Source organism: Castor canadensis, chromosome 4, assembly GCF_047511655.1.
Source record: "Castor canadensis chromosome 4, mCasCan1.hap1v2, whole genome shotgun sequence".
Lineage (NCBI taxonomy): Eukaryota > Metazoa > Chordata > Mammalia > Rodentia > Castoridae > Castor > Castor canadensis.
In genome coordinates this window covers 14,432,316-14,576,494 of record NC_133389.1, presented here as the reverse complement: position 1 = coordinate 14,576,494, position 144,179 = coordinate 14,432,316, and the positions used below count along the sequence as shown (strand labels likewise).

General features: G+C 37.9%; 3 protein-coding genes across 10 annotated transcripts; 2 read left to right on the top strand and 1 right to left on the bottom strand.

Annotated features, from left to right (window-relative positions):
* Window positions 1–3,959: 3,959 nt before the first annotated feature.
* LOC109693405 (serpin B4) lies at window positions 3,960–12,524 on the bottom strand. The gene is made up of 8 exons (XM_020174701.2): window positions 12,366–12,524; window positions 11,599–11,787; window positions 11,026–11,082; window positions 9,130–9,258; window positions 8,435–8,552; window positions 7,273–7,415; window positions 6,832–6,987; window positions 3,960–4,820 (listed from the first exon to the last, which is right to left on the bottom strand). The coding sequence occupies exons 2-8, from the start codon at window positions 11,758–11,760 to the stop codon at window positions 4,413–4,415; spliced, it is 1,173 nt and encodes a 390-aa protein (XP_020030290.2). The 5' UTR covers window positions 11,761–11,787; window positions 12,366–12,524; the 3' UTR covers window positions 3,960–4,412.
* Window positions 12,525–20,133: 7,609 nt separating this feature from the next.
* Serpinb11 (serpin family B member 11) lies at window positions 20,134–56,935 on the top strand. Of its 7 annotated transcripts, none has more exons than XM_074069672.1 (9): window positions 20,134–20,652; window positions 30,188–30,587; window positions 47,724–47,899; window positions 48,880–48,939; window positions 49,509–49,637; window positions 50,939–51,056; window positions 52,690–52,832; window positions 53,405–53,560; window positions 56,114–56,935. In XM_074069672.1, the coding sequence occupies exons 3-9, from the start codon at window positions 47,732–47,734 to the stop codon at window positions 56,516–56,518; spliced, it is 1,179 nt and encodes a 392-aa protein (XP_073925773.1). In that variant the 5' UTR covers window positions 20,134–20,652; window positions 30,188–30,587; window positions 47,724–47,731; the 3' UTR covers window positions 56,519–56,935. The 7 variants fall into 7 exon arrangements, with proteins under 7 accessions (XP_073925773.1, XP_020030287.2, XP_073925772.1 ...); XM_074069671.1 differs by lacking the exon at window positions 30,188–30,587 and adding an exon at window positions 30,651–30,991 and having other exon boundaries at window positions 20,490–20,652; XM_020174695.2 differs by lacking the exon at window positions 20,134–20,652 and adding an exon at window positions 22,280–22,498.
* A 12,589-nt stretch (window positions 56,936–69,524) lies between these two features.
* Window positions 69,525–116,004, top strand: Serpinb7 (serpin family B member 7). 2 transcript variants are annotated; one of them, XM_074069668.1, is made up of 8 exons: window positions 69,525–69,759; window positions 96,844–97,029; window positions 105,406–105,456; window positions 105,992–106,108; window positions 107,455–107,572; window positions 109,423–109,565; window positions 110,718–110,864; window positions 113,327–116,004. In XM_074069668.1, the coding sequence occupies exons 2-8, from the start codon at window positions 96,862–96,864 to the stop codon at window positions 113,723–113,725; spliced, it is 1,143 nt and encodes a 380-aa protein (XP_073925769.1). In that variant the 5' UTR covers window positions 69,525–69,759; window positions 96,844–96,861; the 3' UTR covers window positions 113,726–116,004. The 2 variants fall into 2 exon arrangements, with proteins under 2 accessions (XP_073925769.1, XP_073925770.1); XM_074069669.1 differs by lacking the exon at window positions 69,525–69,759 and adding an exon at window positions 93,129–93,265.
* The last annotated feature ends 28,175 nt before the right edge of the window (window positions 116,005–144,179 follow it).

Sequence of the window (144,179 nt, the reverse complement as noted above, 5' to 3'; positions counted from 1 at the left end):
CGATTCAGTTTAGTCTTTTTTTTTTATTTTTTTATTTTTTTAAAATTTTATTATTCATATGTGCATACAAGGCTTGGGTCATTTCTTCCCCCTGCCCCCACCCCCTCCCTTACCACCCACTCCTCCCCCTCCCTCTCCCCCCCTCAATACCCAGCAGAAACTATTTTGCCCTTATTTCTAATTTTGTTGTAGAGAGAGTATAAGCAATAATAGGAAGGAACAAGGGTTTTTGCTGGTTGAGATAAGGATAGCTATACAGGGCATTGACTCACATTGATTTCCTGTGCGTGGGTGTTACCTTCTAGGTTAATTCTTTTTGATCTAACCTTTTCTCTAGTTCCTGGTCCCCTTCTCCTATTGGCCTCAGTTGCTTTAAGGTATCTGCTTTAGTTTCTCTGCATTAAGGGCAACAAATGCTAGCTAATTTTTTAGGTGTCTTACCTATCCTCACCTCTCCCTTGTGTGCTCTCGCTTTTATCATGTGCTCAAAGTCCAATCCCCTTGTTGTGTTTGCCCTGGATCTAATGTCCACATATGAGGGAGAACATACAATTTTTGGTCTTTTGGGCTAGGCTAACCTCACTCAGAATGATGTTCTCCAATTCCATCCATTTACCAGCGAATGATAACATTTCGTTCTTCTTCATGGCTGCATAAAATTCCATTGTGTATAGATACCACATTTTCTTAATCCATTTGTCAGTGGTGGGGCATCTTGGCTGTTTCCATAACTTGGCTATTGTGAATAGTGCTGCAATAAACATGGATGTGCAGGTGCCTCTGGAGTAACCTGTGTCACAGTCTTTTGGGTATATCCCCAAGAGTGGTATTGCTGGATCAGTTTAGTCTTGATGTGGTCCCAGTCTCTTGCCCCAAGTCCCTTATAACACTGAGGTACAAGTCTCCTAATAAAATGATACCTACTGATCTAGGGTATTGAAATAGGAGACCAGAGCTTAAGAGGACAACAGAATATGACTTAAGAATGGAGGATATGGGAAGACTAAAGAAGAATCAGTCATACAGTCTCCTTCCTTATGACACGCCTAAATGCAGCTTTTCTGGATGGCTGGAAGTCAAAGTAGCTTGCACATAATACAAAAATGGCCTGCATCAGATCTTTGTAGGAAAACATGACGTCCGCTCTTCACTCTTATAATTGGTATACACATTTAGTAAAGCATCCCATGGCAGGATTCTGGTGGGTCTTCATTATAGTGGAAAGTGCTGGAAAAATATAACTAAAAGTGAAATCTTCTCCCAATCCAAAAATCCTTCCCACAAACATAGTGCCGAAAGGAAACCTCTTATTACTAAATGAGCACTGAACCAGAATGTGATGCACATCAAAGATAATCTGCTGAGAAACTGAAAAGTTGAAGAAATCTCTCTCCTTCTGATTAGCCAAGCAGACACGACGCATTCCATACATGTTCTCAAGTTAAGTAACAAGCCTTCAAATAAGATAACTCCATAACTCCCATTCGTCATCCATATTTCACCTTAGACTGAGTTGTGACAATCACCAGTATTAAAAAAATGATACCCAAAGGAAACAGAAACTTCTGTCCTTAGGACAAGAAGTCCCTGGAACCAGACGCCCCTTGAAGTATGACTCCTATTCTCCCCAAAAGAGAGAGTTACTGTCTGTGTTTACACTTCAAGAAGACGGCCATCATAGAGAAGGACTTTCTTTGGTCATTAAGATGACAAAAGGCCTATCGAAGTCTTCAAAAGGACATAGACACTTCAAAGAAATAAGGAAATATTGAGAATTATAGATTTTCCAAAGCAAATACCCTGATAAAAAGGAGTGGAGGGGGAATTTCTTCTCTTACTTTCAACAGGAAGGATTATCCTCTTATTTTAAATTTGTATTGTCTTCACAAAGGTTACACTAATATTTTGGTTTTTCATTTGACATGAGAGAGATTAACCACAATCTGGCTGTCATCTAATTGTCAAATCTCAATCAAAAATTTATGTAACAAAATATAACATTAATATGCTTTTAAATATCATTTTATTTGAATATTACAAATATTTTTGTTTTGTTTATCACTATTTGTTATCTTGAACTAGAATTATCAGATGTTTAAAAATGGTCGTTTATAAAATGGCATTTTAGAAATACAGCAAAACAATGAATCTTTGTAGGAAATAGTAATCCAGTATAACTGGAGTATTCTGCTTTGTTTAACATGAGTCATTTCTCATTCCAGTGGCAGTATGTATGTCACACTGTGTGCTCCTAAGAAGTTGGTAGTATATAAATACAAATACGATTTTGTTCTAAAAACCAGTCCTAGATTTATGAGCAAAATTGATTAATCAGACAGAATCAGTCAGGTTTTTAAAAATGTGGATTTTATTGATATTTTTGACTAAGAGATGTATTGACATGATTCAGAATACAAAAGATGAGATATTACAAAATCTCTCTGCAGCCAATGTTACCATGTCACCAAGCCAGTTTGGCCTTCTCTGGAACAAATGATACGGCATTTAAAAAAAAAATGATACTGGGATTTGAACTCAGGGCCTAATATTTGCTCTAACACTTGAGCCCTACTCCCAGCCTTTTTTGCTTTCATTATTTTAAAAATAGGGTCTCCGACTTATACTGGGTGGACCTGGACTGTGATCCTCCTATTTATGTTTTCTGTGTGCTTGGGATGACAGGTGCACACCACTACAAGCTGAGATTGGGTGTCATGAGCGTTTTACCCAGGCTGCCTCAAACTGTGATGCTCCCAATCTTTGCCTCCTGAGTAGCTAGGATTGTAAGTGTGAACCACTGCACCTAGCTATAGTTTCTTATTTCCTCCAGAGATAGATTACATGTATATATACAAATACATGTGTACAAGTTATTATTTGTTCTTTTTATAACACTCTATAAACTAATCTACTCTTGTTTCACAATTCATTATAGAATATGGATGAAAATAGCAATAATATGGTTTTCTACCTACCCTTTGAACTCAATGTTTCTAGTGTTTGTTATTCAACTTGATGCTAGATTTAAATTTTAGATAGCTATATTTTAATATGCTAAAGAATCAACCTCTACTTTTATTTTATTAAGAACCCTTATAAGACACATATATTAATTTTGTTGCCTAATTTTCTGTAGCATTGCTGTCCAATAGTGTTTTAGGAGGATGTATTAAGGATGATGGAAAGGTTCCATAATTGCAGGGAATCTGCTAGCCATTGTGGGTGTTTACTGAATATGTGATATATGAATAGTGAAATAAAAGAACTATATTTTTAATTTTTTTGTTTTCTAAAAGTTTATTTTTTAAACATATGAGGCAGTATTACATTTTAATAAAGAAAATATTAGTGCCACAAAAGAAAATATAGGCATTTACACAAATAGGCAATTGACAAAAGGAAATGCAAATAATAATTAAAAATATAGTTTAAAATTCTTATCCATATCAGTAATGAAAGGTGTGCCATCTGAAAACAGTAAGATACTGTTAAGCTATAAAAATGGAAATTGGAATAATAGCTATGCTTTAAATTTTGGCTTATGTTAATTAATTTAATTTTAAATGGTCGCATATAGATAATGATTACTGCCATGGTGAGTGCAGATCTCTGGAGATTTCTCCCTATGAGCTGTTAATATGGCTAGTCATATTAATGCATTTTCTAATGTAGATATGTGGGATAAGTCCATTTTGTCATAGTGTGGTATTTCAAATTTCCCTTGGATTGGAGTTTAGCTCAGTTATAGAGTACTTGTGAGGCCCTGGGTTTAATTAATCTATCAGTCAATGAATTTTCATTTTTTAAAAATACAGTGAGTATGTAAAGAAATTTGTCTGACTACTGTTGAACTTATCTTGATTTTTTTCTATGTGACTAATACACTTCTAACTAATATTTTTTATGTGTGATTGGCCATTTGCACTTGGTGCAGAGAAAAAAGGTAAAGTAACAAATAATTTGAGTAAGTCATTGTTTTATTGAAAGTATTTTTTAATAAAATCACAAAATTTAGAAATACAAGGAGGGACATAGAGATCACCTAAATTCAAGGAAATGTGGATGTTTAGGTCAATCAGTTTGAAGAGAAAATGTGATTTTGTTTGTTTCATTTAGAACAGGTCACAAACAGAATATATGTCAAATTTAGAAGAATCAGCATTAAAATATTCTTTTATCTTAATATTGAACATTTTTCTTTAAGGGAAAGAAAAAGAAAGAAGTAAAAGAATAGGTTTATATCTGTGTGTGTATAGAAAGAGAGAAATAGACATGTTGTTCCAATCATGGAATTCTTAGTGGTGACTCTGAGACTGGAAAGGAAAATGAAGAAGGAGAACCTGTTGTTTCCAGCCATCAATCTACTGGAACAACTCTGTTAACTCTTCCTCAAGCAGTGACAGTCATCACACTTAGGGGGTAGAGAGCCTGCCAAAGAAGAGGATGGTGTTTGTTTTATTTTCCTTGATGAAGAATATGAAAGGGTGATCACAACAGAATTTTTCTTTTGTTTGTGGTGCTGATGATGTAAAACCAGTTACTATGCCACTGGCAGCTGCAGCCTCTGTTCCCTCTTCAGTCACCTCCACGAAGGACTTGTGCAGGACTTTGGACACTGTGAGACTCTTTTTGTCACTTATGCCAGAGAGGTCGGCATGTTGACTGAATGCGTCCACCATGCCCATGTGTTCCAATGCTTCCTTGAGATCAAAGCCTTCTTCCATTTTGAACCGAGGTAAGTTTAAATCCACCTTTCTTAAGTGCATGTTCTGTGAATTTGTCCACTCTATCAATTTCTCAGCAGTGAGTTTATCTTCAAGCTATAAAAGTGGGAAAAAAAAACTACCAAGATTAAATATAGTTCTCTAATACACTTTAACAGTGAATTAAAAATGTGGGAAATCTTTAGCAATAAATGTAATAGATTATTCAGTTTATTAAATATTATTCTAATAAGCAAAAAGTCCTGCAAACATAAGTGAATACATGTCATCAAATATGATTATGTGTGTATGCAGAACCAGAATCATTCCACTCCATTACTTTGTACAAAATGAACTATATATCACTATTCCTTATGTTATCGGCCTACTGTGTCATTTTTAGTAGATTCTTTTTATTTTTCCCATACACATCTTTATTTCATACTACATTTGTCATGTATGCCTTATTTTTACTCTTTTTCCTTGCTTGACCTATTTGCAAACATTTCCCACATTGCTGTATATTTATTTTAACCAAATTTAAATAATCACATACCAGTTCCACCAATTGAAAGTTAATGTGCCTATACTTTCTCAATGGAACACCAGCAGCTCAGCAACTAAGAGATAGCATAGATAAATGGAACTTCATAAAACTAAAAAGCTCTGCTCAACAAAAGAAATGGTCTCTAAACTGAAGAGGCCACTCACAGAGTGGGAGAAAATATTTGCCAGCTACACATCAGACAAAGGACTGATAACCAGAATATATAGGGAACTTAAAAAACTAAATTCTCCCAAAATTAATGAACCAATAAAGAAATGGGCAAGTGCACTAAACAGAACTTTCTCAAAAGAAGAAATTCAAATGGCCAAAAAACACATGAAAAAATGCTCACCATCTCTAGCCATAAAGGAAATACAAATTAAAAACACACTAAGATTCCACCTCATTCCTGTTAGAATAGCCATCATTATCAACACCACTAACAACAGGTGTTGGCAAGGATGTGGGGAAAAGGAACCCTCTTACATTGTTGGTGGGAATGTAAACTAGTACAACCACTCTGGAAAAAAATTTGGAGGCTTCTTAAAAAGCTAAACATAGATCTATCATATGATCCAGCAATACCACTCTTGGGGATATACCCAAAAGACTGTGACACAGGTTACTCCAGAGGCACCTGCACACCCATGTTTATTACAGCACTATTCACAATAGCCAAGTTATGGAAACAGCCAAGATGCCCCAGCACTGACAAATGGATTAAGAAAATGTGGTATCTATACACAATGGAATTTTATGCAGCCATGAAGAAGAACAAAATGTTATCATTTGCTGGTAAATGGATGGAATTGTAGAACATCATTCTGAGTGAGGTTAGCCTGGCCCAAAAGACCAAAAATCGTATGTTCTCCCTCATATGTGGACATTAGATCAAGGGCAAACACAACAATGGGATTGGACTTTGAGCACATGATAAAAGCGAGAGCACACAAGGGAGGGGTGAGGATAGGTAAGACACCTAAAAAATTAGCTAACATTTGTTGCCCTTAACGCAGAGAAACCAAAGCAGATACCTTAAAGCAACTGAGGCCAATAGGAGAAGGAGACCAGGAACTAGCGAAAAGGTTAGTTTGAGAAGAATTAATTTAGAATGTAACACATATGTACAGGAAAGCAATGAAGTAAACTCCCTGTATAGCTCTCCTTATCTCAACTAGCAAAAACCCTTGGTCCTTCCTATTATTGCTTATACTCTCTCTTCAACAAAATTAGAGATAAGGGCAAAATAGTTTCTGCCTGGTAGCGAGGGGGTAGGGGAGGCGAGGGTAGCGGTGGGGGAAAGAGAAGGGGTGGGAGTAAGGGGGGAGAAATGACCCAAACATTGTATGCACATATGAATAAAAGAAGTAAAAAAAAGAGAAAGTTAATGTGTGTAACTCTACTTAATTAATAGTTGGTATCTGTCAGGCTCTTGCTAAAATATCTATAACACAAAGATGAAGCATCATTTCTTATTTTGGCTTTTTCATTATTTAGACGCTAAGCTCTTGTCTTGCTTGGACACAATGTGTTAGGAAGAAACCAGACAACTGAAGAAAGAACTGGAGAGGCAGGTTTTACCTTCTGCAGGCCATCAACTTCATTTGGCAAGAGCACAGTCATGCTCAGATCTTTCCCTTTGTATGGTATTTCTAGGATCTTGGCCTGCACATCCTCCAGGAAGGCAAATTTGAAATGATTTGTCTGACTCATCATCTGCACAGGTTTGCTTATCTTCTGCAAGAAGTCAAGATGTCAAAAGGCACATAAGGTGAAATAGTTACTATCGAGGCAACAAACGTACTCTTCTCCTTTGAATAGACAACCCGGGATTTTGTGAAGTAGAAACAAAAGTTTCTTCAGGTATTGCTAACTAAATAAAGTTCCAAAAATAAAGCCACAAAATGACAGCCATGACATATTCTATTTTGTACTTTCAATGGTCCACCCCACAGGATATGTTTGAGTTTAATCTTCCATGTATAACTACATTATTTTATGTAAAGAAAATATAGACAATACCTTGTTCAGCCAAAACTTCATTTCTTCAGTATATTCTTTTTTAAATTGTTGATCCCACAGCCCTTTGAAATAGATTGCATTCACCAGAACCAGTACAATGGAGTTGTTAAAAGAGTCCTTAGGAAACAAATCCTTGATTTTTTCTGTAAGGGAAAGAGCAAAAATGCCTGTCGTGCAATGTACAAGTAGTTTATCTAGAGAATGTTTTTTGCAAAAGTTCACAACTGATCACTTGTTATTCACCCAAGTCACTATTTTAGGGACTCAGTAATCTGTTCCTCAGGTGCAGCCTTCTTCATGGTGCCAGCCCTAGAGAATTACCTGCATGGAGACAGCACTTACTGTGAGGGGAAGCTCGGACTCTATATATGGGTGATTACAGACATTTCTTACTGCATACTGATAAAACACAGATTTTATCTACTCTGTCACCTTATCTCTTTCCTTACTCCCTCTCCACATTCCTTTCTATTTTTTTTTTTTTTTCAATTTGATGCTCACTACTCAGAGGAAATAGGACCTGATTATTCTTTAGGACAAATGATATGAGCTCTACAATCTGACACATACCCATACTCTCAGACACTATTTCTTGGGTATTTTTCCATGCATTCTCATATTGGGTTACTATAGGCTTGGCCTATCATGAGAGAGAGGCGGGAGGTAGAAGAAGTATCCATAGGTGAGCAGGACAGTTGTGATAATCCCTCCAGGAACTATGGGTGGCAATGTGGTCCTGGCAGCTCCAGCTAAGATGACAAAGGAGTGTGGTTTATAGGAGAGCTGCTTATTTCCCCAATTAGTAAAAAAGAGAAAGAAATCCTTTCTAATGTCTTCTTTTAAATACCCATAATCAAAAGTGGATCTGATTTAAAGAAAAGGATATCATTTCAAAATGGGTGGGGACTTGAGATCCATAGATACTGTCACTGTGAAAACAGTTCTCCCACTGTGTTTCCATGTAATTGGGTTCATGCTATCCCCTGGCTGGTTCCTCTTGGCTTTTTCCACATTTACTGTGACCATGTCACCATCTGCAATGCCTTCTTCACCCTCTCTGGAAACCCATCTCCACATCCTGTCCCAGCACTTCTCCCATGTCAAGCATAGGGAGCACAGGCTTGCTCACAAAGTACTCAACAGTGTTCCTCCCATACTCTACCATTTGTTTGCTTTCCCACCCAGGAATTAATCTTCTTTCGGCTTTCTTCAGCAGCCTCTAAAAAGTCAACAGGTTCCACATTGGCTAGGTAAAATTTCTTAGTGTTTTCCACATATTCCTTTGAGAGGCGAAGGAAGAAAGGAGGAATTAAGAGTAATGCATGCATTACCAAATTTAACTACTTATGATTATAAGAAGCTGAATGCAGACCCTGACCAAATCTGCTATTTCCTGTACATGCATATTTCTCTACAGGTGCCATGTGAAAGGGGAGTGAAGGCTGACACAAAAGGAGGTCACTGAAGGTCAATACAATCTTGTAAAAGACCAGTGGAGAAGAGGCTGTGTATAGCAAGTTGCTGTGTATAGCAAATGGAGACCATTTGCTTCTGAGACGTCTCACTGGTAAATCAACCTTTACATTTCTCATCTTTGTTTATACCTTCTATCCTGGGAATTCAGTATTCCCTGGCACTCCTCGAACTCTCTCAAGAGACTTTTGCAAGGCTGCTTATTCAAGAAATATACCATACTATACATCTCCCACCAAAACATATTCTCTGTGACTGAGTCAGTGTCAACTCACTAACTGCATCTTATGACGAACTCCGTTGCCCAAGCCTTACTCTCCTCCATTCGGCTATTCAGAGATGTAAGATGCAGATTAAAGTTGTGAAAAGCCAGGTGACACTTACCTGAAGAAACTGAAAAGTCTTTTCTCCAAAAAGTCCGTTGGCAATTTTCATCTCATATGCATCAGTGGGTTTGTTTAATTCAGTCATGAGCTTTTGAAATTGGTGATGTACATTTCCTGACTTTTCAACCTTCAACATCAAAAAGGGCACTTATTGAGTTACTCTGTCCATGTAAATACTAAACTCATGAGAAGTCTGTTAGATCAATAGCTAAATGTAAGTAATTTGTAAGATGACCTTTTGCTTATTTCTTAATAATTGATATATTTTATCTCAAATATTCTTAAGGATTCACATTACCTTTAACCTCTTCCAAGAAATTATTTCCTCCTGCCCTAACATACTCCAATCACACTCCATCTCATTTAAACTAAAGATGCAGAGGACAAACCATTGGTTTGTTCTTAATGAGCAGACACCTAAATAATGAAGGACAGGAACATAAATTAGGTTGTGCTAAGGGAGGGCACTGGTGGAAGGGGCCAGGGGAGGGTAAATAAAAGTAAAGAGGGTTGATGTACTTTCAATACAAGTATGAATATGAAACATTGAAATTTGTTGAAGTCACCATAAGAAAGGGAATGGGGAATGAGGGAGAACAATGGAGGAGATGAACCAATTTGGTGTATTATATATATATAAATGTCACAATGAAATATCTGTATAACTATCATAAACTAATAAAAATGTTCCTTTTTAATAAATGAAGACAGCAAGGTAAAACAGGTCCTGTCTGGGGGTGGGTACCAGTATGAGGGGGTGAGGGCATAAGGAAAGGGTGAAGGAGGGTGAATATGGAAAAAGTATTTTGTATTCATGTATGAAAATAGAATAATGAAATCTATTGAAATTGTTCTAAAAATGGGGGAGGAAAAAGGAGAAAGATGGAGGGGTGAATCTAATTAAGATATATTGTAAGCGCTTATGTAAATATCACAAAGTACTCCCTGTGCAACTACAATAGGCTAATAAAAGAAGAAAAGAATATTGTTTTGTTGAAGTTTAGATATTTTAAGTATGTGATAACATGAAAGTCTGATATACTTCTTGGTGGTATCATCTTTTAAAATATGTGCACTGTGATCTATGGCTCTTCTTTTGTGATGGTCATTGCCTTCTGGTAAGAGCCATGTGTGCCTGGTACACAGCTAAGGATCTCACACCCATAATCTAAGTCTTAGTCTAATTGACATGAAGATAAAAAAAAAAAAACTCAGAGAAATAAAGTATCCAGGAAGGCACAAATTAGCAGAACCAAGTTTTCAACCTAGTTTATGTGAATATTGACATTTCTACTTGCTAGCTAAGAGTTTTGAACTATTAAGTCTCTAAAACAATGTATGTGTATGTTTTAGTGATCATTTCCCAAAATATATTTAAACTTGTGCTTATTCTTTCTGACTATATTTCTGAATTGATTAAAATTCAATTATTTTAGTAACATTATTGTGATTATAATATTTATTATTTTATAAGAATCATAACTAATGTTCACTATGACTTCTTACTGACAACAGAACAGGCACTGTTGTAAACGTTTTCATGTATTGAGTCAGATTCTTTTTTAGGCCCAGTTTACTGGGATGAGGTCACTGTGACTCAGAGCACAGTTGTGTCTTCTCATGTCCAACATTCATGAAGAGCAGAGCTGGAATTTGAGCCTAGTCTATCTGACTGCAGACCCATGTTCTTAAGTACAATTGTGACCTTCTAAGTTTAAAAAAAAAATACGAAAACAGTAATTATGAAATGAATTGCAAAACCACTCTGCATGTCTTAATATCTTTTGTCAGAGATTTCTTCTAAATACTTTAGGTAATGTGAAATTCTCAGTTTAAACTATGACCTTCTCAAATATCTGAAATTCTACTAAGACTGAACTACTCTACGACTTACTTGGCTGCTTGTAGCTCTTTTTGTTGTCTGCTTTGTGTTTTCACTGATGTGAAGGACCTGGAAGACACAGGAAGTAGGAAAATAAAATTTTACTCAAAATATCAGAGGAAAGAACAGAACAAAACCCTCAAGCAAATGAAAAAACCAAAAAATATCAAAGAAACAAAGTAAAAACCTCCAAACCAAGGGTATGGGTTTGCTCTTTGAAAAAACATGGTTTATCACCAGCTACTTCAACAAATGTTCCTTCATTCATCATGAAGGGAACATCTGATGATATGTCCCTGAATTTTAGGTGGTGCATTTCATCAGTCAGTGGTCTGCAGATTTTGAACTCACTTCCGGTTATTGGGCAGTTGTAATAGGTCATCCCAGCTCCCAAAGAACACTTAGGCACAAGGGAATAGATGGGCAAACATTTGGAGACAGTGATCACACAGTCATAGGAATGCCTGTTTGGCATCCTGTGTCACTCATTAGGCCACTGAATCTGTAACCAGCTATCTGTACACTAGCAGAAAGAACAATGGAAAGAAGGTCAAACAAGTCAATGTAAGGAAGTGGGTACCCTACCTTCTCAATTTCTCTTCCAGTGTTTCCTTGGGCTCCTAAGAGGAGCATTGATAGTGCTGACGAGATGCTGAGAGGGGAACAGAAGAAGTTTTTCTCTGGTTTTTTGAGCTGTTGGAATAGGTCCAGCATAAACTTGGTGTTTGCTTCACTGAGTGAATTCATGGTGACCTGAGTGTGGATCTGGAACTCCTAGAAAAGCATTAGATTCATTTTACAATGACCTAACTGAGTGGAGCATCACTTTGCAATGAAAGTTTCTTAAAGGAAATAACATAGTTGGGTTATGAGATTCTAGCAATTAAAGTTTTTATTCTTTTTCTTTTTTAAGACTTCTATAATGTACATGTATAAGTCACCTAATTACAAGATTCATAAAAGCACTATTTAAAAAAGGCTTTGTGAATAACTAATAGAACATCTTTATCTGTTCTTCGTCATTGGCTGTACTAGTTTGGGTAGAAAGCTTTTCTAACAAATGCCCAGATGAAGTTTTCTGAGAATAACATCCAGCCAGCTGACAAGAGATATGTCTCTGACTTCTTCAAGGCTCTGTGGCTGCCAGACACTTATCCTACATACTTGTAAGGGTGCATTTGGTTGCTTGGAAATCAGCAAATTGGATGAAGGATCTATTTTAATTTTTCCTTGGCATAATAAATAAAAACCAATCAGACAGAATAAAGTATATGCATGATATAAAGCACATCATTGTTATTATTCTCAGACATAATTCACATTATTCAGCTGTAATGGCTGGACGTACTTACCTGTGCTCCTGGTGGAAGCAGAAGTGGTCAGGTTGTCTGTTAGCCTGTGTGTGGCAGAAGGTGAGATCCTGGATATATACTGCTCCTCTTGCCACCTCTGCTTCATCATTTCAGTTGGCATTTCAAGTAAATCAACTTTGGATTTCACAACCAGATTAGCTTTCACCATCCTGAGTACATAAATTTATGAGGAAAGACAGAGCTACTGTCCTATTAGTGTACTTCCTTTTTGCTATAGGAAGAAATGCAAATCTGCAATCATTGGCTCATTTAGAATGCACGTACAAACTTGTCTAAAACCAATGATAATAAATTCAGCACTCCAGCTTCCTCACAGTTCCTTCAACTCCATCCTTCCCTATGCTCTCTCAATGTTAAAAATGTATTTTTCCTTTTTTTGGACATTGAATTGAAAGGTGCACTCTGGACAGCCAATAATCCACAAAAACTTACTTTTGCTACCTTTTAGTTCTGAAAGCTTTTGTTCATTCTAAAAATTTCTCTAGTAATTTATATTTAGCCAGAAAAGTATTTTTAATTCTAGTCCAAAGAGATATCATTAAAGTCCTATTCTACTCATGACAGAACTGAGGCAAAGAGTGGTTAAATAGGAGATAACATAGCTAGTGAATTGCATAGGTGAGATTTCTAGTCAGATAATTTGGCTGATGAACCTGAATGGTTATCTATTACCCCTCACCCCCATAAATCAGCCTTCTGATTTAAAATGACATATTCCCTCCCGTTTAAGTGATAATACCCTTTTCTTCAGTATGCTCCAAAGAGAAAACATTACCCCAATCTGAAGATTCAGAGGTGGGTCAAATAAAATGCCCTAGACTCGTCCTCTATAAGGAAGGGGAAGGTAGTTCCTGTAGACATCCAGAAACAACTCTAAGAACATGACATCTGGGAAAATGAGTGGGGACGGAAATGGTGATTTCCTCTGAGTGTACACTAGAGAGACAATAAAATCCTGCCCAACAGTTTTAGTCAGCTTTACATGACTCTAATGAAATACTGAACACAATCTGCTTATGAAATAAAGGTTTATTTTGGCTCATGGTTCTGGAGTTCAAGTCTAAGATCAGGTGGACCTGTTTGTTCAGGTCTTTGGTTAGGGTAGCACATCATGGTGGGAGCATGTGCCAGAGCACACCACTCACATCATGAACCAGGAAGCAGAAAGGAGGAAGAGACTGAGGTCCCACAAATTCCTTTTGAGAGCATGCCCCAGTGACCTAAGGATCTAAGCTCCCAAGTGTCGAAGCTCCATAGCACCCTCCAATACCATCACCATGGGGACCCATCTTTCACATATGGACTTTCAGGAGACATTCAATTGTATTCAACCATCCAAACTATAGCACCAACTCTAGTTTTCCCAAAGTGCTTTATCAAGTGGGATTTAGGAGAAATGAGAAACTGAGAAGTGAAAGTGGGGAGTAGAAGAAATAGCATTTTTCCTGGAACATCCTGTACCCTGAAGGATTTCTGTGGCCAGGTAGAGGGGTCTTGAGGACATAGAATCACTAGGGGTAGGACTGCTTGTTCTGTGGACCCCCTTTCCACTGAGATATAGTTCCTGTATCATAAGCTATACCATGTTAGACTGTGAAAATGACTAGTTTTTAGTATATTCACAAAGTTATACAATCTATGATCTCATTCCACAATAATTTTACCACCTCTGACAGAAAATTTATATTTCATTCTATCCTCTCTTCAGATGCTGGAAACCATTAATCTACCACCTACTTCTATGAATTTGCTTATCTTAAGTATATCATATAAGTTAAATCATGTAGCATTTGTCCTTTTTGTGACCATATATTTTCAGTGTTCATCCATGTTGTAGCATGACTCATTCTATTTATGGCTGAATAATATTCCATTGTGTGGCTACACCACATTTTTTTTATCCATTCATTGGTTGGTAGGCATTTTTGTTGCTTATATTTTTTGGCTATTATGAGTGATTCTGCTCTGGTCTTCCATGCACATTTTTGTGGGGTGTGCATGCCTTCATTTCTGTTGACTATGTATCTACTAGTGGAATTGTGATGTCATATGGTGATTTTGTTTAATATTTTGAGGAAATGCCAGATTCTTTTTAATAGTGGCTGAACTATTTTTCTTTCCAACTACCATAGGTTGTGATTTCTCCACATCCTTCCCCATACATGTTATTTTCATGGGTCTTCTTGACATCAGCCGTGAGTTTGTTCTACCAGCACATTACAATGTCACAGAAAGTTAACTTATAACAAGGCTTCAGAAAGACAGACTGGATATAGGCAACAGTGCTCATAAAGGTAGTTAGGTTTTCCAAACTGAAAATTTTATCTGCCTATTTCCTCCATTCCCAAGACATTCCATTGTTAGGTTTCCTTTATCCATGTATGTGTTGAATCCTTGAATGAGGTTGTGAGGTAGAAGTTCTCTGAGTTAAGGCATGGATTAGTGTTGAGGAACTAAAGAATTCAACCAAGGACAGATGGGAAAGGCAAGAGAAAATACCTAAGATGGGAGATCCTACATGCAAGTGCAGCCTCTTGGTCTTCATACACAGCTGTCATCACAAAATAAAAACGAGTCTCCCTCTATGTGGAGCAGGGTGGCTGCTGAAATTTAGGAAGGAATTTGCTGAAATTTAGACACAGCTTGAGTTAGTTTAAATGAAAAATCATTCCACATAGTTTTTTTCCCTGTTCCAGACGAGTGTTCCTGGCATAGGACAGACAAAATTGTGTCATCCTCATTTAAACAGTCACAGACGACTCAGCAATCTCAGATGTTTTAGCAATATGAACACTTGCTAATTTATGTCTATTGATATGTCACATAGCTACATCAATTTTATTAGTTCCAGGAATACAGAAATAAAAGAACAACAACCAAAAATGCCATAGGAAATTGCATTTTCAGGAAACATTTTGCCATTATTAATACTTTTATAGGTTTGTTAAGAAATACCTCCTAGACTTTCCTGAACCTATGGTGAAGGGTATGAAGTGTTTTAAGTAATATAAAGTTGCAAATGCAAGAGAGCATTTTAGTACTTCCTTATTTCCATGAATGTGCCAGTACCTGTCTATGGGGAAATGGTTAGTGGGAAAAGTTTTTGAGCATCTCATATTAGGATGCATGGCAGTTATTGTATTTCATAGGATCTCTATACAGATGTAAGCATGCATCTGCCTAATAACCTCAGAACAAGGTTAATTAGTTTTCCTTTTTTTTTAGTTTCCACAGAAGAAAAACAACCCCAGTAAATTTAAAAAGAATTTAGTTAAGGAATTAGTTTCATATGTAAGTAATATCAAGGGATATTAACAAGATGAAATTATCTCCACCTACCCTTCCCCACTTCCCATCCCACCATACCCAGGGCAGACATCATACTCTATGTTTTCAACCAAGCCTAATCTTGTCTCCTTATTTATCTCCCACAGTTTCCTGTGGGAATTTTGTTTTATTGCCAAGAAATATCAATGTAGACTCTCCCTTTTCCAAAAACTGCCCCATTCCTCTTTGATTTATCTCCAATAACTGAGTGTCCCTTAATCTTCCTTCATGAGAACCTACTCACTCCCATGTTCATATGCCATGAATCCAGGAAACATGGCCTTCTCTTTTATTTTTACTGCCTTGTCTAGCCATTGTTCCTTCCCTGTCTTCAATGTCTTACTTTAATTTCCTGACCAAACACACATACCGCCATGTACTCACTCTCTTCTATGTTATTCCTTAATGTTCATTAAATAATTTGTTGCCTTTCCACCCTTCTGTGGTTTTCCTTCTCATCTTACCCGCTTCCAGTATTCTGAGTCACTTCAAAGCTTTCATTTGTTTGGTCACAAATGTCTTTCCATCCTTGTTTTATTTTACATTTCTAGTTGAATTTCCTTTTTTGTGAATTGTCTTTCTTTTGTCCTGTTCACAATAACTCTGGTTTCCTTATGTATCTGAATGTTATATTTATATAAACCAACGGAACATAATAGATATGTAGGTAATATTTTGTTCAACAACAGCAGTATGTACATTTGTCTCAAGTGAACATGGAATACACTTCAGGATCGATCACATGGTAGGTCACAAAAAATTTAATTGAAAAAATCAAAATCATTACCAAGTATCTTTTATGCTCATACTGGAATGAAACTAAAAGTTAATAACAGAGAAAACTGGAAAATTTAAGGAGATGTGAAAACTTTAAAAATGTTCCGCAAAGCTATAGTAACAAAAATAGCACAGTACTGGCATAAAAACTGACACAAAGATCAGTGGAACAGAATGTAACACACCTAAATAAATCCACATATTTATAGCCAAGTGATTTTTAAAAAGGCAGCAAGTACACACTGTGGAGAAAGGAAAGCCCTTCAATAATTGGTGCTGGGAGAATTGGGTGTCGATATATGGAAGAAAGACACTAGGCCCCTGTCTCTCACCACATACAGAAGTCAACTCAAAATGCATAACAGTCTTAAATGGAAGGTCCCAAACATTGAAAGTACTAGAAGAAAATACAGGGGTAAACACTGCACAACATTGGTCTGGGCAAAGACTTTTTTGTTGGATAGAATGCTCAAAGCACAGTCAATAATACATAAAACTAAAAAACTTCTATACAGCAAATGAAACAATTGACAGAGTGAAGAAACAGCCTACAGAATGGAAAAAATATTTGTAAATTATCATCTGACAAGAAAATAATTTTCAGTATGTAAAGAAATGCAATAGAAACAAAACAATCTGATTTAAAAATGAATGACCTGAACAGACATTTTTCAAAAAAGAATGTACAAATGACCAACAAGTTCATGAAAAATGCTCAGCACCACTAATTATGAGGGAAATGCAAATAAAAATCACAATGAGATACCATCTCCCCATAGTTAGAATGGCGATTATCAAAGTGAAAAGAAAAAAATGCTGGCATAGGGAAGTCTCTTACATTGTGGTGGGAATATAATTAGTAGGTCATCATGGAAAACAATCTGGAGGCCCCTCAAAAAACTAGAAAGAGAATTACCAATCCCACTACTGGGTATATATCCAAAATGAAATGAGTATTATGAAGAGATGACTTCACTTGAGTGTTTATTACAACACTATTAACAATATAGCCAGGATATGAAATCAACCTAGTTGTCCATCAGTGGGAGACTGGATAAAGAAAATGTGGTGTATATTTGTAATGACATACATCATTGTCACCATTTGTGACAACATCAAAGGAACTGGAAGTCACTCTGCTACATGAAATAAGTCAGGCACAGAAATACAAATACTGTGTGATCTCAGCTCGTGAACCTGAGAGAAGTTGATCTCATAGAAGCTGAGCATAGATGGTGATTGTCAGGGGTTGGTAGAGAGAAGGGGGAAGGCAAGAATGGGGGAGGTTGATGAATAGGTGCTAAGTTACTTAGGAGTCTGAAGCTCTGGGGTACTATTGCTTTGTATGGTGACTATAGATAATGATAATGTAATGGACATTATAAAATGATAGGAGAAAGGATTGTGAAGGTTTTCATGATAAAGAAATGATAAACATATTAAACCTGATTTAAGCATTACACAATGTATACATGTATCAAATATTATATGGTACTTTTATATTTTCGTGTAAGTTAAAAAATTAAAAAATGAAAAATTTAATGTACTACATAAGACAATATTGATTTAGGAAAATAACCACAATGAATACTACATAACTCCCATTAGCATGGCTATAACAAAAAATCAGAAAATAATAAGTGGTGTGAGGATGAATATGTTATGTGTATACCAATGTTCAAAGCAGCATTATTCACAATAACCTCAAGGGGGAAATAGCCCAGGTGTTGAGGAGTATTTGGTAAATTATCAGCAAGCTATAGTACACACACTGAATATTATTCACTTTAAAAAGGAATAGACTTTCTGATATAAGATAATACAGGAATGAACCCTAAAAACATTTTCTTAAGTGAAATAGCGCAGAAACAAAAGCAAATATTGTATGACTGTACTTATAAGAAGGATCTAGAATAGTTGATTTCATAGAGACAGAAAAGAGAATAGTGGTCCCATGTGGGGATAGAAGAATGGAGAGAGACTGAGTAATGGATAGTTTCAGTTGAAAATGAGAACATGGTTATGGGGACATAAGCTGCCCAACATGTGAATGTACTTCAGGCAGTTGAATTGTACAGTTAAAAGTAGGTAAAATGATAAATCTGATATTAAATGTATTTTGCCATAATATAAAAATATCTTTAGTATGTCCTTTTGGTGACTTACTAATAGCCTTCTGTTAATATCTCTGCTCTAACTGAATTTTCTGAACTAGTTGTCTTTATTGACTCTCTTCCTTGAAATTCTGTTCTTCATTCTTCTATATTCCTCTTTCTGTCTTCAATCCCTTCTCCACTGCCACTGTTTCATGCAGACATTTTCCAGGTGTTTCCTCATGCATTCTTCTCTCCTCCGTCTTCCCTGGGTCATTCTATCCATTCTAGTGGCTTCAAGCTGTAAGTTCCATAGTCTATTTCTTAACTTTGTCCTCTTCCCTTCCCTCTCTCCCAGCTCTGTGCTCCATCTCTTCTCTGACATCTCCTGCCTTCAGCTCCTTTAATTCAGCCCTTCTCTTCCATTTGTTTTGGATTGATATTTAAATTAACAGTTTTAGTGAAAAATTTATTTCCTAACTATAAAAAAGTGACCTTTGTTTCCACCTCTTCTGTTGTGTGGCTCTGTTAACATTTCAGCAGAACAATTACTGTTCTTTGGAACACATGGATTTGACATACATTTGCATATACATATATATATATACACATGAGTATATATATATATATATATATTTCCATATACACCAAGTCTGTGTATGGTATATGTATAGGTAGGAATCATTGACAGCTGCTTAGCATTCTGATGAAAGCTTCTGAGGTCTCAGTGGAAGTGGGGGTGAGCACATAAGGTAAGTGCGCTTATTGTATTTACAAAGGTTGTTGAATGATTTTTAGTCACAAAATGAATTCTTAGTTATTTCCTCTGCCTAGGTGGTGGGCTAAGTTCGGAATCTCTAGCATATTGCCTGGAACAGGGACTTTCTGTCAAAAGAGTTTTCCCAAAGTCCTTTCCTTTTGGGTCAGAAGTAACTTGTTAAACCTTCTGAGCCAAATTTCTGAGTCCATCCACTCATATTGGTTTTCCTGTCTTGTTGCATCTGAACCAGCCCTTGAGTTCCCGGAACAAATCCCTCCCCAGGACCTCCCTAAGCATTTTTGAACACCTCCATTCTCCACCCTGCAGCTGCCCAAGTCTGATAAAATCTGTTCCCCATATTTCAGGAACCATGTTACTGCATGAAAACTCCTGACTCTGCACTTGACTTTGTCCCCATGATGTCTTCTCTAAAATACAAGTACTAATAGTCAAAGCATGTGAATTGATTTTTATACCTTATGGGAAAGAATTGCTTGTGAAAACCACTGCTTTGCATGGAATATTTCATCAGTACTTTTTTGGTTTACAATAGTATTCCAGGAATGATTAACGTGGGTAATTTAAAAGTTATATTTAAAAATTTATCAAAATACTGGATGCCTGCTAAAATAAACTAAAGCAATGCAGAAGTGTAGGTAGGGAAGTGTGAGATGGGACTTCTTTCCTCATAGTTGTGGAGGATGTAATCACAATTTCTCATAAATACCTCTGCCTCTTCCAGTTTCTGACTTTTGTCAAGGTTTGTACTCCCCTGGAGACCAAAGCAAAAATATTTCATACCTTAAACTTATCTACATACGTTCATTTCAGAGAAGTATGACAGGATTATCAACAGAAGACTTCCAAATGTAAAAGTCTATTACATTAGGAGAAAATTATGTGTAGAAAGTGGAATAGCAATACAATTTGAAAGTAAAAACGAATCATGCAAAATATGCAATGCTAAGGAGGTGTTTTATCTGTTTTTAATTCAGTGGATGTTGTATGGTTACATTCCACTGGATGCCCGCAACTGTTTTATTTTAAAATAGCAGCATTTGCAGTTTTCCAGAAATGATGTATTTTGCAACTCTTTAGATTATGGACAAAAGTTTAGATGTCATCATAAAAATGTGCAAGGAGCATTTTCTTTTTTTAAGGTTATGTGTCTTTGAGCAATGGTTTCAGAGATCACTCATCCAGGGGCCAGACTCCTGCACTGGTGGTGCTGTGTTACCACACAGGTAGTGACACTGTGTGGCTGGGGCTACACCAGAGAAGCAGCTGCCCAAGACTTCCTGGCAACAAAGTAAGTTTCTGGTTTTCCCTTTCAAAGGTAAGAGTGGGCCTGACCATTTCCCTCCACACCTATACTGGGGAAACACCCTGTAGTTCTTAAGAGAGGGAGGATCCTGGGAGAGCTACTGACAGTAGTGGTATGGTTGCCATTTCATCTGATTGTGGAAAATGATGTGGCCTTAATTTATGCCTAAGAATGTCTGACTTTCAGCTGTTCTCCCAACTGTGTTTCCAAATCTGTTTATTATCTGAGTCAATTTCCTCTTGCATTCACCTCCAAATTTGCCTAAACTTCCTGCTTTCAAATGCTCTTCTCATCCCTTAACTTTATCACTTTAATCTGATGTCTTTGCATCCTAGTTCATTAAAGAAAAAATAGGAATGTTTGTTTGGAACTTCTTTGAATCAACCCCATCTCTAAAGTACAGGCTTCTTGTCTCCTCCTTTGCTCTGTCCTCTTAATGCTATCTTCCACTTTTTCAGGAATCATGCTTTAGTCAGTTACAAACCTTGTCTTCATTTCTAGTGGAGCTATTTCCTGGTGTAAATCAGACTTTCCTCTTCACAAACCTACAAACAAATAAACCAAACTTTTTTATAGTCATTCTATCGCAATGTACTACTCTTGTCACTCTAGTTTATTTATTTTTGTGATACTGAAGCTTGAACTGAGGGCCTCATGCTTGCTAGGCAGGTGCTCTACCACCTTGGGCAACACTACCAGCCCTTTTTGCTTTATATTTCAGATAGGGACTTAAATTTATGTCTGGACCTAGAGCCTCCTACTTATGCTTCCCACATAGCTGGAATGACAGGAGTGGGCCACCAATCCAGATCTTTATTGGTTGAGGGCTTATGCACTTTTGCCCTGGCTGGCTTTGAACTGTGGTCTTCCTGACCTCTTGGTGAGTAGCTAGGATTACAAGTGTGACCTACCACACCTAGTCTGTCATTCCAGTTTTGAAAGAGTCTAGACTCAGCACCTCTATCTCTACTCTGTAATCTGGCTTTTTCCTCAGTCATCTGATGGTGTAGTTCTTGCTTGTTTTTACCATGGGATTTCTGATGAGGGGTTCTCCATGTGTGAGTTACAGATTCCTAGGAGTTCCTGAGACCACAAAGACAAAGCAGTTTCATAATAATACAATTATTTGCCTTTTAACTGTGCTGTGATTTGTGCTGATGGCTTAGGAGTGATGGGTAGAATGACTGGTGATTTAGCATGAAGCAGAGCACTGTCTCCAAACTGGACCCAGGGTCATGGGTTCTTTGCTGCCATGTGCACAGTACATGAAATGTCATTTTCCACTTCTGAATGTTCTTAGTGGAGCAGTAAAAAGTGTGAATACTCAGCTCTTGAGTATACATCTTTTAATATTTGATGTGATAAGATAGAAGATATCCATGCCATATAAAACTTAAAAATGTAGATTCATAGGAAACTGTCAAAAACTGCATAGGAAGTCATGTCTACACTTCTGTTTTCCTTAATTGTGACATTTTGCATTACTATAGTACAAATAGGAAAACCAGCAATTGACACTGGTGCAATCCACAAAACCCTCCAGGAGAAGAGAGACATTTGTTCAGCGTTTAAAGGATGACTAGGAGTTCAATGACTAGATATGTCTGGAGGGAGGTGCCTTACAGTACAGGGAAAAGAGATGCAAATTGTGTTCAGAGAACAGAAAGTAATTCCAGTTTGCTAAAGAAAAAAAGATTCAGGAAGGGGCAGGCAAGTGGGAGATTAGATTGGGAAGGGACAATTGCCATGATGATGTCTCCTCTGTTTTGATGGCAGACCTAAGTTGTTTTCCTGAAGGCTCCACTGGGGGCTATTGGAGGGTTTGTAACAGGTGAGTAGCATTTCAGAAATTGTATTTCAGAATTAGAACTATGGATTACTTGTGAGGGTTGAAGGATTAGTAGAGGAATCTATTAGGAAGGCTTGTAGAAATGTAGGTCAAGAGAATTTGAACTATTGAATTGATGGAAGGATGGGTACAAAGAAACTTTCCAGAAATAAGTAAGAAGGGAAACTCCAGGGCTTGGCTATGGACAAGGGAGGCAGAAAAAAGAATTTAGATAACTCACAAATTTCTGACTTAGGTGACAGGATTTAAAAATGACACCAGTTACTTACAGTTAGTTTGGGAGCATTTGAGTTAGGAACATCAGTGATGTAGATGGCCAGTTTTATAGGTAGAGAGCTTGGTGAAGTAATCGGGTCATGGATATAAATTTGAGTGTCATTTACTTGGGAGTGTGAGTGTGAGGAGAGACATCATGTAATAATCATGGAACAAACATCAGAAACTGGGAGAAACCAGGTCGTGGAGGAAGGAAAAAGGACTGGAGTAGTACACTGAGAAAGATGAGTGAAAAGGGACAACCGAGAGAGAGTGATCAGAATGCATTCAGCAGCGCTCTTCAGAATTAAGGATCTCAAAGAACTTTCTTTTATGCCTTTTTCTCTAATGATGTTCACTGCATTAGGAATTTAAACTGAAAATGCTTTGTACTGGCAATCTTGCCTCAGCCTCCCAAGGGCTGGAATGATAGATGCATGCCACTCGCCTGGCTAAAATAACATCTTAACATTAAAATAACAGCCCAACCATTGCATGTTAAACTTGATTTTGAAAATGAAAATAAGATGGTGGTAAAAAGAAGCATTGATTTACATTTTGCAAATCTCTTTCATGTTTGACCTAGTGTAATGTCTGCCTAGATTTATATATCTGCATGTGCATTCAACTTCTTGCAGTAAGCTATTTTGATTGAACTCTATGAAGAACATCAGGCTTCACATAGACACATATTGTCTAATAAAGGATAATAGTTATAGCCTTTTCAGTCATTTGTGATATTCCATTTTGATACCATATTACAACTCAAGCTGGGTGCCACTGGCTCACGCCTGTAACCCTAGCTACTTAGAAGAATCCTGGTTTGAGGCCAGCCCAGGAAAATAGTTTGTGAGACCTTAACTCAAAAGTACCCAAAATGAAAATGGACTGGCAGAGTGGCTCAAGTAGTAGAGCACTTCCCTTGTAAGTTTGAGACCCTGAGTTCAAACCTCAGTACCACCAAAACAAACAGACAAACTCAAACTCAAAATTGTTGGAATTGGAACTTAGGAATTTCATTAGCTGAAGACTTTAATTGCCAATATACTTCTATACTTGCATTAGGAAAACAATTTAACCACATAGAAAGGAAATTTGAAGGAAGAATCATCATCTTGACCTTGCTTCTATATAATAATAACTATAATTATTAATAATAAACTATAACCATGGACCTTCTGTGTTATAGGTTTGAATTTACATTAGTGGATGAATTTGCTTTTGCAAATTCAACTCTGCTGTGGGGGACAGTCCCTCAACCTGGACTACACAGAAATCTTCTCTGGAGATGAGCACACAAATCCCAAACTACTGTGTCCTAGGACTGTGAGTCAGTGAACAGAGCACACAACAGGATTCAACTCTTCCCATAACTTCAGAGAAGAGAATATTTTCATTAGTATAATTGATACAGCTAGAGTTTTCTGGGTGTGGTGGCTCATACCTGTAACCCTTGCTACTCAGGAAGCAGAGATCAGGAGGATCACGGTTTGAGGCCAATCCAGGCAAAAAGTTCAGGAGATTCCAGCTCCACCAATAAAATGCTTGGCAGGTGGAGTCAGCTGCTTAGATACTGAATTAAACAAAAAATGGTAATCTATGAGCCAGGCACAGTTGTGCATGTCTGTAGTCCCAGAACTGGGGAGGGTAGAGTAGGAAGATTACCAGTTCGAGGCCAACTTGGGCTACATAGTGAGATTCTGTCAAAAAAAAAGAACAAAGAAAGCAACTAAACTATGTGGGAAGGCTTCACAGATAAGATTTATTTTAATAAGATCTGAACAGAATTACTTTGATCTCTGCTTCTCAGCCTTGAGGTAAGGATTTTATTCCTTTTGCTGTAGGAAGGCTATCTTTCACATGGAATATTCATCTGCATCTAAGAAACTAGAGGTAAATCAGAAGGACATTTTTTGTTCCTGCTAGTTTTCAAGTGTCTTTAATGTAAATTGCCAATATGCTAGAGTGGCGTTTTTACTTCCTTTCCATGGATTCCCCCCTTGCTGGTGCCACCTGGCCTCCTTGTACCTCTCTAAGAGGGAGATGAGACTCAGGAGAAGAGCAAGAGCACATCTGTCTGTCTCCTGGCTGACTGTTATTTGCAGAGCTTCCCATTGGTCCACAGGCCAGTGGCTTAATGGGCACCACCAGAGCAGCTCCTGTTCAAGCATGGAGGAGGGGCCTACAGGGCTGCCTCCTGGTGTTAGGAAGGGCAAGATCTGGGGCCATCTTCTGCTGTGTGTGAGGAGACCAAGGGCCTTACTACTGTGTTGTTCCTCTAGAACTGGGGTCACGGCCAGTTTGATTTTCCCCAGCCTTTCAGTGTATGCCCTGGACTGGCTCTTGTGTAATTTCTGGGGCTTGTTTTTTACTTAAGGGAGGATCAGAGAGGAAAAAGGCAACCCATTCTGTTTGGACTGGAAGTTTCTCTTTACTTTCACTCAAATATATAATAACACAGAGATTCCTTCCTCCCTTTGTTCATTCGTTCTTTCGTTCCTTTGTCCCTCCCTCCCTCCACTTTTCTTTCTTCTGTTTCTTTCTTCTCTCTGTCTCTCTCTCTCCCTCCCTTCTTCCCTCCCTTTTTCCTCTTTCTTTCTTTTCTTTCATAAAGGGCTTATTGAGTGGATGTAGGCAGCTGTTAAAGAAAGAAGGGTTCAAACATCAAGGTGGAGAGGTGCACACACCAACTGATTCTTGTTCCAGCTCATCTCCTAACCAACACGTCTGATTTAGTCACCTGAAGCCTTCCTTTTTTCCTTCTGTAAGATGAGCTGTCTGGCCTAAATGAACTTTGGGTCCCTTCCAGCTCTCACATTTACAAGGTGAAATCTGTCTTTCTCACACTTAGCTAAGTGAGCAAGATGGGCCATGTCGTTTCCAGAAATTTCTTCCAGTGGTTGAAGCAATGAGGTTTGGGGAAGACAGGACAGAGAGTTCATTTCTTGTATATCTGCTTTCACCAGAACCACAATTTGATTGTTCATTAATAATTTATTTGTTCATTTGCTTCGTTGCTAATTAATTGTTGCTAATTAATCAAGTTCAAGTATGTTTTGTACACTTACTTAGTACCAATATTGTGTTTTGTAAAAGATAAAAGGTAAAATGAGAGATTCTACTTTTATATTGTTCTGCTGCTCACTTGGCATGTCTGTGGATAAGTACACATTAAACAATGTGAAAACAAGTGAGACCAACACATAGAATGTGTTGAGGTTCGGTGTACAAGAAGTCAGCCATTGATCTTTATGAACTTGCCCCAGGAAATCTGGGGCCATTGTTTAAACTCAGTGAATTCCAAAGCTTGAGTGCTGTGCACTGTTTGACCTCCCAGAGCAAGCTGCAGTAATCCTGCCAGCTTTTGTTCTTTAATACACTGAACAAACATGAACTACAGCTTTGTCATCTTGTCTCTATTCACTGTGCCATGTAATCTCAGGAAGCAATTCTAGTTTGTCTCTTCCCTGTGAAGCAATCAGTTAGGCAATAGACCAGTTTTCTGACATTTCCACTTGGGACCTTACAGAATCTAGGGACTCAACACCCTGAGTTGTTGTTTAATTATTAATATGGTATATCACTTTCTAGATTCTGGCCCCATACTATGGACTCTGAGAAGCAGCTAGTCAGACAGCCCTTGGTTCCAGAATCGGAGATTCTTGGAACCAAAAAGTACCTTAGAAGCAAAATAAGCAGCAAGTGTAAATTCAATTGCAAATATACTTGAAGGGAGAAAAGATGCAAACCAACTAATGATTTAGCAAAACAAACAGCAGCCTGAGTTCTTCAGCAGGCCTGCTGAGCTGTGCCCACACTTGTGGCCCTCAGCAAAGGGCCAAAACTATAGGGTGAGGGGAAGAGGAGTGTCCCTGAGAAATCACTTGATCCAATCACCTTCATTTGCCCCAGTAGAAAATGAGGCCAAGAGGTTTTTCCCAAGATTTCCTGGAAAATGGGACTTGTGGTCTGATGTCAACCAGAGCAAAATGAGGGACATGGTCTTAACTCCAGAGTCTAAAAAGGCTGTAGTATGATGACTCTGTGTCTATTTTCTTTGACTCCCACATCTTCTCTTCCTCTGTGTTTGTCCCTTCTTCCCTCCCCACACCCCCTCTTCTCCTCCATTTGGATACCCCCTCTCTTCTTTCTTTGATATCCTATAGGAACTTTCATTGTATTTATCCTTATTAAACCAAGTATTCTATTTTGAATCTTTATTTTGTAAGGGGATATGTTAAATGTTTTATATTGTCTTTCTAAAACATGAGCACGTTAATTATGAACTTGTACCATTTACTCTATGATTTAATACTACCCCCAAGGCAATCTATTTTCTACCTGTTCCAGACTTGCTCTCTTCCTTTGTTTTCCCTCCCTCCCCCTCCCTCCTCTTCCCCGCTCTTCCTCCTTTTCTCTTCCTTTTTTTCTCCTTTCCAGTTAAGACTCTTGTGTACATAAACCTCAGATGACAGAAACACTAAATACTCTTTCCTGCTTTCGTTGTTCCTCCCCAGTAAGCAGGGTGACAAGTATGCAGGGTGACAAGTATGCAGGGTGACAAGCTGAACTCAGCCACCCCATCCTGCTAACACACAACATTGTGGAATGCAGTCTTTAAAGAACATGGGAACAGACATTTGTGCTTCCACAGGGTGGAGGGGTGGTGGGTTTTTGTGATGGAGAAAACTAGGAACCAGATCAGCTCTGGTAAAGTTGAACCACGGTGATCTAAAATGCAAGGTCAGTGGCCATCCAGCTGATGGGCTTCCTCTGAAGATCAGAGAGGACTAACATGGGTGCCGTCGGCATTCCATTTCATTCCAGGTGTATTCCTCCACTTCTTTAACCAAGAAGTGGGCAAACCCCCAAAACAAAACAAAACAAAACAGCTGAGCAAGAGACTACATTTGCAGGGTATGAAAGTGGCAGGAGAAGGTATTTCTGAGCACAAAACATTTTCTCAAGCAGCAGACAGGTAGCTGTGGAAGAAAGCATGCAGCTTTCAGTACAGTTGATGCAGAAAGTCATCAACTGATCTATAGATGGAAACTCAGAATTTTCTGTAATTAGCAATAAGGGTTTATTCATTCATTTTTGTCACAAAAGCATCAGGAACCATCTGGAGACATGGCAAAGTTGATTTGCAAGACCTTCGTGCTGTGAGATCATTGTGGTCCAGCCCAAGCCAGCTCACCAGTTCCCACATGATCCTATGGGAAAGAGCCCCACGGCAGGGAATTTACTGTGTTCTCGATTGTATGCAACAAGCTAGAGTAGCACCTGGCAGGTAGTAGGAACTCCACAAATATTGGTAGAATGCCCAGGTAAGGTTTTTGATGAGCTCCTAGTGAGGGGGAACTAGAGACGAAGAGTGGCAACTCCTCCTTTGCTGTGTACAGTTAGGTTTGTCATCAAGCGTGATCATTCCTCAGAGTGAGTTCAGCTGATCCTGACTCCCCTCAGAAAATTCCAAGTTAAAGAACTGCATAAGTAGTTTAAGAATTGGCCCAACTATCACTGTATAAGAAAATCAGTTCAAAATGGATCAAAGGTCTTAACGTATGACCTCAGACTTTGAAATGACTATAGAAAAACATAAGGAAAACACATGAGAAACAGACATAGGACACCAATTGCTCAGGGAATAAGATTGAGATCGAGAAATGGAATTGCATCAAATTAGAGAGCTTCTATATAGCAAAGGAAACAATTACTAGAATGAAAAGACAGCCTACAGAGTGGGAGAATCCAGAATGTATAAAGAACTCAGAAATTAAACCTCCAAAGGACAAATAGTGCAATTAATAAATGGGCAAGTGACTTGAACAGACAGTACTCAGAAGAAGTACAAGTGGCTAAAAAAATGTATGAGAAAACGTTCAACATCTTTAGCTATAAAAGAGATGCAAATTGAAGTGATGCTGAGACTCCAGCTCATCCCAGTCAGAATGGCTGGGAAAACAACTAATGTGAAATGCTGGTGAGGATGCAGGAGATAAAGGAGCCATGGTGGTCTGTTGGTGGGAATGACAATTAGTACAGCCACTATGGAAATAAGTATAGATGTTCCTCAAGAAACTAAAAATAGATTATACCACTGCTGGGCATATGAAGGAATGTAAGTCGCACACAATAGAGATACCTGAACACTCATGTTTATTGCAGCACTATTCACAAAGTATCGAATCAGCCTAGGTACTCATCAATTGATGAATGTGGTATATATACCCAGGGGAGTATTATTCAACCATAAAGAAGAATAAAATTATGTCATTTGCAGGAAAAAAATGAAATGAACTGGAGATCATCATATTATGTGAAATAAGCCAGACTGAGCAAATATGAAACCATACCTAAAAAATAACTAAAGCAAAAAAAAAAAAAAGTGCTAGGAGCATGGCTCAAGTAGTAGAGCACCTGCTTAGCAAGTGTGAAGCCCTGAGTTCAAATCCTTGTACATCCAAAAGGGGGGAGAGCAAGAAAGAGTAATAGAGGGATTGAATTTGATCAAAGTATATTATATTGTACAGATGGAAATATCACAACAAAACTCCTGTGTAAAATATGCTAGGAAAAAAAGCCAGAAAAAATTATACTTCTAAACTAGAAAGTTAGTCTAATCAAGCAATTTGATATTCTAAGAAACCTGAATATTTAATTTTATCATCAATGGGAAATAAAAGCACAAAGCACAGTTGTCTACATAATTTATTAGTATTAAGCATAGTTGGCCATTTAGCTGACAATCTTTCATCTGTTAAAATCATACTTCTAGAAAGTTCTAATACATGAAATAATTTGGCATTATTTCTATGAGGAAAGGAAATACCAAATGTACTCACTGTAAAATGTTTTAAACTCTTATGTTCTTTTATTTTTTTAAGTTTATAAAGAGAGCACAGTTTTATTCTAATTTTAATATCCAGTCATTGAACTGGATTCATTAGGGAGACTGTAAGTGGTATTCCACTCCACTAGCAAAGTTTATTCCTAGAATGATTTTTCTTGGTTTATATTACTGTACATTAAAATGATGGCAGAATATGCTCAGACCCACATGCAGCTGGTGCAGTGGTGTACCTCTATAATCTTAGCACTTGGGAGGCAGAGAGAGAAGGATTACAAGTTAGCCAACCTGAGCTACACAGCAAATGTAAAACAGGCCCTGTTTGGGGACAGAACTAGTGGGAGGGGAAAGGTGAAAGGAGAGGGTGGTGGTACGTGTGTTAATATGACTGAAGTTCTTTGTATGCATGTATGAAAATAAAATAGTGAAACCCATTAAAATTGTAAAAAAAATGGTGGGGAGATAAGAAGGAGTAATGGAAGGGTGAATTTGGTCGAGGCACATTATACATGCACTATGGACATATCACACAAAGAAACCACTCTGACCATTAATATTCATTTTAGAAATGGAACTGGGTACAACTCTCATGGAGCCTGAAGCTGAGATTCTGGCAGAAAGGATGCAAGAGAAGCTGCATGACCTAAGAAGGATGGTTGATTTCTGAATCAATTACACTTTCCACTTATACAGAAACAAACTTTGTAGGGACCAGGACAAAAGAGAGCATCACCTTTTCCTGGCCTTGGTGTTTCACTTGTCTGTTGCTGCAATACTGTTCAAGTAAGGGTCACCCATATCTTGGGTTAAGAGCTTTGTCCTCAGCCCATGGTGCCATTGGCAGATGGTGACCTTTGAAGACGTGGGGCCAAGTTGGAAGTCTTCCAGGCACAGTGAGGTGGGCCATTGATGGGATATTGGAGCTCCTGCCAGCCTCTCTCTCCTTGCTTCCTGGATGCCCATGAGGTGAATAGATTGTTCCTCTATGTGCTCCCTGCCCCGTGCTATGATATGCCCTCTTTTTCACAGGGCCAACTGACCGTGGACTTGAATCTCTGGAACTGTGAGCCCAAATGGACCTTTCCTCTTTTTAAGTAGATCATCTCAGGTATTGTGTGACAGCAATAGAAAGCTGACTAACACATACCATATAGTAAACAACCCTGAAGCTAAGTGACAGTAACAACTATTTTCTTTGTTTGTAATTCTGTGAGTCAGGAACTCAGGCAGGGCACTGTAGGGCTGGCTGTAATTGCTCTGCATGAGACCTGCTCAAGTCAGGAGTCTAGGAAGGTGCCTTTGCTCACATGCCAAGTGTCTGTGCTAGAGTGACTGGAATAGCTGGGGACTGGCTGGAATGGTACAACAAGGTAAGTGACTGGGCCATGGTTCTCATGGTTGGTTGAGTTTTTTGGCTCTACTCTGTGATTCGGAGCCTCTTCTTTTGCACTTGATTTCCCCATGTGGTCTCTCCACTTGGTCTTCCCAGCAAGGTAGTGGGACTTTTACATGGTGGCTATAGGCTCCTAGGAGTGCCAGTCACAGCTAGCAAGTCTTCCTAAGGTTTAGGCAAGCCCAGCATCAGTTTTTAATGAATAGATATTACATTTTGTTAGATTTATACTGAAGTATTTCATTTTTATGCTGATGTAAACAGGGCTGTGTTTTTAATTTCAAATTCTAATTGTTAATTTCTAGTATACAAGAAAGCAATAGACTTGTATATTAACAAAACATCATTTTTGACATATGCTAATATTTAAACTAGTCACAAGGGAGAAGACTACCCAAGGTATAAATATTGAGAGCTTCACTGAGGAACACCAATATAAAAGTGTTTAATTCACACGAAACTATTGGAGAACCCCAAAAGTCTACTTCTATTCGTAGCCAAGGTGCTGAGGAAGACCTCCAAGAACTATTTGAAGTAATTTTCAGTGTGAACAGAGGGAGACTTTATACATGAAGTCCTGAAAGACTAGTGTTAGCCCTCAAATCCTTTCCATGTGTAAAAAGCTAGGATTTCAACATATTTCCCAGAAAATTCCATAATGATGTTAGGGTCATTAAGACTGATGACTTTTTCCTGGTTTGTAAATTCTGCATGAAAAACTATTAATTATAATATAATATAATATAATATGATGTGATGTGATGTAATATAATGTAACATAATATAATACAATATGATAAATATAATTGATATAATAATATAGCTATTATATTATAGTATAAATAAAAATAACTAAGCCTAATACCACTTGGACATGTTTTTTAAATAATTATTTTGTAAAGGTAAAATAAAGTGGAAAACACCTGTTTCAAGACTTACTCAACAGGTGCAATAGTCAAGACTGTGTGGTATTGGCAGAGGAATAGTCACAAAGACCAATGAAATGAAATAGAAACCCCAGACAGACACACACTACATGCTCAGCAGATTTTTTTTTTAACCAAAGGCGCAAAAGCAATTTGCTGGGGGAGGACAGCCTTTTTAAGAAACATGGCTAGAGAAATTGGAATCCATTGAAAAACAAACCAACAGTCCAGCCAAAACTCAACATAAACCTCATGTCTTACACAAAATTAACTAGAAATGGACCACATTTAAATGTAAATGTAAAACTATAAAACTTTTAGAAAAGAGATAGAATAAAAATCTTTGGGATCTAGACTAGGCAAAGAATATTTAGCCATAGAAGAAAAATATTGATAAACTGGATCTCATCAAAATTAAAACCTTTTACTCTGTAGATGACCTTATGTAGAAGAATAAAATACAACGTATCCAAGAAAGGACTGGTTACTAGAATTTAGAAAGACTTCTCAAAACTCAACATTGCAAAACAAAAAATAAAATTAGAAAAGAAAATGTTTAAACACATGAAAGAGACCTTTCAGCAAGAAGATACACAAACAACAAATCAGTAAGTGCATGGAAAGACTTGTTATCCATTAGAGAAATTCGAACTAGGTATCCATCCATCAAAAGAACTAAAATAAAATTAATGACAATTCTGAATGCTGCTGAGAATGAAAACTGGGTGATTCACTCATTGCTGGCAGAATACAAAATGGTACATCTACTCTTGAAAAAGCACTTGATAATTTCTTTAAGAAAATGCAAGTAACCATATGACCTGGCTTCATGTGTAATATTCACAAACCGTAAACAACCCAGAAATCCTTCAATCAGAGAGAGGCTAACCATACTGTGTATATCCATATCATGGGGTGCTATTCAGAAATAAAAAGGAAGAAACTATAGAAAAATGCAAAACCTGATGAATCTCTAGGGAATTATGATGAGTGAAAATAATGCCTAACCCCAAAGATTACATTCTGTACAATTTCATTTGTTTGACATTATTCAAATTGCAAAATTATAAAAACAGAGAACAGATTAGTGAATGTCAGAGTTTAAGAATGCGGGCAGGGTGGAATGGGTGTAGCTATGAAAAGGTTGCATGAGGAACCCTTGAGGTGATGGAAATATTTTGTATCTTGACTTTCAAGGCCAGTATGAAGGTCAATATCTTGGTTGAGACATTGTGCTGTAGCTTTGAATGATGTTACCACAGTGAGAAACTGGCTAAAGGGTACACAGGATAAGAATGAATTCACAAAAATGAATTCATCTGAATGAATCTACAGTTATTTCAAACAAAAAATTTAATTCAAAATAAAATGCTATTAGTGATGTATAATGTGTAATATAGTAAAATGCTCAAATCAGTCACTTAAATCAGTTTTCACCAATGCATGAACACATGTAATCCATGAGTCATGAAGCATTTCTATTGTTCCAGGAGTTTCTTTTTACCTTTTCCTAGTCTTCCCCAAGACATCACAACTTTTCTGAGGTTTGTTACCATAATACTAGTTTTGTTAAGATGTACTTTTTTTGTACCTGATGTCTTTCACTTGGCATAATGCTTTTGAAATTTACCTACACCAGTTTCCTTTTGTCTTGGATAAATATTTTACAGGAATTGCTAAGTCACAGGGTAAATTATTCAACTTTTAGAAAGAATCTAGCAGTTTTCCAAAGTGACTGGGCCTTGTAAGAGGGTTCTGGTTGTTCCATATGCTTGTCAAGTTGGTATAGTCAATGGTTCTTACTCATGTGGTATATCTGTGTTGTAAATTCACACCACTCTAATGATTAATGATGGTAAAGCATTTTGATGTGTGCTTTTGGCCATTCATATACTCTTGAGTGCTGGTGCAGGTATTTTGCCTATTTATCTTTAACTTTCTGAGTTGTAGATGTGTATTCTATACTGAAATACCTTTCTATATCTACAATGGTGAATATCTTCTCCCAGTTGTGGCTTTTTTATTTTCTATTAGTGTCTGTTGATGAGTTTTATAGGGTATTTTTTTACAAGGCTAGTTCTTTCTTAGTTTATGTTTCGAGTTGTGGATTCCTCTTGACTTACCTGAGAAAAATGTTCCAAGTGTGTAGATGAAAGTAACAAGGCCCATGCAAGGTTTGAAGCCTCTACCCTTCTAGTGCTTGGAAGAGCTCATTATAGTTGAAAGTTTCTCTCTACCACTTGGAAAACAAAACCAGTAGCATTGTTGATAATGATTTTTTATTTTTTTTTGGGACTTTCCTCACACACTTTCTATGTTTCTTTTTCTTTTCATATTTAGGTCTTTGTTAAGTGCTAGTCTGACTAAATGGAAAGTGCTCAGGGTATTGTTTTAAAAAATCTTGGTTTTTACATTCTTGGTTTCTTTGAGAATTGTTTTATGCATGGGAAAGTAAGAGTTACAGTGTCTTATTGGAAAAGTCTTTTTCTTTCTTTCCTTCTTGTTTTTGAAAATATTTTATTTTGCAAAATGGTCAAAGTTTTGCAAAAAGCAGAGCTTGGTTGTGGGGTCACATTCCAAGTGTCTGGGAACAATGAGAAATGGGGACTTGGCAAATCATAGAAAATGCACTGGCTAGCCTACAATTCTCATTTAAATTACTACTTAAGTGTGGCACTCACCTCCATTGTAGTCATTGAGGAAGTCTCTTCTGTATATTTCATCATTCCTTTCTTCAGTTCTCCAAATTGTTATCCTAAATCTTAAATGCACCCTCCTCTTCCCAACAAAAAGATGATCAGTTTAGTTTGACAAATGGCCATTGTTTACTAAATGTCAGACATTTAGCAAAATCTGGTCCTCTCTCCAAGAGAAGTAACAATCTAAGCAAAACTTCTAAATCTCATATGTACAGATTTATTTAAACATTTATATCCATCCTTCTCTACCCTGCTGTTTGGGAAGGCTGTCTCATTTAGTGTCAAGTTAGTTCTTTCAGCTATTTTGTGTTTTTCCCTTTTACATCTGTTTGGGTGGCTTTTTCCCATGAACTTTCCTTTCTTTCTTACAGCACTTATGGTCACTTGTTTCTTCCCTGTAGAATGTAAATTTAGGATCCAGCTTAACATTGAAATTGAGTTGATTTATAGTCCTTAAATTCCATGTCTGGTTCAAAAAATGTCTTAAATGTAAATATTTATTATAGTCTTTCAAGAAAATAACAAAGTGAGGTTTCTAGACAAGATACATTATATGCAGTAAAATTTGAATTTCAGACAATTAATACTTTTGCAAAAGCACATATCCTGCACAATGTTTGGGATACATACTTAAAAGAAATCCTGCCTAAATCTCTCAGTTCTACAGTAAATCTTTTTGCTTCTCCTTTTTGTACCCCCACTTATGCTTCATTTAATTCCACTGAAACCACAGAGGGAGTCTTGGATCAGCTTCTCCAGTGACCTTATTTCTTTGGGAAGGCAGAGGAGGGAGTAAATACATGTTATCCATTGTTTTCTCCTGTCAGAAGAGGGTGATGTCACCCTTAACAAAAATTCTTCAACTTTGCTTTCTCTAACATCATTACACCACAGCCTCACCTTGTTGCTGAGCTCTGAAGAGGGGTGTATTCTTCCCTGACACTGTAGCCCAGGTGTTATCCATAGCATACCACCGAAGGGGTGTCTGCTAAGATCCCTTGTACCTCCTGCTTGCCTCCAGGTTCTTCCTTAAAATCCTACTTCTTTAACTTCTGACAAGGACCTCTAGTTACAGGTAGTGCAACTGGTGCCCTGCCCAAGAAAAAAGAGAAGCTGAGGCAGAAGGCAACTCCACACTTGGCTGTCCAGTTCATGCTAACTGTTCCAGATTGTGAGGTCCCCAGAATCCCTCTCACCTTACTGTGTCCTAGAGAAAACTGAGAGAAAGACCAAGAATAATATGAACTACATTAAAGATAGGTTGAACCGGGGTGGTGCATGTCTATAATCCCAGCACTGGGGAGGCTGAGGTTGGTGGATTGCAAGTTCAAGTCAGCCTGGAATACATAGCGAGACCCTGTCTCAAAAGGCATGAAAGTAGAGGGGGGACTATTTGGGAAGAAGAAGGGGTCCAGTGGAGGGTGGGAGTGGGGATAAGAGAGGGTAATGGGAGTGGATCTGATCAATGTACACTATATGAATGTATAACGTCACAATGAAGTCTATTATTTCATAGAATTAATGTATGTGAATAAGTTAAACAATTAAAAAAGATAGTTCAAAAAATTCAAACTAGGCATGTGAATTGTTGGCTCCAACAATGGGTTTTTCTGGTTCTGACCCTCAGAACTAGACAGGTGTACGAGCTACTCACAAGGATTACTGACATCTTAACATGGGCTCTGCACTGGGAAAATCAAGGGCAGGAGGAATAGATGAGAACGTGCACCTTCTTTGACACTTGGTGCCCACAAAAAGATAGTGGAAGTGTGCTCTTCCCCACCAAAACAACCAACAGGTTATGTCATGAGCTAGATGTGCTAATACCTCTAGTGGGCTCCTTCAGGTTCTGTCACCCTACCTCTTAATGTAGCAGCTGCTGAGGTCACCAGTTCTTTGAAGGCTTCATACCTTGACAGTTCTTCCCTCATGTCTTTCTTGGAGCTTCAAGGCTTTTCTTTTTTCTGGTGGTTCTGGGATTTGAATTTAAGATTTTGTGCTTGCCGGGAAGGCACTCTACCACTTGAGCTCCACCTCCAGTCCATTTTGCTCCAGTTATTTTAGAGATAGAGTCTTGCTTTTTCCCCAGCCCTGCCTGGACAACAGTCGTCTAATTTTATTCTTTCTACCATAGCTGGGATGACAGGAGTGGCCACCACAACAAGTTTTTCTGCTTTGAGATGGGTCTCACAAACTTTTTCCCCCAGTTGGCCTGAAGCTGCAGTCTTCCTGGTCTTAGTCTACCAAGTGGCTAGGATTATTTTTCTGATGCTTGGGTATGGGACCTGTACACCTGGCATTCACAGCATGCAACCCACATTTGCACTCTCCTAACAAGCAGTGTCTGCTATTTTTCCTCTGGATGGACAGCTCTGAGATACTTTTTGTAAGGTTTCTCCAAATGTCTGAGAGAACAGATACCAGAGGCCAGCTCAACAGCAAGCACTGTAGTACATTCCTGCTCCATGTCTCTTTCTCTTCTACTTCTATTCCCTGTGATCACTCCCCCAATAAACTACTTTTTGTGAGACTTTACCTATGACTCTCCTTTTAAGAAATCCAGGTTAACAGCCTGGAGAAAGAGGAATGAATAATAGGGTGAAGAGAGGCAAAGAGTGTTGTATGAGTGGACATCCTTCCACCTGGAAGAAAAAAAATCAGAAACCAGCACTTCTTCTCTAATAGGGAAAATAACAGGGATACAATCTAGAAGTAGAGCATAAAAAGACATTCTTTAATGAGCCTAATTCATAGATAGCTAAGAAACTCAATCCTTTTCTTACAAGATCTCAAGAGAGATGAAAACAGAATCAAGAGGTGGAGAATCAGCTGTAACAGTGGACAAGAGTCCACTGGCAGCCTCCAGTGGAAGTTGGCTCATGTTGGAAGACATGTGCTCTGAGTAGAAAGAGTCTAGAAGATAAGGGATACTTTTAGTTCGGTTATGATCGGTTGTGTAAAATTATTTTTGTGAGAACCTTATAGACCCAATGGGAATTAGGACCGTAATTTTAGATCCAAGTTTTCTGGACCTTGTGTCTGGTAGATTTGTTACTGACATATTGCATACTGATAATGAAACAAAAATCAGGGCCATAAAACACTTTCTCCTACCACAAACACAGAGCATTCTGACTTCCAAACTTTGATTGGCAGGGGTACCATCTTGGGGAAGTTGGGCTGTGTGGCATGATAAGACCAGCCTTTGGGAAACCCATAAGGACTTCTTATTCTGATTCTGGTTGTGGCACCCCATGTCCTGTCTCCAGCTCTCATGCCTACTTCTAATCTCTAGTTTTTTCTTTCCCACCTCTGAATTACATGTCAGCCTTAGAACTCATTGTAGGTAGTGGTGACTTGTTGCTCCTACCAAGCTTTTAAACAGAAACCGCAGAATAAATCCTACTTGAACACACTCTGCTCTTTTTATGGGACAGGATTTACCTGCCAGAAGATTGCTGAAGCTCCACATAAAAATGCATGCTCCGTGCAGAAGAACCCAGAAGATGCTGGGATAAGTGTGCCTCAGGCCAGGAAGCATCTGTCCCAACTGGAATTTTTCCTGATGAGTACCTTCCTGTCATGTATACTGACACTAGAAGTCCGTGGGATTTTGAATCTGGCTGGCACTGCCAACTTGATGTGTTGACGCTATTCTCTTTAGAAAGACAGCAAGCTGTTTTTGACTAGAGGCCAGGCTTGTCCTTACTTCTCATTAGTGAAAGATAAGTGAGTGAAGCACTGGGAAGCACTGACCGTGGCTGTGATGGCCTTAGGAAGGACTTCCTTCTTAGGGCTGTACTCTCTGCCCAGGAGATGGAGAGCTGAATCACTAAGGACACACAGGGAGGGGCAAAAAAGTGAAGGCTTATATTTCCTTTTGAGGGACACAGCTTCAGTCTAACCTGACAAACTGTTCACATCACCACCAGGAAGCAGCAAAGGTAAAGAGAAATATTTCTGTACATTATTATGTCAGTGGAGTGTGTTGTCAGAGGGGAACAAATAAAAGTAAAATATGCCATTTGGACAGGTGTGTAATGAGCCAAGTGAGGGGGTAGCTTTTATTTAAGTAAGCAGGGTATTCTGCTGACTCCTTGGTGAATCCATTAATAGGTTTGAATGTCACTAACAATGTGCATTTCAAAAGCTTTAAGGCAGGCTCACTTGATTTCACATATCTGATTTATTTAACAAAGAAACTCTGTTGATATTTTCTACTTACTCACTAGTAATGCTTATTGAAAACAGCTAGTCATGCATGACTGTATCCTCTGTATGATGAATGAAGCATTTCTCAGCTCTTTAGAAGATCTTAACTCGACTGAAATGGGCATATTAATCCCTATGTGTTGGAAAGAATTTCTTTATTTTACTGGCTCACAATTTTTTTCTTACTGCTTTAAGATTTGTCTCTTAAATAATGTTTGTATTCTTGCATATGGGCATAAAGTGTTACGGTTTATGTTTGTGTGATGAGGTGAGTGCTCTGAAATTTCTCTGCAGGAATGAACCTGGAAATGTGGAATTTATGTTTGATGGACAGACAGCGAGGATAATGGAGGGAGGTGGGCACTAGACAAGTTGTCATAAGAGAAGTATTCTGTGAATGGGTGAGAACCCACCCAGTCAGTGCTCCAGTTGTGTGAAGCCAGTGTCTCAGTCACAGTGAGTGGGACCTTGCAGTGTCAGATTTCCCTTCTGAATCATGTTCCTCTGCTCACATTGCCTGAATAGACTTGTCTCTTCAGGGCTCCCCCTTCGCTTTAAGCTAGAAGGGCTACAGCCTGAGAGATTTTTCTTTCTCTCCCTCTCTCTTATTAACAGTATCCAGAAAACATGTCACATTTTTTTGGTAGACATTTTTTTTTTTTTAACTCTAAGAAGTAGATGGAAAGGAAGTTTCCTACAAGTTTTTCACTCTTTGGGAATTCAGTTTGAAGCTGTTCTACTTCTAGAACACTTTCAACTTTCCCTCACCCCTGTGTGGGATCTTCTCTGGGTTCCATACATATTTGAGTTGGTGTGCCTTGGGACATCTTTCTTGTATGGGTTCCTCTTTCCTGAAACTGACCAGGCAATATGCAGTAGTTTAGGAATTGTAAAATAGTTGGAAAGTAGATTTCTCTAACGTTGATTGATTTCTGGGCAAATGTGAAGACACTGATGATGAGAGCTACCTTTTCCCTCTCCTCAAGGAATGTTCAATGTATTGATGAACACCATTGTATTTGGTGAACACAAGTCTGTAATTCCAAATTCACACATTTCTTTGCATGTGCAAAGACAACTGCCCAGATGTAGAGGGAATTTTCAATAAAGGGTACTGCATAAAATCAGCTGGATATAAGTTGAACATAGAAACTCTTTTGTAAAAGAATTTGGCTAACAGCTAGAAAGTAGGATTTTGGAAAATAAACGGAGACAGTAAATATCTTCAGTAGCTTATGACATAGTTAAAACTCTGTGCTGCCAATAAACCTGCCAAATGCTCGTGAATTATAATTCTAACTATACATTTCCAATCGCTGTTTTTTGTTTTTACTGTACTGAGGTTTGAACTCATGGCTTCAGACTTGCTTGATAGACACTCTACGATTTGAGCCACAACTCCAGCCCTTTTTCCCCAGTACTGGAGCTTGAACTCAGGGCCTACTGAACCACTTCATTAGTGCTTTTTGTGATGGGTTTTTTCCAAGATAGGTTCGTGCGAGCTATTTGCCCGGGTTAGCTTCGAACCACAATCCTCCTGATCTGTGCCTCTTGAGTAGCTAGGATTATAAGTGTGAGCCACTGGCGCCTGGCTGCAGCCCTTTTTGCTCTGGTTATTTTGGAGCTAGGATCTTGCTTTTTTCTCAGAGTAGCTTGGCCTATGACCCTCCTATTTTATACTTCCCGCCATAGCTGGGATGATGGATGTGCCACAATAACTAGCTTTTTATCTCCATTGAGATAGGGCTCTCCCAATTTTTATTTTCATTGGCAGAGTTGGCCTGAGATACCCCCTAGTAGCTAAGATTGTAGGCATAAGCAACTGTGCCTGGCTTCTAATAATTCTTTAGAAAGACCTGAACTTAAAGTATTCTTTCTTTGTGCTGTGAACTGCATTTCTGAAGAATTGTAAGATCTGTGTGGTAAGGCAAATAATACCATATTTACTAACTGATAACTATCAAATTACATCTTGGACAAAATTTACAAATCTTTTTTTTAGTAAGACACTATCCTTAATAAACATGGATGTCAAGCAGATGCAATAAAATCAAATAATCTTATCTCAACAGTTCATCTAAATTGTATATGGCTGCAAGTGGTAGGAGCATAGGTTTCAGAAGAGACAGACCCCCATTCAAATCCTGAACTTGCAGCATGTGGACCCTCCCTTAAGGCTTTGAGGCCTCCTCTGTAGTACGATAGAAAGGTGGCTCATTATATAAGACTTAAAATTCTGAAAAACGTGCAGGTAGTGCTTGCTCTACATGTGACCCTGTGATTTGGTCATTTTCTTGGCAAAGAAATCTCCACACAGGCATGTACGCGGCTGTGTATGAGATTATTCAGCACAGTACTGTTTTGATGGTGTGATATGGGAGACCATTTGGGTGTCTGTCCTTAGGGAATGGATAGACAAAAATATGGTCAAAGGCCAAGAATGCAGCAGGTAGATAGAACTCATTATGCTCCCCCAGTAGTGTGGATAAGGGCTAGGGATATAGTTCAGTGACAGAGTACTTGCCTAGCATGTAAAGACGTGGGTTCAATCCCCAGCACTGCCAACAACAACAAGAGCACAAAGAATCTTAAAAATATAGCACTTAGTGGAAAATAAACCACTCAACAGAAACTCATTTATGAAAATTAAAAAGTGGCTGGGTGCTAGTGGTTCACACCTGTAATCTTATCTACTTGGGAAGCTGAGATTGAGAAGATCATGGTTCAAAGTCAGTCCAAGCAAATAGTTCATGAGACCTCATCTCTAAAGTTAACCAGAGCAGAATGAACTGGAGGTATGGCTCAAGCACATTTGCTTTGCAAGTGTGAAGCCCTGAGTTTAAACCTCAGTCCCACAAAGAAGTGCATAAAATAACAAAATTGATATTTTCATGTGAATATAAGGATATGTTTTAAATAAATTAAAACTGTTGTCTATGGGGACAAAGGGGAAAGAGAATGAATTAGGTTGAAGGCAATAAGCAAAGAAGAGAAAGGTCCATTGATGACTTGTGCCAAAAATTGAGGAATGTGATTATTTTAACTGTCTATACAAAGGAAGAAACAAACAAAATGACAGTAATAAAAGTACTGGACACAAAATAAGTGGCCTAGTAACAAATTCCAAAATCTTTTGTTAGATGCCTATAACCACAGTCCCATAACTATATGTGAGCAGACCATTTAAAAGCAATACCATAATATAAATTAAGAATAATCTACATTTACTTGTAAATCTGAAATTGCATCCCAGAACACAACTCCACCAGCTGATTCCATTCACTGTGATGAATAACAGACTATGAACAGCACCCAGCTTGGAAATCCTTCATTATTAGGTGAGCTTTCATTATTAAAGTTGGTTAAAAAAAAAAAAGGGTTTTCCATTACATTGCTATTATTAAACATACAGTGAGTTGTAGAAAAAGTAACTTGAAAGACAGCATCCTGCTAAAGTCAGGATTTTAGGTTTGTATTTTAGTGAAAGAAGATTAGCAAAAGTCTCTGTTGTATCTTTATAGAAACATTGAGAGAAAAGAAAATTATAACCCAGACTTGGTCTAATATAGCTGCTGGGCCCTATTATACTGTGCTGGGTGGTCTGACAAGTGGAGTGCGCACCAGTTAGTGATATCTTTAGGGCAACCAAAAATTGCAGGGATATATGATCAGTCTTTACCATAAAAACGCATGGGTCATTATTTTGAAAGTCCACAAATGACACATTTCCTCTTGGTCGTTCTCTGTCTGAAAGAGGATGAGCCAGCCACATGCTCTCCTCCCTCTCCCAGGTGTGAGACCATGTTCCTTTCCCTCTGCTTGACAGTCAGGCCACAAAGCACTGTGTTGGTGAGAAGCATGCCTTACATGCCTGAACCAGTGACAAACAAGGTCACACCCCTGGGAACACACCTCCAGTGAGCCCAGCTCAGGGATGCACTGACTGGAAACAAGAAAAGTTAGAAACTGTCATAAATGTACACAGGTCAGAATGAGTATTGGTATTTTGGAATAATGTCCTAGAGCATATAGTCCTAGACTGGGATTTAAAAGAGGGCAAATAAGATAAGAGGTAAAAGACTGAAATATTTTCTGATCATTGGGGGAACTAAGCAAGAGAAAAGATGTAGCCACACTAGAAAAGTGTGGGATAAGTGGGCTAATTGACTTTAGTGGGTAAGGATATATAAAGAACTTTTTAAAGTCTGTTGGGATGTTTTTAACTGTAAGTCACAGAAGACTAAACTAAAATGGCTAATTTAAATAATAAGAAAAAAGCTTTCATCTGACGTGACAAAAAAATCCCAAGGTAGGGCAGATCCAGGGTTGTTAATCTACCCACTGAATGGTGTGTCATCAGGACTCTAATTTTACCATCTCTTCTGACATTCGGTATCTTCTTTGGCTGCTTACCTCATGGTTACAACATAGCTACTGTAATTGTAGTCACATGTAGATGGCACAACTCTGAAAGGTCTCTTCTTATTTGATGGGCAAACAAAAACAACAGAATAATAAAAGTGCTGAGCACATTTCCAGAAGCCCTCCAGTAACATCTCCTCCTGTCTTATTACAAAAAATTATGACGTAGGCAGGCATTGGTGGCCAGGTCTGTAATCCTAGCTACTTGGGATGATCACAGTTCAAGGCCAGTCTGGGCAAATAGTTTGTGATGCTCCATTTCCAAAAATAACCAGAGCAAAATGGACTAGAGGAGTGTCAGAGTGTCATCTAGCAAGCAAGAAGTCCTGAGTTCAAACCCTAGTTCCATAAAAAGAAAAGAGGAGAAAAAGAAAAAGAATTATGACATTTTCTGAGTCCTTAACCAGTCACTGACATGAGATACAGAAACATCAACTAGTTTGGGCCACTCAAGGCTTGTTTCTGGGGCAGAGGGGGGTGGAGCTTTCTCTGAGCACATGACTACCTAAAATCTTCATCAAAGCAGAAGTTCTCTGAGCACAGAACAAGGGAAGGACTGAATGGTGGGCAAAAAACAAGTTTGGAAAAATATGCCGCCTGGGGAGAATTTGAAGGTCCTTAAAAAGAGAAAAGATGTGTTCAATGAGGTGATCCTGGAGAGAATTCTGATGGTGGCCAAGAGAGCAATCCAAGAGTAGGAGGGAGGGACACCACTGGGCAGAAAATCAGACAAAATCAGTTCAGATCATGGAGATGGTAAGAACTCTGGACTAGGTGGTGAGCTATTATCTGGGGGGTTGTCTGGCTTCTCAGTGGACCTGCAAGGCTTCAAAGGACACAGTCCTGCCTATCGCCAGCTCTACTTCCCACTACTTTTGGCTTCCTATTTCACACTTTTGTAGTATGAAAATTTTCTTCCAGGTGTTTGAGTCTCTGTTCATACTATTCCTTCAGTCAGGAATTCTTTTCCTGCATGCATGTTCCTGAATGACTCTTATTTCATTCTCGAAGAAGCAGCAGGGAACCTCATCTTCAGGAAGTCTAGCTGTAGCTCTCAGGTTGGCTCAGTGTCCCTCCTCTATGCTTGCGTGGTATTCTGTGCACTTCTGCATGTCATTGTATTGATCAGTTAGAAATTTCCTCCTTTATTTCTTTCATAGATGTTAATTGAGCAGTTACTCTATGGCCAGGGACAGAATAAAGTATAAAAATAAAACAAAGCCCTTCCTGTAAGGAAGGTGGTACTCTAGAGGGAGGGGATCAGACAATAAATGCGTGTGCAGTGAGCTCAGTAGTGAGATGTGCTAGGAAGAAAATAAGCTAAGGCAATGGGATGGAGGGATGTGGACTGAGCATTCCAATGCAACGGTCTGGGGAAAGCTTTATTAATGCGATGTTACCTGAACAGAAAAGTTAATAAAATGCTAGAGTGAGCCATTTGAGTACCTTTGGGAACATTCCAGAAGATGGACAGAAAGTGTGAAGACCCTGAGGTAAACATATTTGTCATGTTGAAGGAATGGAAAGAGTTGAGGTGGCTAACGCAGAGTGAGCTGGTGGGAGAGTTGTAGGAGGTAAGGTCAGAGAGGCAGCAAGGCAGGATTAGAGAGTCTTATTTGTCCTGGTGAGGACTTTGACTCCTTTGAGAGAAGGGGAACCCACTGAAGTCTTTGAGTAGAGAAGAACATAAGAACTACCTGATCTCTTTTTTTTTTAAGATAGATTTTATTTTATTTATTTTTATTTCTTTTATTTTTATCATTTTTGTGTTTACTTACATGTACATACATTATTTGGGTCACATGTCCCCCTAGCCCCCCACCCTGCTTCTAGGCAGAACCTGTTCTTTCCTTTTCTCAGATTTTGTTGAATAGAAAACATAAGCGATAATAAGAAAGACATAGCATTTTTACTAGTTTGTGATAAAGATAGCTATACAGAGAGATTCCTAGCGTTGCTTCCCTGCATTTGTATATTGCAACAAACATTGGTTCGTCTCTACCAGACCTCTTCACTACTTCCCGGTCACCTTCCCATAGTGGCCTCTCTCAGTTTAAGATTATTTTATTCCCTCCTCTACAGTGAGCACATCAAGCACATTCAAGTTTCAGGTTTCCCTCCCTTTCCCTATCCTCCTGTGTGTGTTCTCCCTTAGCGTGTGACCCATGTCCAATAATATTACTGCATTTGTTTTAGGTCTATAATCCACATATGAAGGAGAACATACAATTTTTGGCCTTCTGAGCCTGGCTAACTTTGCTTAAGATGATATTCTTTAGTTCTATCCATTTACTTGTGAATGACAAAATTTCATTATTCTTTGTGCCTGAGTAAAATTCTGTTGTGTATAAATACTACATTTTCTTAATCCATTCGTCAGTAGTGGGGCATCTTGGCTGTTTCCATAACTTGGCTATTGTAAATAGTGCTGCAATAAACATGGGTGTGCAGGTGCCTTTGTAATAACTTGAGTCACATCCCTTTGGGTAGATCCCTAGGAGAGGTATTGCTGGATCATATGGCAGATCTATGTTTAGTTTTTTAAGAAGCCTCCATATTCTTCTCCATAGTGATTGTACTAGCTTGCATTCCCACCAGCAGCGTAAGAGGGTTCCTTTTTCCCTGCATCCTCGCCAATATTTGTTGTTGGTAGTGTTCTAACAGGAGTGAGAAGGAAATACAAATCAAAACCACACTACTTGATCTTTTTAGATTCTAAAAGTTAGTTCTATTCTAACTTCAGTAGAAAACATCAAGGCGGAGAATACAGACTGAAGTAGTCAGCTGAGTGAGAAGACTGTTTCAATATTCCAGGGGAGGGAGGATGGTAGCTTTGACTCGGGTGATAAAACTGGAAAGCATAAGCAGTGGAAAGATAGTATTTTTGAAGTTTGAGAAAGCTGAATGTTTTCATATACTAAATGTGAATGAAAATGAGAAAATATTAAGGGATAATACAAAAATTTTTAACTAAAAAAGTTGAAAAATGAAACAACCATTTAGAGGTGAGGAATGTTGTGGGGGAGCAAAGTAGAGAGAGGAATTAGGGAACCAAAAATTTGTTTTAAAACTGAAATATTGATTAGACCTCAGCTGCATAAATTCAGTAGTGTGTTAATCAGTTTTACTGTTGCTGTGACCAAACATCTGAGAAAACACACTTAAAGGAAGGAAAGGACTTATTTTGGGTCTCATTTCAGAGGATTCTGTCTAATATGGTGGGGAAGGGAAGGAATAATGGAACAGTTCACATTATGGTGGCTGGGAAGTAGACAGAATAGATATAGAAAGGGGCCAGGCCCTACCTCTTGAAGTTTCTTGACCCTCCCAAAATAGTAGAACCAGCTGGGGATCAAGCATCCAAGATATGAGATGTATGGGGCATTTCATATTTAGATCATAACAAGGAGCTAACAGTGTATTGGTGACACTTAAGGGAGGAGGTTGGGTGAGATCTTGGGGGTATGAATCTAAATGTAGTAGAGGCAGAGACTCAAGATCTAAACCCTAACATTGGCAATGGATAAAGGTCCTGCACGTGAGATTGGGAAGGAGTAGCCCAAGAGGTAGGCTGAGAACCAAGAGAGACTGGACCCCTGGAAGTCAAAACAAGGAAGAACTTGATGGCATTAAGGTTTCTGGGGAATGAATACTTCATAAGGACAGAAGTACTCTTGATCATTTTTCTACGTACAACTCTACAATATTGGTGCTCAATAAATGTTTCTGAGACTGAATGGAATAAACTCTTCCTTCAATATGCTTTTATCCTAAGATAACACATATCCAGCATCATCTTTTCTTCTCTCAGATTTTCCTCTTCCATTTCTCAATTTTCTCTGACGATGTGGCTGTCAACCAGGGGTGAGGGCTTTGACCATTCTCTTGTGACATGACCTACAATTAGAATTGCCATACTTTCTTGGAAGGGTGCAGCTAATGAGGTCTCACAAAAGATAAAAAATGTGTCGACAATTTTACCTAAGCTTCCTTCTTGTTTGTGGATGAATGACCAGCAGGGTGCTCCCCGCGTCTGAGGCTGTGAAGATGGGTGGCATAGTAGGCTTCTTTGTCTGAACTTAGGTAGCTCAAGCATTTTTGTGTACAAATTCCAGGATGTGAAGAATCTTACCGTGTGAAAAGTAATTATATAAAGACCTAATTTTTCTGCTCTTTTGCTCCAGAACAATCACAGGTCATTCTTAAATGTATACAAGTGACAGTGAGAAAGTCTTGTCCTATTGAGTTGAAGGAAGAGTCAATCACCTATTCATTAGTATCTAAAACTGTGGTGAATCCCTCCACTAAATATTTACCAATTTCTAAGAAACTGTGACAAGTGTATATAATTTTTCACGAAATAGTGTGACACTGAAATTCATGAAATGCAGTAATTGAACTCTAGATTTATTAAGTGATACTCTGAGATCTCATCTCTTTCTATTCTCAGGTATAAAAATGGGCTCCCTGAGCACGGCAAACACTGAATTTTGCTTTGATGTGTTCAAAGAGCTGAGCTGTAACAATGTAGGAGATAACATCTTCTTTTCTCCACTGAGTCTTCTTTATGCTCTCAGTATGATCCTCCTCGGTGCCAGAGGAAACAGCGCAGAGCAAGTTAAAAAGGTAAGGAATGGCATAGCTACTCCCCAAATCCTGGAAGTCTTCCAAGTGCCCTATCTGGTCTGCCAAATCACACCCATCTTCATAAAAAGAAAACTACCATTTTGTGGAAGAAAGAAACACTTTTGAGCAAATCACATTTTTTAAGAAGGGAAAATGGTTTAAATAATATGATAGATTGTAATGCAAATAATGCAATACACAGTCTCTTCCTTACATCATGATATCACAAATAAATCTCTGTGGATCACTTTTAGAGTTCCTACTTTCAGTGATTTAAATTTGATAGAGAATATATGCATGGTACCATTTTTGCCCTATAGGAGTTTAAACTTATAATAAGATTTAATGACATTTTAGAAGTTACCAAGTTTTAAAAAATATTCATTATTACATTTCTTCACAACAACTCTGTGTTATGTATCCTCATTTTACAGATGGGGAAACTGAAATTTGGGGAAGAAGTGTGACTTTTCGGGTTACACAGACTAACATTAATTGTTTTTTCCATTCTATATATTTTTATGGCTGTACAACTTCTAGAAGAATAAAACTTAGTAACTCTTAAGATATTTGCTTTTCTTATTATTGTTAGTGCTCCAAAACCACGCAATGTCCTCCCTGGCCCCAGATATTAACCGCCCTAGTTAACGGCAGAAGAATAGAAAAGCGACAGAAGAGACCAATGACTAAGAGCTCAGCACGCAGAGCCTGACAAAAATGGTCCAGGTCACGGCACTTGGTCTTTTAGAGCTCAATTTCCCTAGCATCATGGGAATAAAATTATCTACTCATAAATTTGTTAGGTGAGTTAAAGAAAATGTGTAAAGATTTAATTCAGGACTTGACACATGACATTAATAGGTGTTAGCCATCACTATTTTGGTCTTGATGTAAATTGGAAAAATAAATACTTCTTGCTCTCACCTTTCATAGACCATGTATCACTTTTGATGTCAGTTGATCTCTTTTTCCTTTCCTAGGTGCTTCACTATAACCATATTGCAGAGTTCTTAAAACCAGAATTGAAGGACTCATCTCAGGTATGATCATGTCATTGCTGAGCTGTCAAGTGCTCTTTAACACGAGAGCATGAAGAAATCCTAGCCCGGGCTGGAGTGACAGAATGCCCTCTTTGACCCTTAATGATCTGGCTGTGCCTCCCTAGGTCTCCTCTTGATAATAAATACAGATAATAGAGTTTACCAAAATGATAATAATGATAAAACAATGGCAATAAACTCCCACAGACTTCATTAACTGATTCATTGCCATCTGTACTCAAACTGTTCTGGGCCTCTTGTAGAGACTGTCAACCTTATTGCCCTGAATACCCCACTAAGACCTTTTTGTTCATGAAAACTTTGAATTAGACTAGTAAGGACAAAATAAATGCATGCAATTCTGCACACCATCTGGAAACAAAGTCACAGAGTAGTAAAATTATTGTACTAAAGGACATCTAGAGAAAAAAATGCTTTAAACTTTCAGCTCTTTGCATTTACTGTCCTTTTATTCAAAGGCAAACATCTTGCTCTCTAGATTCTGTTTTCACGTTATTTTCGACCCTCTAAAGCCATTTAATATATCACTGTTTGTTTACTGGTGTTAGTGCAGCCAAGCTGGGAGGATGCATTCAGACTTTGGAGTCCTGCTCTCTCAAATCAACCAACCACACTCTAATTATACCCTCAGCATTGCTAACAGACTCTATGGGACCAAGGCAATGGCATTCCACCAGGTAAGCATATCTGGCACCCTCTGAATTTCATACTATAAGATCAATCAACAGTGATGAGAGTTACATGGCATTTGTCTTTTGAATTTTAGCTGACTTAGAGTTTCAGAGAAATGGTTTTACCAAGACTCTCCTTCAGAGTTGTGAAATACTGCATAAAAATTCTTTACTTCTAAAAACCCTTGAAGCTTTCCAAGAGCCAAAATCAGATATGAAGCACAAAATAAAGTATGTAAGAATTACCCTAGGGACCGGAAGAAAGATGAAATACATCTCTCCTCATACCTTCTCCAAAGGCCTTCAGTGGCAGAGTATCAAGGGACAGTTGAAAGTACGTTGGATTAGGAGCCAAAAGATCTGAGTTCTGCTTCAATCTAGGCACATGACATCAGGCAATTCACTTCTCCAATCTTTCAGATAAAAGAATTAGACTAAATTATTTCTAGTTCCCAAATACAAACACTATTTACGCCTTTTTCCAATAGCATTGCAATATATAGTTTTATTGAGTGCTGTGTGCCAGTCGGTATACTTAGTATACAATAGGCATTATTTTATGTACCACAGAAGACTTTCTATTAGATCTTGGACAAATAAGCAAGTTGCTTAACTACTCTGATTACCTTTCTTTTTTCTTTTTTTTGAGTAAGAAAGAGTATAGTTTATTAGAATATAAAGATACTTTCAGAGGTGAAAGTGGGTCATCTCAGACAAAGATGTTGAGAACAACGATCACTTTCATATCAGCTCGAGCTTTTATTCAACTTTAAGGAACTTGGAGTTTCAAGTCTCTCCTCAGCTCCCTGGGACCAATCTACAGTGAATGATTGACATGAACATTGCAAGAGGATTACAACAAGAAATCACTCTTTCCATGAAATTATCCATGACCACCTAAGAAAGTCCCTGGGGGGGGGGTGCGGAGAATTAAGACTACAGAGAGATTATAATGATATTGGTTACCAGTTTTCTTGTTTATAACATGAGACCAGTGCTCCTTTCTTTGCTTTGAAGAATGAAAATGTTCTCACTGTATTGCAATCTGTCATTTTGAACATTTTAGAACTAAGAAAAGCAATGATATGACAGAAGTAACAGGCAAATGTATCTGAACTTTTTTGGGGAAAGATTTTAGATTTTTGTTAAATTTATTAATTTTATTAAAAATAAGCAAAGATGGATTTTGACTGCATTCACACTTCTATATATGAACTTTTTGTCTGTTAGGATTTTTTAATACATTGAGCTGTAAGCTGTTTTCTTTACTCTATCCCTGTGTTCTTCAATTGTCCTTTCTTTTACAGCGATATTTAAGGTGTTCTGAGAAACTGTACCAAGCCAGGCTGCAAAGTGTTGATTTTGAACAGTCTACAGAAGAAACAAGGAAAACTATTAATGCTTGGGTTAAAAGTAAAACTAATGGTAAGGCTAAGTGAAGCGCTTAGTAGTTTAAGATTCTTTCGCAGTTTGTTTTGTCCTTAGAGTATGTTCCATTGGAGATAAGCAGTCAGATTACCATGTGAAATGGCCCCTGTCTGTGTGGTTGTACTAAAAACTCATCATCGTATCATTAGTTTCTGAAGTCTTGGAAGGTAGGCTGTCATTTTCCCTGATATGTGAAGGAATTGAATTTATTAAATAATCAATTAAAATTAGGATCAAGTAATATCAAACTACTGTTAGAGCTACAAGCATGTATGGATAGCATGTCAATAGTATAAAATAAATGCTTCTTAAGAGAGCACCATGCTTTCTTAAGTGCATCACATTATATCACCTAATGGTGATGAATTCTCAATAGTAGCTCCTTTATTGATGACTGATAGATCTTATTCAAGCTTAGTAATGCCTGATCAGATTAAAATGTGTATGTGCTCAATTCTTTTTATTGTTAGAAAATCTTGTAAAAGTTTATCAATTGTTAAAATACTCTGATTTACTTAGCCAATATTGCAAAAAATATGTTTTATCTCATGTGCCAAATCTGAGCTACGGGGAGTGGCTGCTTGGAAACCCGTGTTGAGAAAGAGCCCGAGGCTTTACCTAAGGTTACCTGAAAAAGCCCACAATTGAGATGTTAACTTCCTGACATTAGAGCTTTTTGTCTGTTTAGTTTAGAGTGGTAGCCTCAATTTACTGCCATGTACCTAGAACAGTGCTTGACACATGCAAATCACTTAGAGATTTTTTAACATGGTTGGACAGTGTGCATGAGGGATCTGAATGCTGTGGATTTGTTTAGAATAATAATGTTAGTTTGTTATGCATTCATGTATTTATCTATTCATTCAGAAGTGTATTTTGATCGCTTATGTTAAGATTATTTTTATCACTTGCTAGTTACTGTGTTAGCCAGAAGTTTAATGAAAATTAAAGTCTTCATCAAGCGTAGAATCTGATGGTACAGATATCCCTATGTATCATACGGTATGGTAGATTACATTGTAAAAAAGATTTGGTAAATTGCTCTTTACTAAAATGCACCAAGATGACTGAGTGTTCAGTTTATTTACAAAGCAAGCAACCTTTGGTATTGTTATATAAATTCTTGATTTTTAAAATGAGCCTTCACTTTAGGTGTTATAGTGAATTTGTGATGCACTAATTCTAGTACATTGAAGGGATGAGTGAATATTTTTAATGCTTAACTTATTTGGGTATAGTGAGGTGCTGTAAGTATAAAGCCTGATAAATAGTAAAGATAATCCACAAGAAATATTTAAGGATTTTCTAAAAGAAGTAATGGATAATAATGCACTGAATATAGCTAGGTGTACAATGATAAATTGGTTCCCCACTCATCTACTAGTTACTCCCCAGATGTTACCTTCTGACTAGAAATAACAAAGCATTTGTTACATTTGTTACACAAAGCATTTGTGTCCTTCCTTGATAGGGAGGACTCTATGACCAGGGATGGAGTTCTTCTGGCATCTCAAAGTTACGGTTACTTTGAAAAAATGGATATGAATTTCCTGTGACTATTGATTAGTTTATTATCAGTAAGTTCAAATCCAGATGTAATTATCTTTTTTTTGTTTTGTTTCAATACAAGGAAAAGTCACAAACCTCTTTGGAAAGGGCACAATTGACCCTTCCTCTGTAATGGTCCTGGTGAGTGCCATATATTTTAAAGGACAATGGCAAAATAAATTCCAGGAAAGAGAGACAGTGAAAGCCCCCTTTCAACTAAGTGTGGTAAGTATTTGATTTTTAGACTTCAGAAAAATTTTGGGGAATGCAATAGTCATTTAAGGACAGTTTAGAAAGATTTAGTGAAAATGTTGCTCAAGGTTGCTGTGGACCCTTAAATTGTGTTTTCAATGAGTTTTTGTGTTTCTCTTATTGACAGCAACCTTTCTCACACAGCATGTAGCTACAGCCTTTGGACACTGAACTCCCTTGGCAGAGAAGTCTCTTCTTTGTACATTCTTCTCATTCTTCTCATCTGTGGTAGTTATTTTCTCTAGTAGTCTCTAATTGGATTAAAAATAAAATCATCTTATTTTCATACATAAACCAGTTTTTGCTAGAAATTCTGGCTTTGTCAAATCACACATTTATATTATGTAGTTTCTGGCTTGTTTTAAAACAAAAATTGGTATCCTGTAGAAAGGGAAATAAATAAAAGGATATATTTTGTAGTTTACATTTTATCCCTGTCTTTAGAGTGCTAATACAGATATTCATGTTATATAAGAAATCAATATACACACATATCCACTCATACACAACTGTGATGTCCAATTAATAATCTTTTCTTTTAATAGGGTAAAACTGTAATGGTGGAAATGATGTATCAAGCTGGAATATTCAAATTGGGCTCAATCAAGAAGCCGCAGATGCAAGTTCTTGAGCTGCCCTATGTTAACAAGAAACTAAACATGATTATTCTTCTTCCAGTAGGCACAGAGAATCTAGACCAGGTAAAAATCTTGAGAAAGCCGACATGTGTGCACGTGCACACACAGACACACACAGAGACACACACACATATACACAGACACACACACAGACACACATACATGTACACACAGACACACACAGACACGCACACATACACAGACACACACACACAGACACACATACATGTACACAGAGACACACACACAGACACTCTTGCACACTCACTCTGTGTGTCCCATACCATCACTGGTTCATGGTCTGGAGTAGCGGTTTTGTCCTAGGAGCTGTAAAAGGAAGGGAATGTGATACCTGAGTGCAGGGCAATGTATTTAGGTACACAGGTTATCCCTGAAATAAAAAGGCACAGAGAGATAGAAGTGCCATATTGTACAAATACACATATTGGTCCTTTGACACCTGGAAGATGTCTTTTTATAATAATGAAATTATAATGGTGATTGGCTTCCTGGTCCACAGAAGTCTGTTTACACCATGTTACTCTGAGGGGCAGTGTTTCTGACACAGTTGGAGTACACTTTCATGGGTTAATAATTTTTTTGGGGGGTACTGGCGTTTGAACTCAGGGCTTCACACTTGCTAGGGAGACGCTCTACCTCTTGATTCATGTCTCCAGTTCTTTTTTACTTCAATCTTTTTCAGATAGGCTCTTGCATTTTTGTCTGGGGAAGGCCTTGGACCATGATCCTCCTACCTATTCCTCAGGAGTAGCTCAGACAACAGGCATGTGGCACCATGTCCAGCTTACTGGTTGAGATGGGGTCTTGGCAACTCTTTTGCTCAGGTTGACCTTGAACCATGATCCTTCTGATCTCTGCCTCCTAAGTAGCTAGAATTGCAGCATGCACCAGGCTAATCATTTTTAGTATCATAGTTTTGTGGAGGGAAATTAGTGCCACAATCATGAAGAAGGGGTCCTAGTGGTGGCAGGAGTTGAGGTCCATTCCTTTCTCCCTGGTTGCAGTCAAAGCCGGGACCTCCTGATAGTTTGTAGAATGACGATTTCGTAGGAGAAGAGCTGAGCCTTGGGGAACTGGCAGACGCTGGCTCACATGCCATGGGATGGCCCTAGTTGGGAGTTTTAAGTGAGCTGGTTTCTAAGCCAGGGAGTGTTGGGTTTAGGTAAAAGCAATGTTGCACAGGTGGGGAGGAAAGGGTGGAGAAAGCTTCCTGAAGGAGCTGGGCTGGGCTGTATGTGTTTGGATTAAGTGATCTGGGCACCAATCCAGAAGGAGTCACAGTAAGAGAAGCACAGCTGTGACCATGGGAACAGGTGTGCTTACAGGTGTTGCCAAGTAAGAGGGGATCTAGCCCCAGTGTGCCTGTGGCCAGCTGGGGTGCAAGCTGTTTGGAGTTATATGGAAGTTTGGAGTAGTTTAAGCTCTGAAGAAAGTCCTATGTAAGTACAAATGGTATAAATCAGTGAAGGTTTCCTAGAAGATACTCTTAACCTGAACCTCACCAGGTAAGTAGAAGATGAACCCTGCTGCTCCTGACAGAGCAACGAACACCTGGAAGTGCCTTAGAGGTGTGAGGCAACCATATAGGTTTGTGTCATGAGGTCATGGTAATTTGGACTAGGGAAGAAAAGGAAAAAAGATGGTTTAGAAGAAAAACCACCTTTCTCTTATATAGGATTTCATATTGTTAGGGTAGGAAAGGGATGAGAAGTTTTAAACTTTGGGATTAGAATGATAGGATCAATACAGCATGGTGGCTTGGTGCCGTGGGGAGGGCTGGCTAGAGGGAATCAAATGCCCAAGGAGGATGTTGTAAGGGTTGACAAAAAGTAATGAACGTGGATAGAGAATGAGAAGTCAGGGTTGCTGAGGCTGCTTTGGGAAGCCTGAGCATAGGTGTGGGAGCTAAAATGCTAGGTAGGGGCATAAATGCAGGACAAGCACCCCAAGGTCGGCTCCAGGAGCAACATAACAGAGAGAATGACGGGCATGGGGGATTAAATACATTAAGAGTGGAACAAGGGCATCTGGCATAGGAGTAAATGTTTTAGGTGAGAGGACCGAGAAGAAATCTGTAGATTTGTCCAGGAAACAGGCATGCAGTGACTTCACAGACAATAAGTTGGGTAAAGCCTAAGTGCTAAGGAAATCAAGAATGCACATTGAATAGTTTAGTGATGAAATATAGATGAGAAGTAAATAGAGATGGGAAGCTGTAGCTAAATACAAAAATTTTTTTCCAGATATGTAGGATGTGACATGTTTTTTTTTTCTTTTGTGCATTTTAATTACATAAAGTTACCCTATCCTTGTTCCACTCTCAGCAGAATTTTCTTTTTTTTTTAAATTCATTTATTCATATGTGCATACATACATTGTTTGGGCCATTTCTCCCCCCTACCCCCACCCTCTCCTTTTCCCCCCACCCCCTCTCGCTTCCAAGTAGAATCTGTTCTGCCCTTAATGACATGTTTTAAAGGTAGAAAAGAAAATGATGAAAATGAGCAATTCACATTGAGAATTTGAAAACAAACACATTTAATGCAAAGGTTGCATGTTTGTTCATTGAGTGCTCATCTGTGCTTTGCCTCTCAGATAGAGAAGCGGCTGAATCTGAGGACATTTCAGGAGTGGACCAGCTCTTCTAAACTGATGGAAAGAGACGTGGAAGTGCGTATCCCCCGATTCAAACTTGAAGTCAAGTACGAGCTAAATTCCCTGCTGAAATCCCTAGGGATGACAGATATCTTCAGTCAGACCAAAGCCAATCTCTCTGGAATGTCACCAGATAAAGGCCTTTATTTATCAAAGGTCATCCACAAGTCTTATGTGGATGTCAATGAAGAGGGCACTGAGGCAGCCGCAGCCACCGGGGAAAGTGTTGCTGTAAAGAGACTTCCCATCCGAGATCGGTTTGTGGCAGATCATCCCTTCCTGTTCTTGATAAAGGACATCACTACCAATCTGATTCTCTTCTTTGGCAAACTTGCCTCTCCATAGACAAAGGGGGCGGAGGAAGGCTCAGAGTCGCAGAGGAAGTGCAGGGGCAAACAGATGACTGTAATTCACATCTCACCTGTTTTGCTCATTTGCAAATGGTAATCATGGGAAAAGGTATATTTATACAAATGCTTTTCTGACTTCCTTATCTTTGAGACCTCACTTTCATGTGGTCCTGATGATATTATCAAGTCAATGAGGAAAAATTGAAAGGATAAGCTTCTCTTCACTTGTGTGTATCAGTGGTATCAGTGAAATCATGACTAAGGGACTGCTCTGCCTTCAGAGGAGTTTAATGGCTTCTATTTTGGTTCATTTTCTAAATATTATAAATTTCCTGGCATGTCTAAATATAATATTGTGAATTTTAGTTCAAAATTCTGTATTGACTATAATAAATGCATGCAATGTCTTAAACTTTGAAGATTTATAATATAATACAGTAATTAAATAACTCATAAAGGGAGATTTTTGAATGAGGGCAACTGTAATTCAGTAAATATTTTATTGGAATTTTTGGTCAAATCTTTGTTAGGTACCAAATATACATGCATGTGTTTATATATATAAATATATCCATATGTATACCTCCATATATCATATATGGAGAGAGAGACAGAGATAGAGACATTGACAGGTGTATGCACAGTCACTACACTAATTCAGAATCCTCCAGAATATGTACTATAGGTTGTGATTTTCTGGAGGGTTCTGACTAACACAATGCTTCTACAAGCTCCTGCCTCCACACTAAAGAGATCTAAGAACAAAAGGCCAGCCTCAGAAACCCCATAGCTCCTTCCCACCTCAGCTCTCAAGACTGGTTTACTCACAGTCTTTTGAGTCCTGACACATTGCCTGACATCCACGTTAGTGTTTTTGAAGGCACTAATGTTTTTGGTGGTACTGGGTTTTAACTCAGGGCCTTGTACTTGGTAAGCAGGTGGTCTACCACTTGTGCTATGCCTCTATAGCCCTTGAAGACCTCTCTACAGGAATCACCCTAGCTTTGACTCAAAATAATGGTTTCCATCTCCTTTCCCATTCCTTCAAGGGACCACATTCTGAGGCTCTTTAACTGTTGGAGGAAACGAGGTGAGTGCCACAAACCCCTCCCATCCTCCCATCCAGGATGCCTAATTGAGTTAGTCAGCTTTCCCTCATTATGACAAAATATCTGAGAAATTCAACTTAAAAGGAGGAAAGATTTATTTTGGCTCAGTGTATTAGAGGTTTTCGTCCGTGGTTGCTTGGCCCTGTTGTCTTTGGACCTGTGGGTAGGCAGAACATCATGGCAGGAATCACACAGTGGAAGAAGCTGCTCATTTCCTGGCAGCCAAAAAGTAGAGAGAGAGGGAAAAGACAGAGTCCCAATATCCCCTTTCTTCCAAGAGGCCCCACTGTCTAAAGATTCCGCTACCTTCCAGTAGCACCACATCCTGGTTGCCAAAAATGCCACACACGAGTGTTTGAGTGACATTTAAGATCCAAACCATAACAGTAGTGTACATGATACCTTGAGCTCCTGTGCAACACATGCCAGGTGTCATCTGGAAGGTCACAGCATTCCCTTGACAGACTTCATTATGTTATCATCTGGTACTTCAGGAAAACAGTAGATGCCAAGAAGCCATCCATATTTTCTACACCTGTCATTGTTTCATGTCTCCCTGGGAAGATATATATACAGAGATATAGATGTGGAGATTGTGTGTGTGTGTGTGTGTTTGTGTGTGTAGCTGAAATGCAGAATCCCCTTTACCAGGGGACCTCTATCAATTTTCCCTTAAGACCAACAACTGATTGCATGAGGTCCATGCACATGAGGGAGGACAATCTGCTTCACTGAAGTGTGCTGATTCAAATGTTAGTCTTATGCAAAATATACCTTCACAGAAACATTCAGAGTAGTGCTTGTCCTTGGCCACCTATGTCTTGTGGCCGAGGCAAGGTAACTATAAAACTAGCCATCACAGGCACATGTACTTAATTCAAGATATTTTCATTTCACTCTTCCAAAGAGCTAACAGATATGTGCCTCTGGCAGGGTACATAATACAATAAACCAGTAAGGCTCGTGGGATTTAATCACAAAAGCTGAACCTAACTGCAAGCCTGATTCATAGCTCAACTCTCACCTCCTCTTAGCTAGGCTAGAGGCTGGGTAACAGGATGATCTCTCTTTCTTCCTTCTTCTAGCCCTCATCTACCTGTTATTTCTGCACTCTTATTTTGGGGGGAGGGCTAGGGATTGAACCCAGGCACTAGGTCTATGCTCTACACTGAGTTATGTGCACTCCCAAGAAGGGGCAGGGGAGGGGTCAAGAGGATGGAACAGTTCTGATTTAGGAGCTAACATCACACTTTGGAGCCACCATTTCGCTCCTAGGAGCCATGATGGGTTCTCTGAACTCAGGGTCTCTTTGCTCCATCCTGTAGGCTGTGCCCTTCCAGCTGGTTAACATCTGGTCTGAGTGATGCACCCCACCACCCTAATAATTAAGTTCCCTTGCCTTTTTTGGGATGGTTACTTTTTCCTGCTTAAGGCTTATTGAATTTTTTGGAGTAGTTGGTTAATAGTTTCCTTTACTGTTTTAGAATGTTCTATTATTATTTCTTCAAATGTGTATTTACTTCCCTTCAAATTTTTTTTGACAACAGAGCCTGACCCTACTGAAACTTGGTTTGGGACATTTGTTAGGATGGAACAGGAATATGTCAACATCTAACCCAAGGGCCAAGTCCAGCCTACCTCCGGTTTTGTAAGGCCAGTGGGCACAACTAGGGAGGGATGGTTCTATGAGCCACTGACATCAGGCCTGGTGATCTCCTCTATGCTCCCAGTGCCTTCTTCTCTTCTGACACTGCACTGCATGGTGGACTCTCTTCCTCTGATTCACTGACTCACTGGAAACACCCATATCCTCCCAGAGAAACACCAGGATCTGGAGGTTATTTAACCGAGAGAGAAACTGACCTGGGAGGTCACACTCCCTCACTTGCCTATTTGGTCCAACTGGCATCCCTCTTAGACAGGTCATTCTTTACTCCCAAAATACCTCCAGGTGGTGGCAACTGGGATCAAAGCAATTTACCTCTCAAGATGTCTTACCTAAGGCAAACAGGAAAGACAAGGTAAGAGTTCATATAGGCACCTTTGCTTTATGGTCTGCACAGTCTACAATATTTACTATTTAACTCTTCACTTCACTTAAAATGGAGTTTTCAGGCCTCCATTTTAAGGCTACAACAGCCAACTTCTCAGACCTGGTCTTTCTGATGCTTTCCATGAATGTCTCTGTTGAATGCCCTTTCATGGTGATTGCTCCACTCCAGCTGGTTAGAATTCCAACATTTCTCAGATCTTTTCAACCTCTGTAATCTCCATTTGCCTTACAAGCTCCCAGTGGCTATTCTCTGCCAGGTCTAGCCTGGTGGAGCTTCTACATGGATGTGCACCTTAAGAGTTGGCCAAATACTCAAGGAAACCCACCCATTTACTTCAAGCCTCCTGGGTTCACTCTCTCTGCAGCTCCCTCCTCTCTAGTGCCCTGCCTGAGAATTATGATTTACAGTTCTGAATTCTAACTTCTAGTACTCTGCCAAGCAAGACCACCACTCTCTTACATGGATTTCACTTCTGGAGTTCCAAAGGAAGTAGAACTCCTTGGTGCAGGAGAATTCCTTCTCCCAAAGGATCATAGCCTTCTGTTTCCTGTGGCCCACTGGCTGAAGCAATTGCCTCCTGCACTCTTCCAGGTTTGCCTTTGTTTACCATAGGAGGGTAAGTATGACACTTGTTACTCTATGAGTGTCAGAACCAGAAGTCCAGGATCACCATAAATGACCCCTAATTCCCATGCTAGGATCTGCCTCTAGTCCCCAGGAGTCCTGCCCCTTTGATAGCTCTTTGAGGTGAATGCAGTTACTTCCCAGATCCAGCATCTCTCTGCTCCATTTTAGTTTTCTTGGGCCAGATTCTCCCAGTAGCAGGAAACATATTCCATACCCTCCTGGCAGTCCTGGTGAAGGAACTCAAAGGACTTGGAGTGAGGAGGAGTCTACCTCCTTGAGGAGAATGGGCATGCCACTCCCCCCCCCCCCCCGCCAGTACTCCTCTCTTCAAAGAAGTCTTCACAGATCTCCTTCTCAACCTCCATTCTTCTGATCTTTTTATTTCTATAATGCAAACAAGGTAATTCAAGAGTTGCATAGCCATATTTTGGAGTGTTTATGTGGCATTGCTTCTTTGGTCTGATGCCTCCTTTGGAAGGCAGTACTTAAAATTTCTTGGTGCTTCACCTGAACTTAATTTGGTATCCTGTTATAGTTGCTATCAGGTTGAATATTTTTGTTTTGTAGAAGTATATCAAAACTGTTGGTAAATGGGAAGTGGTGGCACATACCTGCAATCCCAGCACTTGGGAGGCTGAGACAGGAGGATCCCTAGTTTGAGGCCAGCCTGGTTTACAAAGTAAGACTCTGACTCAGGAAAACCAAACAAAACCAAAACAAAAACACTTTTGGTAATGACTCTATCTCATGTTGACTATAATCTCTTATTGGGAGTTATAGATGTCTCTGATGAAATAAATCTGTGAAATTAATGCAATATAGTGAATTAAATTATTTAAAAATATTGCAGAAAAACAATGGGAGTGAAAAAAATTAGGAAATCGCTTGTGTTTATAGATGCAACTGTTGTCTGAAGTCACACCTAAATTAAGTAAATAACTGAAAAAAAAAAAGAAGACTCCTAATTGCTCTCATTTGTATTATCAAGTTAAAAGGAATTTGGAAAAAATTCAGAATAGTCACAAATATTGAAGCACAAAGTTGAGGAGGACCTGATTTCAAGACTTATCATAAAGCCATACCAATGAAGTTAGTGTGACACAGTTAAAAGAACTGACAAATAGGTCAATGGAACAAAGTCAAAAATAGACCCACACAAACAAAAGCAACAGATCTTTGATCAAAGGAGCATGATCAGTGTATTGGAACTCTGTTTTCTTTCTCAATTTTTCTGTAAGCATAAATACTGCTCCAGAAAAGTAAAGAGAAAAAATAAAAAGATGAGGAGGGCTTGAGGAGGTAGATCTACTTGATCCAGATTTCAAAAGACAAAAGTCTTTATTTCCTTTCTCAGATTTTCTTGAATACTATTTTGTTTTCATTTCTAATGTTTTTATTCCTTTTGGCACTTAAAACTTCTTCTGAGTTATCAGTTGTCTCTTTCTTCCTTCTTTTTTGCATAAACACTGAACCCCCAAGTCTATGTTTGATACATACGACGTCATAGCGTCTCAGAAAAATGGTTGCTTTCCTAACAGCCTTCATGTCACACTTTCAGTGGACAGAGAAGTGTGGCATTTCCCCATGGGGCCTAAACAGGATCAAAGCATGGTCTGGGTCACAGCGTGTTGATGGGGCATGGAAGGGGCATAGGGCCCAACAGGCCGACACGTACAGGGTCTCTCTGCTCATGGGCTAACCTGCTGCATCCTTAAAAGATAATGTGAAGAAAAAAATCATTTGGGCAGTGGTCCAGTGAGGGACATGTCTGTGTAGTGACCAAAGAGTCTAGTTTTTCTCCCCCTTTTCTGCTTCTAAATCTGTCATCTGTTTTTCTTCCTCAGAATTTTTAGGAGCAGAAGGAAATAGCAGAAGTAAAGACAGAGCTGGGACTATTCTAGTGAAAACCCCTAAACTCCTGCATTTGAGGAATCTGGCTCCTTTCCCGTATGTCCCTTGAAAGGTCTAATAGGGTGACTGTATGCCTGGTATGACTAACTTGCCTCAGTTACTCCTATTGTCCTTGTGCGATGATTAGTAGCTAGCCTGATTCTACTCTCAGAAATGTTCTGTTTGAATGACCTAATGCTGCATCTTGAACTCCTAAAAAAAGGATCAAGCTAAACCCAACACAAGCAGAAGGAAAGAAATAATAAAAATAAAGGCCCAAATCAATGAAATAAAGACAAAAAACCCATACAAAGAATTGATGAAACAAAAAGCTGGTTCTTTGAAAAAAATAAACAAGATTGACAAACTCCTGGCAAATCTGACTAAAATGAAGAGGGAAAGACCAAATTAATAAAATCAGAAATTAAAAGGGGAAGATAACAAGAAATACCAAGGAAATCCAGGGAATCATCAGGGACTATTTTGAAAACCTGCATTCAAATAAATTGGAAAATCTAGAAGCAATGGACAAATTTCTAGACACATATGATCATCCAAAGTCAAACTAAGATGATATTAATCACATAAACAGATGTATAACACACAATGAAATTGTGTGTTTTCTTTTTCTCCCAAAAAAGAAAAGTCCAGGACCTAGCATATCCTCCATTGAATTCTACCAGACCTTTAAAGAAGAACTAATATCAATTCTCCCTCAATGTTTACACAATTTAGAAATTGAAGGAACACTGCTAAACTCATTTTATGAAGCCAGCATTACACTTGCCCCCAAACTAGATAGAGACACAAAAAGAAAAGAGAATTATAGGCCAATCCTCTTAATGAACACCAATGCAAAATGCTCAAAAAAACTAATGGCAAACCAAACTCAACAGCATATCAAAAAGATCATCCACCATGACCAAGTCAGCTTCATCTCAGGGATGCATGGATGGTTCAACATATGCAAATCATTAAATGTAATACTCTTATTAACAGAAGCAGAGACAAAAACCACTTGATCATCTCAATAGATGCAGAAAAAGCCTTCAATAAAATTCAACATCTTTTCATGATAAAAGCTCTGATGAAACTAGGAATAGAATGAGTGTACCTCAGTATAATAAGGCTATATATGACAAACCTATAGCCAACATCGTACTTAATGGGAAACAACTGAAACCATTTCTTCTAAAGTCTGGAGCAAGACAAGGGTGTCCACTCTCTCCACTCCTATTCAACATAGCCTTGGAATTCCTATTCAGAGCAATAAGACTGGGAGAAGAAACAAAAGGAATGCAAACACAAAAGGAAGAAGTCAAACTATTTCTATTTGCAGACCACATGATCTTATAAATAAAAGACCAGAAAAACTCCACCAAAAGACTTCTAGACACCATAGATAGTTTCAGCAAAGTAGCAGGATACAAAATCAATTTACAAAAATCAGTAGCTTTTCTATACACCAACAATGAACAGATTGAGAACAAATATAGGAAAACAATTCCATTTACAATAGCCTCAAAAAATCAAATAATAAAAAATAAACTTAACAGAGGATGTTTATGACCTCTATAAGGAAAACTATGAACCATTAAAGAAGAAATTGAAGAAGACTACAGAAGATGGAAAGATCTCCCATGCTCCTGGATTGGTAGAATCAACATAGTGAAAATGGCTACGCTATCAAAAGCAATCTATATGTTCAACACAATTACTATCACAATACCAATGACATTCACCACAGAGATTGAAAAATCAATCATAAAGTTCATTTGGAAGCACAAAAGACCACAAATAGCCAAGGCAAAACTGACTTCACACTATACTACAGAGTCATAGAAATAAAAATAGTATGGTACTGGCACAAAAATATATATATGAAGACTGGTGGAACAGGATAGAAAACCCAGATGTAAGTCCACAGAGCTATGTTGAGTTGACATTTATTAGAATGGATTTGGCATGGTTTCCAGGTTCTATATGCAAGCCTTTGATTCATTTTTATGAATGCTGCTTTAATTGCATCTTTATATGACCTTGTATGATGAGGTTTCTAGACCATACCAAACTAATAGTTTGTTTCTGGATTAGATCTCATATGTAATTGTGGTCCTTCAGAAAACCCTTCCTTTTTCCTTCATACCCCCAACTGTCTCTTGGCTTCACCATTTTTCTCTTCTGTGTGGTTGCTGCATGTTGAATTTGTGCCAGTGTCTCCTGGTGTCCATGGAGGGAGCTGTGGTGGAGACTGTGGCTCTACCATAAAGGTACCATCTGCTGTTGGTGTTGCATCTGGACCTGTCACACACCAGATCTCTGGTCCTTAAGCTGTTGCTCCTCTTACAGGGCCTGAGAATGTGATGTGGGCAGGCAGTTCTGTATTTGCAGTGAAAGCATCATTCCAAACAGGGTTGCCTGGTCTTGTTCAGAAATGGTGCACAGGTGATCTGGACCATTCCATGAAGCTTTTTCCCCTTGGGACTTGGGCTCAAAGGTAGGATGAAACTTGGTGCTAGGACATAGGTGGACTGCTCCCAGTCACCTTTTATCTCCAAACCTGAGCCACTGTCCTATCCTCTGGTGATGGAATCTATGACTTAAACTGTCATTTTCTTACACACACACCTTCTCCCTCTGTCCCAGCTTCCATGTTTGACAGAGTCCTTAGAGACTTTGAGCTGGGAGGTCTTCTCTGACTTAGCTCTCTTCTGATTTCACAAGGCTCGAGATCTCCGCATCCCAGAAAACATCTAATCTCCTGGGGGATGTTAGCTTTCCTTAGTGGCAAGCATCTTACTCTCTATGCATGTTTTCTTTTCTTTCAATCTACTCCTTAACCCAATGGCCTAAGGCATGGAGAATTCACCTCCTACTTCTTCCTCATGTGGAGAGATGAAATGTTCCTTTTCCCTTTCTCTTCAATGAAACTCATTTTCTCCACTCTTCACAATGAAACCCTCAGCATCCTCTCCAAGTCTTTAGATTTGGGCTTTGAGCTTAGTATCTTCAGGCCAGGCATCTTGGATTATTCTTAGTGGGCATCTTGGATTATTCTTTACATGGTGGATATCTGTTGTCTGCCACTACCATATTGGACCTTCAGATAAACTCCATGGTGGGAACAGCCTCATATAATTTCCTTTCACACAAAGTTTATTGTAGAATGAATTTGGAGTTGGAGTTATCTGTGGTACATCTGAGAAAGTGTTCATCTGAAAGCAAGATAGGAAATGTGTAGGATTTAAATAGTGTCTGAGAAGGTGGAGAGCCTCTAATGCACCCCAAAACTCATCTGCTTAGCTATGCCAAGTCAAGGGAGGTAGCTCCTTTGAAGAACTTTATCTCCTCAATAATGTGGACAGCTCCAGAGGAAAGGAGCCCAGGAGAGGGAACAGGTGAGAGCACTGTGGGCTAGGCTAGCGTTCATGAGAACAACAGCTATCCTTTTAGCTCCAAGGTCAGCAGTCCTCAAAGAATGACAACTGTACTGGTCCTTTTGTACAGGTGACTGAAGAGGTAGATACCCTGAAAAAAAAAGCCCCCAGGAGCTAAGTAGAAAGATAAGTGAGGAAAGTGACAGCAATTGACAAAGAGATGTGTGCATTGCTTAGCAGATCATAGAAAGGCATTTACAGCTATTGCTTAAGCTCTGGATTGTTTTCAAGACTGAAGAGAGCAAGGAAAACATGGGTTGCTAAATACAAACGAATAATCAACAATACACTAAAATATCCTAAGGGTTACATTAGGAAAATCAGATAGCATAATAAGAATACTAGTTGATAATTATTGATATCTTACTCTTTATCTGACTTGTACTCAGCACTTTATACTTGTTCTGCAACACTCAAGAGGTAGTTGATATGATAAACCCCATTTTCAAACTTAAAAAATGCAGGCTCAGAGATTAAGCAATTTACCTCAAGACATAGAGTAAATGGAAGAGCCAGAATCTTAACTTAGACCATTTTTTGCTACATACTAGATTGTCTATCTTTTAAGCTAGAGGTTTAAAGCAACAACAATTTCCCTCAATGTTTATTTTATTTTTATTTTTAAATTATCGTATTATTGTTGTACTGGAGTTACACTGTGACATTTACAAAAGTGCTTACAATACATCTTAGTTAAATTCACCCTCTCCACCATTCTCCTGTATCCCCTCCCCAGTTCTTAGAACAGTTTCAACAAGTCTCATTTTTCCATTTTCATACATGAATACATAACATTTACACCATATTCACCCTCCTTATACCCTTTTATTGGTGTATAGTAAATTGTACACAGTAAGGGCTTTCATCATGACATTACCATATTAGCATATAATGTACTGCTCTCAAAAGTTTTTGTGAAGGGCTTAGTTGGGTAATTTTGGCTCAGGATGTCTTTTGAAAATGCAGTTAGATGTTTATGGAGCAGAAGGAATGAGGATAAATGTACCCGAGCAGTTTTCTTGCTCAATGAGTCTCAGCACTTCTCCATCTGGGCTCTCATCTGGCCTTTGTCATCATGTGTCAGGTCACTGGGGTTCAGACCTTGCCTTAGAAATCCTCCAGCTCCAGCTCACTACATTTCTTGCTTGCCAATGAAATCCTAAGCCCACTCAGATTCAGGAGGAGGGAACTTAGACTACAGCTCTTAAGAGCAAGTGGCAGAATTCCAGAAGACGGCGGAGCATAGAAACTTTTGTTGTGATTACCTTTGGAAAATAAAATCAACCATAGGTCTCTTGAGTCCACAGCTCTAGGTGCTTTGCTTCCAGGCTGCACTGCTTCCCTGAATGGCGCCAGGAGGTCAGCCACACACTAGATTTCCTAGCTTTGATGCGTTAGCATTTTTTAAAATGAGGTAAGAGATTTGTTAACTGCATAACCAAAAGTTATCAATTCTTAACTTTTTAAAATAGTTTTGTAAACTAGATAGCATTTGTTGCTCTCACTGCAGAGAAACTAATGCAGATACTTTAAAGTGACAGAGGCCAATAGGAGAAGGGGACCAGGAACTGGAGAAGGGGACCAGGAACTAGAGAAAAGGTTAGATCAAAAAGAATTAACTTAGAAAGTAACACACATGTACAGGAAATTAATGTGAGTCAACTCCCTGTATAGCTATCCTTATCTCAACCAGCAAAAACCCTTGTTCCTTCCTATTATTGCTTATACTCTCTCTTCAACAAAATTAGACAAAGGGCAAAATAGTTTCTGCCGGGTAGTGAGGGGGTAGGGGGGAGGGAGTGAGTGAGAGAGGGGGCTGGAGGTAAGGGGGAGAAATGACCCAAACATTGTGTGCACATATGAATAAAAGAAAAAAAAAGTTTTGTAATATTTAAGTCACAAAAGAGTCCTTTCCAAATCCATGTTTCCTGCTTTTGGGTTTCGACACTGCAGTCAGGCAGGAATAGGAATTCAGTGAAGGAGAGGATTTCATCAGGGAAGGGTTTGTGGTGGATTTGGGACTTTACCTGGTTTTGAAGCAGTAAGTAGGATGAGGAAGCCACCATGCAGCAGGGCATCATTTGGACAGGGGAGCAGGGTAATATAGTAACAGACTCAAGACAGGATTTCTGCAGAGGAGGAGAAAGAAAGAGGCTAGAGACATGAGCTAATGTACCTTATCTTTGCTGAGACATAGGCAACCTAACACTAAAAAGAATAGTTCAAAGACTTGTCCAATATCACACAGAAAATTAATAGAACAATGGACTGAATGAAATTCCAGAGTTCTTATTTCTTTACATTTGATAGATGGAGAACAGGCCAACTTGAATTCCAAAGCTATAAATGTGGACATTATTTGAAAACCGTGGAGAAGAGTTGACATTTGTTATTAAAGAGGTGACGATATTAAATTCTTGTATTCTGTCAGGTTTAAAATCCACATAAGGGTTTTGTGTAGATTCTATTGAACAATGGAAGGTGGTTCACTGTCCCACCACTAGGTGGCAGACCTGGTCTCAAGAATGAACATGAGGTGGTAGATGTAGGATATTTAATTTGTAAATCTTATTTGTAAGATTTGTAAATTTGATCCTCCTTGTAAAACAGTACACACATAATTTAAAGCTGGTATTTATATCTCCATTAAACTTCTATTAATATTTCTTTTGATATGAATTTAATAGCACCACCTTTTCTCTTTATTTGTTCAATGTAGCTCAAATCTGTTACCGGAGTGTAAGTCAGGTAGTAAGGGAACTGGTTGTCTCATTCCTGAGTTCCTTTAGAACAGTATCCACCCTCCAGTAGGGATGCAAAAATATTTGAGCTTTTATTGTTTTCCATTTGTTATGTTCCTGCAACTTCATCTTTTCTTTTTAAACCATTTTATTTTGAAGAATTTTACTTTTACAGAAAAGTTTTTAATTGACACATAATAATGGTACATATTTTTTGGAGTGCAGTGAAATCAAAATGGGCTCATGATAGTATGAATGTGTAGGATATTGAGGGACTGGGTGGCTCTCACAGTACGGAATATACAGATAAAGGAATACGGTAGGTGGAGTGCACAGGTCTGAAGTTTCCAGGTCTGTCTTAACCTATTATTATCATAATAGCTACATTCATTAAGTGCTTACTATATACTAAGGCTTTACATGCTAATTATAATCTCCTCAACCATAAAGTCACTAAAATTTTCTCCATCCTTCAAACAAGTAAAGCAACTTGTCAAAGGGCACTTGGGTTCAAGGTGAGGAGCTGGAATTTGAACCCGGGTTTGTGTGACTCCACACCATGCCTCATGCATTCTGCTGTCACAAACATTGTTCCCAGTAGACACAGCCTGACATTTGTTTCAGAATATGTAGCCATGCCTGGGCACCGTCAGTGTGCCTTCTGAGTTGTGTACATTGCCACTTGTTACTGGCAAAAGCCACCCAGATGATGCAAGTTTATCATGAAATCTAGAACTTGGAGTCACTTCATCCTTCAGGGACACTATTTGAACTCTAGCTAATGAATGCCTAGAAATGGATAAAACTCAGGCATCCAGCTGTAGTCCTAAGAGAAGGACCAGCTTGTCTCACTTCTACACCTGGTGCTTAGCACCTCTTGTCTCAGGCTCATTCCTGTGTTTGTCCCCTTCCTGGATTCTATCTGGCTGGCTCTCATGCCCACCTCTTAATGTGTCGCCTGCTCTGTATCCAGGTGCATATGGCTTGGATGGGAATGTGTAAAGAGAGTCTTTAGAATTGTTGGCTTCTCTGCTTTGTTGTGCTTACTTCCTCATGATGTGGGAGGAGAAATAGCACGATATCATGGCACTACCCTAAGCTTCCTGTTAAGCCAGAGAGGATAGCCCATCTACAGAGAGCCCCTCCTTGGTGTCCCTTCCATGGACACGATTTTCTTCTTAGTGCAGTCTGGGAGGGAGGAGGGACTTTTCATTCATTGCTGTCACCTCTCCCTTGGGAGCTGAGCCAATGGGAAGTCTGGGGAATCTTCCCTGAGCCTTGGCAAAGGTGCACTGGGAGGAGCAGAGAATCTTAGGAGGAAGGAGGCAGGAGGAACTGGAGCCCAGCAGTGAAGGCCGCAGAACTGCAGTGGGAGGAGGTGAGTGGCATTCTTACCCATGCTGGGCTGTTCTAGGCTTCTAAGTGTATTCAGAATCTCCAGATAGGTGCACAGCCCATGGTGCTCAGAGCTCTGTATATTGTGAGCATACACCTATGGCCAAGGTAACAACTTCATCTCCCCCCCTCACCCTTGGGCTCCTGGAAGTCAGACACCCTACTGATGGCACTCCCCTGAAGGCACCGTAAAATACCTCCCTAATCTCTAGTCTGTACAGTGTTGCTGTGGAGTGATCTTTAGGGTTAGAATAACATTGGATGGCAACATCTATCATAGGCAGACACATTGCACATAGGAAAAATCAACTTTCTTCTTCACCTTATGAGAAAAAAATCCTGCTGGTGGCTGACAGCTTCTAAAGTTAATAAAAGATAACCTATACAAGGAGTAAATTTCCAAATGCCAGTGTCTGGGCTTTCTATCTCTGGGAATCACAGCAATAATGAAAAAATATGTGTGAAGGAATGAATGGTTGTTTATGAGCTCATCTTTTCTCCTTTTTTTTTTTCAAGGAAATGATTAAAAATCTAGGAGACAAGTTACATACCAATTCCCAGGTCTAGAGACCACACAATGATAATTCCCCAAAAAGTTGTGCTTGACACTCTGTGTTGATTGTCTTTTTTCTTGTGACCAGAGACCATTAGAAATGTTAGCTAAAATACTGAGAGGCTTGATTTTTTTCACCTTTATTTTAGTACTAACAGGTATATTTGAGTACTTGATGAACTTATTCAGAACCCAAAATTCTCCAACAAATCCAAATCTGATACAGCTGAGAGTTACAGAATTTCTGAACTACAGTTTTGCTCTTCTACGATGATTTATAGTCTTGACATCTCTGGTGGTATTTTTGCCTGTGATAAGAACCAGCTTGAGAGTGGGTTGCTCACCAGGAGGAAAAATATTATTTATATTTGTAGGACCTTAACAGCTGTGGCAGTTAGATCAGAAATGTTAGCAACAGGAAATCTCACATTTAATCTTATTTATATTCAGAAGATTTTGATCCAAAGTCTGGTTGGGTTTTCAATACTAATATGTGAATAGAGAAGTTCACACTTGTATTGAAAAAGTCACATTGCTTCCTTCATAGGGATCAAGTAAAACTACTCTAGATATTTCTCTTAAAAGGAGGGTAAAGTTTCCCATATATCTGAAGAACACTGTAGAGGTCAGTAGATGGTAGAAATGGAAGGTATAAATTTCATACTAGCAATTGTGCTGTTTCATTCATGTTTGGTGCTGAAGGCTAGGTTTGGGTTTGAGTTTGAACAAAGAAAACAGATTTCCTAACTTGTTCTTTGAAAACTTAATCAGATTGTTTTCCTGTTTGAATTTGGTTGTTGTGGCACAGGAAATGCTAAGTAAAACACCAGTAAAGAGATAAATGTCCCATAAGTGACACTTACATGGGCAAGCTCCAGAGCCTTTGAGTTTTCCTTTGAGATATCAGAAATGCTGGTCACAGATAAGGTTGATCATCAGGAAGTTCTAGAGACCAGCGAGGGTGGAGAAGGGGTAGCAAAGACTGGTCCCTCTGCCTTGCCTTGCCTTGCCTCCAGCTCTGTCACCTCACTGGCTTCAGTCCTTTTTCCTGCTAGATGGATAATGAACATCTTTTCTATTCAGAAGCCTTCTGCAACCCCTTCAGATCCCCAAGCACATTTCCCAGACTGAGTTTAACTTTCAAATTTACAACCTGATCATGCACTACTTGGGGGCAGGGGTGGTGAAGATGTCTTAGTAACTTCTTGGTACCTAGCAGTGTGTAAAACTTAAGAGTTTTAGATGCTTTTAAGTTTTAGAGGCATTTAATTCAAACCATAGTCAGAAGCTTCTGAATTTTTTCCTATTTGTTCTGAAATATTCATTATTTCAGAAAACAGTTTTGCTGTGTCTTTCTTTCTTCTTCTTCTTTTTTTCATTTATCCCTTCTTTTCAGCAGTACTGGAGTTTGAACTCAGTGCTTCACGCTTGCTAGGCAAGCCCTCTACCACTTGAGCCACTCTGCCTATCCCTTGTTTTCAAATGTTCTTTCCCTATAAGAAGTCAAGAGAAATTTTTGGGTTGCAGGAGGCATGAGTGGGGACAAAAATTAAAGAGAAAAATGAGAACAACTCTAGTTTCTTCCTTCTGGTTGCCTTGTTAAGTAATTAGCTTATTTTAAAGGAACACTGAAGTTTGGGGATTTGCTAAACAAAATTCACTAGCAAAAGCATTGTTTGTGGTGAGTTAGTGAAGCAAGTTGTGCTTAAGGAGTCTGCGGTTTGAAGAACTTTCAAAATACTTATTTAACTATATGTCACTTTATGAACAAAAACGATAATGCTCTCTTTGTAAGGTCATTATAACAAGTCATCAACCAATGTGCTATTCTCTATCACTAAAGATGATAGTATTAATAGTATAATGTTCACATGCCAAATTGGCCCTCTGTCTCTATGGTTCCATATCCATGGATTCAACCAACAGCAGATCAAAAATATTTGGAGAAAAAAGAAGTATGTCTGTACTGAAAACACATACCGACATTTTTTCCTGGTATTATTCCCTAAACAATACAGCATAACAACTTTAACATTTAAATTATATCGAGTATTACTATAAGTAATCTAGAGACTATTTAAAGTATAGAAGAGGAAATAAATAGATTATATGCCAATACTAAGCTGTTTTATTTTGGGTACTTGAGTATCCTAGGATTTTGTTATTTGCAGGGGTTCTGGCACCAATTTCCCATTGATACAGAGTGATCACTGTATTTAGGGCTTACATATGAATGAGCTTTTAAAGTTAAAAAGTAGTATGCTTTTCCTTTGTGCATACAGATAACAAGAACATGCCCTAGGGGATACAAAATAAAGACTAGAATTATTTTTTCCACAAAATACACTTGTTTCAGTCTCAAATCATGAATTCTACTGTGTACCATGTCTCATACAATCAGTACACTGTATGCGTGTGTGAAATGTTTGGGCAAACTGGCTTGTAATGGACTTTCCTGTATACCAGACATGGGACACAGAGTATCAGTTTCTAAGGAGTCAGTTCCCAGACTCACCTGTAGGACATAGCAAGGGACAAGTGAGAACATTCCCTATATCACCGATCTCCCACTGCCCTCTTTTATTTGTGGTGCTGGGAATCGAACCTTTCCCATGCTAGATAAATGCTGAATTATACCCCTGGCCCTTCCTGATCTCTTATTATAGATCTTTTGAAGCCATGCTGCTACTCCCTCTTTGACACAATGGTCCAGATCTCACTCCATCCTCATAGAAATTAGGGTGAAGGAGAAGCAGATTTTTCCCTTCATGCCCAGCAGGTTTTGAGAAATCTTTGAAGGCTTACATAATTATCATCCAGGGCAGATACCTGCCTTCCTCCCAAGCTCCTACATTTAGGTATTGCCATTTGTTTCTAGGAATGCACGGTGGGCTCTGTGTGTGTGTGTGTGTGTGTGTGTCTATTGTATGGGAAAATAGGAAAAAAAAACTTACCAGGACCCCTATTTCTTTGTAGTTGGCATTACTGTGAATTAAACACCTTCCTTCCCTCAAATTCTCTACCTCATTCCATGCTAATCACAACCACCACTTTGAAAGATTTTTTATTACATGTTAAAAGTTAGTAACACAGAAAGTTCATCTTTCTTGTCTAAGAAATTTAGTCAGCAGCAAAAAGAACATTTAGGGTCTGGATTTTCTGATTTCTATAAAGTCAAAAAATTGTGTGTCATCTCTGTTCCACCCATTACTATGTGTAACAACACTTGAAAAGCTTGAAATTTCAACTTTCAGCTGCAAAAAGGTAACAAAAATAAGCTAAATGGAAATAATGTGTAGATGTTTATGAGGGTCAAGAAAGACTCTAATTTGTTATAACCTTTTGCTAGGTGGAATTGATGCAAGACTTTTAAGTTGTAAAGCTAGATACAGGTCTGTCAAGAATTGACTATGTGCTTTGACAAAGCCCATATCTGACTTCTAGGGTGCCATTAAAGGCTTTAGGGCGGGGTTGGCAAACTCTGGCTCTTAGTCAAACCTAGCTTGACACTGATTTTGTAAATAAAATTTCAGTGGAACACAGCCACTTATTGACTTATTTCTTTACGTGTGCTTTTATGTTGCAACTGAAAAACTGAGTTACAACAGATGACTGTATGGCCCCAGAAGTCAAAAATCTTTACTATCTGATCCTTACAGAAAAAGAGTGCTAACCTCTGCTCTCGGGAATACCTGATGAAACACATGCTGTATGCTTCCACAGCTCATTGATTAACTGTTCATTTAGCTCTAAGCACTGGGTACTATGCTAAGCAAAACCACAGCAGAACTACCCTTCAAGTTCAATGTCTAGTTTGCCTTCCTGGTAAGTTTCAGTTTAAGGAATCCTTCCCTAACCTGCTTCCTCAATTATGAGTAGCTTCACCGAGAGGGTGTGTTGTTCTTATATTTTAATAAGCATTTCTTCATTCCTGGCATGGCTGTCACATTGCCAGTTTCTCATGGCATCTGCCTTCTCTCTGTTTCTGTCTCTCTGTGTCTGTCTGTCTGTCTGTGTCTCTCTCACACATGTGTCACTGTCATTGCCAACTCTGGCCTAGATAATAGACAAATGCAATGATCAGTCTGATTTAGAAATGTTCACAGATACAAAGCTCCAGACATTGTCCCCAATGGACCAGTCACGTCAGCACCCAAAGAAATGAGCTCCTTTTCCTCAGATACTCATGCACTTCCTGGCAGGTGACTAGTAGCATGTAGGATTTACATTTGACCAAATCTTTTATTGTCTAGAACAGATCAGCTATTAGAGAGGGGAAGTGAAAAGCCATGAGCTCTTTTCTTAAAGGTATTTTCTGTTTCACTGCAGCACTTAGTAATCTAACCATGTCTAGATTCGTTCTTAAATTTTGATTATCACTTATTAAATCACAAAATTAAAGTTACATAAATATAACATAATATTTTAAATTAAGCATTAAATTTAATTGCTCGCATACCTGTAATATTATGAGACCATCATAGATTAATACATAGATGCAATTTTTTTTGAAGTTAGATCATCTCCCTGTTTTTTAGACTCATCAAAAAAGAAAAAGGCAATTTCTGCTGTTGTGGTCTGGTATTAAACATATTCCATCACCTTGGGATTTGAGTGGACTGGGGATGGAGCAGAAAGACAGGCAAAAATCCTGCTCTGGGAAGTCTGGGCATTTTTACTGATATTATATGAGCTCTGTCTTTTGTTATCAAAATATTGACGTGACTTTTCTGACTTCTTACTGGGAATTGCTGAAAATGGTATCTCTACTCTGAAGATTTGTGCTTCTAATTTTCCTGCTACAATTTTTGAATAAGCACACATAGCATGTAACAAATGGAAATGACTAATACATCTTTCAGAAAGTAATTTTGCCACAAGAATAAGTAGTCCTAAAAAAACAGAAATAGAATATTTCTGTTGCTAGTTAAATATCTAAAAATTATCAACTAAAGATGATTTCATGCTTGAGTTCATCTAAACATTTTAATATTTAAAAAATTGGGAAATAATCTATTTTATATTTGAGAAGATCTAAAAATAGATTTGTTTAATTTTAAAGTAATCCTGATAAAGTCACAGCTAGGAGTTGTATTTGATAGTGTTCAAATTTATCAAGTGCTTTTGACCTGCAAGATGATTACTATTCAAAGTTTAAGTTATTGTGAAGATATTAATGGTAAGGTAAAGCACCCATGGAAAGCATTTTAAATAGGGCGGGAGGCATGGCTAGTAAGTATGAAGCCCTGAGTTCAAAATACTTTAAATAATAGAGGGTCAGAGAAGAAGCTTGGGAGCAAAGAACCGTAATTTCCGTGAGTTGTGGCCTTGGGTTTAGGTATAGTGAAATGCAAATTATTGGCCACTGGGGAAAGAATGGCCCAGTGTGGCTACTTTCTTTTGTTAAAAAATCATGTCTTTTGAATTCATTGCAGTGGGATACAGAGAAGGGGAGAATAATGATTTGAAGCAGCCCAGGCAACAAGTTAGTGAGCTCCCATTTTGACCAATAAAAAGTTGATGTGGTAGCGAACACCTGTCATTCCAGCTATACTGAAAGCATAAATAGGAGGCTTGTGGTCTAGGCCTTCCTGACATAAAAGTGAGACCCTATTCAAAAAATAACTAAAAGCAAAAGGAGCTGGCATGGCTCAAGTGGTAGAGCACCTGACTAGCAAGTACAAGGCTTGAGTTTAAACCTCAGTACTACCAAAAGAAAAAATCATAAAAAAAAGACTAATTTTGTTGTTTTAAATCCTAACATCTTACTGTGCCATTCTTCAAGGAATCCATGACTTGGGATCATATTCCAGGCCAAGGAACCCAGAAAAAAAAAAAAAAAACCAAACAAACAAACAAGTTTGACCTGTGTTACTAAATGGGTCAGTATAAAGATTTGTATTACAATACAATTACAATTGTGAAAACAGAAACTCATCATGCCATTTATATGGTATGATCTAAATTGAAGGCAGGCTCTACAGTGAAACTTAACTAACTTTTAGGGGGAAAATAAATTCTCCCCAAGAGTTGGAGTCTTATGAATGATGATTGATCTAATATGCTTGGATGAATATTCCAATATTCATCCAATATTTTCAGCCTTGGATCCCAATATCTAGGTAAGAACAATGTAGAGGCAGGAGAGACAATGGGATTTGTTTATCTAATCTAAGAAGATTGTATCTCTACTTTTCTGCAACCTTTGCCTCAATTAGGTTATGTTTGGTGGTGGGGTTCAAAGACCAATTTGTTTTCTGATTGATTCCTAGTCAAGTAAGCATTGAGGAACTACATAGCTTGGCCCTTTCTTGAAGGATGTCAGATTTCTGCTTGCTTGGGCCCTATCCTCTTCCACATCCCATCTACGCTGCTTCCCAGGCTGCTGAGTGAAATGTCCTGATGAAACTTCTTACTAGTCTCTTAGGAAGGGCTGTTTAAGAGCACCATTCTCCTTAAGTAACATGGGACTCAATATATTTTTAAAATCACAAAAAGTAGTAATTCCACAATTCTCCATAATGAGATGTCCTTCTTGAAAATTATTATAAAATTCCTGTGGAACAAGTAGAATAAAAATAATGGTAATATTTTGAAAACTATGAGCTTGTCTTATTAAATACTGAAATAAACTTTTATTACTCCTGTGAACAAAAAAATAGGTGAATTGAACAGAATGTAGCTCAGAGATACACCGTTATTTTGTTAAAACTCTAGCTTGCTGTGGATCTTTAGGGGAAATAGTTTAAAGAAATAATAATGGGATAATTGATAAAGCATTATTATTATTACTATTATCCTTTTATAACAAAAAACTACAGAAGGAAAGAAAATAAAAATATGACAAACTAACTGGAGAGATACTGGAAAGATGAGTAATTAGTTATCAGGTTACAGAGCAGGAAAGTTCCTAAACACGAGTTATAGAAGAAATCATGTATTTTAAATATACAAAAACTAAATTGTATTCATGTTAAAATTATCATGAGAAAATTGACACTGAAAAGTTTATTTACAACAAATTAAAAAAGGTTTCATATCCTGAACTTTGTTAAGAATTAGCATAAATTGTTAGTGCTAACCACCCTGTGGAAAACCAGAAAAAAGGAGAAAATGTAAATGACTAGTAAAAATATTTCACTGTTGTCAGGCCCTTTGTTATTCTTCAGCCTCCTTCTACTGAATGACTCCTACTTATAAGCATTTAATCATGCTTCATTGTTGCTTATCTTAGAATGACTTCATTGATCCACCAAGTCCATTCCCTTTTAGGAAGTGTGGGGTCCCCGTGTGCAACCCTTCACCAAAGCTTTTGAAAGCATGGTGGAGCAGATACTGTCCTCACATCTCCAACTTTTATTCAGTTTTCAACCTTCTCCTAATTGGCTTCAACATACACTTTTGCATCCGTGCTGTCTTGTTAACATCATCACTCACCTGCACTGAGAGACCAATGGATGTTTCTCAGTTTCTGTGTTACCAGGACCCTCCTTAGCAACTTTCACAGACCACCACTGGCCACTCCATCTGTTCCAAAAGCCATTCTCCTCTTGAGCTCAGTGCAACCACAGTCCCCAGGTCTGTTTCTCCGTTGAGTCTACTGCAAGAGTTCCAGACTCCCTTGTGCAGCCTTTCATATTTGTCTGCATAGGGCTCAGTGTTGAGTCATCTCCTTTCACCATAGGTGAACTCAGCTGTTCTGAGGGTCTTCTAGAATCAAATTCACATGACTGGCCCAGAACTCTCTTCTAAGTTCCACAATAATATCCAACTCTATGTGAGCACTGGATTAGCACCTCAAACTTAAGTCTCCCAAAATTCAATATCCTCTTATAGAATTAATGTTATGAATACTTGTTCGGTTACTAAAGTCGTAAGTCCAAATAATATCTTCTTTTGTCCATTTTTCCTTCCAATATTAAATTCATCCATTTAGCCTGAACATTCTGAAATCTACCTTTGTTTTTTTCCATCTCTGTTGCTATTTTCTGGTTCATATCACTGTGAACTTTTGCCTAGACTGTTAAAATGATCTCTTTTGTTTTATTTGGTCTTCACTCTTGTCCACTTCTGATTTGTTTTCCACAGAGCAGCTAGAGTGTTCTATAAAAAGTAAAGAAAAAGTCATTTTCTCACTTAGAATCTTTAAGTAGCTTCCCTTCCCATTTAGGATAAAATTTCCAGTTTCTTGTGATTGCAACATAGTCAGAGCCTCACTTCTTGATTCTTCCTCATTATATGCTACTTTTCTTGCTGTTTCTTTTTTTCCTAGAATTCTCCCTCCCTTCTTTTGCTCACCACTACTCCTATTACATTCTTGCTCTACTCTTTTAGATCCTAGTTTAGATATTCTTACTTCCTTAGAAAAGCCTTCCTTGATAATACAATCAAAATACGTGATTTCCATTCTATTATACTCTGTTTAGAATCATATTCTTTTCCTTTATAACACTTATTACTTATAGTGTGTATAATACACACAGTGTATTATGTGTATCTCATACATTGGAATGAATTTCACAAGCTTCAAACACCTGGAAAACAATCTTTAGTCTCTCATGTTTTTAGAGTCATCTTGTCTTTTCTCTCCTCCAATAATGAAAGCAAGTACTGATTCACTACCAAAATTTCTGGTTATTTGCCTCTTTTTTTGCACAATTAACCAAAGCATAAGTATTTTTTAATATTCCTTTCTTACCTAAAATGTGGCATACCACAGGTATTTTCACTTAATATGTTCTGAAAATCACTCCCTATCAGTTCAGAATTACTTCCTTATTTTTATAACTCCAGTGCCCCACTATGCAGATGTATCAGTTTATCCAACTACTTATATATAGATATTTAGCTTATTTATAGTATTTTGCAATTATAAATAATGCTATTGTGAATAATCTTGTGTATAGGCATTTTCGTATTGTTAGAAGAATATCTTCAGAGTCCTAGAATTGAAATTGTTGGTTTATTTTCCCTCCAAATGAATGAAACGATTTCATATTGTCATGGCAAGTGTATGAGAATGCCTATTTGCTCATAGCCTCATAAAATTTTTTCCCATCTGAAAGATGAGAAGGTATCTTGATGTGTTTAAAATTTCATTCTACCAATTATGAATGTTTGAATATTTTCATGCATCTGAGGATAATTTTATATCTATTTTTAATAGTCTGTTCATGTCTTTTCACAATTTTCTATCAAGTTTTTGGTTCTTTCTTTTTCTCTCATCTCCCTATGTTCAAGCTAGCCTTGAACTCATGATCTTCCTGCCTCAGTCTTCCAAGTGATGAAATATGATATGGATAGCACACTAGGCATATTTCTTCTATTTTGCTGGCACTGGGGTTGGAACTCAGGATTTCAAGTATGCTAACCAGGCACTCTACCAGTTGGGCTATGCCTCCAGCCTGGAATTATTTCTTGTATTTATTTCTGTAATCTGTTTGGAGTTTGTTCCTGTGTATGGTTTGAGATATGTATCTAATTTTACTTTTTGTGTAACTGGCTACTCAGTTGTCCCAGATAATCTGTTTAATCCCACCAATTTGAAATGTTACCCGTATCATGTTCTAACTTTATATAGGTCTGTTAGTCCACATCCTCACCAGTATTTGTTACAGTCAGTACTTTTTATTTCAGCTATTCTGATAGGTGTGTAAGGGTATCTCATTTGTGGCTTTGGTTTGCATATCACTAATGAATAAAGAAGTTGAGCAATTTATATGCATATTTGCCATTTATGTGTCTTCTTTAGTGAAGTGTTAATATATCCTCCCAACATGTGGGATTTCATTCTCTGATCAGTGTTTTACACAGAACAAAGTGTTTAAAAAATAATGAAGTTTAGTGTATCCTTTTTTGTTTTCTTTTCTGAGCTATGATTTTGGTGTCATATTTTGAAACTCATCTCCTAGTCCAGATCATGAAAATATTCTATGCTTTTTTCCTAAAATTTTGTAGTTTCTATGTCTTGTATTTTAGATTTATATCTATGATTCATTTGTACTTAATTCTTATATCGTATGTAAAGTTCATTTTATCCTATGTGTATCTAGTTCCAAGGCCAGTTTTTGAAAAGGTAATATTTTCTACATCAACTTGCTGTTGCACATTTGCCAAAAATCAGGTTGGTCACATTTGTGAGGATTTATTTCCAGGCACCGGTCTGTTTCAGTGATTCGCTTATCTAGAATAATATCAGACTGTCTTGAGAAGTAAAGTCTGAAATCAAATATTCTGATTCCTTTGAATCTAGGTATTCAGATTCTTTTTCTATTTCATTTAAATTTTAGAATCATCTTGTCTTTACATAAAAAAAAGGTCTGCCTAGGATTTTAATGGTATTATCTGAAACCTTAGGGAAATTTGTAGGTAATTGACATCTTCTGTTGTGCTGAGTTTTCTAATGTACAAATATGGTATATTTCTCTACTTATTTAGATTATGTTTGTTTCTTTTTCACTGTTTTGTGGTTTTTAGTATATGGATCCTATGTTTTCTTAAACATATACTTAAGCATCCTTTTGTGCATTTGAAAACGTTATTGTGTTTTCATTTTTAGTTTCCATTTGTTTATTGCACTTCATCGAGATACAAGTGATTTTTATTTGTGAGTCCTATATCCTGAAATCTTTTTGAATTCTCTTTAGTTTAAGCAACATTTGAATTTTTTCTCTTTTTTTTGGCAGTACTGGCACTGGGGTTTGAATTCAGGGTCTCATGCTTGTTAGACAGGCATTCTTCCACTTTTTGCTCAGGCCCTCCTGGACGTTGATCCTCTTTGTTTAGGCTTCTTGTCATTACTGGGGATGACAGGTGTGTCCCACCACACCTAGCTTTTTTCCCTTGAGATGGAGTTCTTGTAAACTTTTCACCCAGTTGGCCTGGAACTGCAATCCTCTGGATATCAGCCTCCCACATAGCTTGGGGGTGACAGGGGCACACCACCATGCCCAGTTCCTAACTTTTTGTCTAGGCTGGCCTCAAAATCTCAGCCTCCCAAGTAGCTATGATTACAGGAGTAAGACACAGGCACCCCGTTTGTAGGAAACTTTTGATACATTCCTAAAAATTATTTTGTACATACAAAATCATGTCATCTATAAATTTTACTTGCAACAGCATGCCTTTAACTTCTAGCACTATGTTGAATAAGAGTGCATGTGGGGTTTCCATTCCAGGTTACTCTTGCTGAAACAGTCATGACCAAACCCATCGCAGGGTCACTTGGGGACTGGAATGTGAGAGGATAGAGGAAACAGAGAGAAAAATGTCCAGAGGTCTGTCCTGCACTTTCACTGAACCTTTTGGAGTTCTCCTTGCTACTCAAGCCAGAACTATAGAGTTTCTCTTTCACAATGCACAACTCAAAGTTTGGGCTGGGCTGAGTTCAGGATGGGATTAGCAGAGAAAAAAAATATTAAATTCCTCACTGTTTCTGTTGTACAGAGAATTCTAGTCTTCCAGCTTCAACTTGGGTTATTTACTTTTTAGAGTTTTCAAACATCGGTCTGTACATTTTTTCCAGATTTATATTTGAGTCAGTGGGAGATGAAGAGAAAATAGTGCTTACTCTATCTCTTCTTCAGACTGTTAATAAAATGGATTATGCTAAGTGGCTTTGTAATGTTGAACCAGCCTTGTATTACTGACATGAATTTTTCTTAGTTGTGGATTTCTTTTTATATAATGCAGGGCTTGATTTGGTAAGACTTTGTTGAGAAATTTCCTTTATATTCCTTAAAAATATAAGTCTCCTGTTACTCTTCCTATTTTATCATAGTTTTCCTTCATATTCTCTTTGCATCCTTTGAAACATAAAAGTTTTCAGCCATTATTTCTTCAAAAATTTTTTTCAGCCTTCATCTTTTTCCTGTCCTTCTAGAATTCCAGGGCTATCAATGTTAGAACTTTTGTTGTTGTCCCATAAGTCTTTGCAGCTCTGGTTATGAAAAATTCTTTTTTTCTCATTTGTTTAATTTAGAATAATTTCTGTTGATCTCTCTTTCAAGTTTACTTATTTTTTACTCTGTCATTTCCTTATACTATCTTTCAGTGCATTTTTATATTTTTTTGAACCCCAAATTTCTATTTGGTTCTATTTTTACATTTATAAAAAGAGTATTTGAAACTGTTACTTGGAATATTTATAATATCTGGTTTAAAATCCTCATCAGATAGTTCCAACATCTGTATCAGCTTGGTATTGACATCTATTGATTTCTTTTGTCATGTGAATTGAGATTTTCTTGGGTTTTGTTATGACAAGAAGTTTTATATTATGTACTAGACATTTTGAGTACTATATAGTGAGACTCCAGGTCCTGATTAAAAATTTTTTAGTAAGCATTTAACACATTTGTGCTTGGAAACTACATCAAAATCCACTATGGTGGGCTCTAATTTAAAGTCAAGTTAGTTTCCAAAGTCATTTTCATTGCTACTGTGGTCTGCAATGTTTTTGTACTGTGCGGTGGCTAATCTGAAACTGTCCTAGTTCAGTTTTCAAAGATTTTAATTTATTGATTCCATTCCCAGACAAATTGAGCAATTTATATACACATTTAAAGATTCTTTTCTCCATCTCTCTTTTCTTTGTGGTGTACTCCTCTGTGGTCAGGAGGGAAATTCTTTTAAATTACATTGTAGTAGAAGACTTTAAGTAGAGGTTCTAAAGCTGCCATTGTGAGGAGAAACCAGAATTTTTTTTTTCTTTTATTATTCATATGTGCAAACAAGGCTTGGTTCATTTCTCCCCCCTGCCCCCACCCCCTCCCTTACCACCCACTCCAGCCCCCTCCCTCTCCTCCCCACCCCCTCAATACCCAGCAGAAACTATTTTGCCCTTATCTCTAATTTTGTTGTAGAGAGAGTATAAGCAATAATAGGAAGGAACAAGGGGTTTTGCTGGTTGAGATAAGGATAGTTATACAGGGCATTGACTCACATTGATTTCCTGTGCGTGGGTGTTACCTTCTAGGTTAATTCTTTTTGATCTAACCTTTTCTCTAGTTCCTGGTCCCCTTTTCCTATTGGCCTCAGTTGCTTTAAGGTATCTGCTTTAGTTTCTCTGCATTAAGGGCAACAAATGCTAGCTAGTTTTTTAAGTGTCTTACCTATCCTCACCCCTCCCTTGTGTGCTCTCACTTTTATCATGTGCTCATAGTCCAATCCCCTTGTTGTGTTTGCCCTTGATCTAATGTCCACATATGAGGGAGAACATACGATTTTTGGTCTTTTAGGCCAGGCTAACCTCACTCAGAATAATGTTCTCCAATTCCATCCATTTACCAGCAAATGATAACATTTGTTCTTCTTCATGGCTGCATAAAATTCCATTGTGTATAGATACCACATTTTCTTAATCCATTCGTCAGTGCTGGGGCATCTTGGCTGTTTCCATAACTTGGCTATTGTGAATAGTGCCGCAATAAACATGGATGTGCAGGTGCCTCTGGAGTAACAGTCTTTTGGGTATATCCCCAAGAGTGGTATTGCTGGATCAAATGGTAGATCGATGTCCAGCTTTTTAAGTAGCCTCCAAATTTTTTTCCAGAGTGGTTGTACTAGTCTACATTCCCACCAACAGTGTAAGAGGGTTCCTTTTTCCCCCGCATCCTCGCCAACACCTGTTGTTGGTGGTGTTGCTGATGATGGCTATTCTAACAGGGGTGAGGTGGAATCTTAGTGTGGTTTTAATTTGCATTTCCTTTATTGCTAGAGATGGTGAGCATTTTTTCATGTGTTTTCTGGCCATTTGAATTTCTTCTTTTGAGAAAGTTCTGTTTAGTTCACGTGCCCATTTCTTTATTGGTTCATTAGTTTTGGGAGAATTTAGTTTTTTAAGTTCCCTGTATATTCTGGTTATCAGTCCTTTGTCTGATGTATAATTGGCAAATATTTTCTCCCACTCTGTGGGTGTTCTCTTCAGTTTAGAGACCATTTCTTTTGATGAACAGAAGCTTTTTAGTCTTATGAGGTCCCATTTATCTATGCTATCTCTTAGTTGCTGTGCTGCTGGGGGAGAAACCAGAATTTTAAAGGATAAGAAAAGTAAAAGCTTATAGATAAAGTAAATCTATCACTTATATTGAACTTTGGCACTGGAGTTGATCAACATAAGACAGTGGATCTGGAAATTTGGAATATTCCAAATACTGGGGTTTGAACTTGGGGAGTATACCTTGAACCACTCCACCAACCCTTTTCTGTGAAGGTTTTTTTTGAGATAGGGTCTCAAGAACTATTTGTCCAGGCTGGCTTTGAACTACAATCCTCCTGATCTCGGCCTCCTGAGCAACTAGGGTGATAGGCATGAACCACCGGTGCTGGGCAGAATATTTTTCATGAAAGATAATGATATGTAAGATGTGATGATCAAATAATTCAGTGAATTACATGGGACTAATTATTGCACTTCTTTGGAAAGTTGACATTCTGCAGTAGAAAGTGAACTTTAATTTGCTTATTAAGAAATTAGAATTGGATTGTATTTGAGAACTTCCCTGTGTCAGTATATTCATAAATATCAGTAGAACTAAAAGAGTTTAAACAGAAAAAGTCATTACTAATCAATAATGACTCAATTCTCTGGGAATTTACCATTCTGTTGGTTGTGACCATGATGACATGATGAAATGACATGGTACCAGTAGGTAGAAACCAATAAGGCCTTCAGCATTTGGAATTATGATGAGAAGAGATTAGAGGAAGTCTCAATTTTGCCATTCATTTAAATGTCTGACAAGAGCACTGTATCATGATATTTACTGCCAAGTGAAAACTGAGATTATTCATTTCACAAGAGGAAGATAAGGAGAAAAAGGTGTACGAAGTAGAGCAAGAATAGAAGATAAGGTAAATATTTACATGTAAACAAGAGATGTAGACTAGTTGAATCCTTTTGTGCCCTGCCCATAGTAGAGCAACAAAAAATATACCAAGAAATAAAAATAGACTTCACATGCAATCACTTAGAATAAATTCACCATGATACAACATGTAATTAATCCCAGAACTTGGTGCTACTGGATTTTATTATTTTTCAAATAAATAACTTAGATAGATTGGAAGCATTAGATATGATAAACACAGTTTGTATAAAAAAATTTTGGAGGCTGGAATTTAAAACAAAATAAACACATGACATCAGCTTCCAGGGAAAGGCTGATATATTTGGTATGTACGGGAATTTTGCTTGTTTGGAAGATTTGTTTCAACCTGGTCATTCCCCTTTGGAGTAACACTCCAAATCTAGCACCCATTACCATATGCTATCCATTAACATCCCATCACCAGGGAATTTTTATATTCTCAGTCTAACTAAAGATCTAACTAGAGTCTACAACTTCCTGTACCTACACCTCATGTAATCTTTAATTTATCTCCAGTATTTTCCACAAATGGTTTTAAATGGAAACCATTAATTTCCTTCTGCCCCTCAACTCAGGCCAGGTGTAGGTAAGAGCTTTCTTCATACTCCATCATTTTCCTATCATCTTCTTTTACTTCTCTTCTTCCTTTGAAGATCTTAACATAGATCTACATAGATGTAGACCTATTCCCTTTTTCCCCCCAAGCTTGGTTATAACCATCTGCCAAACTCTATTCCCTCAGAGCCTTTGAGGATTTGGGCTTCTGAATTTTAACTTTTCCTTCTAGGCCATCCCTGGCTTGAATGTTTAGATTGGGACACCATCCACTATTTATTTCCTCTGAAAATGGTTCGCTTTTGAAATTCTGATCTCTTTATCTCCAATCACATCTTATTGACCTTTATGTATTCTGCATATTTAGAGGAATATTAAGCATATTCCTCTAAATATGCTTAATATCTTGTCTTTTAGAACAATGACGTCCAAAATCTCATAGTTCATTAGGTCCTCTTAGTTTCTCCTCTGGTTAGCCTATAAAGGCATGCCATGCTCATTAATTACAAGAGTTTGGGGGATGGGAACCTCATGGGCCAATGTCCCTGATCCTGAAAAAGAATCTCTGCACTCTGGAAAATTGTAATGAGGGTTATTTCATCTCATCACTGTATTGTGTCTAATCTGAACTTCGTAGTCCACATTTTGGCTGCACTCTCATAGTTTATAACCTAATCATTCATTTCTGTGACCTCAGAAAAAATCTCATAACTGTGCTATGCAGCTCAAAGAACAATTTAATTTATAGCCACAGTTTTCTTTTGAAGCCTTGATTTTTATTAGGCTTATTGTCTAAATACTAGAATTTTCCAAAGGCTCTTCCCAATATGTTTTCCTTTTGTATTTTTTGCTGAGGTTCTCATTCATGGCTTTCACTTCCATGTATGTGTCAAAGACTCCAAGTCACCAACCACTTCTTTTATATCCAGACTTAAATTTTCAACTAGATATCTTATGGCCATCTTAAAAATCAGTGTATTTAAAGCCAATCTTATTATATTCTGTCCCTCTATTGCACATATTTCTCCTGCTGAATTTCTGTCTCTGTTGGTGATAGAGTAGCCAATCCTAAAGTGCCTATACCCATCAGTACCACCAGCTTACTAATATTTGCTGTCTATTTTCAGGACATGCACATTCATCCTCACGGGATTTTACTCAGGCTGTTCTTCTCACCTTTATTTTCTGAGGCCTAGATCGAGTGCTAGTGCGTTTGTGAGGCCTACTTAAGATTCTCATTTCTTATTAGTCATTTCTTCCTCAGTGATTTCATTTGTCTTTCTGTTCTAATACTTCTTTCATTTTATCCTAGATTATTTCACTAATTCAATAACTTGTACTAAGTTTGAATGTAACACCAGAAACTGATGGAATAAAGGAAAAATAAGTCTTGGTTTCTGTCCTAAAGGAGTTTGCTTTTAGAACATAGCTTTACTATGATGGATGTTCATATGTTGAATTTGAATTATTTTTTCAATCTTGTAAAATGCAAAAATTAATTTAATAAATTAATTCATTTATTCATGGTAGAACATACCATGAATAAAAACTTTGTAAGATTGGTAGTCATATGATACCAAAGCTCTGTGGGAGAAACTTGACTTTTCTTGTAGAGTTAGCCTGAAGATGGCTACGAGAAGGTAGAGCTTTCCCCTAATTATTTGTACAATTACTCTCTTGTTTTAGAGAACAGAATGATTTTGGGTCATTCACAGACCACTTTGTTTTATTTCCAAGCCTTTTATTTGGGAAGAGTTGGCATTTTAAATTCATTGTATATTATGCATTTAAAGAAAAGTGATGGCTAGTGGTTTATTGGGGGGGGGATAATAGGAGAATGAAGTTCAGATAAAATTATAAAGGTATACAATCAATTCAGTGACAATAATTGAGAAAATTCAAATGTGTTTGGGTTACACGAAAGTTTGATGGCTTTCCAAAGTTCTTATTTATAATTAGTAACTTTAATGGAGACAGGGAGTCTATGGAAAGGATGTTTATGAGCCACACAGATGAAGATTGGGAGGGTCATGACTCATGGCCAGTCCAGGCAAAAAATTAGCAAAACCCCATTTCAACCAATATGTTGGGTATAGTGTTGACGCCTGTGATCCCAAATATGCCAGAGGCCATGTGTAGTCTGAAGCTGGTTCTGAGCAAAAACATGAGATACTACTTGTAAAATACCTAAAGCCAAAAAGAGCTGGCTCATATGGCAGAGCATCTGCCTCGTGGTAGGCTCTGAGCTCAAACTCCAGAACTGCCAAAAAAAAAAAAAAAAGATATTTATACATAGTAACTACGGGTACACTGGATGAGTGAAAAGAAGCAGAAGAGCCTATTTTATTCGTCTGGCCCCAAAGATGAGCATGAGTCAAAGGAACTGCTTGTTTATATTATGTTTTAGAAGATGTAGGTATAATAAGTATCCCTGATAGTTGCCTGACAATGAAGCAAGATTAAGGAAGAACCCTTCTTCTCCCTTCTTCATGGGACCAAATTATGGGCCTGACCCCCTCTGAGTAGGCATTTAAGAGGGCATTAGGAAATAGTATTCTTGGAAGAGACAGAGGTGCTGCTCAGAGATTGAGGACATGAATGAGGAGCCAGAGCAAGTGAAAGAGAAACAAGGGGGACTGGTGTGTTGTCCGTAGCTAAAGGAGAAAATTTGTTTCTTTGGTGACTTCACACATCATAGAAGGCTTCAGCCCTGTGTAAATATGTGAGGACAAGACACAGTAAAATTCAGGTTATTACAATTCATGTAATCTGTACTTGTGAACTGGTAAGACATATGGAAAGTTGGATTATCATTGTATGGCAAGGGAGAGGAACTGATACAACATGTTGGTTCCCATGACTGAGTTTCCCTTCCTGGACTTATGTCACTTTGGGATTGGTTAGTTGTAAATAAACTGTTGCAGACACAGCAGTGGGAGGAATTTCTGAATTAAGTGGAGAAGAAAACAATGATGAGCAGACCTTTAATTATGGTTGACTCTTGGTAATTCCAGGAGGATTATCCAGTTGGTGTGTCACTTGGGTTCCTTGCCTTTAACATTTTGACATTTTATCTCTACAACAGGTAGAGAATAGGAAGGATGTGAGATTGAAAATATTTCAGCTCACTCTAATCAATTACCACTGTTATCAGAATGCAGAAAATGGGAAATCTATTTGTAAACTTATATTCCCCATATTAACAGCAAACTTATCCAACTGTTAAATAAAAAATTAGTTCCAGGAATTATCTGTTTCTTTATTTTTCTCAATTATTATGTTACTCATAATCCATTAGAGAGGTGAACAACAGCTGTTTGATTTTGGATGTGGTAGCAAGATCTCCTTTCTGGGAAGGAGGTAAAACAATTAAAACAGACAAAATTGATAAACTGAAAGGTGATAGTACTTTCTAATTACAATATCTTTTACAATAGAGGACCATAATTTTGGTAAACATTGGTTGTACTTTGTAAAAACACTCAGTGGGAAGAACCAGGAATGCAGTCCTTTCTGTGCACAGCAGGTCAGTGTGGGTACAACAAAGGGCTGAGCACTGTGATACTATAGCCATTACTGCAATGCACTACCTCCTCTATGTGGCATGTTCTGATGGCAGAGGTGTAAGCAGTTGATTGGTCCCAGTCTACCTTTCCCTCCACCTGGCCGCTTTTTAGGGGGCAAATCTCCCAACCTGTACTATAGCACGGAGGTTGTGGGTGGTACAAATGTGGCTTTTCCATTGCTAGTGAGAAGGGTGGAGGAGTGGCTGGCAGTATGACAAGAATGAACTAACTCTCCCAGTTTCAGCTGCTATCTGACGCTGCTTTAGTACAGACCAAATGAGATAACTAACCCAACAGATGCATCTCTGGAAAATTCCAAGCCAGAGCAAACTGTGAAGAAGAAGGAGCAAGAAAAGATAGAAAACAGTATGCAAGGAAGCCAGCCCAAAAAGTTAAGGGTCCAGATGAATATCATTGTGTTTACGTCAATTTTAGGTGATTTTATCAAGCAACTCTGCATGAAATAGGATGAAAAGAAATTGGATATAAGAGACCATTGATAGATTCCAATAATAAAATTGGGTCCTAAACATTGAGTCACAGCTATTTCGTTTAGTCTATTGTAATGTGTTAGATGATTGATATACCCTCTTAGAGAGGCATATATGTGAGCTAGGTTGACACATGCTGTTGTTTCTGAACTTGTTTGCAAGGTTACTTAAAAGCATTATTGCCATAAATCACAGAGAAGGGACTATTACCCCTCAAATGTGATTCACGTACAAACCGAATGAATCACATACTGATCATCTTAGTCAAATACTATTTTGAAACCTGGTGGAAAGCTAAATACTTGTAAACTTCTTTAGGGACAGTGTCATGCTCTGACTCACAGGGGAACCATCCCAGAAGCGAGGTTTAGGTATCAATCAGCAGATATTTGGGCTGGGTGTATACTCTTCCTAGGCATAGGCTTTAAGACCTAATTCTAACATTTTTTAGAACAAAATTTTATTTAGTAATGCCTGCTTTGGTTCAACTCAAGCTCTAATCTCAGACCTTCTTTGTCACCTTCCTAAGTGCATAGAGAAAACATTTAGGGATGAAGAGTCCAGAGCAATGAGGAAAGATTTTGTTTGTGAGTGTAAGTCCCATCACTGCCTTGTGTATCAGGGATTCTGCTGTGGACACCTAGTTTATCTGTCTGTTCAAACATACTGCTGTAGTCTGTTGTAGGTGAGAGTTAAGTTCCCCACCAAATCTCAAGAAAGATGTCGACAGTCAGATGCAGAGGCCTGAACTCTCTTCAGGTCACTTCCTTGTAGGAATTTCTCTTCTGGTGGGGCAGCCTGTGTCACCGCCAGCAGATCTGCCTATGTTTAGGGTTATAGGAGGCAACACTGGGAGACTTCGTCTGCTGTAGGCCGCCATAACTGTCAGTCCTGGTCTCAGTTTGTATCCTATTCACTACTTGTTTATCCTTGGGCTCTGGATCCCAGTCCATTCTCCAATAAAACTTGACTAATGATATATGATGTGCCACAGCCCTATTTCTGAGCCATTTGATTTCTTTATGTTCCTGCTGACTTTTCAAAAATTATGAGATATAATTTGAATACATAAAGATGCACTCAATATATACATACAACCTAACAGACAGAACATTACCAGAATCCCTAATGTCTCCCTCATCATTCTTTCACTGAACAAACCTCTGTTCCACTAGAGGGAACTCAGGCAATAGTTTCCTTGACATGGTATGTCCACCATAAAAATTTCCTTAAATGTGCATTTGTGTTTGGCTTGATCTTTTCAGAAGGAAGCAAATTGTGTGTATTCTCTTGTGGCTGACATTTGTTTTTTAAACCTTGCTTCTATCACTAGCCATGTCTCCTGTTGTGGAGGTTTTAGACATCAGCCAGTGGATAAGTGCATATTTTGGGCATCCAGAATAACTTCTGGTGAGAGTTAGAAGACTGTGTTCTGGTGTGGGGCATGGTCTAGGGAATATTAGATAAGTAAAGCTCTTGTGAGAAACTCTGGAAACTATACCTGAAGGAGGAAGATGGGTTTCCATGAACATCCTTCCAGGATTGAGTGAGTCTTGGAATGCTAAAACCAGGACATTCCAAGGCAAACTGGAACAGGTTGATGACTCTCATCCTTTACACATCTTCCTCCATGCACCAGTCACCTCTTCTCTCTGCTGTTAACTCTCAGCTTTCACTTACAACTGTGCAAACCTCTTCCAATCTGCCCACAATTGAAGTCCCTATGTAGAAGCTATTGCACAATTTTTCTAAGGAGTACAGAACTGTCATGCTACAGGAATATTATTGGCAACACCCAGAGTTTGAAAAAGTAAAGTACTATATAAGAATGGTCAAAGTGACTGAGATTTTTAAGTGGTGTGGTAATAATATATGATACAAAAAGGGCAGAGTGGTGGGGAGAGTCAGCAGAAAGGGAGAATTAAAATACTGCTGTTGATAATACATGTAACAAAAATTGATCTGAATTCCTATTTTATTATTGAGAAAATGGAGGTACGGAGAAATTAAGTTACTTGTTTAAGGTCACAGAGCTGGTAGAGTTGCCAAGCTGTTATTTAACCCTAGGTCTAGTAATGTCTCTTTAATTTTATTTCCAGGTTATATATGACCTAAGTTGCAAGGAGTCCAGAAGAGAGCACCAAGCTTATGTAAAATAGCAGTCTCCGCTTGTCTACATCTGTCACTTCACAGGAACAACACTCAACTGCTTTTAAGGCTATCTCTTGTATCTTCCTCTAGATACACGCTAGTGTTACTGCTTTTTTTTGCTTTTCACTTTTGGACAATACCTATAGACCTTCTTTCATGGAAGGATGATGTATTTCTTGAATTCTCAGTTCTCCACTGCGCTCCCTATGAAATCATGTTAATCTCCTTAGAAAAACATATCATGATTTTGTTCAGTTCACTATGCAATATTTATTATCAAAACTAAGAAAATTTTATTCATAATAGATCTAGAAAGTGTACTATGGTATACATTTCACAATAAGATCTTTGTTATCTCTGGAATTAATGATGATCATGTTTTCTCATTTTTGTGCTGTTATTTTTCTATTTCCCTACAGTAATGCATTCCTCTTGTACTGGAGGTAGATGTCACTTCTTATAGGTTCAATGTACTCAAACATATATGTCTTTCTGAGAGGATATTTACTTTAGAGAGCTCCAAATGATCAAGATATTCCATTTTAACATCAAAGTATGCAATTAAAATGTTTACAGTGTGAGAGTAATGAAGGAACCATGTGTAAACTAAAGCCAGAAACACTAAGCAAAATATAACCCACACCTCCTGAAGGGCCAGCTCACTGCTCTCCCCCAAATGCAGTATTCCCCAATTCCCAAGGCAAACCCCATTGTGCTATTTATACACACACACATATATTTAGTGAAAACATAATTGATCTGAATTCTTATTTTATGGGTAAGAAAATGCCTACTCTGTTCTCCAGAACTTTGTTTCCTTCACATTTCTAGGATTGCATGATATCCTCTATAAGAGTGGATGTATAGATGCTAGAATATCAATCCTTGAAGAAGGGTATTGCTCTATTTCTTGTTATATACCAAAATTGGTGCGGGGAACTGAACAAACAGCAATAATGAAAATCAATGATTGAATTTCCACATGTAAAAAGTGCCAGTTGTGCCACAGTGTAGGGACATGTACATATACTACACAAAATATCATGTAAAACCAAATACCTAATTAGTACAATTTCATGCAAAAATTGGATTCATTAAAAATACCTATTTTGACTATTTTGAATTGGAGCTAAAACTCTCCAAATGTCTTTTAATTCACATAATGGAATTATTTTAAACTATCATGGTCATCACAAAAGGAAACAGGGAGTGTCTGAGTCAGAGGCTTTATATTCCAGAGTAATGCAGGGAACCCTTTCAGACTCACCCAACCAGATGCAACTTCCTCTATGAAGACAGTAAGGTAAATACTTCCAAAATGGTTGGACAGACAGAGGGAGAGAGAATGAGTGGATAGGAGTAAAGGTGGCTACTTCTTTGTATCTGAGATGTTAAACTAATCAAACTTCAAAGTTGTCTCACCCTATCACTTCTCTACTTTGTGTCATGCTTGTGGCTGACTTTAAGCGATATGATAGCATATATCACAGTGAAGGAAATCAGTGAGCAGTTGGAAACTGCATGTTCCATCTCTGAATAGATATACAGGGAACTGTGCACTAATCTGGATTCTGTATTTCCAGTGTTCTTATTTCTTATTTAAGGTTGGAATATTGAGAACAGAGTTAAACTCTCTTTAATCATAAAGTGAGATACTCATCTAACTTGAGATTTATCAAATTTTGAAACTTTTTAAAAGATATGGAAAGACTTGATAATATTTCTGTAGAGTAGTGACTATTTTATATCATGACTTATTGATAAGAAAAATCGAGCATGCTCAATAGTTATTCATTTCCTTCCAATATGTGACTTTTAATTCTGTAAATATAAAAGCATTTATTCAATAGTTTACTATGAACTATGATCAATTTTCCTTGTATAGTCAAAATTATCCTAAAGTTAGATAATAGTTTATCAAGCATTTAAGTCACATAATTTATCAATTACAAATAAAGTATAGGTCCATGAAATATTATTATAATTTCATGTTTATTGAATATCTTTTTTGCCTGTATTTTATTTATGAATTGTTTTTCTTGCTTTTTATTAGACTTTTAAAGCAAAACTTTCTGAAAATATATCAGTGTTTTTGCTTCCCTGATAAAAACAACATATTAACTATAGAAAAAAAAAGTAAAGGAAAGTTCTTAGATTGAAAAACCATAAGTAATCAAATAAGCTTTGATTGGCTATGGACTTTTGGGTCTGCAAGTCTGAAGTTTGTGATTTAAGAATTTTTGTTGGTATTCACTAGTTTGTATTAACTTGAAAATTATAAACTAATTATCTACTTGTATATTAAGCTAAAATATCTATGCAAGAAACATAAGAGTATGGTATTTTTGTAAAATGAAAAATTATTCTTTAGAGAATAATTTTGGCTTTAGAGCCAAGATTTTATTTTTTTATAATTTTAAAAGAATTTTCTTTCAGTGCTCTAGTCATACAATGGCCTACCAGGTAATAACAGTGACATCTTCTGTAGCTTTAATATAATCTATTTTCCTTTTCATTTTTTCTTAATTATTTAACTTAATTACCAAGTCACTTGGTAATTAATGGTGGCTTTTTGAATTTAGTTTATTCCCATTGGTGTTTTTATTTTTAAGATTCTATTAAAGTAATTATTGGAGAAAGGAAAGTCACTGTTTTGGTTCCATGCTAAGTTGTACTCATTTGTCACCTGATAGAACTTTGGGGCATAAAACCATTAATTCAACCTTAAGTAAAGTTGTCTATTTGCTAGTGGGAATCAGATTTTATATCAGATGAGGAGCAAAGAATCTTGCTTTCAAGAGCCTACAGTGTACCTGCATAAAAAAAATCATAAAAACAATTATGTAAGGTGGAACATACATTTTGGAATTTATTTTCAGCATGCGTGAACCTGTCTGCATAAGAGTGCTTAAGGATATAGTATGTAGTGCTATCCATCATTCTAGAAGTTATGGCTTTAGAATTTATAATTGTCTGGGAATGTCTTGGCTCATTATTTTCAATAATGACATTTATTTAGTTTATCTAGCTTTATGGCAGAGATTTCTCTGCCGTAAAATTTATTTTAGCAAAAATGTTATGTACTCTAACTCTTGAATGAGAAAATTCCTGTGCTCTTTTCTTGTCTTCAATATGATGATGGTTTTGTAGAAAGTTACCAGGATAACTAAAATTTAGAAAATGAAGACTTGTAACTATTAACTTAGAAAGTAATTAAAAAAAACTGTTGAAAATTAGGAAAGTATTTTTTAACTTTAATGGGGTAAAATAGTAAAGCAAAAACTTGTAAAGCATCAAGAAGAATTGGCACTTGTCCAAAGAAAAATATACCATAAAGTATGTTTTTGCAATTTGTGATGGGATGCTACCAGGTAGCTTCCAGACTCAATCTGACTATGCAAGCAGGTCCCCTAACAGTCATTTAAAAATCATTTGGGTTTCATTTTAAAAGATCTAATTATATTATATCAGCATGTTAAAACAGACCCACAATCCTTTACTAAATGTAATTTTTACTATAAATGTTTGCAAGGTATTATTATGACTTTGCTGCTGAAGTTACTTTCTAAGAGTGAACCATTTCATTTACAAATGCCTGTGATTTTTCAGCAATCAACATAAAATTCTTTTGAAGGGAGAGGATTGTCCCCCTGAAAATGTATGATTTTCTATTCAGGATCACTCCGATAGTTCCTATAAAAAGATCTCACTTAATAAGTTGAAACTTGGAAGCTTAGAGAAATTAAAGTTTTGATCCAGGTCATACAATAATTACGAACAGGGTTGGGACTGGTTTTGAAGTTCCTAAGCATTTGTGACTCTTAGATCCTGTCACAACATCAGACGTAATACCATGGGATAGTCAAGGGGAATAATTCGAACACCCATGCAAGTTCATTTAGACTGAGGCAGCTACACGTATACTATTCAGATCACTTTGAGTGTTGGGGGAGCCTTCAAAGAAATGCTGAAGTGGATCCCTGAGGAATTTCGTGGTGGTGGCAGAACCCTGCATTTCAGAAACAACACTATCGAGAGTTCAAAGATAATTTTCATCCTTGATTTTAAATTCACTACTGCTGTATAGATATTCTAGCAAAAAATTGATCCATATATTGGAAAGTCTTGGGCATATTCATAATACATACGATGATAATCACATTTTCCATGAAAAAATCAGGAAACTGTATTACAAAGGACATTTAAAATACACTTTAAAAAGCATATTTACACTTATGGGATCAAGTATGCATACATAATATTTAAAATTAGGATGATCCTGAAAATAATTTGATTGATTGCTCTAAGAATGTGTGTGGAGGCCAGGATGGAGAGAATGGGTAAGAAAACAGGGTGTTAAGCCTCCAAATACTAACATTTTATTGAATTAAAGATGGTTTAGAAAACAAAGGCTACAGCAGCTTGAGTAGTCTGTATAAGGTTGTAATACTTTAAGTGGCACTTTTGCTGCATTTCAGTTTAGAAATCTGGGGTAATTTGAGAGATGTTAAGTCCATGAATGCAGGGCTTAAAAACAGAGGCCACTCAAACACCCCTGAGGATAGAAATGTCTCCTCCAGAAGAATCACAAATATGCCTTGGTATGAATAGGCAAGAATAAGTAGAATTGTTTCACTGAAAATATCAGTGTGAAAAAATGAGTGTGTCCTAATATTTTCTTTTGCCAGAAAAGATAGTTTTAGAGTCTTGATACTAAGGATATGAAGCAAAAGGAATTTTTCCTTTCTGCCCAAAGTTATTTGATGATTGCACTCAAGGAGGAAGAAATGAAGCTTTGAATTAAAAAACAAATGAATATTAATACTACAATATTCACAGAACATGTGTACTGAACTAATTTAATTTTCCATTGACCTTTAGGCTGCACTCCGTTTCACAATGGCCTCCCTTGCTGCAGCAAATGCAGAACTTGGCTTTGACCTGTTCAGAGAGATGGATAGCAATCATGGAAATGAAAATGTGTTCTTCTCCTCTCTGAGCATCTTGACTGCCCTGGCCCTGGTCCGTTTGGGTACTCGAGGTGACAGTGCACGCCAAATTGATGAGGTCAGTCATGGCTTTTGCAATCAATCCTCGGGATATTATTTTCCCCAAGAAAATTTTTCACTCTAATGGTCTCCATGCCAATGGAGGACATTGTATGGGTATAAGGTGGCATATCTTCATGCTTTTCCATGAGTCACTCACCATGCATGGATAAAGCACACATATTGCAATACACTTTTGTTTGTCTGGTTTTTTTTGTGCTGGAGTCACCCCAGCATGTGCCTAGTGTACCTAGCATGTGCTGTACCTGAGCTATACCTCCAGCCCCTGTTTTTGAGCTGGAAGGCAACGAGAATATTCTTAGAACTGCAACTCTGATTCTTTTCCTTGGTAAAAGTGTTTTTCACAGGTCAGCATCACCTGGAGAACTTGTTACAAATACAAATGTTCAGGTTCCATCCCAGGCTTCCTAAATTAGGTTCCATCCCAGGCCTCTGAATCAGAAACTATGGTTGTGGGGCCAGAAAACAGGGTATTTGTAAACCCTCCAGGTGTACACTAAGGTTTGAGAATCACTGCCTGAGTAGATAGGCATGATATAGGAGAGCTAGAAGGAGATACCAATGATGTCCTAGTTTTATTTATGGTACTGAATATCGAACCCTCGCACTTGTTAGGCAAGAGCTCCACCACTGAGCTACATTCCCAGGCCAACATCCTAGTTTAAACAGTGGTTACCTGGACAGGAATGTCATAAGAGTACATACCAGATAATAGAAGCTTACCTGAATTGTTACCACCTTCTCCACTACCTTCAGAAAGGACTTATTAATGCCCCCTAGCACACAGCTGTACACTGTGCAATGGTCAAGGTTTCCATCCCTTTCTCTCAAAACATTGCCATGGAAATTCAGTAACTCGAGAGCAAGTGAGATATCAGGTCAACACTGCATGCAAAGGCTTTAACGTTATCCCTTCTTGTCCCAGGTTCTGCCATTATTTTAGTTCATCAATGGGCACCACAGGAAGCTGGTTTCTTCATAACCCATCACAGGGGATTGTTGCAAATCACTTGTGTAGTTAATTTAAATAGCTCAGCGAATCTCTTGGTAGGAGCAATTGCTGAGTCTAGTACTGCCATGTTTTAAAAACTGTACTCAAATTGTTACAGTTGGTGTAGTAGACCTCCCTTTAATTAAATGTCTTTTTTTAGACAATCTTTTCCAGTAACCCTAAAATACCTTTGGTTTCTGACATGAAATTCTGGGCTTGTCTTGAATATTCTTGGCTCATCTAAGGGATCAGACATTCTTAAGGAAGCTCTGGCTCATTTATTGGAGTACGGTCAAGAATCAGCATGCTTGAGGTTCAGTGGAGTTAAAAAATCTTGTAGGCTGTGTGCCATTTGGTGAAAGAACCAAAAAAGTATATATCTTTATAAGGTCATGTGTTTAGGCTCCTATTTTTCCATTTAGGTCTAATAGTACTACTCTTTCTTTACTAGTTCTAATATAAAAGTGTTAAAAAATGACTTCCTCCTTCCTGGAGCTACTTGCTCATCTCTTCTCTTTCACATAACATTTTCATTGAACGCCTGTGTGGTGTATTTATATTTATCCTATACCATGTGTTTGGATTACAATATTATTTAAAAGTTGTACAAATTTAAATTTCCTAAAATGCATTGACTTTGTCTGAAAATCTTTCAAATAATCATTGCAATGTATTTGTATTCTGCCACTCTGTAATAAGGAATAACAATTTTATGATTTGGCTTGAATGAATAGGAGAAAGCCTGGAGGGAAACAGATCTTCCTAGCTCCTCTCTTTTTTTTAACCCTTGATTCAATAATCCTGAAATGCTCACATTATATAGACCCACGGTTTTCCTCTTTCCATCATCTGAACTTGTTAGCTAGTTATTGAAAAGAAAAAGAAATCTTGATTTTCGTAACAAAAACAAAAGGGAATTTGAACATGTAGGACTCCTACTATTTCAGGTAAAAACAACAAAGAATCCAACACAATAAATAAGCCCTCAGAAATCTTATTTATCATCCGTTGAATACTTATTGTGTCATTATTCCTCTTTAGGCATGATAGTGTTATTGATCCCCCCTTTTTATTAATACATATCTTAGAAATGTTTAGACGAAACTGAAACGTATCCCTTCAATATTGTGCCATTCCCACTTTCTAAAAGCCAATTAGGAATATCAAAAAATCAACCACATTTATATCAAAATACAGTGAAATTATAAGGATCAAATAATGACACTAAATGTGTATATATCTTAAAGTTAAAATTTAGGGGGAATGTCTTCTGAATATTCAAATAATTTTATAGTATCGTCAAGGGCTAACTTAGAAAAGATATTTGCATGTTTGAATTCTAACACTGTGTATTTTGTGTTTCCCTTATGATCATATAATCCTAAATAACAATCTATCCATAGGTCGCTTTAGGGTTTTTTGTTTTTTTTTTAAGAGACCTCTACGAAGTTAAAAAAGTAGGAGTCTACTTTATGATAAATTTTGGCTGAAGAGGTGTTTCTTTCTCCTTGTTAGGCTTCACATTAATTACTAGGTTCTTTTTACAAGGTATTGAGTAAAATACCTCAGAGTTTAAAACTCTGAGGAGTAGTCATCAAATTATATCTTATAATTTACATTCATATAAGTTTGCAAAGCCATTAATAGTTTACTCAAGATAATATTATACAATAATCAAACACAGCTCCCTACATGTTATCAGCTTTCTGATAGTTAAACTTTTAAAGGTCGAAGAAATGAACCTCCTATTCTTGACCACCCACTTTAGGAAAGAAAGTTACAAAGAGCCTACTCAAGTTCAAGCTTGTTGAACATAAGCTGGCCATGTTTCTCTCCCTTCTCTTCTTAAATCGAGATGATTGACAGCAACCAATTCCATTTTCCACTTTTCATTTTCATTTTGTGAGCACTGAGAGACAAACTTCATTTAGTTTTGAACATTGATTTACAAAGCCACAAGAATGAAACAGTTACAATGACATAGCCAAAGTTACAAAGACTCAGGCTTTAATTTCCTGCCCTGCAGTAGGAAAAATAAATAATTCCATGGAGGGAGAATATCCTTGTTGAAACTTCCTGTCCTAATGACAAGTTACTAACTGCTTTGGAGTTTCAGGCACAATGAAATTTAATAGAGGTAGGACAGTCTAAGGAGCCAGAATGCCTTGGCATATTCTATTCCCGAATTCTTTCTTTGTATCAACTGGGGTGAGATAATAACCATATTTTTTTAAGATGCTGAAAATCTGTGTGTTTGGTCAAGACAAAATGAGAAAGGGGACTGATGTTCTCCCTGTTCCATGGCATGAAGTTCCATAGTACTAGGGGATAAATGTCTGTCACCTTGATGTCTACAGGGAATTGTGATTTTTGCGATTATTTCATTCCATGTCAGTCTTTTTATTCGAAGAGAGGAGGTAGAAATTGAGGTAGGTACTAATTCTCTGTAGCTTATTAAGACTGAGTGAGACAGAGCTTCTGTAAGTTTTCACCCCTCCTGAGCTGTTCCACTTAGTCAATAACATGCTACTGCTAACTAAGAATATGTCATGATGTCTAGGTAGTTAATCTTATTCCTGCCCCAACCCCCACTTAAAGACATTTTTCATCTTTTATTTGACAATTTTTAATGCTTATCAAGATTGAATCATTGAGTAATTATTACATTGCTCCTCCAAAATGAGCAAATAAAAATAAACACATTTTATTTTATAGCCATGGAATTAACTATTATAGTTTACGGTACTTATCTTAATGAACAATTTAAGTTTCAATCACGTCAATAGTACTGCTGTATTTAATTTCTTGTCTTATGTGCTAACAAGTACATGACCAGTAACAACAAAAATCTCAAATTCTTATTTTATTTCACCAAGACTTTTCTATCATAAGAAAATTAATTTAAGCATTAATTTTTAAAATAAAATTTTAACTGGGTACAGTGGCTCATGCCTGCAATCCTAGCTATCTCAAAGGCAGAGATCAGGAGGATAGAGTTTCTAGGCCAACACTGGGAAAAGTTAGTGAGACCCCCATCTCAACCAAATAAATAACTACATAAATAAATAAAAGTTAGGTGTGATAGCTTGTGCCTGCCATTGCAGCTAAAAAGGCAAGTGTAATTAGGAGGATCATGATTCAGGCTGGCTCAGGTATAAAACTGAGACCTTATTTTAAAAATAACTAAGCAAAAAGGGCTTACCCATGACTCCAGTGGGAGAGTGCCTGCCCAGCAAGGTCAAGGCCCTGAGTTAAAACCCCAGTAGCACACCAAAATATTTTATTTAATTGACAAATAATAATTTTATATCTTTGTGGGGCACTATGTGATGTTTTAATCTATGCATATATTGTAGATAGATAAAATCAACCTAATTAACACATTCACTACTCTCCAACTTGTCTTTTTTGTTGTTGTTGTTCGGATCCTTTCCTGTTCCACATAACCAAATGTAGTTTAGGGGGTCCAGCCTACTTTATTATTTCCCATCTGTCCATTCTGCCCCCCTCTGACTAACTAAGATCTCTGACTGAGATGTCTCATACCATCAAGTGAGCAATACCTTCCAAAGGCAGCTTGGCCTTTGCCTCTCTAGTAATTGTTGGATGTGTCTAAGTTGATTCAGTTAAAAGGTCAACGACTTTTATTCTCTAAAGAAAAGGACAAGGAAGAATAGTAAAGATGAACTTTCTGGGTGGGAATGAGATTGTTGATCCTTCTTCCAGTCCCAGCCTATTTCTTTTTCTGGTACCTGGAAAAAGTTGCCTTGGTTACTATGGCTCCAAGGAGCTGTTCCCAGGCTTCAGATTCAACCCTTTAAAAAATGTTCTTTTGTTTGAGATATCAGGATCTTACCATCATTGTAGGCCCTTCTCTTTTCTAGGGTGGCTTGAAGAATAGTTTCTGTCAATTAGTACTGCAACTAGCTCTTATAAATTTAAGGGAGGCTGTTGAATTACTTCTTTATGACATTCTTTTTGAAAAGAATGCCATTTTCAGTGCACAAAGTTTTTTTTTAATCCAATGACTTTTATATTTTTAGTATGGCATTTTTCTGCCTTTTCTTTTAGTAATGCTGGAAACTTTATAAATTTTCACTTCCAGAAAGGAATTCCATGGCTGCCACAAGGGTGCAAAACATGATGTTTTAAGACCTTTCCTAAGGGTGACACTTATCTCTTTTCCATTTGAAGCAAAAAATGTTTGTTATGTGGGAATTTTTGGACCATGAAGTCCAATTATAAGTATTTAAAATTTTCCTTGTTCACCAAATTGGAAAGGGACAGGAGGTGGGAATGAAAGATCAAAAATCATTAAGTCATTTTCAGTACAAAAGCTATTTTTACAAGAGAACAACTTCCCCTTTACTCAAGAGCCTATCAATATTTAAAATAATTTATTCATTGAGTCAACATGCCTGTATATTTTAGATTTTTTTTTTTACCAAAAGAGGCAAGAGAGCCTTTTCTTTTAGAAATATTTGCCAGGATTTAGTTATGGTCATCAGGCCCCAAATTATGATACAGTTATCCATTTTCTAAGGTGTTGAATGAACAATTCAGAATTCCACACACTCCAAAAGTTCACATATCAAGCATCAGTTAAAAAACTGTTCAAATAAGTTCTTTTATTTGTATTTAAGATAACATCAAATACTATCTGTATCAGTATCTCAGCTCTTTACTTAAAAATATCTAATTTCTTGAACTATATAAATTATCTGGAGATGTTGGAGAGCTCCCTGCTCTTCCATTTTAAAAGGATCAGGGAGAACTTCTCAGTGGACATGGTGTGACCACAGCTTCTCTGCTTTGAAGGGACATGCTTTCCTCCTATGTCTTAATGATTGATAATGATAGCAGCCAATTATGTTCTTCCTTTCTGACTAGGGGAAAAGAGGGGTGGGTTATTCTATTGTCTAATTGAGATTTTCAAATAAGCAGGATTCCTATAATGTACTAAAAGGTTTAAGGTGAAAAGACATTTTACATTTTCTTCATACTTTCTTTACCATAGAAGTCATACACTTTCTGTGGATTGCTATGGCCTTCAGTCTTCAGTACCATACTCTCACAGTGATGGTTGTTATCAAGTCTACAGATTTAAAAACAAAGGAAGCCTCTGGCAAAGTCCATGTTCCTGTGGGCTGTGGAACCTGATTTGTCCAAGGGACTCTGGCACACAATCCTGGTTCTCATTCAAAATTAACGTGTAACCGTTGTACTTGAAACCAAATTCACTTGTGAAGAATTAAATGTGATCAAAAGCACATCTTAAAACAACAAGGATTTTTTTTAACTTAATAGCATAAAGAAGTCTTTAAACTAAGAAATAGTAAGCTTTCCAGTTTTTTTGTTGTATTGTAAATATAACAGAATTTTTTCTTTAAAATAAACCTATTTAATATTAAAGGCTTTAAATTTGAAGCATGTAGAATTTTATAAACATAATACTGAATTAAAGTCTGAAAAGTTCTCTTCTTCTGTCAGAAATCACCAAAATGTGACCTCAAGTCAAAATCCCACAATGATATAGGAGGCTGGTGGTGGTGAGATCAGGGACAGCAATGATGATGGTTATATTAAATGATTGTGTTTCATAATAATTACTATGTGCACATCTCCATGAGAAAATCCTCTATTGCACTAAACTTTTTCCATCCTAATTACAATTGTGGCTTATACAAAGAATATACCTGTTAAGTTTGGTCAATATTAAAACTGTTTAAATTTGTGTTATGCTTTGCTCGCATAAGACAACATATAGATATAAAGAATAAGACAAAAATGTTAATGCAAACTTGAGTTTCTGCTCTTAGAAATTTTTTTAGTGAAAACTAAGGCACGTATTTAACTAATTTTGAGTTTTGTATTATTAATAACTTGAAAATTAGGGAAAACTGTGTTTGTTGAGAATCTTATAAGATATGGGGTAGAAAGGGGAGAGAAGAAAGACTTTTGAGTGTTCAAATGGTGATAAAAGAGTTTTTTTAGGACCTATCCAATTAAGGTAGAACCTCATGCTAGTTTATAAGATGAAATTTTAAGAAATTTAGTGATGACAATTGCTAGGAAATGCTGATGGTCTCTATTATTCCATATTGCCTAAAAAATGAGGAAGAAGAACAAGAAGAAAAATCTGGTAGGAAAAAGTTTAAAAATGTTAAATGAATTCATGAATTGCTGACCTAACTTGTACTGGCTCATTGTACAAACGACTGCCAGTCATTTCTAAGAGAGGCTTAGTTTTCCACAAGTCTTAATAGTCCATAGGGACTTGGAGTTATGCTGTCATGGTAATGAGGATTGTGACATTTCCTGAGCTATACTGAAAGCTGCTGAGTTCGACTGTTCAAATACACTTTTTATTCAGTGGGAGGGATGTGCAATTGTGGTACTAATATGTGTATTTTATGTGTGTTAGTCACCTTTCTGTTGCTATGACAAAATATTTAAGAAAATCAACTTAAAAGGAGAAAAGACCTAGGCCAGGCATTGTGGTGCATATCTGTAATCTCAGCTGTGAAGTAGGCATATGTAGGAGGATTGTGGTCCGAAACCATCTCCAGGGAACATCAAGATGATATCTGAAAAATAACTAAATGCAGAAACAGCTGGAGGGGTGACTTAGGTGGTAAAGCACTACCTAGTGAGTGTGAGGCCCTGAAGTCAACATTCTAGTACTGAAAAAGAAAAAAAAAAAGACTCCTATCTTGGCTCACTGTTTCAGAGGTTTCAATCTGTGGCTGCTTAGCCCTGTTGCTTTGGGCCTGTGGTGAGGCAGAGTGCTCTGGTGGGGAATGCATAGTGGAGTAAAAGCTGTTGACTTCATGGTGGCTGGGAAGCAGAGACTAAAGAGAGAGATTTCACAACAAAGTCCCCACCCCTCCAGAAACCCATTAAGCTATGAATCCATAAATGAATGCATGCAATCATGAGGTCACAGCCCTCATAATTCAATCACTTTCCCAAAGCCCCACAACTGAACACTCCTACATGGGGACCAAGCCTTCAACACACGAGAACTGGGGGAATATTTCAGCTCCAAACCAAAACAACATCCGTGTGTGGACTGACAACCAGACAGGCATGTCTCAGTGGAAGCAATGCCACTATAGCATTTATGTAAGTTAATACGTAAAAATCCTAGTGAACCTGAGAGAAGTCAGGATGTGGGAAAGGGAGAAGATATAATAAAAATTAAAACTAGAACATGTCTTTCTCCTTTACAGTTCACTGATGTTCATTTGGAATCATGGAGGAAAACCAGTTCTAGGATTCTAGTGAACTTAAAATGAGAAAGAAACATTTTTAAAACCTCTTGCTAATGTTCCCCTAGTCCTTCTGTTTCTGATGATGGCTTTCCTTGTGTTCTGTTTGCAGACACTTTACTTCAACGATCCCCAAAATCATGGAAACTCTTCTAATAACCAGGTAAATAGAGTACAAGACTAAACTGAGGAAAACTGCTGTCTCATTGATATATTTTAATAATCTTTACCCTTTTAAAGCAAAGAACTCTTCTTCAAATTTCCAGATTGTAGCTATTTCGAATAAAAGTTTTGATAATGTACTTATTAGTTATTAATTTACCAATAGTTTGCCTATGTTTTGGCTAAACTTTGGTCAGATGGCATGCAACTAAATGGTCTCCCTTTTTCCTTTGTTCTTTACAGTCAACTTACATTGGTAAAAATTATCAAGTTGTGTACAAGACAAATTCATTGTTTTCTATTGTTATTTCATTCTAAGTTTATTTATTTCAGTAAACTCTTTAATTTGATCATAGGCACTATTACAAGGAAGGGTAAAGACATCGGATATGTATGTGGTTGTTGGCTACTTTCATAGCACCATTATTTTTAAATTCTTTTATGTTATAATATACATGATTTGATTGAAATGTAAGTGAGATTATGCATATCCTTACAGGTCAAGAATAAATTTTTATGAATCTTTTTCTTAACAGCCAAGACTGCAATCTCAACTGAAGACAGTTCTCTCTGATATAAACACATCCCACAAGGATTATGGACTCAGAATTGCTACTGGTCTTTTTGCAGAAAAAGTGTTTGAAATTCGTAAGGTAGGTGAAACTGCGTATCTTAGAAGGTTATTTCCACTCTGGGCCTGAATCTTTAAAATATCATCTCTGTTTCCAAAGTTCAACTTTTCACCTGTGAATCTACATATTCAGGGTGGCCAGACTGATGGGCTCCAAGTGAGAAAAGAGCTTGTGCATTGCAGTGATGTAGGGTAGGGTATGGGGTATTTGGTACATTTACGAGTGTCCACGGCCCCAGAAGAAAATGTCTAGTAGTGTTTCCTACTATGATGACCAGAAGCTGCTCACTTGATCAGGACTATTAAGCACCGCTCTTCCCATGGTTCTCAGGGCGCGCTCCCTCTCCCTTTTACTTGCCCACTCCTCAGACAACTATCTATATAACTCTGCCTAGGTGACACTGCTGAGCTAATTTCCACCTGCATCTTTGCCAGCTGTCTGTGTTCCACCCAACCAACACTGTTCCTGTGTCTATCACTCATTCAAATTCTTTGCCCCTCCCCAGCACCACCCCCAAATCTTGTGATATCCTGTCAATTATGAAGCAGTGGGCCACTGTTTGTTTTCAATCATCTCAAAACAGCTGCACACCTGACCCTTATGCTACAATTTATAGCAGACTTTCATGTCCTTTTTTCCCTGATACTCATGGTATGCAAAAAGTCACACCCTAAGCACTTTTTGCTTTAGTTATTTTTTGAATGAGGTCTTAAATTTTTGCCTGGGATTGACCTTGGACCACGATCCTCTTATTTATATGTCTTGTATAGCTAATATTACAGGTATGTACCACCATGCTTGGCCCCACTTTGTTTTATTAATGATCTTTTCACTTACATTTGAATATGGATGAATCTATTAGAATTCATCATGGTAATAATAAATCATTTTTGCAAAAAGGATGATATGGTAGAAGACCCAGTTGCTATCTCTGATATCTTGCTCTCTCTTTTTTCCTGACCTATGCTGACTATGCTAAGTTCAAAGGCTTGAGCTTTATCTTATGTTCAACAATTAGCCTCAAAGAGTTTTTGGCAGGAAGAGGGCTAGAATGCCTTGGGGGACTGCTGGGGTGTTCATGAGAAGAAAGCAGTAGGCTGTGGAATGTACCAAAAATTGCTATTAGCTTCTTTCACTCCATTTAGATAAAGTTAATGAAGTGTGTTTGCTCTACACGTTCAACTTCAAATTCACCAGATCATCTTTCAGCCATGTTTCTATGCTTCCAGCCAGCTGTGTTTACAAATCTTTGAGGCAGGGTTGAGTCTTTGAATGAAGCAGTAGAAATAAAGACACAAGTTGAAAAATACATTTCTATATGCTTTTTTGCTGGCAACTTGTAAACACAAAAACCATATTCTTTGTAGGACTACATTGAATATGCTGAAAAATTATACAATGCCAAAGTGGAAAGAGTTGACTTTACAAATGACATAGAAGATACCAGACATAAAATTAATAAATGGATTGAAAATGAGACACATGGTGAGTGTGATGCTGTTTTTCTACAAATTTGTCAGTTTTATGTGAATACTGAGAACTGTCAACTTTAAAACTGGGAGCTTTTGGACACCTGGAGTATAGTTCTTAATCCAAAGTAATGATCACTGTTATTTAAAATTGTTATTAAAATGTTATTAAATTGTTACTTGAGATGTGGTTTTGAATAATTTTGTATTTAAAGTTCTCTTCATTTATCAAAAAAACATTTGGCAAAGGTAGTACCTTCTGGAAGAACTACAACTCTTTTTTGATAAATATCTTTTAGAATTGCAAACTGAATTCTAGATAGTGCTCTGATTCAGTATAAAACAAATAAGGAAGTCTATTCTCTTTTGTTAACCAACTGATTCCAACGCTAGTAGTTCTTTCTTTACCTGGGGGTTGGTCCTGATTTGTGCTCCAGACATTGAATGTGTGTTTATTCAGATTTACTTCACCTAAGAAATCTGCAACAATGTGATTTACTCTGAAATTAACACTTTAGCAGCATAGAATCATTCTGGAGGATAGGAGTATGATATCTTAATTTTCTTTTTCTTCATTCATTCATCATTGATCGCAGTAATAGTTTACTGTGGTCTTTAGCCATTATAAATTTCAAATATAACACTTAAAAATTAAAATAAAGAATATCATTGTTATTTTTGCAGTCACAGATTGGGATTCTATGTGGTATTTAATATTTAAGGGTATCAGATCACTAGTAACCTATTTCTATTTGGCCCAGTTATTTATTTCTCTTCTTTCCTTTCTCATACAAATCTATGTGTAATCATGATCATTTGATGAGTGTATGTACTCAATACCTACTTTGGGGAAAGAAAATTCTATTGCTGCCAATATTCTGAACAACCATCCAGACCTCACTGCCCCACTTCTCTACACAATACTATAGCCATACATTTGAAAGGCACATCTGATACGTCATGATCATTTTCCATTAACTTAAGGATAATTGAAAATTCTTAGCATTCAAGGGTGTTCATCGTCTGGGTCCTGCCTCCAAGCTTTCCAACCTTATTCTGTCTAACACACAGAAATGAGTTAGCATTTCCCCAAATACACTTTGCTTGTCCGGACTTCCACACCATTGAGTGAACAGTCCCTGCTTTCTGGGAGACCTCTCTGCACCCCCATGGCCTTCAGCTTAAGCACATAGTCCTATCCACAGTTAGGGGTCTCCACCCTGTGCCTCTATGGCACACCATATCAACACAACTTTGTGTTACTGGTGTGTCACAACTGCTTTCTTGGTGGTTAACTTCGTGTGGTACATGGGGAGCCCAATGATGGCATGGGTTATGACTTTCATTGCTGCTATTTAAGCATGCAGAATAGTGGATGGCATATAGCAAAATCTTACCAATGTGGAATGGCGGAAATTAGCCTTTTCAAATTGAGTGGAGTTAAATTACACATGGAGTGCCACAGAGCCACAGGTGGCCTAGTCAAAGCAGTAAAGGCAGTTTGGTGCCCATGAGCAGGGGCTCTGGAGACTGCCTTTCTGGGTAGGAATCCTACTGCCAATGCTCTATTATTGTCTGACTGTTTAATTTACTTAATCTCTCTGTCCCTTGATTTCCTCAATAGAAACAGGAACAGTAATACTGCCTACTTCATAGAGATTTGATGAGGATCAAACCAAATATTGCTCTTAAAGGATTTAGAAAGTGGCAGTCACATAAATTCCTCATAGGTTATTACTAACATCATCATTATTAGCATAATTATTATGTGGTAAGAAAAATCTCATGGCCATTAGTAGTCTTCGGAAACATTTTTTCAAGTTCACATTAAGCATGAACATTTCTTCCTCAACTTACTTTTCCAAGGTAAAATAAGGAAGATGCTGAGTGATGGCAGCATCAGCTCTTCTGCTGTCATGGTGCTGGTGAATGCTGTTTACTTCAAAGGCAAGTGGGAATCGGCCTTCACCAAGAGCGAAACCGTAAGCTGCCGTTTCAGATCTCCCAAGGTACGCAAATGTCCTGTATAATTTAAGGAGCTGGTTCCCGGTGGTTTCCCTGTGTAGGAGATTGTGGTATTTCCATAGACAAAGGGCGATTCACCATTTCTTTACCCATTTCTTCTGCATTACCACTACTGTGTGATCAGGTGCTTTATGAAGCAATGCCAATGCAGGTTATATGGCATAACCAAGGAGATCTGTTCCTAAAACTTATGCTTCTTAAGACATGTTCAAAATTGAAAGAAATATTGAAGTATGACTTTTTTCTACAAGAGAAAGAGGTTTACAAAAGAAAACATGACAAAAATGTAGCTGTTACTTTTTGTGATTTTAACTGTGGGGTCGACTGTTAGAATAATTTTCAAAAATGATTTTCCTGAGTCAAGGCAGGATGTGCTTCTTTTTCAAAAGGAAAAAAATTATATTTAGTAAAATTGTACCTTCACAAGTATATCTTTTCTTTAGTTATTTTTAAATCTTAAACATTACCAAGCTTCATGAAACATGTCCTCCCTTTCTTCCTTCCATGCTCCCTTCCTCCCTTTCTCTTCCTTCCTTTCTTTCACCTCTATAGTGTCACTAAACCTATAAATGGTATTCTTAAGTGCTACTTTCCCACTCAAGTTAATTTGAGGGGTACTACCAATTATCTTGTAGGAATTTTAAATTTTTCTAAGATTTCATTCTTAAATGGAGTAATTTTGATAGCCTAGTTTGTATTCTGCCTCTAATAAGAGAAAAAGTCAAGAGAGTCCATTTTTCATTTTTAATGTTATTTATTTCAGGACTTATTATGTGGACATTTTAAAACACTAAGTGCAAGGCAGTGTTCCAACTACTAGGTATATTTACTCACATAGTTCTCACAATCCTATGCAGTGGGGGACTATTGCCATCCGTATCATACACATGAGGAAATGGAAGCAAGAGAGCTGGGATGACTCACTCAAGGTCACATAGTTAAGATTTTTTAAAATCCAGGGTGTATATTCAAATTCTGTGCTTTTACTACTAAAATGTGCACCAATACAACCAGGTTAAGCACCATGTCAGAAAAAAATCTACAGGACCCAATGGCCAATACAGTATTTTTTATATACTTAGTTGATAAGTAAAAGGGAGTAGAATTATAAACAGCTTTTGTGATTTGACTTTCAGTGTCATGGGAAAGCAGTGGCCATGATGCATCAAGAACGGAGGTTCAATTTGTCTACGATTCAGGATCCCCCCATGCAGGTTCTTCAGCTCAAATATCATGGTGGCATAAGCATGTACATTCTGCTGCCTGAGAGTGATGTGTCCCAAGTAAGTTACTCCTGTCCCTTCCACTGGGGGGATAAGAAGACTTTTAGGATACTCTTGATTGTTTTTTTATCCCTTGTCTTTAAGGTTGTTAGAATATTAGTGTTTACCCACATAGTCAATAAATAATATTCAATAAATACTTAAGGAGTACCTACTAATGTGTCAGATACTATTACAAATTACAGATTGATGTATAATAGTTTTTCACAATTGTAGTTGAAATGCTTTAGAGTTTAAACCCTGTCAAATTCAGCTATGAAATTCAAAATGCATGAGTTTGGTTTTTCTTAATGCTTGGCCACAAAAACAATCTTTTATGTGTTATTAAAATGTTGATTGACTAAGTGTCTTCACATAGGTATAAAGTGATGGAATCCTAAAACCCTGAGAACTAAAATGTAGTCTCACTCCATGCTTCTGTATCTCTTGCATAGTGCTGTGATTAGGGATCATCCTGTAGCTGATGTCACAGGAAAAAGAGACAGCATAGGGCAAGGGACAGATGGCAGTGGCTGTGCAAACCAGGTGTCACCACTGTATCTTAGATCCTGGCAATTTGCCCTCTTCTTTTGCACCTCCTGAAATTCACTTTTTGAGTTTGTGACCTGCAATCTCAGATGCCTCAGTTGATCTCATCTCCCTTCTCTGTTTTATGAATAAAAAAAGAACAGTATACACCACTGACTGAACACTGACCACATGCCAGGCCGCGTGATCCACACTTCAGTTATGCAGTCAAGTGAGAAAGGAAAAAGAGGCTTATGGAAATTAGTTAATTCATTTGATAGACACATGAATATAAACATATGTATTTGTGAGGATGCATGTACATACATGTACATATTTCAGTGACAATAAAAAGTTTCAAATATACTTTAAAATATTTGTTATATTCTGATTCGGAAAATAAGGAATATTTAGTGTAGAGTAATTGGAAAGTAGAAAAATGTAAAGAAATTGATGCTCTTATTAGGCAAGGGGATTATTTCTACACATCTTTTTCCTGTGACTTAAAAACATAACAGTAAAACTTTGGAAATTCAGTTTTTACATAGAAAAAGATCACTGAGTTATTTTCATGACTTTCTTTCATTAGTTTTTCATTTTAATACCCTTTTTTGACAAGAACAGTGAAAAAAAATAACATAAAATTGGCATTGTTAAATTTAAAGGATGACTGTATAATATATTGGTGCTCATATTAAATCAATAATTCCCTATATAATTTTCTTAACAATTAGATTTTAGCACACATCTATTCTTTTAACTTAAATTAATCTGTACTAATAGAAAAAGTAGCCCAGATAAAACAAACAGCAGATAGATCAAGGATAGATCTGTTTTGTACTTATGTCTGGGTTTTCTATTATAGATTTATCTAATAATGTCTAAATAAGATTAGCATAAATTTGCATACTACATATCTTAAATAGATTCCTATGTAATAGATGGTGATGAGAAAGTTGATACAGCAGTAGGCTAAATGAGGAAAACAATCCAATTCAGAATAAAAAAGTTATTGCAGATTAGTCACAAGCTGGATAATCTTTACACAGAAAATGCAACAAAATTTGATTGTATAAATTTAGGTCCTTGGTAAAAGTGCAAGTTTAATATATATGAAAAGTTGTGTTAGAATTCCAATGAGTCTGAATGTGAGATGAAGTGCTCCTATATAAATTCTAAACAGCATTCATGAAAAAAAACTTCCAATTTTGAATCTGGAATTATCTATGATTGATTTTCAGTGTTGAAGAGTTAGTGAATTCAATTTGTGAATCAGTTGGGGGCAGCAGTAGTGTTGGAGAGATGTGGTCTCCTAGCCGTGAACTAAGGTTGCTTGCTACGCTCCCAGGTTTATCTCTCCACATCCCCTTGTTTCAGTGTCTCATCTGTTGAGTAGATTTGTTGATTTGGATCCAAGTTGCCAGCATCACTGATTGTGCTAGGAGATGTTGATAACCTATGTGCCCAGGTCTGGAGGTCTGGGTCTTTTGCCTCAGGCCACCTGGATTACCATTGGTTTGCTCCTATAAACTGTGCAAACATTATTACTTTCTGTATCGTTATGGAGGGAAAATGGGTAGAAAACACCAATTTAACGAACTGTGGAGTTCCCTTTCCCTTTAAAGAACTTTGATTTCCGTGTTCTTTCCCCTGCACACTGTTCTGCTTTGATTACGTGTACTCACATAGGCACAGAGAACAGACATGCCCTGAGTACAAACAATTATTCACTGTTGTGGAAGAGCAAATTCAGCATGTGACTTGTTGGAAAAATACTTGACTTATTCATTTAAATCATTTTCTCTTTCCAGACCTCCCCAGGTCTCAGTCCTGTACTTAAATACATAAATCCAGGAGGGGTCATTATGGAAAACCACGTGTCTTTGTGATTGTTGTTTCATCTTTTTTTTTTTTTAGCCATATGATTCTAAATTACATTTTAATTACTCTTACAGATTGAAAAAGAATTGAGCTTTCGGAATCTAATGAACTGGACCCATCCAAGAAAAATGACCTTTCAGTATGTAGATGTGTTTCTTCCTCAGTTCAAGATAGAGAAGAATTACGAAATGAAACGCTACCTGCAAGCCCTAGGGCTGAAAGATATCTTTGACGAGTCTAGAGCTGACCTCTCTGGAATAGCTTCAGGAGGTCGTCTCTATGTATCAAAATTAATGCACAAGTCGTACATAGAGGTCACTGAGGAGGGCACTGAAGCGACAGCTGCCACAGAAAATAACATCGTAGAAAAGCAGCTCCCTGAATCTACAGTGTTTAAAGCTGATCACCCATTCCTATTTGTCATCAGGAAGAATGACATCATCTTATTTACCGGCAAAGTCTCTTGCCCTTGAAAATCCAATTGGTTTCTGTTACAGTAGTCCCTGCTACATCAATGAAACACCACAAGTGAATAGATTTGTTCACTACTAGCATGTAGTGTTTCCTTTGAGTTTATTTTTTCCTAACATTGGTCAGCAGATGATATTGGTGACTTAACCCTTCTCACGCACTTGGTTGATGGTCTTGATCCCTGCTCTTAGAATTTCTACTTCTTTTTTGTTTCACCTGTTTCTAATTTCTTTTGGCTTTCTACCTACACTCATTGCTACTTCTCTATCTCATGGCCTATCTGGGAGTTATGTAACTTGCTCTATCAGCAATGAGAATGTAGAAACAGTCCCAGGAATCATATCTGAAACCTTGCAGTTATCATGGGTATTCTAGTTTCATCATAAATTATCTAGGAAGTAAGCCCAGCTGCTTCTTAGAAATATGTATGAAATATAACACACTTGCTTCCTTGCTATCCTAAGATGATATGAGTTCACATTTGATTCTTAAAACAGTTTATAACCTAGATGCTAAAATATATGGAACTGGAATTGGGGACCAACCAAAATGTTTCATTGGTAACTTTAAGTTGACATCCTTTGAACTTTCCTTGATAAGACTTCATGTGCACAGAGTTTTTCAAATATTAAATACCTTTCAACTCTTGGCAGTTGTTATCTACAGCATATTTCATATGCTTTTGAGTTTACAAGTTTTCCTTATTTATCATAATAAAGAAATAGATCATATCTGTATAGTGTGACCATTCTCCTCTGACCAATTTTGAAACTACCGGCACTTTATTTTCTAGTCCAAGTAAACAAAGAAGCGAAAGAATGCTTTTGTAATGTGTCTGGTTTGGTTCAAAGTGGCTAACTTATTATACACAAAGATACTTTTACAGATATATAAGCTAATGAGCTAATTGTAAGTTGTAGGAGTTAAATTCATAAGGGAAATTATTCACAGATATGAATACTTATGATAAATGATAAGTAAATTTTATAAATATATTAAAAATCAATTGAGGATCAGCAGAACATGCTGAACTTTTGAGTTTATAAATAACAACAGCCTATTGAGTTGTATTTTCATTGTAAAAGGCTTTTATATGAATAAGAACTGTATAAATCAGGAGTAGTCTATGACACAGTGCTGTGGTGCTCAGTATCAGACCTGGCAAATGCTTGATTTTTCAACAAATATTGTAGAATTCATGAATATGATATGAAGGTGTAAATGTGATATGATTTGAAAGGTGTGTAACATGTCCTGTCCAAAACAATTCAATCATAGCAGGGGTGTGACTCAAATGGAAGAGTGTCTGACTAGCAAGCACAAGGCCCTGAGATCAAACCCAAGTACTGTCCAAAAAAGAAACAAACTTTACAAAATAATTCAATCACTAACCTGAAATACCTGGAATGACTTATTCATTTGGGGTCCTTTGTAGAGAATGGATTTAATGGGTATGCATGGGGAGGACTTGATCTTTCCTACTACATTTCCTATCTATTAACATTCCAAAATAGTATACCCCTCAGGGAAGGGAAACAGGAGCACACATTCTGACAATGGCTATGTAGTTCATACATATGGGCACTCTTCCTGCTGAAAGATTTCTCTGAGCAGCCATCATGGGATTCAGTCACTGAGGTTTGAAGTAGGCATCAGAGAGAGTGAAAGTGATATCTGTAAAGAAATGGTATATATCCTAGACAGTTCAGGCTGCCATAACAAAAATAACTTAGACTAGGTAATTTGTAAGCAATAGAAATGTATTGCTCACTGTTCTGGAGGCTGGGAAGTCCAAAATCAAGATACCAGCAGATTCAGCGCCTGGTGAGAGGTCCTTTCCTCATCTGGCACTTTTGCTGTGTTCTCAAATGACAGAAGCAGTGGAAGGGGCAAGGCAGTTGCCTTCAACCTCTTTTATAAGAGCACTAGTCCCATTTGTAAGGTGGAGCTCTTATGACCTAATCACCTTCTAAAGGCCCCACTTGTGAATGCTATTACATTCAAGATTAGGTTTCAATATATGAATTTTGGGGGAACACCAATATTAGACCACAGAATTGCAAAAAAACTAAATAAAACGTTCTCTACAATTTTGATTGGTTGATCCTGTCCGTATGTCCATCTCATGCATCAGGGTTTCATCACATTCAGAGAAGGGCTACATTGCACAATTGTCCTCAAACCTTTCACAAGCCTGTGACAGCTTCTGAAACTAGCACTCATGGAATCTTGATATTTGCTGCTTAATGTTATCAATAAAATTTAGTTCAGTAATAGTAAAGGTAGTAGCTATTTAGTTTTCTTTTTCCACTGGATTTTATGCCTCTTGTAATAGCATCCATGTCCAATTTGCTTTTGTGTCACCACATCTCTGGAACAGCATGACATATGGTAGACACTCAAAATATCTTCAGAATGAATTTAATTGTTAGCCTCAAATACATGATGTGGAAAGGAAGTGAGACCTCACAAACCACTTTAGTACAAAATCAAGTAGCTAATCCTATAATGGAGTTCTTTTTTTTTATACACAAATGTGACTTTTCATTTTTTAGGGTTGCATTTCTTTAATTTGCTTATTATCTGTGTGTATTTCTCTTTCTCAAAGTTTGCTTTATATAAGATCCCACCTAGTCACATGGCTTCAATAATTGTTTATGGCACCAACCTACATGTTTAAGTAACTTCATCCAAATTCACAACTGCCTCTAGAAGTCCACCTGAATGTTCTGCAATGGAAATAATCATTTGTAATATGAAAAATATCACCTGTGGTGCCCACTCTTAGTTAAAATAAATGTTACCTAAAAACTCAAACACAAAACATCAATCTTATCTTCATAGCTTCCTGATCATACTACAAGTGTTAGTTAATTGGCATTTCTACCAAAATGTCTTTCAGACACCCCCTCCTCCTATAGGAGCAGAAAAAATGCATATAATTGATCTTTCGATGTGGTAAGAAATACTGTCACCATTATCTTCACCATTATCTTCACCACAGTCTTGTGAGGTGGAAATTATCATGACTATTACTGTCATTCACATTTGAAAGAAAAATGAGGATCAAAGAGGTTGACAACTGCCCCATCATGTGTGCTCTTTCTGTGGGAAACTGCTGCTAGAACTTCATATCGTCTGAATTATCCCTTCCCTATGTTCAGAGTCCTCTCTCTCAGGTCTCCACACCTCAAGGATTGATGGCTCAATCCTTCCTTAACGTTGCTACCAACTGATCGAGGATCTCTGATGACCTCAGGCTTTCCTGGAACACCACACCTCTTATAAATTTGAGCAATTTCATAATTACATGATTAGGTGTTCTTATGTTTGGGTCATATATGTGTTTAGGTGATTTCATTTGACTAGATATTATTTATAATAATAAACTTCCTGAAAGTTTATAAAATAATAATAATAATAACTCTCCTAATAATAAGTATTAGCTCTCTGAAAGAAGGGATTGTTATTTTATGCTCCATTTTAATTTCTCTCCAGCATCTTCTTGATTGATAAATTCTATTCTTCAACAGAAAACAGCAATGATGCATATGTCTTTAATCAACTGGATATGTTTTGACACTAATGCTTCATATCTATTCCTACAAATGAACCTAGAACCTATGAAGCTCCATGACAAGATAAGTCTAGATTTCCTTTTCGATACCAGAGTATCTTCAAGAACAGAAAGCCAGACATCTTACCCGAAAATCACACGACAGTCTGGCTTACAGAATTTCATTATGCCCTTAGAGTCCTTTAACATTCCTTTCCTCACCTGTTCTTGCCTGTTGTGTTGTGAGCCACACAAAAACACTGTTCTACTTGAAATATGAAAATACCTTAGTGAAACTAAAGCGGCTAATATTTTATAGATAGTTTGAGTTTTACAGCTGATGTGTAAAAGCAAAATAAGATATATATATATACACACACACACAATGGAGTTTTATTCAGCCATAAAAAATGAAATTATGTCATTTACAGGAAAATGGATGGAACTGGAGAATATCAGGTGTAGCAAAGTAAGCCAGACTCAGAGAGACAAATATTGCATCTAATGTACTGTGATCAAATTCAGTCCCTTTATTACTCATTCTTACCCATTCTTACAATTTTTGATGGACTTTAGTATTCTATTTTCATACATGCATGTAAAGTACTTCAGTCATAGCCACTCTCCACCATCCTCTCCTTTGGCCCATCTCCTCTCATTGGTTTCCCTCCAACGGTCCCCCTTTTATATTTAAATCATGGTTAGGTCTATATTCTGCATAAAAGAGAAACACAACATTTCACAATGAAACCCCTTCATACAATTAATGTAGGAAAATTGAAAAAGAAAAAAGGAAGATATAAATACCATGTTCACTTTCATATGCAGAATAGATTTTTAAAAGACATAAAGGTAGATAGGCGATGATTTGAGGAGAAGAAAGGAACTAGCTAGCAGGGCGAGAGGTGACAAGAAAGGGTAATGTAATGGGGGTTGAATATGATAAAAGCATATTGTATACAAGTCTGAAAACATCAAAATGAAACTCATTTAAAATAGTACAGAAAAGAAAAACAATCCTATCTTAACACCATTAGTACATTGGGAAGAAAAGAAACAGAGTCAGAATGGAAAGGGAACTGAGGAGGCAGCAAAAATTCCTTTTAGCTATTTTAAAATCTATTTTCAGAAATGAATTTTTTATAGCTGTGACTCTTCAGACAAGACTTATCAGTGTTAAATATGTGTCTTATTCTTAGGCTAGAATTTCCAAGGCTCAGTAGTGTGATTAGCGTTAAGAACGAGGCCTGGGGGCATGAAGGTGAAGCAGGCATTTCTAAACCAGTCTTGAGGGTTGGGAAGACTTCCTGGGAGAAAAAATGCTTTCGTTCAGATCTGAAGCAATAAGAGGAATAGGAAAGGAAGGGAAGAGAGGTCCAATAGGGGCAGCAGCAGGTTCTAAGACCCAGTAGTGAGTAACCACAGGCGCCTCTGACTGCTTCAAGTGCAGGCTGTGGAGCACAGAAGACAGTGAAAGGTGAGTTGGGGAGGAGGCAGCAGGCACAAGAAGATTCTGTCCATCGTGAGGGGTTTGTCTCTCTTCTCAGGTTAGTGCAAAGTCATCCAAGGGCTCTAAGCAAAAGAGTGACATGCTTGTATTTGCACTTTTGAAGGGTCGTATTTGCGAGCGTGTGACACTGGGCCAGAGTGTTACAAGAGTGTTAATAGGTAAGACTGGGGAGTAGTTGAGGTGACTAATCAGTAGGTGTTGGGGATAGATGGAGTGAATGAAGTTGATAGATTTGGGGAGTGGCCTCACTGTTCAAGACATTGTGATTGAATTGATGTGAGGATGAAAGAGAAGGATTCAACTTAGCAAACTTTAAATGTCATCAGAAGCTAGAGCAGAGGGGCCAGAAGAAAGGGAAGAACTGGGCTGCAGAGGCCACTGGAAACTATTATTGTCATTATTCTTTACTTTTTAAATACTCTCTTTAGAGAGTCAGATTTCAAAGCATCAAAGATGCACATATACAAGAATTTGTGTATATTCTTTAAAGAAATGAAAAATTCCCTGAATACCGCCCATAGATCCCCTGGGTTAAAAATCCCTGTCATATATAAATTAGGGTATTCTAGATGGAAGTCATCCATTGGAGCATAATGAAAACAAAATGTGAGAGACAGGGCCCATGCGGCAGGTGCAATTTTCTGTGGAGCTAGTTTTCTAGGGTGACCATATGCAATGCTCTGTGACTTTAAACCTTCTGGACTGTAGATAGGGACACATGCTGTCTATTCTGGTTGTTAATCAGAGTCTTTTTAAACAATAGACTTGAGAGGCAAGAGAAGCTGGTAAAATATTTTTATGTGAAGACTGCTATCAAGTAATAATTTCTTGGTATGTATTCCTTGAATCTGTTGTGGGATACCTTCTCTAGATGAACTGAAATCTGTGTGAAGTTGGTAGAATCCAGTTTTCATTTTGCATCCTTTTTCCCCCCTCTTCTTTCTTCTTGAATTCAAATCCTCCTTAGAACTGTATGAGAGAAGTGAACTTCTCCTAGTTGATGAGCAACTCGATTCAAGCTGTGTTTCTTTGAGAATCTAGAGATTTTAAGGTAATTTATAAACTCATTTCTCTACAGAGCCTCATGATTATGACCCCCCCTCGCCCTTGCTGGAGCTTTCTCACCCAAGTCCTCAGCTTTTCAGCAGGTAATACTCTGTCTTCTGTCCCTATGAGGAATGATTGTTACAATAGAAGACAGTACACCAGTTGGAGAGTTTCAGTAGGTTAAGTTGGATCTCTGAACGAAGTAGGTTTTCTTGAGAATGTACTCCATGCATGCTGGGTGTATTTTTTTCATTTCCTTTCTAAAAATTTGAGAAACAAGCAGAACTATCAGTCATTTTCTTATTGGCTTATGTGCCATTTCTTTTTCACACTAGATAGGGAAAAGTCAAACACTACTTAGTTGCCCTAGAGAGCTGACACTTGCCAATTCTACACTGTGAAGATCACAATCCAAGCATTTACTCCTGTGTATACAATAATTTTTTAAAGTTCACTGTCATTCACTGTGAAGTTTTGTAAAGGGAAGTATTGGATCAACTTCCTGTAGTAACTATATTCAATGCCTGTTTTTTATGTTACAGAAAACAGGGGTCTTTATGAAAAGACCTCCTTTTTTACTTCTTTGAATCCCTTTCTTTCATTAGTTAGACACTTCTTTCTCTGGATATATGTGTGGTTTGAACACCATTTAAAAAATAGATACTTTTCCTCCCGGGTAGGTATACATGTGTGTAATTTAATAAAAGAAGCTGATGTGAGTGTCTGGGTTTGATTTAGTTGTATTAATTAATTTAGTTGTAATTAATACTAGCTAATAATTTGTTGGGGGAGAGTCTTTATGAAAAAAGCAAAAATTTGTGCCTTTTTTGAGGGGGGAAGAATATGCTTAAGGCATAGTAGTTAAATTCATAGGAGTAAAATAAAATCCAAATGTTCTTAGGGACTCCTGATGAAGTGAATTAATTCAACAGGATGTCTGCTATCAACATGAAGATAAATTTTTCTGTGAGTGATCTGAAAACAAACACATGAAATTAATTTTGCTTATCAGTTACTTATTTATACTAAACTATTTGAGAAGACTAATCTGTTCTAGTTTAAGTACTGTGTTAAATGACTTGCCTAGTGCTTAATTTGCTCTTTTGAAAAATGAGGCAATTAAGCTATATTGGTGTTTTCCAATGGTGGGATGGGATCTGTTAGTGGGTTGTAAAAACAAGTTAGTGAGAGACCATCAGTATTTATTTAAAAAATGAAAAAGGATAGAATAGAAAAGAACACATCAAAATGTATCATTGGTAGTAAAGGGAATATTTCTGCAAAATTCTTTAAGGTTTAAATATATGTTCTGAGTCACTATGTAAAAATTATTTCTTAGAAAGTTGAAAATCCCTGAAGAAATGCTTTCCAAGGTCCCTTTAGCCCCAGCCTTCTAAGATACTTTATTGATGTGTCTCAGAATCAGGGATTATAGTTTTCTAGCCAGGAGGCCTCTATGCCTGAGAGAATAGTATTTAATTTATCATGTTTATCCTAAGAATCAGAGAAATAAACTTGTTATCAGTTCTCAAGGTAAAGTTCTTCTTCTCTGCCTTTGGACATCAACCTGTGTTGTCATAACCAGAGGGGGGTTGTAATATAGTTATATATACAAATTACATTTAAATATTTGACTACTGAATATGTTTGATAATTGTGAAGTAACATTCAATTAATCACACAAACTACATGGTGTTAAATGTTTCATTAATTTTTTTCTACATCTCTTGGGTTGACTCAGAGAAGCAATGTATCTCGTAATGCACATGCCAACTCACTTAATTTCTAGCCTTGTAAATAAATACTTTCAATCACTTCACAATGCAAGGAAAAATAACTTGTGAAACTCTATTCTAAGCAGACAAGGGAGGAGCAAGTGTCAGGTGTTGAGTGCTGCTGTGTTTATGTATTGTGGACCCAACTCTGGATTCACCAAGCAGAACATTGACCAGCCTGAAGATGAGGTTAAAAAAACGCAAACACTAAACTGTACCTTCTTTGATATGGCTTTAACAAGTGATGATGACTTTAGCTCCTTAGAAATTGGAGGGGAAAATATTTAGATATAACTAAAGGAAAAGGGCAATTGAGAAGCACAAATTGCAGAAAGCAGTAAGTATGAAATATGAACATATCTTTCTCTTCCCAGCTACTGGCTACTAAATGAGCTTTTTGATGCCATGGTTTCCAACACAAGCTTTATTGCCAGTCTTCGTTCCCAGGTTAAGGATTTTACAGATGGCAGAACTAAGGCTGACAGCAATTTGTTTGTAAGTGCTTAAGAACACTTTTGGAAAAGTTGTGCCATTGGGTACCAACACTGGAATCCTCTTTTTCCAGATTATGTCTCTTATCTGGCAAACTAGGAGGTAAGGTGCTAGATGGTGAATCAGGGAAATCGAGTTCAAATTCTGAATTGGATGTTTTCTAGCTATGTGGACTTGAGCAAGTCATAAAATTATGCTAACGTTATCTTTGTTTTCCCAGTTGTTGAATGAATTTAGAGACTCATAATTTCCTTCTCAAATCTGTGGGTTTTTTAAAAATTAAATCCATATTTCTTAGGCGAGTGGAAGACAAGAACATCGTTAAGACACTTAAGAGTGTCGTCACATTTAACATTCCAACCACCGTGCAAGTGATCCGATTCAGAGAAGCAAATAAGTTACTATCTACACAGCAAAGGACAGTTCATATTAGAACGCCATCTGTCTGATTTAAAAGTGATCTCTTAAAAACACCTGTGATTGGCCATTTCAATGGATCTTCTCTTCAGTAAGGAAAACATAATGCTCAGAGCTGGGGGACCTGCTGGAATGATCTGTTGTGACCAGATGATGGTCTTTGATTTTGGGGTGTCTGTTAGTTCTAGGAACTGGCTTCCCAAACAGTTGAATAAGGTGTGTGTAGGGGATAGATGGATCAGTGCCTCACAATGCATCCTTATATTTACCTCTACTTTATTTTGCTGTGAACCCCACATGACCCATGCTTTTCTGCTTCCTCCTACTCCTGGGCAGCTATATGACATTCTAGCCATTTGGCAACTGGGGCAATGGAGAACACTGTCTCAGGGATTTTTACTTTGTGAGGAGAGTGGTAACTATTCAAGCAAGTGGTACAATTTCTGGCTTTTATGAAATGGCAACCAGCCAGCCAGCCAAATTGTTTATCCTGGATTTTTTGTGAATAGGAATTCCTAAAGCTGTTTTATTGGAACCACACCCCTAGACTGGGAGAGTTGCTGCAGGGCCTTTGGATATTGGCAAGACATAATATAAAACAAATCACTCAGAAACAAGGATTATGACATTCCTATTAATATTCTCACCCAAACTTAGCAACTGCAAGTTTTCCTTTCATGTGTTCTTACCATAATGAGCCTCTTTCTATGGTTCACTAAATAATGCCGGTTGGGTAAATGAATGATTGGATCACATACGGGGTATTTCCCAAAGGAGTTTGCAACCCAAGGGAAGAATTTGCATTCTATGCTATTACATTTCCAAGGAATCACTAGTGCTTTACTTCAATTGAAAATTGCAAGAGATTGAAAGAAAAACATCTTAGTAGGGGACTTTCAGTGTGTCTTGGTCAACTTTCTGCTTGGTTTATAGGGAATGGTTAACTAGCGGAACAAAGTTTCTCCCAACTTGACATTTGGGCTGGAAATCGGTTTGAAAATCTGAAATCTATTTCTGAATTTAATTTTTTAAAAAACACAAGAAAAATTAACTGCGAAAGCTCTTGTGTTTTATTTGTTTCTTTCTCCATGCATTGGAAGAATAGGTGGCTCACCTGTAATAGGTGTTCTGTAAGCACAGTTTTGGGAAATGGAGGCAAAGTGGAGAGTGAGGAAGCTGTGGGAATCTGTTTAAGTTGGTTTGGTGTATAGATGCTTTGGGTAGAGTTCCTCCTTCCTCCCTTCCTTCAACGGGAGAGACTGGCTGGTGGCTCCGTCTACACTTGCACATGCTTCAGGTTTTTTTATTTTTATTTTTTTATTCATATGTGCATACAATGCGGGGTCATTTCTCCCCCCTGCCCTCACCCCCTCCTTTACCTCCCCCGCACCCCCTTGATACCTGGCAGAAACTATTTTACCCTCATCTCTAATTTTGTTGTAGAGAGAGTATAAGCAATAGTAGGAGGGACCAAGGGTTTTTGCTAGTTGAGATAAGGATAGCTATACAGGGAGTTGACTCACATTGATTTCCTGTACGTGTGTGTTACCTTCTAGGTTAATTCTTCTTAATCTAACCTTTTCTCTAGTTCCTGGTCCCCTTCTCCTATTGGCCTCAGTTGCTTTAAAGTATCTGCTTTAGTTTCTCTGCGTTGAGGGTAACAAATGCTAGCTAAGTTTTTAGGTGTCTTACCTATCCTCACACCTCCCTTGTATGCTCTCGCTTTTATCATGTGATCAAAGTCCAATCCCATTTTTGTGTCTGCCCTTGATCTAATGTCTGCATATGAGGGAGAACATACGATTTTTGGCTAACCTCACTCAGAATGATATTCTCCAATTCCACCCATTTACCAGCAAATGATAACATTTTGTTCTTCTTCATGGCTGCATAAAATTCCATTGTGTATAGATACCACATTTTCTTAATCCATTCGTTAGTGGTGGGGCATCTTGGCTGTTTCCATAACTTGGCTATTGTGAATAGTGCCGCAATAAACATGGGTGTCATGCTTCAGGTTTTGTAACCAGGGAGCTGTCATGTCCCACAGGACTGAGGGCATAAGTCAGGCAGAGAGAGTTCAGAGTGTAAATAATTCTTTATCTTTTCTGACATCCAAGCAATCAGAGTTAAAGGGAAACCAAAGCATTCAATTTTTTCCTTCACTGCTTCCCACATGTAATGGAGAAAAATCCCTCATACCTTCAAAAAATCTTGTTAATGATTCTCTCCTACAACTTTCAAAGACAGACTTCAGGTTTAATAGTTTGTCTTTTAATAGTGGTGATGATGATGATGGCAGAAGCAGGGATGGCGTTCTTGTAGTCTTGGACTATACAACAATATTGTCTTACGGTATGAAGACTATCAGGCAATCTTAGAAATGGAAAAACGCATAAAACTTCACCCTCCATTCTGTGCTGAAACTGCCTCTGTGGCACAGCAGGCAAGAGGTTGTTCAGTTTCTTCGAAATCCTCCAATAAGGCAGAACTGAGTGTCGTAAAGTAGATCATTAATAAACATTCAGATGTCTCTAAGTCTTCGAAAGTTCTTCCTTCCCTTGAATTAAAGTTTCTCTTGTTTTTTCTTTTTTGCAGTACCAGGGTTTGAACACAGGGCCTTGTGCTTTTAAGGCAGGTGCTCTACCTCTTGAACCACACCTCCAGCCCTTGTTACTTAGCTATTTTTCAGACAGTGTCTTCAGGTTTTGTCTGGGCCAGACTGGACCACAATCCTCCTCTTTAGGCATCCAAGCTTATTTATTGAGATGGTGGGGAGGGGTCTCACTGACTTTTTGCCTGGGCTGATCTTGAACCGGTGATTCACCTTTCTCAGCCTCTCAATAGCTGAAATTGTAGGTACGAGTCATTGTGCTCGATTCCTAACGTCTGCCTTTCAATAGACATTGCTCCATTAAGATTTTCCTGTTCATAAAAGATAAGTAACAAATTAATCTCTCTTCCAACAAGTATAGTACCTGAACTGTATTTGCTGCCTCTTATTCCATTTCTACTCTTGAGAATCACACAAGACATGCAAAAAACACTCCGCCTTTAAGTACTTAAAAGAGTTGCAATGTTTTATTTCAACAGTTCTCTGATGGAGACCTTGTTAAATTATAGTTATGTCTCAACTAAGTCAATAAAATGACTTGTGAATGTAAAATTATAGGGAGTGAATTAACAAGTAGTGGAAATGATGCAAGCTATTGAAAGGTAAAAGGAATACTGTGAACAATAAATCAGATAACATTTATGAAAGAGTTTTGAAAATGTTTACCTATTATATGAATTCAAGTCATTATTTTTGTATGCCCAATGAGTAACCAATGATATTGACTGCCTACAAGTTATATTAAGATTCATTCATTTATCCATACAATTATTCACTTTTCATCAACAAATATTTTTGGGTTTCCTACTATGTTTTACAACTAGTAAAACAGGGACAAACAAGATAGTTTTAAGTGACAACATAAAGGGGTAAACCTGAATTGATTCTATGTTAAAAATTATTTTATTAGCATACATTAATTATACAAATTGATATTTCCATAATATATATAATATAATTTGATCATATTTACCCTCTCTATTACTCTTTCTTATCCCCCTTCTTTTCAGCACCTCACCTTTTAAAACTTTCTTGTTATTTTTAAATGGGTTTGTTGTATCCTTTTCACAAGTGGACACTATGTACTTCAGTTATATTCTCAGCCTGTGCCGGCTCCTTTCCGTCTCCCACCTCCTGCCGGATTCCCATGCTGTACAGTCAATCCTCTTTCATGTATATGGCCTCCACCCACTTTTTTTTAGTAAAGATCAGATTCTGCATATGAGAGAACACATACAGTATTTGTCTTCTCAGTCTGGATAATTTTGCTTAACATGATCTCCAGTTTCATCCATTTTCCTGCAAATGACATAATTTCCTTCATTTTAGTGGCTGAGTAATACTCCACTGTGTATATAAATAAATTGATTTTAAAACACCTTTTAAAGTCTTCAGCTTACAATGTACAATATATAATATAAAAATAATTATATATGCTAATGTCTATACCCTATTCCTACCACTGTCTAACACTTAAACCCCTACCTAAGAGTACTTGAAAACTTTTGTTCCTCAAACTAACCTTTCCTCTCTGAAGGAAAACCCTTTTTATTTTGAATTATTTATTTATTTATTTTTGTTATAAATTTTTCTTAGGATATATTCACTGTACAGGGAGAGATTCATAGTGACAATTCTGATTAGACTTACATTGTACGTTATTTACATTGCCCCCTTCATCTCTCCCCCTCAGCCCACTCTCCATTGCACTTAAAGAAACTGCAAGAAGTTTTTTGCTCCTGTTTCATATAGGTATAAGAAGTATATCAACCATGTACCATCACCTTAATCTCCTTCCTTCACTCTCCCCCCATTAGAATCCCCCCACTCTGTTCCTATTTTGCAATCTTAGTTTTTGTTATTAATATTTAAGTTGAGATTCAAAGTGGTGTCTCAATGCATGCCCACTGTGGGTGTGCTTTACCTTGGTCTGTTCAATCCCTTTGAATACTCTCCCTTACCCTTTTACCTCCCATCCCCAGTCTTTCAACAGTTTTCAATACTTATCCTTATATCCGCTATCTTTACATCTTATGGTATGCAATATTACTGATGCACTAATATTCTCTTTTCCTTTCCCTCTTTACCAGAGTTCCATAGAGTAGTTCCACTGTTATAAACATGTATATGAGTTTGTATATGATCATGCTTGTTTTTGTGTGTATGTTTATCTTTGGATCTATCCTCCACATATGAAAGAAAACATGTGTCTTTTGTGTTTCTAATCCTGTCTAACTTCACTTAGCATGATGTCCTCCAGTTGCATCTATTTACCTTCGAACCACATCATTATTCCTTGTGGCTGAGTAATTCTCCATTGTGTATATGTACCACAATTTCATGATCTATTCACTTGTTGAAGGGCATCTGGGTTCTTTCCAGAACTTGGCTATTGTGAATAGTGTTGTGATGAACATCAGTGTACAGGTGTCTCTACTGTATCCTGTCTTATGTTCTTTTGGGTAGATGCCCAGGTGTGGTATCACTGGATCATATGGCAGTTCTATCTCTAGTTTTTGAGGAATCTCCATACTGCTTTCCATAGTGGTTGTACTAATTTGCATTCCCACCAGCTGTGTATAAGGGTTACTGTTTCATGACATCCTCACCAACATTTGTTGTTATTGCCCTTGATTATGGCCATTCTAACTGTGAGATGAAATCTAAGTGTTCTTTTGATTTGCATCTCTTTTATACCAAGAAGTTGAACACTTATTCATGTATTTACTGGCTATTTGTACTTCTTCTTTTGAGAATTCCCTATTTAATTCATGTGCCCATTTCTTCATTGGGGGCTGAGTTTTTTGAGTTACCTGTAGATTATGGTTATTAGTCCCTTATCAGATGAGTTGCTGGCAAAGATTGTCTCCCATTCTGTAGGCTGTCTCTTGAGTTTGGTGATTGTTTTCTTCAGTTTGATGCAGTCCCATTTGTTCATTCTTTTTCTTGGATGCTGAGCCTTTTGAGTTCTACTTGGAAATCATCGCCTATACCTATATGTTTCAGTATACTTTCTATTACTTCATGGAGTTGTTTCAAAGTTTCAGGCCTTATGTTAAGGTCTTTGATCCACTTTGAGTTGATTTTGGTACAGGGTGAAAGAGAGGGATCTAGTTTCAGTCTTCTACATGTGGTTATCCAGTTTTCCCAGCAGCATTTGTTGAAGAGACTATCTTTTCTCCGTGGTGTGATCTCCTTTTTCGAAGATCAGTTGGCTATAGGTGCATGGGTTTAGGTCTGGATCTTCCACTCTGATCCACTGGTCCTCCTGTCTGATTTTGTGCCAATAGCATGCTGTTTTTATTGTTATGGCTCTGACATATAGTTTGAACTCAGGTATTGTGATAGCTCCAGCATTGGACTTTTTGCTCAGAATTTCTTTGGCTATGCAAGGTCTTTTGTGTTTCCATATGTATTTCACAGTTGTTTTTTCTATTTCTGTGCAGAATGTCATTGGAATTTTGATAGGGATTGAGTTGAATGTGTAGATTGCTTTTGGTAGTGTGGCCATTTTCACAATGCTGATTCTATTGATCATGAGCATGGAGGTTTCCATCTTCTGATGTCTTCTGCAATTTCTCTCTTCAGTGGTTTATAGTTTTCATCTAAAAAGTCTTTGATTTCTTTCATTAAATTTATTCCAAGACACTTTATTGTTTTTGAGGCTATTGTTAATGGGATTGTTTCCCTGATTTCTTTCTTACTCTGTACATTGTTCGTATATAGAAAAGCTACTGGTTTCTGTGTGTTAATTTTGTATCCTGTTACTTTGCTGAAAGAGTTTATGATTTCTAGTAGTTTTTTTTGTAGAATTTTTGGGGTCTTTTAGGTATAGGATCATGTCATCTGCAAATAGAAATAGCTTAACTTCTTCCTTCCCTATTTGAATCTCTTTTATTTCTTATTGCTCTGGCTAGGAATTTCAAAACTATATTGAATAGGAGTGGAGAAAGCAGGCAGACCTGTTTTGTTCCTGATCTTAAGGAGAATGGTTTCAGTTGTTCACCATTTAGTATGATGTTGGCTCTAGGTTTGTCATATGTAGCCTTTATTATGTTGAAGAACATTCCTTCTATTCCTAGTTTTTTCAGAGCTTTTTTCATGAAAGGTTGTTGGATTTTGTCAAAGGCTTTTTCTGCATATATTGAGATCATGTGGTTTTTGTCCTTCCTTCTGTTTAAATGCTGTATAATATTTATGGATTTACATACATTGAACCATCCTTGGATCCCTGGAATGAAACTGAATTGGTCATGGTGTATGATCTTTTTGTCATGTTGCTGAATTCTGTTTGCCAGTATTTTATTGGGAATCTTTGCATCTGTATTCGGTTTTTGGTTAGGATTTTAATCCCTTGTGCCCCTATATTTGGGGTTTTAAGTTTTTTTCTCCTGGAGCCCCAGCAATGTTTCTCAGTGATGGATATGCTGGATATGTTACCCCTTGCAGGGTTCTTGTGGTGCCTATTACCTCTTTTCTCTCTTCAGCAAGGGGGCTGGAGTTGCTACTCTTTGATGGGGCACCAGGCTCTCCTGCAGTCACAATGGGGAGCTTTGGGTCTCTGAGCAATGTGGGAGGCAGGCCACTTAGCACCAGCAGAGTAATGGATTGCCACTTAGTGGAGGAGCTGGGATTCCGGCTCTTGGACAGGAGAGACCTGACTCTTTTGCAGGGTGGTACACTGTGAAGCTGGGCTTCTTTGTGCCTTGGAAGAACAGGGCTTCTGGTAGTGCCTGCAGAGTAGCAGGTTACAGCTTTCTGTCCCTCAATGGGAAATCTGGCATTCTCACTCTTTGACAGCGGAACGAGAGCTCTCTTGTTGTCAGGGACAGTGGGGAGTGCTGGGCCTCTGTGCTCTGTGGGAAGGGAAGTCTCCTGGTGCCAGCAGAATAGCAAAACCTGGAGCCTGGGGTTCACTTAGTTGTGTCATGGGTCTGAGTAGCAAGTTCAGGGTACCTGTGGGGCAGCAAAACTGGTGGGCTTGAATTGTCTGGTGCCCAAAAGATAGCAGAGACCCTGGGGTCTACTTACATTAGGGCATGGGCTTCCAGGAGCCATGGCAGCTGTTGCAGGTGTGGGGGACACAAGTCCACAGGCAACATGAGCCTTGAGGCTTGCTTGTTGGTGCTGAGCTAAGTGGAGCCACGGCAACTGCTGCAAGCACAGGGGAACCAAGCCTTCAGGCAGTGGGAGTTCTAGGGCCTGCTTTCTAGGTGTGGGCTGCAGGAGGATAGTGCACTGCACTGCAAGCACAGGGGAACCAAGCCTTAGGGTAGTGGGAGCCTGAAGCCTGATTTCCTGCCTGGGCTTCAGGAAGCACCATTCAGTGGTGCTGCTTTTCGCTCTGCTGAGGAGAACCAAACCTGCTGGCAGCAGGAGTTCTAGGGCCTGATTTCCCACATGGTCTCCAGAGAGCACAGTTCTGTGGTGCTGCTGCCAGCTTGGCTCAGGAGAGCCAAGAAAACCTGCTGGCAGTGGGAGATCTGGGCCTGATTTCCCACAGGGACTTCAGGGAGTACAGGTCTGTGGTGCTGCTTCTGGGAGCTGGCTTGCACCTTCTGTTACCAGTAGAGCAGAGGGAGCCATGGGTCCTGCTTACACAAGGGCTCCAGTTTCCCTGGTGTTTCAAGCTGAAGGTAGCAGGTCGTGTAGTAGGGGGAGCATGGAACTCTGAGTTCCTGTGTGTACCAGGAAGCAGGACTTACCATCAAGCAAGCGCTGAGTAATGGAGCCTTGAGTCGGGTGGTGAGTTCAGGGGCTGGGGATCGGGAGTGTTGAGCTGCAAGTCATTCTTCCCATTCTTCCGCATGGTTAGTTGCTTCTCTATTTGCAGATTCAGGGATGGCTTTGCTTTTTGCTGGTTATGGGACCTGGTGGGTGCCTTTTGGGTCCTCTGGTCTTCCTTTTTCAGGGTCATTAGTCGTGCTGGGCAATAGGAATGTCAACAGTCCATCATCTCGCCCTCCCCTTTATTTGTTTTGAGACAGGGTGTTGCTATGTATCCCAGGCTGACCTTCAACCCATGGTCCTTCTACCTCAGCCTCCCGATTGCTGAAATTACAGGCATATACCATCATGCCGGGTGCTAAAATTATTATTTTTTTTAATATGAGTAACAAAATTAAGGAGCAGATAAGAGAAAGGTAGAGTGAGTAAGAGAAAGTTCATCAGATGTGAAAAGTATAGCATTCATAGTAAGAAAATGGTTTGCTATATCATTATTTGGTCCTTTGGAGAAGGCGTTGCAAAACCTTTGCAAATTAGGTGCTCCACTTGAATGAGGTAATAATAACTTCAAGCACAAAGGTAGATATTGTTCTTCCTTTCCTTTTATTTCTTTTATGGCAATTTTTCTTTAGTCCCTGAGGACTGAAAGTTTTAAAATTACACAAAATTTATTCTGGATATCTTTTGAATCCAGAATGTAGATGTATACACTCAAACTCCTGCCATGCTGCCTTGAAAGCACTAATGATGTTGAGATTTGGAAATGAGAGTAGACAAATAAAATTTGTGAAATGTTTAAGAAGGGTGATTAAGAAGTCATCTTAATCAGTCATCTTTAAGAAGAAGGGTGATTCCCTACTGTCAGCAGTAAGTGCAGAAGAGAGGTTATTCTCAAAGAAACTTCACAGTGGGACCCCAAAGGTATCCAAAGAGGAGAGTGCTTCTGTGTCCATATCATAGTGAATGCTCAATCAATACAACCTTTTAAAATCTTTTATTGAGGTTCAAAAAATAGAAATGAATATGAGATGATAATCACAAATACTTCAACATTATTATTTGAAAATGTAATTATGTAACAATGATTCAACTTTGTGAATTTCATTTGCAAGAGTTCTTTACATATTTTTAGTTTCTTGGGGAAATACATAACATCTGTAGCTTCCTAGCCATGGCCTTCTTTAATATTACCTGTGGTGGGGCTAATGAAAACCAGACTTTTTTTGCCCATAACTCTTACCTATTAATACATATAGCACATACATTTTTCTTGATGTCAAGTGTACTAAAATTAATATGTCAATACTGTGTGCTCTGGGTCAGCAGGTGGACAAGACAGAATGAACTCTGACTAGGGAATAGACTGTGCTAGGTCTCTCATTCCTCTCAGTGTGACTGTGATGCCTTGCTGTGGTGGGTTCTCCATGTATGATCATATTGTCAGGTACACATTTTGGTGAAAGACAAGAATTTCAGAATGAAAAAGTGGTGGAACAAATAGTTTCTTATTCTATTTTTTTTTCTGAAATGGCTTACCCTAATGCAAGCATATTGTCAAGTTCATTTGATACTAAGCTATATATTGTGATCTCCATTTCCATGCATTTTCTAACCAGGTCTCAGTGTGACCAAGACTTAGTGGTTTACTTATACATTCAATCTTTCCTCTTTGAAACTCAACAAGTTCAGCTGCAAGCAAGTCCACACAACACATGGATTTTTTTATACAAGAATCCCATCCATTTCTCTCAGTGAGTTAAAGTAAAACATGTTTCCATAAGTGAGGAAGAAGCTTTCCTTTCTGTCTTTATTTAACCTATTCTAGCATTGCTTGTTTCATCAAAACTGTAAGAAAGTATAAAATACATTAAATACGTATATATGTTGTACAAAATGCAAGACATATTGTGTATGTACATTGTATTTCCTATATAATATTAAAAGGTTTAGCTTCTAACTTTCAGGTGCTAGTTTATAACAATTTCACATGGTGAGAGCTTAGTTAAAGCATAAAGACCAAAAATATTACATACTTTATGATAAAAACAACATCAGTAAGATTGTTATTAGGTCTCAACTTGACATCACCATGCCATCTTAAACTCTGCTTGGCCCTAGAGTTGTATAGTTCCAGTAGAGATGGGCCCTCCAAAGGAAATGTTTTTTCCCAGCGTCTGTGCCAAAACACAAGACCTAGCTCCTTGACTACCCCCAGAAGCATCCTATTCTTGCCATCAGTCCATGACTGAAACATCCTGTCTTCCAGCCTCTGTACCAGAACACAAGACCCACTTCCTTGACTACCCCTAGCAAGGGACAGTGGACAAGCCACAATGGAAAAATTCCTCCACTCCTTACCAAGTCCTTCCTTTCCAATAAATTTCCCAGTCTGTAAGTGGCAGTGGGCTCTTGCTCTCTTGCTGGAGACCCCTTCTGCATAAATAAAGCCTCCAGCAACAGCAGGCTGACAGCAGCAGGCAGGCGAGCCACTACTGCAGATAGCTATTCACAGAACTATCTCCAGGCTCTTTTTTTTTCCTCTCCCTACCTTTGATGGGACAACAACAGAACTACACCTGCATGCTGAAAAACTTACTGAAACTGTATTGCACTTGAATTGGGACACTTTGTGGGTTTTTTTTTTTGTTTTGTTTTATTTTGTTTTATCCCCTTTGATGAAACAACCACAAAACTACTTCTGAGGCACCATCTCCAGGCTTGGAGGCTGAGGAATGAACACCAAAGTTATTAAGACTGAAACTTTATTGCATTTGCACTTGGAGATTTTTTTTATGTTTATTTTTATTTATTTATTTTTCATTTTTATTTATTTTATTTTTTATATTCAATCCTCTCTGTCTCTCTAATGCCTGTTCAGCTTACAGTTGATTAGCATACTGTCTCTCCCTGTTTATATCTTTGAAACTTTTTTGTTTGTTCCTTTGTTTTTTTTACATGTTTATTTGTTTTTCCCTTTTCCTTTAACTTCTTTGCTTTCCATCTCCTCTCACCCTTCCATTCTTAATATCACCAGCCAGAAAATACTTAATTGCATGCAGTACAGGGACAATAACAACACCAAGGGCAATGACGGGAAGACAGAAAAAACAGGGAAACCAGTTTCCCCACAGCAAAAAATTAGTACAGGAACCAGAGGGAAATGAAGAAAACAGATACTCAGATCCAGACTCCAACAAAATGAAGATAAACTATGCCAAAGAACCCAATGAAGCCCACGAGAATAATCTAAAAGAAGAAATACTACAGGTACTCAATGAGAATTTTATAGAGATGATATTGGATAGGGTCAACCAAAATGTACAGGAGACACTCAAGAAATTCCAAGACAACAAAAACAGAGAATTTGAAAAAGCAAAAGAAGAAATAAAGGAAACCATAGAAGCACTGTATAAACACCAAAGTGAAACAGAGAACACGATTAATAAAGAGATAAATGAACTCAGGACAAAAATAGACAACATTAAAGAGGAAACCACCCAGGATATGGAAAACCTCAGAAAAAAGAACAAAACAAAATTGCAAAACAAAACGGAAGGCCAATCCAGCAGAATAGAACAAACAGAAGACAGAATCTCAGAACTCAAAGATGAAATGGTAATTAAAGGAAAAACCAAAGAACTATTAGTTAAACAACTCAAGGCCTGTGAAAAGAAAATGCAAGAACTCACCGACTCCATCAAAAGACCAAATTTGAGAATCATGGGCATTGAAGAAGGAGAAAAGGTGCAAGCAAAGGGAATGCATAATACAGTCAACAAAATAATAACAGAAAATTTCCCAAATCTAGAGAAAGCTATTCCCATACAGATGCAAGAGGCCTGCAGAACACCAAACAGACCAGACCAAAATAGAACTACCCCACGACTTATCATCATTAAAACAGCAAGTTCAGAAACTAGGGAAAGAATATTGAAGGCTGTAAGAGAGAAAAAACAAGTAACATACAAAGGTAAACCCATCAAAATCACAGCAGACGTCTCAACAGAAACATTAAAAGGAAGAAGATTTACCAAGCCAATGGCCCCTGAAAACAGATAGGAGTAGCAATACTCCTGACAAAGTAGACTTCAAACCTACATTGATCAAACGAGATAAAGAAGGACATCCCATACTAATAAAAGGGGAAATAGACCAAAAGGAAATAATAATTTTCAACCTATATGCACCCAATGTCAACACACCCAATTTCATCAAACATACCCTGAAAGATCTAAAAGCATATATTAACTCCAACACAGCAGATGTGGGAGACTTTAACACCCCATTATCATCAATAGATAGGTCATCCAAACAAAAAAATCAATAAAGAAATCCAAGATCTAATATATACAATAGAACAAATGGACCTACTTGATGTCTACAGAACATTTCATCCAACTTCTACACAATATACATTCTTCTCAGCAGCCCATGGAACCGTCTCCAAAATAGATCATATCCTAGGGCACAAAGCAAGTCTCAGCAAATATAAGAAAATAGAAATTATACCATGTATACTATCTGATCACAATGCAGTAAAAGTAGAACTCAACAACAAAAGTAAAGACAAAAAACATGCAAACAGCTGGAAACTGAATAACTCATTACTTAATGAACAATGGGTCATTGATGAAATAAAAGAGGAAATTATGATATGAAGCCACACAACTATAACCAACTTGTCTTTGACAAAGGAGCTAAAAATATACGATGGAGAAATAGCAGCCTCTTCAACAAAAACTGCTGGGAAAACTGGTTAGCAGTTTGCAAAAAACTGAAACTAGATCCATGTATATCACCCTATAACAATATTAACTCAAAATGGATCAAGGATCTTAATATCAGACTCCAAACTCTAAAGTTGATATAGGAAAGAGTAGGAAATACTCTGGAGTTAGTAGGTATAGGTAAGAACTTTCTCAATGGAACCCCAGCAGCACAGCAACGAAGAGATAGCATAGATAAATGGGACTTCATAAAACTAAAAAGCTTCTGCTCAACAAAAGAAATGGTCTCTAAACTGAAGAGAACACCCACAGAGTGGGAGAAAATATTTGCCAACTACACATCAGACAAAGGACTGATAACCAAAATATGAGGAACATGGGGGCTATTATGGACAATGATGCAATGAATATTCTTTAAAATCTTTTTATACATATTCTTTCATTGCTGTTGGATAAATTCCTGGCTGTAAAATTGCTGGGTCATAAGGTACATGTAGCTGTGCATTAAAAATATGATCAAGTTCCTCAGAAGATTTCTATTTTCTATTATCCAAAATTTCAGTTTCTGTTCCATCTGGAATCCAGGTGATTAATTTAAGGATTTCAGCAAAGGTAAGGAAACAAAGATGCATTAGCATTATATCATTTATTAGTAGTAAGAAAATTTTCATCCACAATGTTGTATGCTGTCATGAAATAGGCAGGCAGGTTGAATACTAACTTTGGTTTTCTTCAGCATCCTATGTTCTTCATTTGGGAAAGAATTTGAATGCCTTACAAATTTGCTTAATCAAAAGTATTTTTGGGTCATCTGAATATATTGCCAATTGCTTATGTTAAGTCAAAATTGAACATGACAGCATAATGACTACTTAATGCACTGGCCTGTCCATTAAAAAGAACTAAACAGAACTTCCAAATAAAGTAATCGTCCACACACTAGAATTTGTTGCTTGCACTTTTGTTCAAAGCATAGTCACAAGTATTTCCTCTTTTGACCTTCAAGGGTTTTGGTGGTGGTGGTTGTTATTTATGTTATACATTGATACTTCTTTGGAGCTGCTGACAATCAACTAAATCTATTTCCACCAACTCTCAAGGCCAAACCATGCAGACTCACTGCTCAATCTTTTCTCTTTTCTTGCTTTTCTGGCACTTTCCTTTGAGTCCTATGTGGACCCTCCTGCTCCATATTGAATGTTTGATTTAGGAACTGGTATAGCTCTAACAACTCCTCAACAACTTTCTCTAAGTCCCTGTCTTTCCTCCTTTTATTCTGCTTTTTATGCTTCTCTTGAGTTCTGGATTTGCTCACACCTGTTACTTCCCTGCTGGGGCTTCTTATGCATTCTTCCCCCTTCTTCATCCAGAATACTCGCTAGTCTTACAAGCCAGGTGAGGCAGGCTCTGATGGACCATTTAGTAGAGGGAGGAGCCTGCAGACCAGCCAGTATATGATTCGCTCAAGTTTTCACAGCAAGTAAGTGTTGGTGACATCTTAGAACTCTGATCTCCGGCTTCTCCATTCACGTCCACTCCAGGTGTAGTGTTCAAATGTCTGCTTGGACTCAATAAGACCATGTTGAAAAATAAAAATCTTAGCTCTCTGTGTAAATAAGTGTGTTTGTATTTTAGGAGATAAACAAATATGGAAATAATAAGACTACTGTAGGCTGTGAAGAAAAATAAGCCATGGACATGGAATAGTGGTAGGGATGAGAGCATCCATTTTACAAAGGACAATCAGGGAAAGCCTCTGTAATAAAGTAAGAGTGGAGATATTATTGCTTTTTGTTTTTTATTAATGTTAGATATTATTCCTATCATTGGCTTCCATATTTAAGTAGTTTAGGAACATTGCATTTTTAGGGGAAAGAACTGGAATCTGACTTCTGTTTTGCCAGACTCATCATAATTTAACCACAACAAACCTTGCTTTATATACACAATGAAGAAGTTTGCATGACTTCTTTTAGCTCTTAAATTTGATGAGCATATGAAAACTCAATAAATAACCTACATCTAATATAACTCACATTACTACCTTATACACGCTGTGTGTGTATTTTAATCTACTTTATTTGATGCATGAACTGGGACGCTTTGGAATAGTCTGAAGGTCTCTACAATGCAGAGCAATTATGGTTTGATAAACTGAACTTGAAGAGGGAATAGGATGGTTCTAGATCTTTATAGCCAACTAATTTTCTCTTGTTAGAATACCTAATATTAACTCAACACTATAGATGAGGACAGTTACCCTTGGTTTCTTAAGTGCTTGTCAGTTGAAAGCTGTTACTCAATGGGATATTATGGATGCAAATTCCATGAAAATAGTATTCTTTTTCTTTTTTTTTGGCAGTGCTGGGGTTTGAATTCAGGTCTTTGCACTTACTAGGCAGTGCTTTCCCAATTGAGCCACACTCCCAGCCCTTTTTCTGGTTATTTTTGAAATAGTCAAGCTTTTTGCCCAGACAGCCTCTACTCTGAGCCTCGTATTATATAGCAGTTGGGATGACAGGCATGGACCACCACACCCAGCTACTGCTTGAGATGGGATCTTGCTGGCTCAAACTGGCTCAAACTGGCTCAAACTGAGATCCTCCTGATCTCCACCTTGGGAATAGGTAGGATTACAGGTGTAAGTCATGGGCATCTGGCCTTTTTTTATTTTCTTGATATTGCATTGGTTGGTGTCTAAAGTGTCTATCTCCCAGTAGACTCAATTTCCAAAGCAGTCTAAAGGAAGAACCTCCTCTTTGTAAGGACAAATGGAATGAGGAGTATCCAGAAGAGGTAAAAACAATGGGGCGAGGGATAGGGCAGATAGTGCTTTGGGAAGCCAAAACACCATATTAAAATATTTGGTTGCCATATGGAAGAAGGACTGGATTAATTTTGTGTGACTTCTAGAAGGAAAACTTAACCTAGTAGGTAAAAATTACAGGGAAACAGATTTCTGATTGAAGTGAAAAAGACCTTCCTTACAAGCTGAGTTGTGAACTCTGGAGCCAATCAGTCTGTTTTGTAAAGAAGTGAGCCACAGTCATAAGGACTTCTTGGGAAGATGCTGCTTTGGGTCACAAATGGTTTAGGAGGTTCCTCTAAGGTCTCTTTCATACTTAAGATTAATTCTAATCATCTAGAAATGTTAATTGTATGTAAATTCAGTCTCTATGGATACCTAACTAATGAAGACTTCTGGTTTGAGTTGAGGTGAAAAGTTACATTGTTCAGTGTATAATTACGATTTATGCAGTCATAGCATGTAAGTTGTGCAAATTATAGAGAGATCATAAGAGGGAGAAAAGTAGAAATTCCCTATGACAATTTTTTCAAGTGACTTTTGGATTGTAAGGCATACATTCCATGACTATATGCTTCAATTACAATCTTTTGCACATTGCTGCGCTTTGCTTACTTACTCTGATGTATCAAGTACTGTGCATAGAATTTGCTTTCCAAAGTGACAATAAGAAGTAGATTTGCCTGTTTGTAATCTTAAATCCAGTCCTTAGTATGTTTTACATCTTGGTATATCTGATTTTCCAAATAAAATTTATTTGTATTTTGTCTTCTGCTTTCTTACCCAGTTTCAGAGAAATCACTTATGAGAAGCTGAAACCCTGAGTAGGTTCAACCCACATGAAAAACACATCTGTGGACAGTCTGTACCTGCCCCAAATCAGACATGTTGATTGTCGTGGAGATCTAACTTCCATACTGGCAGCTTTGGAATGACTGACATCTTTGAGCCAGTCAAGGGCTAGCTTGCTAGTGCATCGCTATTGGAGGAAATCCTGTGGTTTCTAAGGTCATCCACATAACCATGCTAAGGGCTGCTGAGGAGGGTTTAGAGTCACCAAGCTGAGGATAGTTTAGAGTATATTGTATGTGACCTCACTTAATTCTCACCAAAATTCTGAGAGGAACTAATTAATTACAGTTTTGTCCATTTTACCATCAAACTTTTCTTTCTCTTGGCTTCTGCCTTGTTCCAAGTCCCTCTCTAGAGGCACTTCTTATGAGAACATGATGGAGAAAGTGCTAGATTAGGTGTCATCAGAGCTAAGTGGAAATCCTGACTCTATGCACTTAGTAGCTGACATACTTGGACCAGGCATTGGCCTCTCAGAGCTCAGTTCCCTTCTCTGCAAAATGGACATTCCTATCCTGCCTCCTTAACAAAGCTGCTGGGAGAATCACAATTTAGTATAAAAGAAAATGCTTGACATGTGGTTAACTTCATACTTATTTGTTGCCAAAATGTGCCCTGTCTAGGAGCATTGCACAGGATCCAGAGAATCTTCTTTGGACCATGCTGTCTTTTGTATGTCTCTCCCTTTTTTCCCTCTCCTTTCTATCTCTCTTTATGGGTAAGATAGAAATGTATTTCTACTTCCAATTGTCTGCAGACTTGATTATCTAATGCCAGTCATTTTCTCTTGTGATATAATTTTTAAGCTATTCTGTATTTTTGGCTTAAATTGCCAAAAATGATTCAGAGAAATAGTTTTGTGTGTTTGTGTCACATATTTTTAAAAAACTGAATTGTATTCTTATGAGTGAGTCAGGACACAGTCCAACCACCTGTGAGTTCAATCTCTTCTCATGTCATAATTTTCAAACCATTTTTCCTATACCATTTTAAATATTCTAATGTAATAATTTGAATATTAATCACTTCCTTCAACTTGTTTGATTGGTCACTTTTGTTAGGTGAATCATTCCGAGGTTACCTGTTCCATGTAATGAGATGCTTTTTCAAGTCCCCACATCCTCACAACTTAGATTTCTTAATTATAGCTTTAGTTGGGATATAGCAGTTATATTTTTACAGAACTAAAAAGGATCAGTAGTTTGTAACTGATGAAATATTGGTAAGGTAATATTGTGCTATTAAACTTCTGCAAGTTACTCAGAGTATTTTTCATTGAGTACCTTTACATGCTCTGTGCTGTACAAGGTACAGCCTAATAACACATTCCCAGAATTCATTGCAAATGCCTTCTACTGCTTTAGCTGACATCTGAGTCACTGTAGTTTCCAAATTAAGTAGTTCCAGAAGCAGCCAAAGGAGCACATAAAGACAATTAATGCTGTCCAGGTCAAGAAGGTGAAGAAAAAAAAATGAGGGTAGCAAAGATGAATTACACAAAATATTGAAATATTTCAACTTATTGATTTTCTCATTTTAATGCTGAGGGCATTTTCCCCTACTTTAAAATTTTTTTCACTCATGGTACTGGTCAGCTTGTCCAAAAGGAAAAATGAAAACAAATATGACTAGGGAAGTAGGACTTACAGACCTTAAATAATCATGAGAACTATTTTCCACAAAACCAAGATTCTAGGGTCAAATGATCAAATGAAATGGGACACACAGAAACTGAGCACTAAACTATTCCTTCTCTAATGCAAGCAGAACAATCAAGTTAAAAAAAGAAAAAGGAAAAAGAAAGAAACAGATTTGCAGCAACGGTAAGTTATTATCAGTCATACACCCGAGGAAAAGTACCCCCCCAATGGCTTTTCATTGCCAGCTACATGCTTCTGGAGGGTGTGGCAGTCAGCTCTGCTGGGAGGAGGACTGTTGATCATGAACTGCTGGCTCTTGCACTTTGCAGCAAGTAGAATCATGAAGCTTAATTGGATATGGCTTTTTATGGGGTACCTTTGGATCAAGTCAAAAAAATTATTGTTGATAAAAAAGGTATTGAAATTTGAATTTCTTTCACAAATGAGTTCATTAATTCATGAATTCGTCCTTGAATAAATCCATTGATTATCTTCTTCCTGAATTCTACAATAGATTATATTCACCAAGTACCTGGTCAGTTTTCTTGTTCCATTCATGTTTTCTTCTAAAATTCAAACCATTACTTGGATTTCAATGTTGATTGGACAGTGTGGGACTGCAACTGAATGTTTACACTCATTATTTTATTCCTCAGTTTCCCTGCCATGTTGCTCCAAACACTACCTCACTCACCCCTCAGAGCCACGCACATTCCTGTATTCTTCCTCCGACTTGGATCTTCCACGCGCCACTTCTCCACCTCATTCTCTCAGCCCTCGTTCTTTCTGTCCCTCTTTGGGGAAAGAGAAATTCTTCTGGGCTCAGTAGAAGTTCATCACTCCCCTTATAAGTTTATCTTTCAATCTGAAATGTTACTCCAAGATACCAGTGATACTCTACACTTTGATATGATATAACTTAACTTTAATTATAACATTATTGCTGAATGTACAAATAGAGTGACAGCTTTGGCTAACATTTTTTTTTTTTTTTGGACAGGAACAATTGCATTTGCTTAAGAGTTTTGCGGAGTAAGTGCCAAGAAACTCCTGTCCCCCTCTGCTCACTCCTGGGAACCAGAGCTGTGTTTCTTCTCCATCCTGGGGGAGGGGAGAGCCCGCTCCCTTTCTGCTCTTGCAACACTGAGCTCTGTGAACGGGGCTCACACTGGGAATTGGGTGGCCCGTTGTGGGACAGCTGTTACCTCTCTGAGCCTCCTTTTTCTCTCCCATGGGATGAAGGGGCAGAGATAGTCCCAAAACAGAGATCAGGTGTCTGCCCTGTGCAAGGGAGCACAGCATCTTCTCTCCTCCTTCTTAGCATTTGCAGAGAAAACGGGAACAGACCCCTGGGGCTTTTACAAAATGCTTCCCCCATTCTCAAGGAAGGACGAGGGTTCCAGCACAGTGATGGGAGCAATCTCAGGCTCTCTGAGAGGTCGTGAAGTCACACAACAAAGGCCTTCCCCGGCCCCACGCGGGAAGCCTGTCTGTCTTTAACAAAGCGTTGCCCACTCACACCAGTAATGGCCTTGTTATGGCCATTGGTGTCATCGTTCATTGGCTGGTCCCGGGAAGGGCCCAGGGGAGCAGATCTGCCTTTGCTAAACCAACGTTCCCCACGCCGGCCCCTGCAGTCCTCCCTTTGCTGTGCGGATAGAATAAATCCTCTGTCGCTCTTTGTGAGTGATCATGAAGACGTGATTAAGGCTCCAGGTTTATAGCCTCCTTGGGCTTCAAGAATCATGCTGCTCCCGCGGCTTGGGCCTGCCTGGCCCCCCTTGCTTGGTTGCTGGGGCTGAGGCAGCAGGGAGTGTCCCCAAGCCAAGGAAGCCAGTTCTAGGTAAATTTTCCTACCAATTCAATCATGTAATACACGGCCCCTTGCACCTGGCTTCTTTTGCTTTTCCATTTAGCACAGCGTTTCCAAGTTTCATCCTCTGGCACGGATCAGTACTTCATTCCTTCTTTGTGCCTGAATACTATTCCGCTGCGTGGTCAGCCACGCTCTGTGTGTCCGTTCATTCTTTAGTGAATGTTCAGTCATTTTTGAGGTGGGTGTTACTATCATCCCCATTCCACAGAGGCTTTGCAAAGTCAGGTCACCGCCACAAGGCCTCAGGACTCATGAAGTGGAGGAGGCAGGTTCGGCCAGGCAGTCTGACCAGTGAACAGCCAGGGGCTGGGGGGAGGGGCTGGGCCAGGACACAGCAGGGGGGCCATGGCAGGAAACTGAAGCAGGGACTTCTCTCTCCAGCCCAGCTGGCGCTCACAGCCGGAGAGGCTCTTCCAGAAGCCTTCAGGGTTCATATCAGCCTTCTGCTGATCATGAAGCTGCTCCCAGGAGGGCACCAAATCTGTAGCCATAACTCTCTCCACGCCTGGGTTCTTCGGGAGAATAAGCACCTGCTACCGGCCTCAGCGCACCTGTTACGCAAATCCCCTCCAGTAACAGAGCGCAGACTCCCCCGCAGAAAAACACCACCTGGGTAACACCAGGAGCTGAACCTTTTGTTCTTCACTTTTCTGTTGCCAACGAAGTCATCAGCTGAAGTCACCTTGACGATGACCGGGTTCTGAAACAGGGAGTCCGGGACGACCCCCAGCCTCTCGTTCTCCATTCCTGGGCGGATGTCGGCCACCGTCAGGGGCCGCCGAGGGGGCCAGCAGATCTGGCTGACCGTGCGGCGCCTTGGCTGCTGCTTCTTCTTCCATCGGATGGGGTCCTGGCGGGAACTCTCGGTCTCCGACATCCTGGAGGTCGCGGGGAGTCCGCCCTCCCGCAGGACTTTGGCTATCATTTTGATTTAAGCAGTATAGGATCGAATTTGATAGAAGGAAACACAATGGAGATGGAATTAGATTAAGATTCTACTTCCTGGCTACTGTTACAGATAAGAACACCATACACAGGTCACAGCAAGACTGAAATTATAATAGAATTCTGTGAATTCCACTTGCCTAGTGAAGACAAGTAAAAATAAAATAGAAGTATTTAAAAGAACGTAATGGAGGGAAGTGGAGGGGAGAGAGAGAATGAATCTTTGTTAAAAGCACAAGGATACGTCCCCAAATCAATCATTTAAAGGTAATAAAGTGAATTTGGAAAGTTAAATATCATTAGAACGATGGCTGACACTGATTTTTTAAAAAGTAAATGCTTAAATGAAACTAACAATGGCTTCTAATAGACAGCATGGGTTAAAGAAAATTCCTTTATTTCAAATAAAGAACACATGTTTTAAAAGGTTGAACTGTGTGGAGTACACATAGACAGGCGAGGTAGCCATGGA

Coding starts and splice junctions, on each gene's coding strand:
- LOC109693405 (XM_020174701.2), bottom strand. CDS start 11,760: ATGAATTCACTCAGTGAAGCAAACACCAAGTTTATGCTGGACCTATTC. Junction 8,553..9,129: donor AGACTTTTCAGTTTCTTCAG/GTAAGTGTCACC, acceptor CGCCTCTCAAAG/GAATATGTGGAAAACACTAA. Junction 4,821..6,831: donor AAGTTGATGGCCTGCAGAAG/GTAAAACCTGCC, acceptor CCACTTTTATAG/CTTGAAGATAAACTCACTGC.
- Serpinb11 (XM_074069670.1), top strand. CDS start 42,153: ATGAACAGCACCCAGCTTGGAAATCCTTCATTATTAG. Junction 48,940..49,508: donor AATTGAAGGACTCATCTCAG/GTATGATCATGT, acceptor TACTGGTGTTAG/TGCAGCCAAGCTGGGAGGAT. Junction 53,561..56,113: donor GCACAGAGAATCTAGACCAG/GTAAAAATCTTG, acceptor TTTGCCTCTCAG/ATAGAGAAGCGGCTGAATCT.
- Serpinb7 (XM_074069668.1), top strand. CDS start 96,862: ATGGCCTCCCTTGCTGCAGCAAATGCAGAACTTGGCTTTGACCTGTTC. Junction 105,457..105,991: donor GAAACTCTTCTAATAACCAG/GTAAATAGAGTA, acceptor TTTTCTTAACAG/CCAAGACTGCAATCTCAACT. Junction 110,865..113,326: donor CTGAGAGTGATGTGTCCCAA/GTAAGTTACTCC, acceptor TTACTCTTACAG/ATTGAAAAAGAATTGAGCTT.